The sequence below is a fragment of the Cetorhinus maximus genome, chromosome 2 (assembly GCF_964194155.1).
Source record: "Cetorhinus maximus chromosome 2, sCetMax3.hap1.1, whole genome shotgun sequence".
In the NCBI taxonomy this organism is placed as follows: domain Eukaryota; kingdom Metazoa; phylum Chordata; class Chondrichthyes; order Lamniformes; family Cetorhinidae; genus Cetorhinus; species Cetorhinus maximus.
Genome location: NC_135880.1, coordinates 113,866,350 through 113,990,862, shown reverse-complemented (window position 1 = coordinate 113,990,862; position 124,513 = coordinate 113,866,350). Strand labels below are relative to the sequence as shown.

Sequence of the window (124,513 nt, the reverse complement as noted above, 5' to 3'; positions counted from 1 at the left end):
TAAAGTTGAAGAAGTTGCTGATGAGCATTACAGCAGTACATTCAGGAATGAATTTCCAAGATTATTTACAGGCTATGAAAAACACCACGTACCATATCACCCTAAGAGCTGATGCTAAACCAATTTGACTCTTCTCACCCACTCTTGGACAAAGTCAAGGGTGAAATTGAGAACATGCTACAGCAAAGAGTTATCTCACCAATAATCATGCCAACAAAATGGTGTCCAGGAATGGTCACAATCCCAAAGTCAAACGGCTCAATTAGAATCTGCCTGGGTTTAACTCAACTAAACAAATCAGTGGAACTTGAGATCCATCCAAAGGCCTCGGTGGATGAGAGTCTTGCTAAACTAGCCAGGTGTGGTCTATTCACAAAATTGGGTGCAAACAGTGGATTTTGCTCATTGTCTCTGGAAAAACAATCCAGATTGCTGACCACTTTTATAATGCCATTATTGCTTTAACAGATTACCATGCAGAATTGTGTCCGCTCCTGAAACTTTGCAGAGAGCATGTCTGAAACCCTAGGAGACATGGAAGGAATAATATGTAATATGGACAACATACTTGTGCATGGCTGTGATGGCAGAGTAAACAGAAGTTTGGCAGTGAGGATCAACAGCAGCCACAGCTTCCTTTTTCTTTGAAAACCCTCAGAACATTGATGCACCCATGACATTTTTGAATGTGATGTTGAAATATTCACCACTGGGGAAATCTTGCGGGCAGAAGATGACTACGGCTTCAAATCCACAACACTCAGCACCCACTTAACAAAGTAGGACTGGTCCACAGGCGTGCCTTCATCCAACATCTTCGTTATCACCCTGACAGTATTACATACCCCCAGACCGGCAGCCATAACTGCAACTTTGAGTCATTATTATATCGGTGTTAGGCCTAAGCCAGCATTAAGATTCACCAATAGCAGCAGAGCTCAAACATTGTCTTTGTTACTGTCTTCTTCATTGTGGCCATCGTCATTACTCCGAAGCCAACACTGAGGTTCACCCAAAAACTGAAGACTCACAACTCTGAACTTACATTTAATTTCAGCCAAAAGACATCTCGGGCATATTCTGTCCATCATCTGGAGGAATGAAATGGAACAAGTGAAAGAGGTAGTTATATATAGTGGAGATGGGAATATGGGCGGGATCTTACCTCTATTTTGTTTGTAATAGGTCGGTTCATGTTAATTCTTGCTGCTGATTGGTCAGTGCATGTAACATTCTTTCTGTTGATTGGATGACTGTGCACAATGGATGGTAGTGTGTTCCTTGATAAGGAGGGCAGAGACCTGATAAAATACTAAATTGATATGCATCTGACTGGTAGAGAATACTGGAACTCAAATGTAGGCTTTTTTGATGGTCAACTGCTGTAATATTTAAGCTGTCAGGACACTATTTACTTACATGTTGAAGGCCAAAATCAATAAGCAGATTGAGGAGACAAGTTCGGTTCTGTATTACCTCCACTTTTACAATGTGCATCAATTTTCTCTTCCTTTTTTAGACAGACACCATTAGCAAAGTGAGTTTCAGCATCCAAAGTTTAATTATCTTTAAAGGAAACTACAGTGTGTTCTTTTTAGTCAAAATGTTTGTTTATTTTTCAAAAATACTCAAAGCAACAAAATTTGAATCATGTTTACCTAGTATAAATTTATAGATTAAAAATTTAACATTCATTTGTATTTAATTAGTCTTTATAAAGTATTACAGCACTAAATGAGGTTTTCAAAGAAAGTGTTTAGACAGATGTCCATCTTTTTATGAAAAAGGCAGTTCAGAATACATTCTACAGCATTAAATTCGTTAAATTACTTGCCACAAAATCTGTCCTTAAAGTAAAAGTCACAGTTTTACAATATTGAAACAGTCTTTAGTGCCTTCATAAATCAAGTGTATGGAGCTAGAGATCAGCAGGCATCAGTGCCCATTATCACCAATCACCTCATGCATCACAGCTTTTTTTTGAAAGCAAGAATAATGGTGCCTTTTGTCACATTGTTAAAAAGTTGACCTTTTAAGGGAACTCCATTTCTTTTTCAAACAGCAAAAATACAAAAATTAAAAACATTTTTAGCCTTTGATACAGCTGGTGTGCTTACATCTAACGTTGTTTGCAAAAAAGAGTGTTCTTGGAAGTAGATGTCTGTTTTACAAACTTGGAACTGGCTCAAATCCTCATCACAATTCAGGTCTTGGGCCTGAACCAATTAAAGAATGTTTAGGCACAAGTGGCATGCAGAAACAATTCTCTTGGACTGTTCTTGCTATTCCATAACTAGCACACCCTCTGTGCAGTTGTTTCCCCCTGCACATTTAATAGCAGAATCCAGGCAAAGGAAGGAAAAAGGAACAGTGTTGAACAAAAAAAAAACAAAAGCACACTTTTTTATTTCTGCAGCAAGAAAAGTAAATAAGTCACCTACTTCCCACAAAGCAGACTGAGCTGCCTACAGGAGAGCAACAGTGCTCGAGGCAGTGCAGGCATTCTTTGTATTTTTGTCATCTTATTAAACCATCCTCAGCATAATTTCTTTATAATCTAGCATAGGCATATTTTGGATTTGTCTAAATTGTATAACTATTAAAAACAAAGAATTATTAAACACTAAATATAGTAAAGGTGGCAGTTAATCACTGTTTTCATTACATGATACTATAAGGATAGGCTAAATCCATCATAATTTTTGGAAAATGCAAACATTGAGCAAGCATGAAACTGGCATTTTAGTTTAGTTTAATTTTGAGCAAAAGAACCCTCAAACTAAAGTATGCTTATCAGACCATGTTAGGTTAAAAACAGAAATGGATTTGTGAAAATATTGCATTCCTTGTTGAAATTAAGGCAATCAAGTAGGATTTACATAGTTTCACTGCTTTTTCCTTTTACCCTCTTTTTTCACCTCTTCCTCATCTCTGCTGAAGGCTTTGACTCCCTCATTACTCTAAAGATGGTTGATCTCCAGTGCCTCACCGATTGGCAATTATTCACATGGTCCTTGATATTGAGCATGGGCAGACTATACACTGATGGAGTAAATCAGACCATGCCCAATTCTATTTCATCCACTGTCCACACACTTGCATATCCAGTTGGGGTCACTGAATAACAATCAGCAGTAGGAACCTTGATAGGTTTTACTCTCCCTAGCCAATGGGTGCCAAAACCAATTGTAACACTTTGCTGTTATGCCTGCTAACTCAGCACAGATTAAGATTGAGCTGGAGGCATTACTGGTCGTCATTGCTCAGAGACAAAAGATGCTGGGCCCAAAAATGCCCATTCCTTGTGATGCACTCCTCATGTTTGTCTCATGGAACTACACAGAGGAGGTACAGAAGTCTGGCCAGGTTTTGTTCCAGGTTTTCATGGGAGCCTGTTTAGAGTGAAACCTCCATCCAATATTAAAGTGGTCAGGTCTGGCAATTCCCTCATTTCTGGACTGGGTTATGTTGAGCAGATGATTCAATCAGGCATACCAACCTTCAACTCAGTCTTGGTGAAACCCACTAGGAGGTTCAAGTTTGGATCAAAAATGCTAATTTGGTCCAATCATCCCTCTTATGAAAGGGGCCAACAGGGCACTTCTAAAATTGCTGCAGTGCTAGTGGCACAAAAAGCTTTTGAATGGCCACATTCTCTGCTTCCCCTTCTGGTGGGTGACCAAGATAGACCTATAATAGTGCAGGCAGGCACCTAGAGTATCAAAATTAGGGCAGATCTCCTAATCCTGGAAAAATCAGCAAGTTTAGGAGTGGAATTTCCACTGAATGATTAAACCAGCAGAGCAGTCCCCTGGATTTGAGAGGTGATTACCTCAAAGTGATTGAGACAGCATTATGAATTTGAAAAAAAATATTCTTTGGCACATCACAACTAATTGTCCTCGGATAACCTGCCATAACTTATGAGGTCGGTTTAGCATAGAGGTGAATAGTCTACAGTATAAAGTGAATTAGCTGGTTCACTGAAGAAATAAGCTAGAGCCTTAGTGCGACAAACAGGACCATTATTAGTCTCCATACAAATAGTATCAATAATGTTTAACAACACAACAATGTGCTGATCACAATGACCTGAAAACTGAATAGATTTCTAATATAAAGCCTTTTCCAATAAATGAGAAGGATTATTAAGTGAGTTGGACTAGATTCAATGCGTGCTGAAGTTGCTATTTTAATAAGGTTAACAGTAAAGATTGTAGGAATGACTCAATGATATATGTGCAAGAGGTGACAAATAAAGTTTACGTTCCTCATCTCCAATTAATTCCATATAACACGTATTTTCAATTTTTGATACATCAGCTTTTGAAGCTGATTTTGCAGTAGTGTAAACTGCAAAGTAAACTAGCAACTTTTGGAGCTAGCTCCATTCTGCAGAGCTAACTGCAGCAAAGCTGTTAGCAGTACAGGATGTTTATAAAATTCTGGTGCAACTTTAATAACATTGGATGTATACCTGATAACAAACATGGCATATGAAAGCATATTTTCTAAACTTTTTAAAATGATAATGCTGAAACAGAATGAAAATGGCAACAGTAAAAGTGAACTTAGAAAATTGGATTGAACGGTGCTTCATAAAAGATGGCTGTTATGTTGAAGTCTAGAAATTTGTGTGTTGTGTTAAAACTTTATGCATTATGCTTTCATGTGCTGACTACGGTTTGCTTCTATCATGTGTACGTCCAAAGTTAACCCAGTTTAAAGTTCCACAAGGATTTTATAAACACCCAGTATATCATGGGAAATCCACATTTCTGCAGTTTTTACTTATTAGTTAGAAAGACTCCTTAGGTTAAGGGTTTAAGCTGCATTCTGCTTTTACTAGTGTAACATGTTTTATTCCCATTTCGGTTGCGGGAAACCACAGCTGAAGCAAATCCTAACCAGAGGAGTTAGTCATGTTCTTTCAAAATAAGCTTGTTGGGGTTTGCAACTGATTATGGTTAAGTGCAGTTCATCCAGGGCATTAATAACAAATCAGTCACAGGCTGATAACTCTTTTCGAAGTTGAAGTGATGATAAATGGAACTATTTTGATTGACTAACAATGGACTTTTGCAAAGATTGTGCTAGGACCTTTGCTGTTCAAACTATTCACAGATGAGAGTGAAGAGGGGTTTTTTTGTTGTTGTATACTTATCTGGCCACACAGTTTAATACCATTAGCAAACTTTATAGTCTACACATTCAAAGAAACATGAGCCAATTAACTGATGCACTTGTAGACAGATATCACATAGGTAAATGTCAGGTTATGTATTTTGAAGGTTTACAAAATGAAGAGATGTCCATTTGGATTTGAGGGCAATTACTCACCATTCATAGAAAAAATCCATTCAGTGTGAAGGTACTATAATGAGATGCATCATAAGGACATTTGACAAGTTATTCTGACTTTATATATTGTCATTGGAGAGGCCGCTTTTGAAAACGTGTCCTTAGGGAAGGCTTGTTATGATACTTTGCCATGGTGGCATTTGTATGCGTCAGTGCCTCTCCAATGGTTCATTTCAAATTGTTAAGTCATTCTGAATAGCAAAAAGATGGATTATTACCATATAGTTTTGCAATGGATGTGTTTGTTCTATAAGCAGCTGTCCAAAAAAGTCATCTAGAACTCAGGAATGCTGGCCATCAAACTTTCTTTCACTAGTCTCTGGATGGGATCTGTTCCAGAATAAACCATCATCCTTGATGGAAACTATTACAGTAGGAGATTAAAAATTTCAGGGAAGTTGGAAAACTGCAGTGTACAAGAGATGTCTGACTGATCTCAGGGACATTTATACTGGAGTGGCACTGGTGCAAAATATCACAAGTTTCAATCTCAGGAAGAGGCAATGAATTAGCTTTCAGCCAAAGATCATACTTAGTTTCTTCGGACTATTGAAGGTTGCCTGATGTTTATCATTGCTTAATTAGTATTCTTCTGAAAATTAGATTTTGGAACAGTGGAATGCAATTAAATTTAATCTCACTTGGGGATGATAGATAAAAAAGGTGAGAGTTATGAAAGGCCTTTTCATTTACTGTAAATTTTAATCACTATTTCCTGCACAAAATAGTGGATAGAGAACTGCAGAAACATTTTACAGTGCTATGAAAAACCACACATTCATCTCATTGCTGCTTGACATTCAAAATCAAGAATTGATTTTGGAAAATTCTGTATTGAATCACCAGATTCTTCTTCTGAGTCACAGTGTAGAGTCTCTGGATTTCCTGTATTTTCAGTGTCTGACAGGTTGAGGTTACACTGCCTCTTGAGCAAGTTTCTCCATGTAGTAACTGTAAAAATGATAGATCACATCATTTCATTGCAGAGTTAAATGTGTCAAATTACAACCTCCCTCTAACTTGTTCTATATACATTGGGAGTCCCCATTCTCCTAATCAGTTGCAGTTAAGAAACAAAGTAAAACAGACCAATTATCAAAAATTCTAACCATACTCAAATGCAGGTTATTAGTCATTTTTTTTTCAAACAATAGACCTGTTTGACTGCATAACATTATGGTTCCATTTCAAAAGGTGCAATTAGCATCTAGAATCTAAAACTCTAGTTTAACAAAATATAGTTGATATTTTTCAAATTAATTATTTTTACATAAAGGTAACAAATTATTTTGGACAGATATTTAAAAGGTTTAAAATATATAACAATCTACTTTCTCCAGCAGCGGAGAATTTAATGTCAGGGTTAAACTCAATGTAATCTTTTACCACACAGTACAAATTCACTAATTTGTTTGGGTGCATGTGGGCTTTGGGGGCTGCGCTGGAGTTTGCTTGCTCATCACAATGAAAACGTTTCTTTTTGGTGTTGTTCCCACATTCAAAATGGATAATGGAAGACAGGAGGAAGTAAAACAGGTAAGGGTTTTTAAATTATTAAATACACATAAAAGGTTGGAATCCACAGAAGGCCAGATTAACAAAAGTTAAAATAGTACAAATGGAACAAAGGAAGAAAGGGTGGGAAGAAAGGAAAAGTATTTCATGGTGAATAGCAGTATTGTCTTATTTTATATGCTTTTCAGCATTTAACATTTGTAGCTTACAACATTCATGTCAGATGCTGAAAAAAGCCCACAGAGACCTGGCTTTACCAGCAATTTGAGGGTTTAAAATTAAAAAGAGGCTTTAAAAGAATCTCTCTTGTTAAGCTTATGGGGAAATTAGTTTTTAGTTTCATGAATGAAATCAGGTGAAGTACTTTTAAAGTTAATAAAGTTAAGTTGCACAGGATTATGCTTCACGCCCTTACTTATACAACGATCAATTTCATAAATAGCTCAGGGGTACTTTTTTTCCTTCTTTCTTTTACTGCCAACAACCCTCATTCATAAGACTCTATTATGTTACTCCTTCATTATCAAAGAAACTACCTTGTTTCACTGTAACAGAGTTCTGCACTGGGACCCAAACAGATGTTTGCAATGAAAGGCTGGAACCACCATTTGTGATTGGCAATCACTAACAATCTAGCTTATAAGATCCCTTTATGACAACTAGGCCCAGAGATCTGGGCCTGAATTTTTCCCAGTGTGGATCGCGAGCGGTAGCGCTGAGTGCTATGTGTGCGGGTGGGGGGAGGAGGGAGATGTGGGTCCAGGGTTCTTTCGCGCATGTGCGTGAAAGAGTGCTTCAATCTCCCTGAGGCATGAAGCTGCCTCAGGGAGATTGAAGCGCTTTTTAAAAAAATTATTAAAACCGTTAAAAATTTAATGAAACATGTCCCCTCATGTGACTGTGTCACATGAGATGGGACATGTTTTTATTTTTCAAAAACATTTTTAAATTTAATTTTTAAAAGCTTTAGGAAACCTCATCCCACTTGTTGATGAGGTTTCCTAAAAAACGTAAAGGCCACTTGGCCTTCGCCTGCCCGCCAACCGTTAGGTTGGATAGGCAGCGTAAATTTTAGGTCAATGAGGTAATTATCGGCGGGCACGCAGCTGACTCCGGTGCTTGCCCGCCGAACGAAACATTGCGAGACTGCGCGATGACGTGGGGACGCATGCCCATCATCGCGTGTCATTTTACGTTCTGGAGTGTCGGGCCCGCCCCTGCATGCCAAATGTAAAATCCTGGCCCTGATTTATGCCCTTGTGTGATTCAACAATCTGAAAAGTATATATCCTATCTCTGCCCCATTCATTATTGGATAAATGCATCCTAACTAATGCTACATATCCAGCCTATTTAACTCAAGTTTTCCTATGTCCATTTACGTGCTCACTTTGACTGCTGCTCTAGACTTGAGTCCATCACCTTTATTTACACTTGATTATTTTCTTCCCTCGTTTTCTTTTCTCTCTGCCCCTCCTAGAGGCAAGGAGTCTTGCCTCCTTTCATTTCTTCTCTCTTGGGTACTCTGCCTTCCTAATCCCTACCCCAATACTTCAATACTCCTTGACTACACTCCTACTGTCTTCCCAGGCTTGACTCTCTCTTAGATAAACCTATAGCTTTCCTGTGTCTCTTGGTATTCTGCGAACAGCCCATCAGGACACTGGTCCCTGCTTCCTCACAAGCAGCAACCCCGCTCCCCATCCTACTCTCTTGCCAACCTTCCCAACCAGTGTGCCAGCAGGGCGCTGATCTTGCTAATCTTCTCCCTGCCCAGTTCCCATTTCCTTCCCAGTGCTGATCCTGGTTTACCTATCACCATCTCCTTCACATCTCCCTCCAAAATGTCTGTTGGTTTGTGAACAAAGCCTTGCGATCCATGAGCTTTTTGTGGATGATTGCTTCGATTTCATGGCCTTGACAGAAAGCTGACTGAGGGATATTGATGCCTCCCCCCTAACTGAAGCCTCCCCACTTGGCCATACCTTTCACCCACTTGTCTCACCTAGACCGTCGTGCTGGTGTTTTATAAGCAAATCTCAGCCTGAACTTACTCCTCTGGCACTTTATTCTTCGAGCATTTCACCCCTTGTTCCACCCCTCACATTTAAACTTGGTTTTCTATTACCGCCGAAGATCTACTTTCTCGATGAGCTATCTTCACTGCTTTCCTCCCTTAGACTCTGCGCTGAGTGGCTTCTCATTTTAGGTGCTTTTAATCTCCAGCTTAATTCATCGCTCTCTCTCTCCTGAGCTCACTGCCCGCTTATCCTCCCTTAATTTCACCCTCTATGTAAACTCCTCAACATATATTCACGGCTACCTGCTTGACCTCATGTGGTTTTGCTACCCCTGTAATGTCAATCTCAGATTTGGCCATCTCTGATCAATTCCTTGCATCACCCTCCATCCACATGTCACTTCCCCCTCCAAAGCCTACTTCCTTCTGTATCCGTTGCTGAAAAAAAAGCTCTTCTCCAATTCACATATAACTGCGCACTCACTACGCTACCCATCTGATCAACAATACCATCACCATTACTTTTGATGCCCTAGTCCCCAATATTACTCTCCCTCACCTTGGCCTTTATCACTTGGACTTAAAGCAGAGACGAGGGCCATACTGGGAGATAGACATGAATGGATATGGCGAACAATCGGTTTAGCCATTCACCACCAGGTATGGCTGTATCACATAAAACACTAAAGAGTCCTGCTCTCATCTGTGAAAATGACTTACTTTTCTAGGATGATCATGGAAAGCAAAGGTACACCCGGCTTCTTTCTCTACTGCAAGCCATCTTTTTAAAACCCTCTTTTCCCCCCATCCCCTCCACCCTCATCTCCAAAGAATGTGAGGAGTTCATGAATTTTTTTGTCACCAAGATTGAGACCATTGGATCAGCTGCCTCTGTAACTGCTCTCCTTCCCTTAGCCCAGGCGGCCAAACTTCCTCTACGGCAAACCCACACTCTAGCCATGAACTTGTTTCCTTCTCTAGTTTCTATTCCCCCCCCGCCTCTCCCCCATATCCTCTCCGAGTTCATCTTGTCCACGAGATCCACATCCAACATTCTTGACCCTACTCCCACCTACTGACCACCTAACTTCCATTTCTGGTTGCAATGATAGCCAACATTGTTGATAGTTTCTCCCCTCAGATTCTGTCCTCCTCTCATTCAAATTTGCTGTCAATACCCCTCCTCAAAAATAAATCCTTGAGCCCTCTGTCCCTGTAAACTGTTGCCCCATCTTCAAACATGCTTTCTTCTCCAAAGTTCTTGAATATAAGAACATGAAAAGTAGGAGTCCCCTCAAGCCTGCTCTGCTATTTGCTAGGCCAGCATTTATTGTCCATCCTAAATTGCCCTTGAGAAGGTGGTGGTGAGCTGCCTTCTTGAACCACTGCAGTCCATGTGCTGTAAGAACACCCACAGCGTTGTTAGGATGGGGGTTCCAGGATTTTGACTCAGTGACAGTGAAGGAACGGCAATATAGTTCCAAGTCAAGATGGAATGTGGCTTGGAGGGGAACTTGGAAGGTGGTGGTGTTCCTATGCATCTGCTGCCCTTGTCCTTCTTCGTGGGTTTGGAAGGTGCTGTCCTTGGTGAGTTGCTGCAGTGCATGTTGTAGATGGCATACACTGCTGCCACTGTGCATTGGTGGTGGAGGGAGTGAATGCTGAAGATGAGATGGAGCACCAATCATGCAGGCTGTTTTGTCCTGGATGGTGTCCAGCTTCTTGAGTGTTGTGGGAGCTGTACTTATGCAGGAAAATGGAGAGTATTCCATCACACTCCTGACTTGTATCTTGTGGATGGCAGACAGGCTTTGGGGAGTGAGGGGGCAAGTTACTCACCACTGAATTCCCAGCATCTGACCTGCTCTTGTAGCCACAGTAGTTATACAGCTGGTCAAGTTCAGTTTCTGATCAATGGTAACACCCAGGATGTTGATAGTGGGGGAATTCAGTGATGGTAATGCCATTGAACGTCAAGGGGAGATGGTTAGATTCTCTCTTGTTGGAGATGGTCATTTCATTGCCTTGCACTTGTGTGGCATGAATGTTACTTGCCACTTATCAGCCCAAGCTTGAATACTGTCCAGGTGTTGCTGCTTATGGACATGGACTGCCTCAGCATCTGAGGAGTTGCAAATGGTACTGAACGAAGTGCAATTATCAATGAACATCCCCACTTCTGACCTCATGATGGAGGGAAGGTCATTGATGAAGCAGCTGAAGATGGTTCGGCCTAGGACACTACCCTGCAGTGGTATTCTGGGGCTCAGATGATTGACCTCCAACAACAACAATCTTCCTTTGTGCCAGTTATGAATCCAACAAGTGAAGCATTTTCCCCCGATTCCCAGTGACTTCAGTCTTGATAGGGCTCCTTCATGCCACACTCAGTCAAATGCTGCCTTGATGTCAAGGGCAGTCACTTTCACCTCCTGTTTAGTTCAGCTCTTGTTCATGTTTGGACCAAGACTGTAATGAGGTCAGGACCTGAGTGGTCCTGGCAGAATGCAAACTGAGTGTTAGTGAGCAGCTTCAACTCAATTTTCTGCCCACTCCTCATATCCCTCAATTCCCTGAGGTGCCAAAAATCTGTCTATGTCAGTTGTAAACACGTGCAATGATTCAGCATTAACGATCCTCTAGGGTAGAGAATTTCAAAGTTTCAGAACGTTTGGAGTGAATGATTTTCTCCTCACCTCAGGGACTGTGGCCTGTGTTCTAGATTCCCTAGCCAGAGGAAACAACCTCTTTGTACCTAGTCTGTCAAGTCTCTTTTGAATCTTGTATATTTCAATAAGGTCACCTCTCATTCTTCTAAACTCCAGGAGTATAGGCCCAATTTACTCAGCCTCTCATCCCAGGAACCAAGCTAGAGAATCTTGAATCCAACACTCTTGGCCAGCCTCCAACATCTTAACCTCCAAACGTGAGCTTATCCAAAGCTCTGCTGCCTATGTCCTAACTTGGACCAAATGTTCAACCATCACCCCTGTGCTTGCTGCCTTATGCTGGCTCCTGGTTCAATAAAGCTTCAATTTTAAAGTTCTCATCCTTTATTCAAATCCCTCCCTGGTATGGTCCCTCCCTATCTCTACTCTCCTCCAGCCCTACAACTCCGAGATAACTGCACTCCTCTAATTCCAGTTGCTTGAGCATCCCCAATTTTAACTGCTCCACCATTAGTCACTATGTCTTCAGGTGCCTAGGGCCTAAGCCCTGGAATTTTCTCCCTAGACCTCTGTGCTTCCAGTTCACTTTTCTCCTTTTAAGACGCTTCTAAAACCTACCTGTTTGGCTAAGTTTATAGTCTTATAGGGTTTGGTGACATATTGTTTTATAAAGTCTTTACATTGGGATGTTTTATAATGTTAAAGGTGCTATACACAACAACTTGTATGTATAAACACCTCAGGTCTGACTCATTTACAAGAAATATGCTAGATTTTACAGTATCTACAGAACTTGCATCCATACATCCTACTCCCTCAGTACTCCTGCTGAGAAGGAAGAACTTTGCAGCGTAAGTAATTTGAATATTTCTAACACCAAAATAAGTACAAATTTAATTTGCTCTGTAACTACTGTTGTTGATTAATGATATAAATTTCTAATTGGAGATATTGCCTTCATGCATGATCGCAATTTAAGTAATATCTCACAATTCAAAAGTATAGGAAAGTCCCACATCTATATAATGTTGTGAAGAAGGTTTGACTGGAGTTAAACCACTATACAGTATTTGATATGCACCATAATCTGGTTCACTGGCTTCAGAAAAAGATTGAGAGGTCACGCTATCCAATGCAATTGTGCTTTCCTCTGGCAGATCACACAGTGGCTCTGTTGAATTTCCTTCACCAGCCGTAAGTTCTTGCTCTAGGGCATTAAGCATTTCCTGATATGCTTTCCTAGCTTCTTCAGTGAGTTCAACCATTTGATGAAACTGGTTCTGTTAAGTGAAATATACAAGAAAAGCATCAATATTGTGAATTAATCCTCGAGGACTTTTCCTGGTTTAGCAGTCCAGCAACTTGGAATTCACTTCTGAAATCTGCTTATACCAGTTTTATTTCCTGAAAATGTCATTTCCAACAGAAAATATGAAATAATATTTTCAGTAACATCTATTTTATTATAGTGAAATATCATAGTAAATTACCAAAGGCTCTAAATAGACTCCTTAAATGTAGCACTGTTTATTAGATTCTTTGTTTACAGACTTACGAATATGTCCATGAAAGTTACCCTTATGGACTCCCATCTTCCAAGCAATTGATCAACAACATTACTTTTGAACAGCTTACTGCAAATTACACTTAATTTTGTCACCCAATATTGCTTCTGAAAACAGCTACTATTTTATGATGGTTCAGCTTCAATTTAATTTAATCCATCAAAACTGTCTAGTCTTGCTTCAAATAGCCTTTAACCCGGAAGAGGCCAGCAGTTTTAGATCAACATGTAAGTGCTATCCTATACCATTAAGATTGCTCACAATCTAACAGCATCAATAAAGAGCCACATGTAGACTGAGTACATTTCTGCTGCACCACATTCTCAAGGGCAATTAGGGATGGGCAATAAAAATGCTGGCCTAGCCAGTGACGCCCATGCCCTGTGAAAGAATTTTAAAAACTGTGTAGTTGAGGACCTGACAATGATGGCAGCCGATTGCAATGTGCAGTTGGCAACATAGTCCTTGTTAACCCATGTTTGACCAGTATCCAGGTACCAGAGTGCTCTGGGCACGCAGGATCCCACAAAAGGCGCAGAGGTTGACACCTTCAATTAATTACATTAAAAACATTCTGTTCAAAGTTTTAAAAGTTCCCTGGAAGACCAACCAGCTCTCTGGGCCCTTCTGAAATGCACCTTCCTACCACTTTCCCTGAAGTTATACTGTAGCTGATATTAACAATTAGTCTGAGATGCCCTACTGATTTTAATACACACAGCAGAAAGTGGTAGTTCCAGTGGATTAAATAATCTGGAATGTCCTGACATTCCTGATATACTGAAAAAGAGAACATTGGTTGGCATAATAATGTTCAAGAGAGAAGATATGGTGTAATATTTGTTGAAGGATACCCAAACGATATTCCGATTCTTTGTCTCTCCATCTTATCTTATCCTGAGTTCACTGTCTTGTTATCCACTTTAAATCCCTCCCTCCATGTAAATTCCCCAAACAATATTTGCCAAGCATCCCTTGACCTTTCCACCTCATGTGGTCTTGCTGATTGTATCGTATAATCACAGATAAGGCCATCCATGAGCACTTCCTTGTAACATTCATCATCTACATCCTCCTTCCATGCTCCAAATATTCTGTAGCTGTCCTGGAAAAAAAAATTAGCCAATTCACTTACAACTAACTAGTTTTTGGCCCTCTGTTCACCACAATATTTCTGCAGCTACTGATTTGCTCAACCATGCCCTCACCTCTACCTTTGATGCCCTAGTCCCCAATAAAACAAATACTCTCACCCTGGCTGCTCCCATGGTGACAGTCTTCATCTCTGCTCCCAAACCAATCACCACATCTGGCTGGACCACATAAAACAGTCAAGTCCTTCTCTTGTCTGCTAAAAACAGGATCATCCAGGAATGCAAAGATAACCCCCAGCTCCTTTTCTCCATTGCTAACTATCTCCTCCCCCCTCACCTCCAACAATTAACTGTAAGTAGCTCATGGACTTCTTTGTTACTAAGATCAAAACCATCCAATCAGCTGTCTCTGCCATGTCCCTCCCTTCCACGAACCCATCAGGCTAAACTTCCTCTAAAGCTCCCCTCACCATCCGCCCCAACGCCCACCAAGACCTGAACTCTATTCTTTCTCTAGTTTCTCTCCTATCTCCTGTAACTTCTCTTTGTTTTTGTCCATGAGGCCTACTCCCATAAAATGCTAACCACCCAACATCTTTGTGGTTCCCATTTAGCCAATATTGTTAACGGTTCTCTCTCCTCAGGTGTTGTCCCTCTCTTCTTAAAATCTGCCATCATCACCCCTCTCCTCAAGGAAAAACAACCCTCGAGTCCTCTGTCCTTGCAAATGACCATCCAATCTCAAACTACCCATTCCTCTCCAAAGTAATGGAGCTTGTTGTCACCTCCCAGATCTATGACCATCTTTCCTGGAATTTCATGTTTGTATTTTCCAATCAGGTGTCCACCTCTGATAATACCAAACCAGTTCTTATCAGAGTCAGAAATGATATCCTATGTGTCTGTGACACAGGTATAATTTTCACCTCTCATGCTTTGACTTATCTGCAGCTTTTCACAGTTGACCACACCATTTTTCTCCAACACATCATCTAGTTCAGAGGGATTGCTCTCACCTGGGTCATAGGATATATGGTACAAAAACAGGCAGTTCAGCCCAACCAATCCATGCCGGTTCTATTCTTGTTGTCACAATTGAGGTTTATAAGATTAAAGCTATAGTCCCAAAATATAATAAAGTTAGGGTAAATGAAGGGGGCCATGTGACAGTTCTGAAATCTGCCTTATAGTGAGCCTAGGTGCTTTGATTGTCAGTAAAGCAATCCGAACCTTCCTTTCATCTCTAAGGTGGTGGTGCAAGGTATTTATGCTGAGAGACAATGGCAGCAGTCTCAGATTACCATGAGTGGATCCTGAGTTTCTTGAAGTCCCATAAAGATGCCTAGAAACTGGGTTGTAAACAGGTCTGTTGTAGACTGTTCATTTACTTCTAAAAGGTGAATGGGAGTGGGGCTCAAAGATAGCCAATTGGTATTTCTGTCTAGGTACAAGGTTAATGTGTTTCATGTTACCATGTGACAGTGAGCAAAGGAGGTCATTTTGAGGTCAGGTTACAGGCTTCCCTACAAATCAATGAATATCACAGACATACAGCAGAGGTTCTGTATGGTCAGCAGAGCAAAGGCTGCTTGACTTTGCAAGTTACCACAGCTGGTTGCGGGAGGGATATGGTCTCTAATTGAAGATATGCATCTTGCAGCCTGCTGCAGATTCCAGAAGATTCGAGCTGACATGAGGGAGGGGAAGAAAGATCATTGGACAGGCTTTACTACTGATGGTGGATGTAAGGAACTCTATGAAAACTGAAGAAAGCACTTGGAGACAGTCACCTGAAGTTACTTCTTGCCTAAAGGGGGATATGGGAACTCAGTGGAAGCTAGGAGCAGCTGAGGACTGTTTGCTAAAAGGACTGTAATTCTGTGGAGATTGCAATGGGTGCTAAGAATACAAGGGAAATATCACTTTCTGTACTTATACTTTTAAGTTGCCTACAAAAAGAAAATAGTTTTCTTTTAGTCGTCTGTTACAGTAGAGGTTTTAAAACATGAAATCTTATCAGGTCATTCTTTCAGCTAATAACTGGAAGCTTGAATCTCTTTAAAAAGTTATTGGAATCTAGGAGACTAATATTATCTGTCCAATCGCATGCAGAGAGTCAATGCAATGGCATCTCTTCCTGCTCCCATATCACTACCTCCAGTGTCCCCCAAGGATCTATTCTTGGTCCTCCCCTATTTCACATCTACACGCAGCCTCTTGGCGACATCATCCGAAAAGCATAGCATTAGTTTTCACATATACGCCAAAGACACTCAGCTCTCCCTCAGCACCACCTCTTGACTCCTCCACTGTTGCTAAATTATCAGACTGTTTATCTGGCATCCAGTACTGGATTGCACAAGTTTCCTCCAATTAAATATTGAAAAGACTGAAACCATTGTTTTCAGTAATAAAAACAGAAAATGCTGGAAAAACTCAGCAGGTCTGGCAGCATCTCTGGAGAGAGAACCAGAGTTAACGTTGAGTCTATATGACTTCTGCAGAGCTAAAGTGGATTTTATACTATTTAAGAGTGGGTGGAGTGAAATAGAAGGTCAGGGATGGATGGGAGCTAAGGAGAAATTTGACTAAGACGTCATGGACACAGGACAAAGGGAGTGTTAATGGTTGAGGTAAAGACTAAAGAAGGTCCTGATAGTGCCATAAAGGTAAGATGGCAGAATGTGTTAGTAAGAGAACAAGGGTTAGCACTCTGTGAAAGCAAAACAAAAACAAGTAACAGATGGCCCTGTCCAGCATTTTCTGTTTTTATTTCAGATTTCCAGCATCCACATTTTACTTTTACCATTTTTTTCAGTCCCTGCTCAAAACTTTGTTCCCCAGTGACTGACTCCGTCCCTCTCCCTGGCAACATCCCGAGGTTAAACCAGCCAGTTTGCAACCTTGGTGGGATATTTGGCCCTGCAATAACTTCTGACTGCTGCAGTCACTAAGACTGCCTATTTCCACCTCCGTAACATCACCCCATCTCTCCTCTGTTTCAGCTCATCTGCTGCTGAAACCCTCTTTCATGCCTTTGTCACCTACAGGCTTGACTATTGCAACACACTCCTGGCTGGTTTTCTACATTTATCCTCCATAAACTTGGAGGTAATGCAAAACTCTGCTGCCCATGTCTTAACTTGCACCAAGCATTGTTCACCTATCATTCATGCTCGTTGATCTACGTTGGTTCCTGGTCAAGCAACATCCTAACTTTAAAATTCTCATTCTTGTTTTCAAATCTCTCAATGGGCTCCACCCCTCCGTACCTCTGCAATTTCCTCCAGTCCCATTTAGATAACATGGACAGAGGATTGGTTAGTGGACAGGAAGCAAAGAGTAGGGATAAATATGGCATTTTTAATTTGGCAGGTTGTGACTAGTGAAGTGCTGTAAGGATCAGTACTGGGGCCTCACCTATTTACGATCCATATTAATGACTTAGATGAAGGGACTGAGAATAGGTATTATAATGTCTAATATACTAAGTTTACTTATGACACAAAGCTAGGTGGGAATGTAAGCAGTGAGGATGACACAAAGAGGCTGCAAAGAGATAGGGATAGATTAAGTGAGTGTGCAACAGAGTGACAGATGGAATATAACATGGGGAAGTGTGAGGTTGTTTACTTATTTTTAAGTGTGAAAACTGTAAATGGTGATGTTCAGTGGTACTTGGGTGCACTCGTACAAGGCACATAAAGTTAGCATGGAGGCGCAGCAAGCAATTAGAAAGATAAATGGCATGTTTGCCTTTACTGCAAGGGGGTTGGAGTACAAAAACAGAGAAGTCTTGCTACCATTGTACAGGGCTTTGATAAGACCACACCTGGAATACTGTGTGCAGTTTTGGGGTGGAATTTTCCAAGCCCACTGGCAGCGGGCGTGATAGGTGGCCTGCGCGGAAAATATGGCAGGACCCACTTCACAACAGTGCCTACAGCAGGCTGCATTGCCTGCCATCGGTTGGCAGGGAGCTAATTGTAATATATTAGCATATAATTAAAAAGGCCATCCCGCCAGGCTCTTGGAACCCTACTGTATCGTCCATCCATGTCGGAGGGAAAGCACGCCTACGTGTTTCACAACAGAATATAGGCGAGGTGCACTTGGTGGCATTCACTTCGGGGGTACTAAGGTGAGAGCAGCATTCTCCATGGATTGCCTGTTGTTTACAAGCCTCAGGGGCGCTGGGGGGGGCGCGCGCGCGGTGGCGCAGGGGAAACTGATGCCTGGCTCCGCAGGTAACTGCTAGGGGTAGTGGTGTCCAGGAGCAAGTGCTGGCCAGCCTCGGAAGCAGCGTGTGTGTGTGTATGGGGGGCAGGGTAAGCGAGGGGAGTGGCCATGCATTAGGGACACCTGTATAAACTGACCATGCCTCCGCAGCTGAGACAGATCAAGCGCAGCCACAGTGATATCATTGGGGCAGGTTCCTAGCCTGCTTGCCTATGCAAGCAACGCAGAGGCACCAAAGGGCCACCAAGCACTCCACATCTTACCACCACCCCCTGCAGACTTCAAGTCCGCCACCACTTTATTGGACCGTTGAGCAGCTGGACTGCACACGTTGTACAATCTCCTCACCAACGCTGGTCATGTAGCAGTCACTGCTGGAGGCTCTCAGCCCCTTGCAATATCAGCATCCTGGTTTGGACCAGTGTCCCCCATGTCACAGGTTGACAGAGCAACCATGCAGCGCACACACCTCTGGCCATCCGATGGGTGACCAGCACAGTCCGGAAAGCATTAAGGGGCGGTCACATAGGGCCAGGAAAGGTGCTAAGTACCGCCATGATAACCACATGTGTCTCTCTCTCTTTCATGCTGCAGAAGGAGCACGTCAGGATCATTGATCCTGGTGACCTAGCTCTATGCCTGATGGCCTACAGAGAGCGACTGAGGCTCCTGGCTGAGCAAAGGCAGGAGCAGCAACCTCATGAAGAAGGGGCAGCAGGGGCTAAAGCACACAATTCCCAGGAACGACAGCGAGCTGAGGCTGGTTGGTGCCTAGCGACACCATAGGGTTTGTAGACGCCGTCTGCCATTCCAAGTCTAGGGACCTGGTGGCTCACATCTGCCACACAGCAGGACTTGGCGCCAAGAGGACATGGAGGGCATCCACTGCCAGTGGCTGGGAAAGTGACCGGGGCGCTCAAATTTTAAGCCAGTGGCTCCTTTCAGGGCTCCACAGGTGACCTCTGTGGGATTTCACAATCTGCCGCCGACAAATGCATCCATGAGGTCACGGATGCCATCTCCTCCATGGTATACAACTTTGTGCATTTCGCCCAGGACCGGGACAGCCAGGATGCAAGGATTGGATTCGCCCTGATCTCGGGATTCCCACAGGTGCAGGGAGCGATTGACTGCACTCACATGGCACTCAGGTCTCCATCACTACACTCAGTGGACTTCATCAACCGCAAGGGCTTCCACTCACTGAACATGCAGCTGGTATGCGATCACCAGAAACGCATCCTGCAGGTATGTGCACATTTTCCAGGGAGTGTGCACGATGCCTACATCCTGAGTTGCTCACAGATCCCTGCAGTCTTCCAGAGTCCACAGAGGCCGCAAGGTTGGCTCCTTGGGGACAAAGGCTACCCACAGAGGCCGTGGCTGATGACACACGTGCGGCGGCCTCAGACTGCAGCAGAGCAGTGCTAAAATGAGGCTCATGCACCAGCTCGCAACTTGGTGGAGCAGACCATCAGGATGCTGAAGATGCAATTCCGGTGTCTGGACCATTCTGGAGCCCTGCAATACAGTCTACAGAGGGTGTCATGCATCGTCGTCGACTGCTGCACCCTTTACAACCTGGCACTGCAACGGAGCTAGCTGAGGAGGAGATGGAGGAGCTGCATGTCTCCTCCAATGAGGAGGACGCTGACGGGGGTGAGGGTGAGGGGGTCCTCGGTGGTGACGACGATGGGGATGAGGCTCTCGCACTGGCTAGATGAGGCAGGCGCACTCAGGAGGCCCTCATAGCTGCCAGATTTGTGGAGGATGACGACGACATGCAGTGAGGTGTCCCCGTAGATTCTCACATCGCAGTTGTGAACGTTTGACTCCAGTCTGGCTTATCGCAGCGCCAATACCCTCAGAGAATGCTCCTGTCATGGAGATGCAGTGGAGGCCCTAATTCGATCACAGGAGGATGATGACAACAACATGCAATGAGGACACTCCATAGATCTGAGAATGTCTGACTCCTGTCTGGCCGAGGGCAGCTTGCTTGCACTCCATGATCAGGGCTATCTCAGAGATGCAGTCATGAAACTTTAGACGCATCTGATGCTGTGTCTGCCTTCAGCACCTCAGCCCTTCAGGAGCTGGTACATAGCATCACTGGTTGCGGATGCTAGTGTGATGGGGGTCAGACCCATCTTAAAAAAGGTGCTTGAGAGCACACAGAGAATGAGAGAACTATGTGGCGCCTGCCCACTACATTCTGGCAGCAATGACCAGCACTGCCGCGGTGCAGACATCAATGTTTCCAGGGAGTGTTAGGCTGGACCATTACTGTGGTCTGAAGGCCACACAGAGCACAGGGAAGAGGCCCTGGGCTGAGACACCTGCCTTTATCTCATGCAGATAGGTTTCACGTCTGAGTGACATGAACACTATTCATCAGAACAAGGAGCCATAGGCAGGGAGACATTCTTGGGAGTTTATTGACAATAGTGAACATTATGTACAAGTGATTTACACCCGTTCCCAGGCTGTGCAACTAATTCTCCTTAACTTGCAGTTCCCTAATTTAGGGGCTGTTTGTTTTGTCCCTGATTCTGTGAATTTAGTTTATTTGGTTGACTCTAAAAGAGCTAATTCTCCTTAACTGTGCCAACACTGCCGCTACGTCTTGGTGCTCCCTGGACATCCACAGTGGAGGTGGAGGCAGCCTGCTGACTGTGACGCCCTGTGATGACTTTAGCGGGCGTCCTCTGGAAGGCCGAGACTTGGAGGGCCCCAGCCTGCTTTCAGGGTCCTGCGGTGTGGCAGTGGCACCCTCCTCGATCTGTGAAGCTGGATCTGCGGATGTCACAAGAGGGGAATCAGATGGGCTGATCACTCCCAGAGTTACCTGGGTGGATGGCCCCGGAGCGTGCACCTGTTGATCTTCCTCCCTACGGGTGCCTGAGGGCCCCTGGCTGACTCCATGAGTGGAAAGGGTAGCTGGAGTGAGATCAAGCTGCCCAGCACCCCTCTCGCGTCCACACTGTTGGAGGCCAACTATGGCTTCAGCGATGGAGTTAAGCCTGTGCAGCATTGACGTCCTAGACCAAGGTCTCCATGGCAGCTGCCATCCTGCCAGTGTTGACCTCGTGTGTTGCAATGCTGGCGCTATCACCTCAGCTTGAAGACGGACAGACTCCTCCATCGTGCCTTGCAATCTGAGGAGTGCAGCGGACATTTCATCCTGATGTTCCCAAGCTTGCCTTTGCAGCTCCAGCAACTGTCACATGACCGAGTCCAGAGGCTTGTCATCAAATTCAGTAACGTTCTGGCCTCCAGCAGTCCTCAGAATGCTGGGGACCTGGGAAGTCCCTACCTCCACTTGCTGTGAATCAGAAAGTGCAATGTGCTCACCAGGTCGTGATCCTGAGGCTATACTAAAGCTAGGTCTCACCGAGGTGTGTGTCTTTGCGCTGGTGGAGGGTATGGGTGAGCGCTGTGACAGGAATTCAGGGAGGATGCCTCTAGATTCCTCTTCAGGAGGTTTCTTCGGAGCTTGCTTGGAGGCTCTGGGTCATGGACTCTGTCGGCTGCTTCCCAGATGTGCTCGCGAAAGCAAGGGGAGATAATTAGTGCATGGCAGTGGCCTGTGAAGGAGGACACATACTCACAGCATGGTTGTGTGATGGATGGTGCACTGCTGGATCCTCACTTGGTAGAGCAGCACCGACCTCACCGTCAGCACAGGACCGGTCCCGGTCATCGCCGGCCAGCTGGATGGCGGTGTTTTCAAATTCTGAGAGAACTTTGAATTCCGGCATCCTTCTACCTGTCGGCGACCTTTCCCTCCTGTTGTGAGCCAGTTTGTCCTGCATGGATAGAGATGAGGAGAATGTATCAGGATGCCTGCCGGGCCAGATGATAAGTATGCCTGGCCTGTGTGGGTGGTGAGTGGTCACATGGATGGGATGAGGACAATGGTGGTGTGTGTGAAAGAATGAGTGGTGATGCTCCTTGCACTGGCAGTGAGTGAGGGCCCTGTGGGCGTGTGATGGGTTTGTGAGTGAAAATTGGGAGTGATGAAAAGTGTGACTTACCCTGGCGGAACGGAGGAGATCATTCATCCTTTTGCGGCACTGGGTGGCTGTCCTCCTCTGCAGGGGCATTTGTGCTGACCACAGTTGCCACTGCCTCCCAAGCCGTGTTGGTGACATTGCAACCCATACTGCAGCCAGAGTGGGGGTAGAGCACATCCCGGCAGCCTCCACAGCATCCAGCAGTCGCTCGAGGGACCCATGGTTGAAGCGGGGGGCTGTAGTCCATTTTCCTTTGCTGGCCATGTCTCCCAGGCAGCGGTGGTGAGCGCTTTGCTGATGGCGGCCGACGTGATGCAACAGCAGGGTGATGGCGAGCAAGCAAATGAACGTTTGCCCACCATGGAAACAGCATGTTATGCAGGAGTGAATATATAAATGAGGCAGGTTCAGGAAGATGCGGCATGAAAACCTGCCATTTTCATTGGCAGGTAGGACTCCATTTTACCCGCCAGCTACCACACTTAGTGCAATTCTGGGAAAATTCAGCCCTTGGTCTCCATATCTCAGGAAGGATATATTTGCATTGGAGACAGCACAGCGAAGGTTCACTAGATTGGTCCCTGGTTTTTATTCCATTTCCATCACTCTATTACCGACTTGTTAACCTCAAGTACAAACCCTGATAGTTTGATTCGGATTCTCAAATCAGGGTGAAATATAAAATGCCTTACCACAACATTACTACTAAGGGATAAGTAATGGGGTTTAATAACATGGTAATTAAAGCACAAGTATTCTTATTAATTTAGGATACTTTTCAATCAACAAATACATCAATTGTTTAATTATATTTCATAACTTCAGGAAATCTTTGAGTGGACACCAGCATTTTCATACACCAGCATAAACAGTACTGGTAAAGGATATTTGCAGAATACAATTGACTTGCTTAGTTTTTTTTAAATTAAATATTCTGTGCAGATCTTTTCAGAGTTCCTTCTGAAATACACAAATTTACTTCATGCCACTGGAAAAGTGAATCACTGATCTTGGTTCTGACTAACCTCAGCGCCATCATAGCTGAAGATTCCAACCACACTAACAGGAACTGCTTTGTTCACACAGCGGCCTAGAGCTTTGCGATTAAGAGCAAAGACAAATGGAATCTCTTGTTCACGGGCAACTTCAATTATCATATGCAATGCGTCATCCAAGCCACCTGGAGAAAAAAATTTTAAACAAACAATGCAAATGTTAAACATTACTAACATAACCAGGTTTTAAAAATCTAATAGTCTGCTTCTTGCAAATGCAGTGGTCAAGTTTGTCCTGGCCCAAGATTCTTTAGCACAGGGTCATCCAAACCTTTGTAGTTTAAAACAAACATGCGCAGTTTTCACTTTAATGCATTTTGTGGTGCAGTATCCCAAAGGTCATACAGTTAGTTATCTTCACAGTTTGAACTACTACTGCTAAAACCTCCTCCAATCCTTTCTTAACTTTCTCTTTCTCAGACTCCAACCTGTGCGTCCCCCCTTTCTTCACCGCAACGTTGGTGAGACATGCCTCCAGTCACCTAGGTTTGGACTCTGGAATTTCCTCTCAAAGGCCTCCAAGCCCCTTTCACTTTTATGACCCTTTAATAAAAAAACTCTGAACAAGCTTATGATCAATTTTTTCTTTGGTTTGGTACCATACAATGCAAGTAGTTGTTTTTAAGGCAAGCTTTTATAAACGGGGTACAAATCTTCTTATCCGGGAAGAAAAGCCTCCAAGTCAAACTTCAGTAATAGGGAAAATCAAATAGCATCAATTTCCCTCATTTTGAAATCAAACTTTGGTTTAAACATAAAATTTACTGCAGGTTCAAAAGCCTGTCCCCTGGCTGGCCTTTAAAGTTTTCAGTTTGGTTTCCTTGTGGAGCCGACGCCTCTTGAACTATGGCAAGCCTGATGCTGGAATCCATCTAGACTTCCAAAGACATTTGACAAAGATCTACATGAAAGTCTCTTAGTTAAAAAATTCGAAGTGGTGGGGATTTAGATTTAACCCTGGGGATGGATAATCAACTGGCTGAAAGGTAGGAAACAAATATTCATTGAAGGAGTATGTTGGGAAGGCAGCAGGGAGGTGGGAAAGGGGGTTGAAGGATGTTAAAAATAGGACAACTCCAACACTAGGTGTTGAGAGCACTAATATTTCAACTAATATAAAATGACCTGGATTCAAAAGCTCAGTGTCAAAGTACCAACTATGTGGGTCAGTGGGATTTAAGGAGGCAGTTCAGAAACTATAGAATGAGTGGACAAAGCAAGTTTGTTGGCAGAACAATGACAGATGAAACTTAAAATAAGCAAAAAAAAATGTTTAACCAATGTAGAGCAGAATTTAATAAAGCCAATAGAATGTTGAATTACATAACCAAAGCAGTAGAATACAAGTCAGAGGTAGTCACAATCGAACTTTGAAGTGCTTTGGTCAGATTGCACTTAAAGTGCAATGCATAGTTCTGGTTACTTTAACACACAAGAGACATTCAAGCAATGAGAGTCAGTGCGGCGAACAGCCTAGGTCAAAAGGAAAGATCAGGAAAATATGGGCTTTTCAATGTTGAAAGAAAGAATCTAAGAGGAGATATTGTCAATGTATACAACTTATTTATGGGTGTGGTAAAGATAAACTTGGATTATTATTTTAAATTGCAAAAAGTTGGACAAAGGAACACAAACTCGTAAAAGAAAAAGATTGGAATTTATGACAGGAAATTCTTCACAAAGAGCATCCAACATATAAAACAGACTTCCAGTATTCGCTGTGGGGGCATTTTTAAAAAAGTTAGATGCTGCAATGGGAAAACTTCAGAAAGTTTCTAGATGGGTGAATGGATTTTGAATAAATAATGGTTAAATGATTTTCCTCATCCCAACCACCTAGTGATCTTGAAACAGAACAGTTTTAGGAGCAATTGGAGAACAATATTAGTCAGAAATCCCTGACCATTTTAGAAAAAAAAAAAGATTGAATATGGAGAGGAACATCCTGAATAAATTAAGTCACGGTACAGAAATATAACACCCCCTCCATCATCCTCTCCAACTATCTGAAAATTAAGAGAATCATGGCCGATTATCAGCTGAATTTCTTCAGTCAAAGAAAGGGAATGTTGTTCTGATATTGAATCAGCTTTGCTGAGCTGGTTCAAGCAGGCTAGAAATCAATCTTCCTGGATTGCCCAGCATAATTTTTTTGGAAAAGATGAATTGTCGCTTAAGAATTTGGAAACAACTTTGTTTCTGCAAGTGGATCAGTGGCTTCAAAACTAGCATGCCATTAAGCTCAGATCTGCATGCAGCATTCCCACAGAAAGCACTGACAGCTGGGGCGGTGATAACGTTTCTAACATTTTAGTTGGTTGCAAAACCATGGCATCTTTATTGCCGATGATGAACTAGGACTTTTTTAAGCAAGCTACATTAAAGCAAAAAACTGGCTTTATCAATAAAAAAAATGTTGAAGTGGGGGGGGGAAAAAAAAAACTAGGCAGCGAATTATCATAATGGCATGATTAAGGAAGAGAAGCAATTTGCTGATGAGGAATTACAAAGCATATTCATATTTTTATGTTGTTACTCTGCCTATAATCAATAGAAAAAGATATTTTTTTTTCCAAGAATGGCTACATAACTTTTAATAAAGCAAAGCAAGGTCATAAAATTGCCTTGATCATTAGCTTTGATGTAGAGCTCCATTGAACTGCCTGATTCTAAATATGATGGAGTTAATATTTTAGCCATCAACAAATGGATTTATGGTGTTAGGCCACACGAAATGTTTGGTGTGAAGAGCGATTGCTTCACATGATGCTGATGTGTCATTTTCATTGGATGTTCTACAGGTAATCTATAATTCATTCGCCATGGGAGGTGCAGAATCTCTTGCCAACTGTTTCTGGCACTGCACATAAGTCGAAACAGCTGTATCTGGCAGAGGCGATGATCCTACATGTGTACCAATGCCCAACTCTGAAGCAGCAAACTTCTTTAAGTGCACGACTTCACTGTGTCTACCAGCAGACAAAAGTTTTGAATCCAATGTCTATATGTGCAAAGAAGTTCAGTGTCCGCATTACTGATTGATATAGAAACAATTGATTCTGTGATGTTCCTGCTAGTGGGTGCGATAGTAAGGAGGTTCTATGGAGCATATTCAGTAGGCAGACAAAGATAGATGAATCAGCTCCACCGCCATGGTGTTTAATTGTTGAGCAAGTGTCCAACATATATGCAAGATGCTGAGCAGAATTGACAAATTTTGGGGTAAATTTGCTGGTGAGATTAACTTTGCATTGTGCATCTTGCTCAAGTTTTGATCATGTACATTTTCATAGTAGATCTGATGTATTATATTGTTATGTGTGTTTGTGAAGTTTTGCTTTATTAAAGCGATGGATAATTCAAATTTTCACAAAGAAAACGGCAGAATTAAGATAAGCACACGACAAACCAAATATGCTAAAGCGGGTATAAGGAATTGTTCAGGTGATCTGAAGTGCAACGATGGCCAATGCATATTCTGAAGAAATAACCAGAGCTGCAAATTATATGGGGGGAACATTCCAATCAGACAAAGTCTTTCATTAGAGACGGTTAGCTAAAATTGAAGCTCTTGGAATTGAAGGCAAATTACAAACATATGAAATGGGAGCAGAAGTAGGCTATTCGGCCCCTCGAGCCTGCTCTGCCATTCATTAAGATCATGACTAATCTATTTGTTTTGAATTCCACATTCCCATCTTCCCCCGATAACCTTAGATTCTTGTTAGGCAAGGGAATCAATCTACCTCCACCTTAAAAATATTCAATCGCTCCGCCTCCACTGCCTTCTGAGCCAGGGTTCCAAAGTCACACAGCCCTCAAAAAATTTCTCCTCATCTCTCTCTTAAAGGGCAACCCCTAATTTTAAAACAGTGCCCCCTAATTCTAGACTCACCCACAAGAGAAAATATCCTTTCCATGTCCACTTCGTCAATACAGCTCAGGATCTTATATACTTCAACAAAGTCATCCCCCTCTCCTCTAAACTCCAGTGGAAACAAACCCAGTCTATCTAACCTTTCCTCATAAGATAACCTGCTCATTCCAGGTATCAATCCAGTAAACCTACACGTTTACAACCTTCCTTACATAAGGAAACCAAAACTGCACACAATATTCGAAATGTGGTCTCACCAACGCCCTGTATAACTTATTAATAGCATCCTTACTTTTATGTTCAATTCCTCTCGTAATAAAAGGACATCAGTCTATTAGCCTTCTTAATGCATACTAACTTTGTGACTCATGCACTAGAAGACCTGGATCCCTCTGCACCTCAGAATTCTGCAGCTGTTCTCTGTTATATTATACTCCATCTGTCATATTTATGACCACTTACTCAACCTATCTATATCCATCTGCAACCTCCTTATGTCCTCTTCACAACGTACTTTCCTACCTATCTTTGTCTCATCTGAAAATTTAGCTACCATGCCTTCACACCCCTCATCTAAGTCATTGATATAAATTGTAAAAAGTTGGAGACCCCAGCATAGCCCCCCCTGCGGGACTCAGCTCGTCACATCCTGCCAACCAGAAAACAACCCATTTATGCATACTCTGTTTTCTGCCAGCCAATCTTCTACCCACAGTTAAGAGAAATGACAAGGCTTTCTAACATGCTAATATTGACCTGGTTAGGAAATTAGTCGAGTGGTAGAAGACAGAACAGGGGCAATAGGCAGGTACTCTAATTGGCAGGATGTGTCCAGTGGTAGCCCGCAAGGATTAGTATTGGAGCCTCAACCATTCACTGTATTTATTTGCAACTTAGATGATGGGATAGAAAACCACATATATCCAAGTTTGCCCATAATACAAAAATAGGTGGTACTGTAAGCAGTGCAGTTGAAAACATTAAATTAGAAAGAGGCATACAAATAGATTTAAGCAAACAGACAAATGGAATTCAATGTAGGCAGATGGGAGGTAATCCATTTTGGACCTCTCAACAACAGAAGGCTTTCTAAATGGTGAAAAGCTAGAAACAGTGGAGTCTAAAGAGACTTCGGGCGGGCGGGCAGTGGGGGCAGTCTGTGTACACAGGTCATTAACATGTTATGAACAGTTACAGAAAGTAAGAGTAAAAGGAGAGATTGCATGAACTAAAGTTGTACTCCCTGGAATTTTACAACAGTTAAGGGGTGATCTGGTCAAAGTTGAAGATATTAAGGAGAGCAGATGGAGTGGATAGAAATAAATTATTTCCGTTGGCTGGGGAGTCTAGGACTAAGGGGCATAGTCTAAAAATTAGTCAGATCTTTCATGAATGATATTAGGAAGCTCTTCTACATGTAAAAGATCGGAACTCTTCCGCAAATGGCAACTGATTCTAGGTCAATTGTTAATTTTAAATCTAAGATTGATACTTCTGTTAACCAAAAGCATTAAAAGAACATGGGAGTTAAGTCACAGATCAGTCATGATATCATTGAATAGCAGAACAGGCTCAGTGCATTAAATGGTCTACCCCTGTTCCCATCAATTTTTCCCCTTCCTACATCCTGTAAAAGGAAGAGTTACAAACAACTTACCTTTGGATTGTATTCTTTCACAGTTAGGAGAAATTATAACACACTTCAGCTTTTTCAGCTTTAGATGTTTCAACACTTCTCTCAGCCCCATGACAACCCTACGTTTTTTCTTAGCTTTAATTGGATCCTTTTGGTACAAGCGATCTTGGAAACGGACAAGTTCTTTCAGCAGGTCAGTCACATAATTATCAACTTCTTTACTGAGCACCTGGCTGCAATATCTGAAGGAAAAAATGTAGCATGGTGAGGTACTAGAACAATATTACAATAAAGTACATATTATGCAAGGAAAAACATGGTGACAGCATTGGTGCGCAGGAGGAGTGGGTGTGTTGAGAAATTTACACTTACTGTTCTTAACATGTGATAATGAGCAAACCAGACAGTCAAAATGCTGACTGGCAATGTAGAAATATGCACCACAGAATACTGGCAGCCTCATGATTTGAAACTAACAATTCTTGAACTCAAATGACCATGAATCACAAGTACAAAGCATGAAATAATCAATTTATATGGATTATGAGGGTGGGGGTGGGAGGTGCAGATGTAGGGCAGAGGGAGGTAACTTAGGCAGTGAGGGGGCAAGACCACGAGGGATTTAAACATCTGATGCATTGAAAGACTTGGAGCCAATGTAGATCAGGGGAAGACAGAGGTGACGGATGAGTATGATGGTGCATGCAGTAGAATGTTTAGAGAAACGGTGCAGGCAGTAGAATATTTAAATAAATTAAGTTTACAGATGTGAAGAATGGGAAGCCATTAAGGAGAGCATTCGAATGATAATCTGAAAATGAAAATGCAGAGAAATTAAATGTTAAAATAACCTAGTTATAGAAGCAATTTTGAACTAAAACCCTGAAGTACTTTCTATTATCAAGTGTCTATACGCTCATTTACGAAGATGTTTCAGGTTTGAAGTCTCTGAATACAAGAGCTTAAATAGTTTTAGAGTGCACGCAGGTAAAAAATAAAACTATATAGGATTCAATGGGGCAGAGGGGGTTTGATGGGAGGAGAAAGGGAAAGAAATTTTATTTTTTAAAATCATGAATTCTAGATCCTCATTCCTATAATCATATTACTCCTTTCTAAGAGCATCACAAAATTATAGCATGCCCACTCTTCAAACTCTGCACTGACAAAAGCAGATAAATCTAAAAAGTAATAGTTGATCTGTATACAGCTACTGCTGAAAGGGATATTGTGTTTGACAAAGTTATGACAGTTATTCGAGGATGTAACAAGCAGGGTGGATAAAGGGGTTCCAGTAGATATGGGGTATTGGATTTCCAAAAGGTGCCAAATAAAAAAGGTTACTGCACAAGATAAGAGCTCATGGGTTGGGAGGTGATATATTAACATGGATAGAAACAGAGTCTGGATAAATGGGTCAATTTCAGGTTGGCAAACTGCAACGAGTGGAATGCCACAGGGATCAGCGCCGGGGCCTCAACTATTTACAATCTATGTTAACGACTTGGATGAAGGGACTGACTGTATTGTAGCCAAATTTGATGATACAAAGATAGGATACAAAGAGGAGGATACAAAGAATCTGCAAAGGGATGTAGATAGGTTAAGTGAGTGGGTAATAATTTGGCAGATGACGTATAATGTGGGAAAATGAGATTTTCCACTTTGGCAGGAAGAAAAGCAGATTATTTAAATGGAGAGAGACTGCAGAATGATGTGGAACAGAGAGATATGGATGCCCTTGTACACGAATCACAAAACAAAAGCATATAGGTCCAGCAAGTAATTAGGGAGGCAAATGGAATGTTGGCTTTTATTGCAGAGGATGGAGTAATAAAAGTAGGGAAGTCTTGCTACAACTGTACAGGGCATTGGTGACTGCGCCTAGAACAGGGTGTACAATTTTGGTCTCCTTTCTTGAGAGATATGCTTGCATTGGAAGCAGTTCAGAGAAGGTTCACTAATTCCTGGGAATATAGGTTGGACCTATACTCATTGGGTTTAGAATGAGAGGTGATTTTATGGATACATAAAAGAGATTTGACAGGGTAGATGTTGAGAGGATGTTCCTTCTCGTGGAGGAATCTAGAACTAGGGAGCACAGTTAAAAATAAGGGATCTCCCATTTAAGATGGAGATGAAGAAGAATTTCTTCAGAGGGTTGTTAGTCTTTGTAATTCACGTCCCCATAGACTCTGGGTCATTGAATACATTCAACACTGAGTTAGATAGATCTTTGATCTACAAGGGAGTATAGGGTTATAGGAAACAGGCAGGAAAGTGGAATTAAGGCCACAGTCAGATCAGCCATGATCTTGTTGAATGGTAGAGCAGGCTTGTTGGGCCAAATGGCCTACTCCTGCTCCTATTTCTTATGGTATTAATGAAACCTATTCTGTACAATAAACATGAGAAAACATGATCAATTGACTCCATACTTTGGACTTGCATCGCCAATCAAAATGGCTGACACCAAATTGGTGTTTTTAGGGTCCAAAATTGAGATTTGTCTACACTGGTGCAGACAGTATTTACAAAATAAGATCAAAAAGAAACTTAAAAATACCAAAATTCCACACTGAAATGTACAAGTGTAATTATGACCAAGTTAAAGTTTGTGTCAAGGGTTGCTCACTAGAATGCAACATTAAGGCTATAAAGGACTAAATACAGGCAGATATTCAGGTTAAGCAAGTTTATTGAGTGAATAGCTAAGTCCGATAGACAAGGAAGGTCAATCCTCACCTTGCATGGAGTTAGCTGATTTCAGCCAGGACAGTAGTGGGAACATTAGAATTGACCTACCATGCTTAGCCAGGGAGGGAAATTTAATCTACTCCCAAACGCGGTGTAAAAGTACGTGTGTGCTATTGGGTGAGGGTAGTTACACTCAGTTGTGATGCTACTTATTGTACAGCAATCTTCATCTCACCATCAAGAATTACACACAAATAAGGGCTATGCGAGCAAGAGACAAGGTAACAGTGGACCCAGAGAGAGGGAGGAAAGGGAATTCGTGCAGAAAATTGGCAAAAAAGGAAAAACTAATAACATTAAAACAATTGACAAGGAGAAAGGCCATTGTTCTCACGGGAAATCTTGGAAATCAAATGGAGCTTTTCACTCCGTAAAAGTACTAATGCGTGGTGAAAGAAAAGCTATAAAACATCAAAGACTTCACACAACTGTGAAAGATTTCTTTTAAAAGATTTCACTTCCTGAAGGAGTGAGGAAGTGTATTTTATCGTATGTAAATTATGAATGTTGTAATAAAACGCTAACATTTTTGCAGTTAAGAATATACAAAAATCACCCAGACAGTAGGAACCTCATGATCTCAACACTATGACCAGCAGACTGTGACAGACAAAAAGAGTGAAAGATATATTTAAAAAAACTCCCTGCTGTCTCAATTACAAATCACTTATCTTCATATTAGGAAAGTAAGAGCATGAGTTGTTAATACTCATGCAAAATTTTTCGCAAGGATTAAGGTAAAAATCAACCACACTGGGGAAACAGAACATCTGACTAAGTAGTTACTGATGGCATCAAGCTCACCCAGATCAGAAACAATGCAAGGTTCCACCCACATTATTCTGCCATGAAAACCACCAACCTCAGGACCAAAATTCCCCTTGTACCAACACATACAGAATACGATAAATATATCTCAGGTTGTAGTAAGCTGGATAGTTTGAGAGAAATTAATTTGTGATAAGCAGCAATACAAAGTAATTGTATTTAAATTACCAAATGAGGTGGCATACTTGCAAGCTAGTTTCAGATACCTGCCTTTCTAGCCAATAAACTCATACCCGTTTTTCAAGAGACTTACTGATTGGTTTCTCCCTACCTTCCAGAGCAGACTACATAATTTAGCTGCCGAGTAGAGTTAAGGCCTAATTCTATGGTTAAATTGCTTATCTCCACTCAACACCTAAACTACGTGTCTGGCAAAGGTCTGAAACTTGTGTGCAGACTTTCAGGCTCAAATCACATCATACTAGTTTATGCCCTAGACCTCCAGATTGCCCAGAGTGGATATGCTCATTTCACCACTGATTAACTAAGATAAATGTGTCTTAGCTATGTTTTTTTGCCGGTCACATGTAAATAAATTTCCTTCACGATGGTTGCTGTTGGTAAATAGTGCCTCTACAGTAAAATTGGGCATGGTGGTGCAGTTTGTACACATCAATTTTTTGTGATAAATCATGTTGACATACATTTCTTTAGCAATTGGGAAGGTGAGACAGGGCACATGGAGAGGAAATGGAAAATTAGTCTCTTTCTTAGAGCAGTGTGTTCTGGAACCAACCAGAGAACAGGTTATATTAGACCTGGTATTGTATAATGTGACAGGATTAATTAATGACCTCAGAGGGAAGGCACCCTTAGGTAGCAGCAAGTACAATTTTACATTCAGTTTGAAAAGGGAGAAGAGTGGGTCTAAGACTAGTATCTTAAATAAGGGCAACCATGTGGGCATGAAAGCTGAGCTGGCTGAAGTGAACTGGAGAAGCAGTGGCAGACATTTAAGGAGATATTTCAGAGTGTTCAGAATAAGTACATTCCTATTATACAGAAAAATTACAAGGGGAGGACCCACTATCCATTGTTAACTAAAGAAGTTACGGAAAGCAACAAACTTAAGGACAAAGCATATAGCTGCGCAAAGATGAGTGGCAGGTCAGATGATTGGTTAGAATATAAAAGGACAGCAGAGAATGACTCAAAGATTAATCAGGACTAAGAAATTAAAGTATGAGAGGAAGCTAGCTAGAAATGTGAAAATGGATAGCAGTGTTTCTACAGGTATTTAAAAAGGAAATAAGTGAGTATTGGTCCTCTAGAGAGGATGACAATGGGGAGTTAATAGTAGATAATAAGGAAATGGTAGATGAAATGAACAAATAGTTTGTTTCTGTTTTCACTATAGAGGACACAAAAAACATTCCAGTAATAGTTGTAAATTAGGAGGTGGAAGGGAGAGAGGAACTTAGTGAAATTACAATCACTAGGGAAGCGGTACTGAGCAAACAGATGGATCTGTGGGCTTACAGGTCCCTGGGTCCTGATGGACTTCATCCTAGGGTCTTAAATGAGGTGGCTAATAAAATAGTGGATGCCTTGGTGTTAATTTGCAAATTTCTCTAGATTCGAGAACAGTTCCATCAGACTGGAAAGTAGCAAATGTAACCCCTCTATTCAAGAAGGGAGGGAGGCAGAAAACAGGAAACCATAGGCCAGTTAGCTTGATATCTGTCGTGGGGAAGGTGTTAGAATCAATCACTAAGGAGGTTATAGCTGGGCACTTAGAGAAACTCAAGATAAATCGGGAAGAGTCAGCATGGTTTTGTGAAAGGAAAATCATGTTTAACCAATTTGTTGGAGTTCTTTGAAGGAACATGCGCTGTGGATAAAAAGGAGCCTGTAGATGCGCTGTGGATAAAAGGGAGCCTGTAGGTGTGCTGTACTTGGATTTCCAGGAGGTATTTGATAAGGCGCCACATCAAAAGGTCACTGCGGAAAATAAAAGCACATGGTGTAGGGGGTAATGTATTACCATGGATAAAAGATTAGCTGGCTGGCAGAAAACAGTATGCATAAATGGGTCTTTTTCCGATTTGCAGGTTGTGACATGTAGAGTCCTGCAGGGGTCTCAATTTTTTACAATTTACATCAATGACTTAGATGAGGGGAGTGAAGGCATGGTAGTTAAATTTGCAGATGACACAAAGAAAGATAGGTAGTGAAGAGGACATAAGGAGGTTGCAGACGGCTATAGATAGATTGGGCAAAAATATGGCAGATGGAATATAATGTGGGAAAATGTGAAGTTGTTCACTTTGGCACGAAGAATACAAAAAGCGAGTATTATTTAAATGGAGAACGGCTACAGAATTGTGAGCTAGGTGTTCTGGTGCATGAGTCACAAAAAGTTAGTATGCAAGTACAGCAAGTAATTAAAGCGGCTAATGGAATGCTATCCTTTATTACGAGAGGAATTAAACATAAAAGCAAGGATGTTATGCTTCAGTCATACAGGACATTGGTGAGATCATATCTCGAGTAGTGTGTGCAGTTTTGGTCTCCTTATTTAAGGAAGGATGTAAATGCGTTGGAAGTGGTTCAGAGGAGGCTTACTAGATTGATACATGGAATGAGCAGGCTGTCTTATGAGGAAAGTTGAGACAAGCTGGGCTTGTTTCTACTGGAGTTTAGAAGACTGAGGGGTGACTTTGATTGATATATATAAGATCCTGAACAGTACTGACAAAGGTGGACGTGGAAAGAATATTTCCTCTTGTGGGCGAGTCCAGAACTAGGGGCACTATTTTTAAATTTGGGGTTGCACTTTTAAGACAGAAATTAGGAGAATTTTTTTCTTTCAGAGGGTTGTGCGACTTTGGAACTGTATGCCTCAGAAGGCAATGGAGGTGGGTCATTAAATATTTTAAAAGGCGGAGGTAAATAGATTCTTGTTAGGCAAGAGAATCAAAGGTTATCGGGGAAGATGGGAATGTGGAATTCAAAATAAATAGATCAGCCATTATCTTAATGAATGGCGGAGCAGGCTCAAGGGGCCGAATGGCCTACCTCTGCTCCTATTTTGTATGTTTGATCCCTTTACGGTCTCTAATTTCATCACATCACTTGTCCAACATTGGCTTCAGATCCTGCAATAAACTCCATTCCCTGGCCACTGATTCCTTCCCTCTCCCTGGCAACTACCCAAGGCTGAACCGGACCATTTGCAACCTTGCTATTATATTTGATTCCGAGATAAGCTTCTGACCACATATTTGCACTCTCTCTGAAACAGTCTATTTCCACCTCCATAACATCACCCAATTCTGCCGTTGGAGGTCATCTGCTGCTGAAACCCTCATCAATATCTTTGCTACCTCTAGATTTGAGGACCAATGCAATCCTGACAGGCTTCTCATGTTCCACCATCAGCAACCTTCAGGTCATCCAAAACTCTGCTGCACATGTCCTTATTCACACCAAGTCCTATCCACTCATCACCCCAGTGCTTGCTGACCTACGTTGGCTCCTGGTTAAGCGACATCTCGATTTTAGAATTCTCATTCTTGTTTTCAAATCCCTTCAAAACCTCATTTCTCCCTGTCTCTGTAAACTCCTCCAGCCCCACAAGTCTCCAAATATTTGCATTCATCTAATTCTGGCCTCTCGAGCATCCCCAATTCAAATTGTTCCACCATTGTTGGCCAAAACCAGAAACATGCGCATGCTGGCATGAACAAGAAAATTAGATGCTCTAATTTTGCAAAAATTGAGATGAAGGAGTTTCAATTTATCCAGAAATTGAAATCAGATAGCAAGTTGAAAAGGATAATAATATTATTGCAGTTAAAAATAGTGGCTGAGTTAAGCATTGTTCCCACTGTACCTGTGAAGGTGAGCATGTAATTGTAAATTGAATGACCAAGAGTTAGAATGCAAATGACATAAAGAAGCACATCATGGATAGAACCCAGAGGAATTCTGGAAATGACTGTGCAGGCTTGGAAGAAGAAACCATCTGAATTGAGTGGCATTGTGAAAAATAGATTAAGGAAGATGAAAAGGGGACAGTGATTTGGGAGTCCTAGTTCCATAGAGTTCCACTTATAAAACTATTAGGATGGCCTGGATGCTATGCATAAAATTTGGAATAGGAAATGGCTAGAGAGGCAAGTACGTAGCTGGGCAACAATGATGAATCTTGAAGAGACAGGGTATATTAAGGATGAGCCAGAGCTTTGTAAAAACAAGGTTTATAGTAGTATTTGCAAAAAATGTTGGCAGGTGTGACATTATTTTAATTCTGAAAAGGATGTAATTGATGCTGAGGCAAAGAGATGTTCATGATGGTTTTGGGAATGGAATGAGAGCCGAGTTGGAAGGCAGGCTACAAATACTGAAGGGAGAAGGGATGGAGGAGCTGAAAGGTGTTTCTGGTCTCAAAAAGTCTACTGCATGTTTGATTCTTAGTGCTCTAACACCAGTATGCGTTCCAGTGCCCAATAGTCCAGCAATGCTCATTTCTCTGAAGTGCATAGGGCTCAGATGTTCAAACTAAAATTCAGAGGATCAGAATTTTGCAAAGTCTGATGCAATATGCTCAAATGCTTACCTTCAGGTAGTAATAAATTAAGGGTCACTTTTAATTATGAAACTCATTCCAACATATAGCACTAGAACGTCACTTACTCTCTAAAACGCCTGCTATGTATCTTCGGACGACTGGGATTCATCAGTACACTTTCTGTCCAAGTTCCTTCAGGAGTTTTTGGTGTTTCAGAAAGGGATTGTAAATTTTGAGTGTGTGATGAAGGTGCAGAATCAGCCAAATCTTCTGTTGAATCTGAATCAAAAATGTTGGAGAAAATTATATAGAGCATTAATGTTTGAGGAAGTTGCAGAATAGTATGCACAGCAGAACAAAATCGCATAAACTAAGTATTTTCAACAAAGGCATTCTGCTAAACAGAATTGAAAGCAACAGTTCATTTAACCTTTCTCAAAAAACTTGCCCTGCTGTTGCAAATCCTACTTTCAGAAAACTCTATGTAGGGGTATAGTTAAGAACATAACATTTATACACATTCTGGCTGATCTGGTGTTCCCTCTCCTCCTGCACCTAACGTTCCTGGGACTTTGGTGCATACATCAACCTTATAGGTGACACTGAACATGCTGCTTACATACTTAAGAGCAGTGTGAAGATAAAAACGTGGCATTACCGTAATGAGAATTAATTCTGAGTCTCTCTGACTTTGTTCATGTCCACAGATCACTAAAAGATAGCTATCAGGTACAAGAAAAAAAAATCAAAAAGCCTAAAAAAATCAAAAAGCCTTTATAACTAGAGGGCTAGAACATAAAAAGGGAGGAAATTTTGCCACAGCCATACGAAGCTCTTGTCAGACTATATCTAGGGTATTGCGTACAGTTTTGGGGCAGTTTCCTGGAATCAAGGGTTCCTCCCCAAACACTACCTCCAGCAACCTGGGAGATACAGCAATTTAAATTTCCTTGTGGTGCACCCCTCCCCTACCCCATTAGGTGAAATCCGATAGTCACGAGCCTGTGGAGGAAAGTGGAGAGTTGGGAATCAAAGGTTTGGGGGTTCTCAGAATCCAGTCTGAAATAGAGGTGGATGGAACCTCTCTCAGAGTTTCACTCTGGTTTCCCCTTTTATCTCATTCCCTTCCCTGACTACTGACAGCTGATTTCTTACTCCTTGGAACATGCTGCAGAACAGCTGCTGGTGCAAAACGACTAGTGAAAGTACTCAACCACAGATGACCAAGCCATAATGAACAAATGGCATGTGCTCAGGAAATACTTGGTCAGATGTCAAGTGGTCAAGCCTTCAGAATCCCTCCAACCAGAGACAGTAACCTAATTTTGCACACCATACCTTAGAAAGGACATTTTGATCTTGGAAGGAATAGATCACAGATTCATCAGAACTTGAAGGGTAAGATTTTGAGGGGAGTTTACATAAACTTCTATATTCCAGGGAATAAAAGGATAAGGTTAAGTGGTGATTTGTTTGATTTTTGAGACTTTTGAAAAGAATTGATGAAGTTGACAGAGAGAAACTTTAGCACATGGTGCAGGAGCCTAGGAGAAAGAGACAAAGGCTTAAAATCAGACCTAGGCCATTCAGGAGAGAAGTTAGGAAAGAGTGCTCAAAGTGAAGAACTCTTCCACCAAAAAAGATGCTAGTTAAATAATAATTTCAAATCTCAGATAGATAATACTTATGACTAGCAAAAATCCAAGGGATGCGGAGCCAAAGCAGGTGGTTGAATTAGGATACAGATCAGCCATGATCTCACTGAATGATGGAACTGGCTTGAGGAGCTAAATGACCCACTCCTGTTCATGCGTTCCATAATTGCCAAGATAACACAAATACATTTGAGTGAAAATTGTAATTCAACCCATTCATTCTACATGTGGGAACTAGTGTGCATGTCCCAACCCATTCCAGGGCTGCACCAGAAGGGATTATCTCATGAATACTATTTTGCGACCAATTATTCTCATTAGTAAAATTTGTATGTGAAAAAAAAATCAAATAAACAATTGTTCCGCTAGGTTTTCAACATACTAAGTATGAACGTGTGAAAATTTAGCAGTGGTCCATCGATAGTTGATCGGGATTCAAAATTTATGTTTTATACATGCTAAACTAAAATGTACACTGAAAAAAAGCTTTGCAATGTTCAAAATGTTTGAAAAGAGTAACTTAAGTGGAACCACAGACTACTGAAGATACATACTACATATGTACTATCTGTAAACTGCCCCAGATAGAAAGTCACCTGTTACAAAAATTCAAGTAATTTTGGTAACATAACCCACTAGAGAGCAGCAATTAGTTCTGGTTTCAAATAGAATGCTTTACATCAGTTTGGTGAGGAACATGAAATGGTATCAGCTGGCTGGAGTGTCATGCTGTTTTGATCCTGTACTAATGGCCTTGGAAAAAGAGCAGCACAGATTCATCAGAACGTTATTCATCCTTCTCCACTCCACAGTGGTTGTGGAGTTAGTTCCCCACTTGCATCTGTTGCATAAATATTGTTGCCTTAGGATAGGCAAGCGCAGAATTAACAGATCTCCACTGACCAAGTAAAATTTTGTATTAAGAAGTATTCAGTGCTTAATACCAGCCTGTTATATAAAACTAACTTTAAAAGGCATGATAAGAAAGTTTAATTGACCACTGCTCCTTTATGCTCTGGGCTTGTCAAATTAAGTCAAGAAAAGGAGAAATTGGCTAAAAATTAAAAAAAAGAGTGGGGGAAGATTGGAATGAGATTGGGCTTCAGAATTTCTGAAAGAGATCAAACTTCATACATATTGTATAAACTAGTTCACCACAGAAAAAAAAAACTTACACATCCATAGCCAGCTAACCAATGGACACATACAAACACAAATAAAACCAGAGCTGTGTATGTGCAGAATAAGAAGAATCCACACATTGCTCTCTTTGTAGATGTAAATCCACAATAAGGAAGCATGCAAAAATCATAAATGGCCTGGATTTTGTATCATTGCCATTACTCCACTGAAACTGACAGCAACTTTGGGAGTCTGCAAATGTGAAGTTGCTATCAGAGATTCCACACTCCCCTCAGAATGTAATCTCTAAGCAGTGAATTGATGAAAACTTCCTCTCTTACACCATTAGTATCTGTATAATAACCCTTGAAAAGTTACGCCTTGGTGAATGAGGTGTAACTGGATTTTTTAGCTAAACACCCTCACTGGCCCTCAAAAGCAAATTTTATATTTGTGGAATTTCAAACTTCTTCATTATGATAAAGTAAATTGCATATACTTAAGCTTTTTTATATTTTAGCTCCATCGTAATCATTTATTTTGCTAGCTGAACGTTTAACTTAAAAATGAAGGATAATCAGTGCTTTTAATTTCCTGGTTTGCTGTCTGTAAGAATACCTAAGCGTGATTGGCTGCTTAATCTGCTTGCTGATATCACTGCTGCTGGATCCCTGGAGTATTCCTTGACTCGTTGCCAGATTTAAACTGCTGTCAGGAAAAGCAAAATCCACATCACAGAGACCGCTAGATCTTTGTGGGAAGCTTTCTTCAAAGGTCGGTAGTGATGCCATTGCTTTGACATTGACTGCAAAATCCCTGCCCATAATTTGTTCCAATTTTGTCTAAATTTGTATTTTCCATTAAATATGGATCATTCTATGCTCATCACTGCTATGAATGATTGTGCTTCAATGTGCAATAAATTAAAATAGTTATCAGAACAGTTTTAATCATTTGAGAAGTAAAATTGTAAAAGCATTTTCCTCGGAATCAGACACTAATCAAAAATATTGAGCCAAGGGCACATCATGAAGGGCCACGATGTAATTCTTGCAGGATGTTAGAAGTGGTCAGAAATATTGATGCTCTCAAACAAATTGGAAGCTCTAGAATGCTGTGGGGGGAAAAAAACACTCTGGACAGGGCCATTAAATGATAGTAAATTGCACAAAAATAAAGCTAGTTCAAGGAAGAAAAATAATAAGACAGCTAGAAAGGTAATCATGATATGTTCATATTGCATAGGCTAGAAAAGGTTTTGTATGGGAGAAAGAGCAACCAATCATCATGGTTATATGGAGTCAAAGTATAGATAAACACTGAAAACTTATTAAAAGAATTTAGAAGATTGAAAGACAAGGTTAAGAGTTAGGGGCAGGATTTGGTAATGTCAGAATTACATACCCTGGCATGTGCTAGAATAGAGGACAGGAAGAATTGGAAATCAAACAGTAGTCAAAGGCATGGTGTCAGCAAGCAGAACCGCACTTTGTTGGGTACTGGCTCCAATTCTGAAATAGATGGGAGCTATGCTGCAAGAATGGTCTACATCTGAACAGAGAGGGTCCTAATATGCTGACAAAATGCTTAAAAAGGGAACTGATGAGGCATCTAAACTAGGATGGGTAGGGGTAGGGGTTAGGAAAATTAACTCAACTGGAATCAGCTAATAGTAAATGAGGATAATATTTATTCAAAAACAATTTAGCCAGAGAAATGTGGAGTAGAGGAATAGAATCAAATAGGGACAAGACTGCAAGAAAGATAAAGGGTTGCTTAAATAAAAAAGGTTCAGGGAAGGGACCAGTTTTTCTTTTTAAAAAGTATACAAAGATTAAAATGTATTTATTGCAATGCGCAGTGTGGGGAAATAAATGAGAAACTAGGAACAATAATTTTACAGAAAATCTCAATAATAACATTAAACAGAAACCAAGCTGCAAACTGGACAAGAATGGAAAATAAATATATATTGTCATATATCGATGGGGGGGAGGGGGGGTTCGGAAAAATAAGAAAGCAAACAGTTTGGCAATATTGGATAAAATGGGAATATTTGCTATATTGATGATGCAGACAGGAAAGCGGTAAAGACAGAATCAATATGTTTGGTACTTGAAGACAAAAAAAAAGGGTTTGTCAACAGTGATTCAGTAGTGGCACCCTTACCTGAGTTAGTTAGGTTTGTGGACTCAAATTTCACTCCAGAGACTTGAGCCCAATATCTAGGTTGGCTCTTCAGTGCAGTACTGAGAGACTGCTGTACTGCTGGGGGTGTTGTCTTTCAGGTAAGATATTAAACAGGTTCTATCTGCTTCTTAGGAGAGTGTGTAAGATAATACACACCTCACATATGTGCCTTCCCTCCTCCCCACATCAGTTTTTATTTAGCTGATTGAAGTTCACACTTTTCAGCCAAATAACAGCTCACATCTCCCAACCATGCTGGTGACTAGAACCAAGCCTCAACGGAGCACAGTCACAACCCTCCCCACTACTGGGGGCCATTTAGATGATCAGAGTTAACTATTATCCTTTTCCTCCTCTCTCTCCCCTTCTCCCCCCAACCCCACTCCTTGTCTCCTTTTTCTCTACTTTACCTTTCTCATCTTCCTATCTTTATTCCTCTTCACCCTACCTAACTCATGTCAAGACTCTCGCCGTCTCTCTTATTCCCATCTTCTTTCCTTTCCCACCTTCAATCTTCCAGTTGTTTTTTTCCCCCTCCCTCTTCTAGGTCCTTTTTATCCTCCACCCTCTAACTCTGCTCAACCCAAGTACTGCACTGGCTCTTGACTAGTGAACAAAAATAGAAAAAGAAGAGTTTACTTGTCAGAGCAGAGGTGCTGAAAAGCTCAACATGCTGGCCAACACTAAAGACTGCAGCCTCTGCTGTTGCCAGTCTGACCTGTTTCAACAGGTCACCTTTAAATAGACATTGGCTAGTTCTACTTACACTACTGTTGGAACCAGGCACTTCTAGCAGATTCCTATGGATATTTTACAAAGCTTAACAACTGCAGAATAAAATGTGTTGCTTCTGTTGTATTCTGGGATAATATTCATTCCTGTTATGGGGCAGAGGACATGAAACAAAGGTCACAAAATGACTTGCCATTTAATTCAGCTGTTCCATTTTGTGTGTCCAGACTCGCATTCTGATCCAAAACAAGTGCTTGAGCAAACATGTCGCAACTTGATGGGACCAGTCCCTTTTCCTCTAGCAAGCGCCGCTGTTTTCTTTCTTCTCTTTCCTTCAATATAATCTAGCCGAACAAGATTAATGTCAATGTTGTGTAAGCAATTCACAACCAAACTTGAGGCATGCAGAATCTGAACCAGGACTTGTATGTTAGAACGGGTAACTCAATATGAAATCATGTACAGAAACCAAAACTAGGAGAGGGAAAGAACAATGGAATTGAGAGAGAAATGAGACAAAGTAACAAAAAAAATCTCCAACAATAATTAAGCTTTGAAGGAATGGGACTGCACACTTATAAAAATTAATTTTCAGTAGTAGAGAGGCAGATTGGCATATTTATCATGTATATTCTACAACATCACACCCTTTCATGTATTTCCGTGCCAAGTCTCTCAGAGATAAAGGGACAGCAAAGCTTCTGGATGACAAGGGCAGCTGGGAAAGGAGTTTCCCAATTTCCAGATTGAATTGTGTATCAGCGATTGCTGGAAGTTGCTGTCCAATTTACTCTTTAATAACAATGAGTGCTGACAGCATCGCCGTCATTTATCGTCACAAAATCCAGCAAATGTGAATGTCCCTGGTGGTCAGTTGCAGATTTTTTAATAGACTTTACATCATAAATTGTATAACAAGGGTATCACCACATTAAGATGACAGAATGCATTGATGCTGCTGCTTGCACAAAAATAGGATTGTTTAAAAATAAAATCTAGAGATGTCAAAGTTATGCAGGGTGATGTGCACTGGATTTTTAAAAAAAAGTTTTCTACTCTTCATAGTTCTCAACATTTTGTCTAAGCCTGTTCATGGTCTCACTCCTCCCCATCTCCAGCAATGTAACTCTCTCTCTCTCTCTCTTAAAATTTACTTTTTTGACCAATATTTTACCTATCCTAATAGTTCCTCCTTTAGCTTGGTGCCATTTTTTCTCTTTATGCCTCTTTTGAATTGCTTTATGATGCTTTTGAACATTAAAGGTGCTATATAAATAAAAGTTGTTGCATCCTTATTTGCATCTTTGAAATGTTAACGTACAAAAGCAGAAAACAACACGGCTGCAGGGCATTCTAAAGGGGGAGGGCAAGCAGACAGAGATCGTGCTACATATTGGTACCAATGACATAGATAGAAAGAGGGATGAGGTCCTGCAAGCAGAATTTAGGGAGCTAGGAAACAGATTAAAAAAACAAGACCTCAAAAAGGTAGTAATCTCTGGATTACATCCGGTGCCACGCGCCAGTAAGTATAGAAATAGGAGGTTAGTCCAGATGAATGCGAAGCTGGAGGGATGGTGCAGGAGGAAGGGCTTTAGATTTCTGGAACATTGGGGCTGTTTCGGGGGGCAGTGGGACCTATACAAGGCGGACAGGTTGCACCTAAACCGGAGTGGGACCAACATCCTTGTGCGGAGGTTTGCTAGTGCTGTTGGGGAGGGTTTAAACTAACTTGGTAGGGGGATGGGATCCTGAGAGGAGGTTCAGCAGGGGGAGATGCACAGCCAAAATTAGAAGAGAGAGCAAATGAGTCTGGAAGGCATTGAAATTATAGGCCAGTTAAGACACAAGGGAGTTTGGCAAGGTTGGATGGTATTTATTTTAATGCAAGGAGTCTGACGAATAAGGCAAATGAGTTGAGAGCACAAATTAACACATGGAAGTACGATGTCATTGCTGTCATAGAATCATGGTTGAGAGAGGTGCAGGATTGGCAGCTCAGTATTCCAGGATATAGGGTCTTCAGGCGAGGCAGGGAAGGAGGTAAAAGAGGAGGGGGTATTGCAATATTGATCAAGGAATCAATTACAGCCGTAAAGAGGGATGACATCTTAGAAGGCTCCTCAAATGAAGCCATATGGGTAGAACTGAAAAACAAAAAAGGAGCAATCACATTGCTGGGAATGCACTATAGGCCCCCAAACAATCAGAGAAATAGAAGAGCAGATATGTAGGCAGATTTCAGAGAAGTGTAAAAATAATAGGGTGGTAATAGTGGGGGATTTCAACTTCCTCAACATTAACTGGGTTAGTCATAGTGGGTTAGGTTTAGAGGGAGCGGAATTCTTGAAATGCATCCAGGAGAGCTTTTTAAGCCAGTACGTAGAAGGTCCTACAAGAGAGGGGGCGGTCCTGGACTTAATTTTAGGGAATGAAGCTGGGCAATTGTTGGAGGTATCAGTGGGGGAGCATTTTGCAGATAGTGATCATAACTCCGTTAGATTTAAGGTTGTTATGGAAAACGACAAGGATGGGCCAGAAATCAGAGTCCTAAATTAGTGGGGGGGCGAGGGGGGGATTTTTAACAGGGTCAGATATGATTTGGCCATAGTGGACTGGGAGCAGCCACTTTTAGGTAAATCCCTGCATCAGAGCAGTGGGACTCATTCAAGGAGGAAATAAGGAGAGTACAGGGCCAACATATTCCAGTAAAGACAAAGGGTGGGACCAACAAATCCAGGGAACCCTGGATGTTGAGGGATATACAGGATTGGATAAAGAGAAAAAGGGAGGCTTACGGCAGATACCGAGGGCTCAAAACAGTGGAAGTCCTAGAAGAGTATAGAATGCGTAGGGGGGGGAAATTTAAAAAGGAAATTAGGAGAGCAAAAAGGGGCATGAAAAAACATTGGCAGGTAAAATAAAGGAAAATACAAAGTTATTTTACAAGTACATTAAGAATAAGAGGATAACTAGGGAAAGAGTAGGGCCCATTAAGGACCATAGTGGTAACTCGTGTGTGGAGCCTGAAGACGTGGAAAGGGTTCTAAATGAATACTTTGTGTCGATGTTCACAAGTGAGAGGGATGACGTGGATATGGAAATCAGGCAGAAGGTCTGTGATATAATTAAAGAAATTAGCATAGAAAGGGAGGAGGTTCTAAGTGGTCTGGCAGGCTTAAAAGCTATAAATCTCCAGGCCCAGATGAAATGTATCCCAGGCTGTTGAGTGAGGCAAGGGGGGAGATAGCAGGGGTGCTGGCAATAATTTTCAATACATCTTTGGCCACAGAAGAGGTGCCAGAGGACTGGAGGACAGCCAATGTGGTACCATTATTCAAGAAGGGAGGAAGGGATAAACCAGGGAACTACAGGCCAGTCAGTCTAACCTCAGTGGTGGGGAAGCTAATGGAAGCAATTCTGAAGGACAGAACTAATCTACACTTGGAGAGGCAGGGATTAATCAAGGACAGTCAGCATGGTTTTGTTAAGCGGAGGTCATGTCTGACCAATTTGATTGAATTTTTCGAAGAGGTGACCAGTGTGTAGATGAGGGTAATGCATTTGACATAGTCTACTTGGACTTCAGCAAGGCTTTTGAGAAGGTCCCACATGGGAGACTGATAACAAAGGTAAGAGCCCATGGGATCCAAGGCAATTTGGCAAATTGGATCCAAAATTGGCAGAGTGGCAGGAAGCAGAGGGTGATGGTCAAGGGGTGTTTTTGTGACTGGATGCCTGTGTCCAGTAGCGTTCCACAGTGATTGGTGTTGGGTCCCTTGCTGTTTGTGGTATATATAAACGATTTAGATTTGAATGTAAGAGGGTTGATCAGTAAGTTTGCAGATGACACGAAAATTGGTGGGGTGGTAAATAGTGAGGAAGATAACCTTAGATTACAGGAGGATATAAACGGGCTGGTCAGATGGGCTGATCTGTGGCAAATGGAATGGGCAGGTCAAAAAAGACACAGGAATACATGATGAATGGTAGGACCCTGGGAAGTACCGAGGATCAGAGGGACCTTGGTGTGCATGTCTACTGGTCCCTTAAGGTAGTGGGACAGGTAGATAAGGTGGCATATGAGATACTTGCCTTTATTTGCCGAGGCACAGAATATAAGAGCAGGGAGGTTATGCTGGAACTGTATAATACACTGGTTAGGCCACAGCTAGAGTATTGCATGCAGTTCTGGAATCCGCATTATAGGAAGGATGTGATTGCACTAGAGAGAGTGCAGAGGAGATTTACCAGGATGTTGCCTGGGCTGGAGAGTTTTAGTTATGAGGAGAGATTGGATAGACTGGGGTTATTTTCCCCGGAGCAGAGGAGATTGAGGGGGGGGGGGGGCGACATGATTGAGGTGTATAAAATTATGAGGGGCATAGATCGGGTAGACAGGAAGGAACTTTTCCCCTTGATGGTGCGATCAATAACCAGGGGGCATAGATGTAAGGTAAGGGGCAGGATGTTTAGAGGGAATGTGAGGAAGAATTTTTTCACCCAAGAGGGTGGTGGGAATCTGGAACTCACTGCCTGAAAGGGTGGCAGAGGCAGAAACCCTCATAACATTTAAGTAGTATTTGGATGTGCACTTGCAATGCCATGGCATACAAGGCTATGGGCCTAGTGTTGGAAGATGGGATTGGAATAGTTAGGTACTTGTTTGACTGGTGCAGACTCGATGGGCCAAAGGGCTTTTTTCTCTGCTGTAGACCTCTATGACTCTCATACATATATCATGAAAAACTATGGATGTAAAATGTATACAAACAAATACACATTTTCTAATTTTCTCACTACAACTATTAACTATTAGACCATGGTGTGGTGTTCAAACACCCTTTATAAAGAGTCATACACCGCTTACAAGACTGCTAACAAGGAAGTAAGATATTCTTTACACTTTTTTAAATTTAAAAAAGGCAATTGTTACTGTGATCCAGATAGTGAAGAAAATAATTTTCCTTCCAATTTAGGCAAAATTGTCAAGCAGTTTATGGTAGATATGTATTTTGCAGCTCACCACCACCTCAAGGGCAATTAGGGATGGGCAATAAATGCTGGCCTAGCCAGCGATGCCCACATCCCATGAATAAATAAAAGAAAAATGCAGGGTAATAAATAGTTAGCAGATCAATAATCCCAAGCATGGGTTTACTAAGTTTTCGAAACATATCATCTGCTTGTCAGCTCTCTAGATTGCAGTTCTTAATTTTGACTGTCTCTCCAGAAGGATAATGGCGAAGAAATTCACCTTCACTCAAGTCAATTTGCAAAAAACAGTTCACTTTAAACTCTTTTTAAATCTTGCCTACAGCATACCCTAAACAAAATCCACCGTTGAGCACAGCCCCAAATGTTTCAGACATGTACTTCCTTCAATCTATTTTCTCACAATGTGGTCTCATCTGTATTAGGCATGATCATCAAATGACCTTTTTGCTGAACACCTCCCTTCTGTCCACAAGGGTGACACTCTCTCTCTCTCTTATACTCACTCTTACTCCAATCTCATTGTGCCTTTAGGATGCTGTAACCAAGATAAACATGATTTTCAGGATCTTTAGTCTGGGCACTCACCAGCTCTTTCCACTGAACAATGTTACGTAATATCTTAACTATATTCCATGCCCCCCCAATTTCTTTCCAGCATGAACTATTATGGCTTTGTAGTGCATCTGAAAGAAGATAGATGGATTTACATTTCTGAATGTGGGCTCTTCATCAGAACACAGCTTTGGGGTGGGGTCTTCTGTGTTCAATATTTCCCATTTAGTTCCAACCTAATTTTTCTCATGCTTTTCATCATCTTAGCTATTTGAGTGTTTTGTTCTTATAATGTTTTTTTCATTCAGTTGATCACAGGTTCCTGGTTCTCTATCAAGCAGTGTGCAGGTCAATCAACGCAATAATATTCTGGTGATGTCTTTTTTCCTCTCCCTTCTGTCCTTGGCCATACATCTGACAAATTGATTTGAATAAATTCCAGTTTCCAGGCCTGAAGAAGAATCTACACCGAAGATGGCAATGGACCAAGCTGAGTACTTTCAATTCTCCAATGCAGCAGGTATGTTTTGCTGCTAGTACCTTTAGTAAGCTTTCCAAAGAAGGTTTATTAAATGTACACTGACACCTGGTGGCCAATTCATTATTGCACAACTTATTTTTTCTAAAATTATATAATTAACAATTATCCTGAATAGTCCTATTATGGGGATCAAACACTCTAAACCATCAAATAATTACACACAAATGCATATTAAATTTTAATATAATAATTAATTTTTTTGAATGGGGTAATTTAATATCTAAACTGACATTTTTAACCTGAACTGTCTAAATCAGTAGCCAGAATGAAAAATACCATTAACTACTTTGTTATTCAACAAGAGAAAGATACCTCCTTGTCAAGCTAAGACACACAAATAATACTATAACCTTACCCCTGGTATGTGCTACAAAGTAAAATTAAACTTTGGAAAAAGTGTCCACTTTTAATAGCCAATATGTTAATCTTCCACATAACAGGTGAGCACTGCCATTAAATTTATCCTCTGCTTATTTTCCGTGGCCCTCAAATTTCACAGGATGATATGAGAATGGTGAATATAGAATGGTGAGTAGGGAATGTAACACTCCTTGTTTGTAAGTCTGATTAAAAATTAATTAATTTATGTTCCGTTCGCAGCAGGTATTCCTATTGCATATTTACATTCGATTTCTCATTATTATTGCAATTAGGTTCATTACCAAGAGCAGCTACAATAATAATAATAATACTACAACTTTACAAACTGGAGGATACCAACAAAAGTTATACCTCTGATCCAGCAGTGTGTTAAAAGAGTGGAATCCAGGTTGGTAATCATGCAAGGGGATGTGCTCATTTGTTGAAGCAATTGGCTGATTCAGCAGATTTAGGAAAGTGGTATGCTGCTTTCACAGCATCGTTCTGTAACATCAGGGTGTTTGGAAAATGACAGCAAAGTAGTATGCATTTTTTTGAGCCTTGCCTCCAATATTCCTTTAATTTGTAAGAGGAAATAATCTAAAAAGGACCATGTGTGCTTTGCTCCAGCTACAAAGAGTATTTATCTAACTGGAACAATGTTTACACATCAACTTACATCTAACTAACCTTTTTCAGTGATGTTGGTTTCTTAGCCTTTGGGACTTCTCTCTGTTTTCCTCGCTTTACTAAAGGGGCACTTGAGTCCAAGGGGTTGTGAGGAACCTTTTCCTGACTCGAGCTTTGAGGCTGTCTCTTCGATGCTGCGGTTTCTTTGGGGACCAATGGAAATGTCCCTCCAACTACAATACAAGTTCAACAAAAGAAGACAAAACAAAAGTTAAAAAAATCTAGGAAGAATCATGATTAGTGCTTCAAAAAGTAGAATGATGTAATGCATAAAGCACTAAATACAGTAAGATATAGCTGCCTAAAAATATACATTAAGAGTAGAGATGGAATAGAGGGATTTCAATACTTACCTGCAAGTACAACTGACTTAGGGGTGTGCTTGGATGACTTCTGTTGTTTTTGTTCCAGGACAGCCAGCATGTCACCAAAATCTAGCTGTATGGGTACCTTACTCTTTTTACCACTCTTCTTTGGAACTTCCTAAATGAAGCAAGTTTGTTATCAAAAACATTTGCCTTGCAAGTGCATTTGTTATGATTAGAGCACTTTAACAATTAGTATTTAATTACTTCAAGATCTATCATACGATAGTGTATTTATCGCAACATTGTGACTTTGTATTGAAACTTCCAGTTTTCAGTTGGTATAAAGACCTTGGAAAAACCATCTTAAATTAGGAATTATTTGAATGGCAAGTAACCATTCTTTACTACTTTGGAGTTCTAGGGTTTCTATGAAAAGTAGAAGCAGATATGACTTAAGTCAGATCTCACTACCAGTACCAAAGTATTGTGCTTCATACTAACAAATATTCACAAAGCCCCATGAAGGAGCCATGTACCCAGAGATTTAGAAAGCTTAGATCCCAAATTATCCATGGCATGGGATCAGGAACCCATACAAGTACAAACTCATCAGTGCCATAAGGCTCACTTTAATAAGGATAATGACGATTCGGCCTCCAATCAACACTTCTCAACAGAACAGTGGTCTCACTGAATGACTAAGGGACTGTAGACCAGACTAGGTTGTGTTATTTTTTTAAACTGGTACTTCAATTTGTAGCACCAGCAGCAAAGAATTGACTTGCTTTAAAAATACTGCCTTTTTCTCACTTTAACACACCATCACTGTGGCATATTCAAGCACATTTGAGGACTTAGACTTACGTACTAACTTGTGGGAATATTAGGTTCAACCAGGAGACCCCAATTTAAGACTAATCAAAATTTATTCGCCAAATTGACAGAAGTTCATAAATTATTTGCAAATTGATCTCTAAAACTTTTAACAAATATATCTAGCTTAGCATTTATTCAGCCTGGTGAGGGATAGGCCAGTTTTGACTTGAAATACAGTGATATTAACACCTCCACGGTAGGAGGGAGGTGGGTCAGGGGAGGTTAAAGGAGTTAAAAACGGAACACAACCCTAACACACCCACTGTCTTGAAAAAGGCAGGTTGATGCAGAATCAGGATGTAGGAGTGTCCCCGCATTAAGAGGTGGAGCTTAGATAACACATTTAACTGGGGCTCCCACAATGTATATGGGAGCCCAACTTAAAAACTGACTGTTGTTGCCCATGTTTCACAGGGATCATAAGACACAGCAGTGAAAGAAAGACAAGAGCTGCATGTTCCACAAGCTTAAGTGCTCTTTTCAGCACTCCTTGTGGCCAAATGCGGCAGTGGTGCTATATTCCAGCTCTTAAGAGGGAGCCTTCTGTCACCCACCACCTCTCCAATGTCCTCTCAATTGCTGACCCTCTCTGGCCTCATGATTGCGAGGTCCCCCCACCTTAAGAAGTTAAAGATTGCATTAGATCAAAGGGAGTGGCTTATAAGAATTCCAGAAAAAGTGGTAAGCCTGAGGATTGGGAGCAATTTAGAACCCAGCAAAGGATGACCAAGAAACTGATAGTGAAAGAGAAAATAGAATATGAATGCAAGCTTGCGAGAAACATGAAGACACAGACTGTAAAAGTTTCTTTAGGTATGTGAAAAGGAAAAGATTATCTAGGACAATTGTGGGCCCATTACAGGTGGAGACAGCAGAATTTATAGTGAAGAACAGGGAAATGGTGGAGGAGCTAAACAATTACTTTGTGTCTGTCTTCATGGAAGAAGATAGAGAAAATCTCCCAGAAATACTAGGCAACCAAGGGACTTGTGAAACTGAGGCACTCAAAGAAATTATTAGTAAAGAAGTAGTACTTGAAAAATTAACTGGATTGAAGGCTGATAAATCCCCTGGGCCAGATGAGCTACATCCCAGAGTGCGGAAGGTTTGCAGCTATAGAGAGATAGTGAATGCATTGGTGGTTATCTTTCAAAATTCTATAGCTTTTCTAAAGGTTCCTGCAGACTGGAAAGTAGCAAACGTAACCCCACTACTTAAGGGGGGGGAGGAGAGCTACAGGTCTGTTAGTTTGATGTCAGTAGTAGGCTGGTGAGTCTAGAACCAGAGAGCATAATAATGTTAGAATCTATTATAGAGGATGTGATAACTGAACACTTAGAAAGTAATGGTAAAATTGGGCAGAATCAACATGGATTTATGAAAGGGAAGTCATGTTTGACAAACCTGTTGGACTTTTTGAGGATGTTACTTGTAGATAAAGGAGAACCAGATGTGGATTATTTGGATTTTCAGAAGGCTTTTGATAAGGTCCCACACAGGTCAGTAAACAAAATTAGAGCATATGGATTGAGAATTAATTAACAGACACAAAGCAGAAAGTAGGAATACAAACAAGTCATTCTCAGGATAGCAGGCTGTTACTAGTGGGGTACCGCAAGGATCAGTGCTAGGTCCACAGCTATTCACAATCTAGGTAAATGATTTAGATGTGGGGACAAATTGTTATATTTCCAAATTGGCTGATGAAACAAAACTAGGTGGGAATGTAAGTTGTGAAGAGGATATAAGGAGGCTTCAAACAGACTTGGACAGGCTAAGTGAATGGGCAAGAACATGGCAGATGGAATATAATGCGAATAAGTGTGAAGTTATCCACTTGGTAGAAAAAACAGAAAGACGGAATATTTCTTAAATGGTGAAAGGTTAGGAAGTGTTGATGTCCAAAGGGACTTGGGTGTCCTTGTTTGTGAGTCACTAAAAGCTAGCATGCAGGTGCAACAATCAATAAGGAAGGCAAATAGTATGTTGGCCTTCATCACAAGGGGATGCACGTACAAAAGCAAAGATGTCTTGCTGCAATTGTACAGAGCCTTGCTGAGACTGCACCTGGAGTATCGTGTACAGTTTTGGTCTCATTATCCAAGGAAGGATATACTTGCCAAAGAGGGAGTGTAATGGAGGTTCACCAAACTAATCCCTGGGATTACAGGATTGTTTTATCAGGAGAGATTGAGGAAACTGCGCCTGTATTCTCTAGAGTTTTGAGAGATTACCTCTTGAAACTTAAAATTCTTACAGGGTGTGACAGGGTGGATGTAGATAGGATGTTTCCCCTGGCTGGTGAGTCTAGACACTGGGGACATAAACTCAGAATAAGGGGTAGGCCATTTAAGACTGAGATGAGGAGGAATTTCTTCACTCAGGAGGGTGGTGAAGCTTTAGAATTCTCTACTCCAAAGGACTGTGGAAGCTCAATCATTGAGTATGCTCAAGACAGAAATTGAGAGATTTCTGGAGACTAATGACATCAAGGGATATGAAGATAGCAGCATTGAGATAGATGATCAGTCATGATCTAACTGAATGGCGGAATAGGCTCGACAGGCTGAATAGCCTACTTCTGTTCAGTTCAGCTGGCTGTCAGGAGACAGAAATAAAAAAGTGTTAAATGAGGCCCTGCTGTCAAGTTTGGCAGGAACTCTATGCCCCTGGCCTTTTTGAATTTCTCAGACTCACCCACCCCGCTAAATATTGGGGCCTATGTTTCTGTTTAATGCATTTTTAAAAATATTATTGTAGCTCATGATGGTGAGTTATATTTTATATATTATATAATGTAGAACAACCCTCAGAGCACAAAAACATTTATTTGATATCAATCTATATCTGAAATGATTTGGTGGTATTTTGTGGCTCAGAGGATAAATTCTTTCCTGATCAAAACCATAAGTTAAACGCTCTTGGCTATCCTTAGTGTGTTCTTCATGTTACACAGGAATGTTATTCAAGTGAAAAGCAGTCAAGAGTTCTGTACAAACCACAGCTTTCTTCTGTGGACTACTGGATACATATTCTTGAAATGATTCTTTTCTCAAAATTTGGACTGGTTTCTGGTCTAGCTCCAAAGAGATCTGTTCACCACCAATAGCATGGGAGTTGGCCACACTTAAAACTAGATCTTCATCCACTGATGGCTGAAGAGATAAACAAGAATGCTCAATATTTTACAAATAAGTCGCAATAACAATATATTTTAAAATCTTCTATGACTGCAATAGGTTATATTGAGCAATAAAAAGTTTGTATACTCTTGTCATCTATTACATACTGTACCCAAACAAAACAAAAAGAGCCACGTGAGAAGTAACTACCATTTACTCTTAGCTGGCATCAATGTATAGAGGAAAAACTATTGCTTGTTGATGTCAAAGACCCCAGGATATAGCTTGCACAAAACTGGTTCAGTATAATAATTTCCCCAACATATTCTAGTATTGTTCATCACAAACGAGGCAGGGAAAAGTACAGTATTTTAATTGTATGCTCATCAGAAGTGCATGATTTGTGCTCAGTTTTGTCTTCATCCAATTAGTTCATGTTCTCTGAAGAACTCTCGAAACTGCATATTTTTAAAAAAATGATTAAACCCATTGGTGGGTGGAGGGGCAGGGACACTTTGAAAATTAACTCAGTAAGAAAATAAAGCCTTTTACAAATATTGTAGGTTGATATCATTAGAGATAATAACAAAATCTACATCCAAAGACCAACAGTGAATTTCTCCAACCAGCAGGTTTAGTTCAAGATGAGTCACTTATTTTCACTCTAGTATTGCTGAAAAAAAAACAGGCATGTTGAAGCTTTGTCTTGCACTCATATTGGTATTCTTGTGAAGTGTCCTCATAAGAGGAAAGCAACAATTTACACTGTATGTGCAGAGAGTGCTGATTGGTTGGCAAGTGGACTCTTATTGGTAGAGGCGTTGCCATGGAGAATGCACCAGTGATGGGGACTGACAATTAACTGCCATACATTGTTTGAATTTTAAACCAGGCAGCTTGACCAATGAGTCAGCGAATGGCTGTCGCTTATTTTGTTTGGCTGAAACAAGCGCAACGTGTGTACATGTTCTGTCTGCAAAGAACAGGGCCCTGAGTATTAATATATGTAGCTTCCAGTACATGCAAATGCACCACACTGCGAGCCCAACTGATAAATTGGTTGTCAATGTTCTTAGCACACCGAGGATTATTTAGCAAGTGTTGTCCAATCACGGAATTACATCTAACATTGGACACTGTTTTAACTTTTGCAAGCACAGGCTGGTTGGTCTATACCTTGCCCATTGCGAACGGCAGCTGAGACATGTTGTTCAATACAATCTGCCAATCTTTGGGACATACAGCCTACATACCTAGCATCACACTGGTACTGACATTCATATACCACATTACTCATTTGTGCAATAGGCAGAACGTCTTTTTGGCTTGACAACAGCATCCTGTTAGTGGCGAATACCACTCGTGTTGCTACTGCATTGTAGCAGCGTGAAACAGCTAGCTTCACCTGTTGCTCAAATTTTTGAGAGACTTTGTCTTTCCATGGTAATCTGAGGTAGACTGGGCACTTTTCAGTGCCGAAGGTGACGGCCTTAAGTCCATTCATAAGTTTGCGTAATATACAGCGCATAATGATCTGATCAGGGTAACCACTATCCCACAGGATGCCTCTGATGCACCCTACTTCAGCATCAAGCTTGCATGGCGAGCAAATGTATACAAAGTTGCCAATAAGACCAATCTTATGGCATGTGGCACTGTAAGAATCACAACGCATTTGGTGACCAGAGAAGGTAGGCTTGCAGTAGACAATGGCAGAGAACCCCCTGGCAGATTTCTCAACTATACGTCAAGGAATGGGAGTTCATTTGACTGCTCCATTTCAAAGGTGAATTTGAGCCCAAGATGGAGCCCATTAAGACATAAAGGAAATTATTATTATATGCAGCTGCAGATTTAAATATTGTGAATGTATCATCCACGTATCGGAAATATGCGAGGGGCAGGAAGTTACACGTCACTCCAAATGAAAACACGTCACTCCAAATGAAAACACGTCTCCCAACAAAGATATTTGGGAGAGCTGGGCCTAGAGGGGATCCCTTAGCAACACCATCTATTTGGACATGCATGGTGCCATTAAAACTGAACTCAACTGCACAAGTTGCCAAGTTCATAAGCTCAGTGAATGCTGATTCATGCAATGGTGGCACGTCTGGATCACCATGATATAGTGCTGCAGCACAAATATCTATGGCTTCCTTAAGTAGAACATTGGTGAATATGTCATGAAGAGATATTAATGTCTATAATGTTATTGGAAATTATTTTTATATTGGAATTGTAGTGGGGTCTGTGTCTGTCTTAATTTGATTAAAGTCAGTTAGTCTGGGTGTTTTGATGTATAGAAAGTAGTTTTGAAATGGTAATCAGATAAACCCGGGGAAGCTCAGAAACATAGGTGTCAAGGGGGCAATTTGCATTTTTAAATAAACCGTTCAAAAGAATGGGTGAAATCTTGCACCTAGTTAGAAGATGCCAAGCAACGTGTTTATCTTTTTTTTCAGCTTACTAATAAAATTGGTGGAATGAAAGGATATTATTGTTAGGAGAGGTAAAATTTAAAAACCTAGTAATTAATACAATGGAAAATTTACATTCAAAAGGAAAAGCTAGGTATAAACAGAGAAGAGTTTGTGTGTGTAAGTCAGGGGCATTTAAGATCTAACCAGATTGTAAGCCTACAACTGTGTCTGCAAAGGAACCAAATTGCAAGGGATCTCATTTTGAATTTGTTAAGGTCAAATGTGCTTTGCCTGGTGTCTGTTTAAAGTCTATGGGTTATTGTTGCCTTGGTGAAGATTTACCTGGGAGTAATTAATATGGGGATTTGTTTAGAAGTTATTATGGTAGTAATTTGTAGACATGCGTATGTGTTTAATTTGTTGTTAAATTAATAAATGTTTAATTTAATTTTATAGAAAAAAAATACCCCTCTCGAGGCTCGGCGGTCTTATTCCCGAATTCAGAGCTGCATCTCAAACATACCAATTGAAAATATAGGTTATGACAGTTGTTCAAGGTTCCCTCTGGGATTTAAACAACTCAGCCTTTACCAACTGCTGTGTCATAACAAACAGGCTAGCCTATGTTCCAATGTTTCACTTAAGGAAGCCATAGATATTTGCGCTGCAGCACTATATTTTGGCAATCTAGATGCATCACGATTGCATTAATCAGTATTCATTAGACTTAGGAACTCGGCAACTCAAGCAGTTGAGTTCAGATTTAATGCCCAAATAGGTGGCGTTATCTTGAGATCTCCTCTTGGCCCAGCTCTCGCAAACACCTTTGTTGGGTTCCACGAGAAACGTGTCTTCAATGGAATGGCATGTAACTTTCTACTGCTTGCATGTTTCCGATATGTGGATGATATGTTTGTTATATTTAAATCCGCAGCTGCATGTAATAATTTCCTTGCATGTCTTAATGGGCTCCATCCTGTACTCAAATTCAACTTTGAAATGGAGCAGTCAAATGAACTCCCCTTCCTTGATGTACCAGTTGAGAAATCTGCCAGGGGTTTCTCTACCATGGTCCACCGCAAGCCTACCTTCACTGGTCAATATATGCGTTGGGATTCTTACAGTTCCACATGCTAAAGATTGGTCTTATCGGCATCCTTGTAAATAGGGCCCGATCCATTTGCTCACCATGCAAGCTTTATGCTGAAATAGGGCATATCAAAGGCATCCTGCGGGATAATGGCTACCCTGACCAGAGCATTTTTTGCTGTATATCACGCAAACTCATGAATGGGCCTAAGGCAGTCACTTTCGGCCTCGAAAAGTGCTCAATCTACCTCAGATTACCCTGGAAGGGCAAGGTATCTCAAAAATTTGAGCAACCGGTGAAGCTATCCGTTTCTCGCTACTAATATGCAGTAGCAACACGAGTGGTATTCACCACTAACAGGATGCTGCCATCAAGCCAAAAAACGTTCTACCTATCACACAAATGAGTAATATGAATTTCAGTGCCAGTGTGATGCTAGGTATGTAGGCTGTAAGCCCCAAAGACTGGCAGATTGTATCAAAAAGCATGTCCCAGCTGCTGTTTGCAACGGGCAAGATAAACGCTACGTCCAACCAGCCCGTGCTTGCAAAATTCAAAATAGTATCCAATGTTAGATGTGATTCCACGATTGGACATTTGCTAAATAATCCTCAGTGTGCTAAGTATGCTGTCAACCAATTTAAGATCGTTAGTCGGGCTTGCAGTGTGGCGCATTTGCATGTACTAGAAGCTACATATACTAATACACAGGGCTCTTGTTCTTTGCAGACAGAAAGAACATGCGCCTGTTTCAGCTAAACAAAATGAGCGACAGCCATTCGCTGACTCATTCCTCAGGGCAATGTCTTGAACAATCAGGGTCAAGCTGTCTGGTTTAAATTTCAAACAACGTTTGGCAGTTAACTGTCAGTCACCATCACTGGTGCATTCTCCATGGCACTGCCTTCACCAATCAGCACTCTCTTCACATACAGTATATTGTTGTTTTCCCCTTATATTGATATTCTTGCAAAGTGTCCTGATCAGTACAAGACGAAAAGCTTTGATGTCTCTTTTTTCAGTAATATTCAAGTTCTGTACTACCAAAGGGCTATTTATTTTTAGTCTTCCTGTAGCACGCACTTTGCTGTAGCTACCAGTTCTAAATGACCAAGGCAAATCTATAACAAGAAAAAACCTGCCATCCTTCACTTAAATTTTTAAAAATCATGTTTTACAGAGCTAACGTCATTTCCTGGTAAATTACTATATTTATGAAAGTAAATTTATAGCTCTATAACAATTATTTAAAACGAAAGGGCTTTAGGCCACTCATCAAAATCTTAAGTAATATTTTAAGATTACAATTGGTAGATTGAACAGTGAATGACAAAACAGCCCACGCTTTTCTCAGTATCACATTATGTGCGCTTAGCTGACAAAATACATCAACACTTAAAAGCTTTCAAGGTCATCTATAAACAAATATTTAGGGTTATCTAGAATTCTGGCAAGTGGAAAGAAGGACAAATTGAATAATCAACATGGTTACTTGCAAATTTAAAAAAAAATCAAAATGGTATCCAGTAATGCTACATTTCCTAAGCTTAGAGTTTCAGAGTAGTATTATCGATGTAATGGCAGAAGCTGTACTTTTCAGTCACAAAGACGGTTTACAAGTCTTTCCTTACTGGGAGGCTGATGACCATTGAAAAATAAAGATCCTGCTGGGATGGGAAGCAAGATAATTTATCCTACACTGTTCAGAACCATCCTTAAAAACAGATGAAAAAATTATACTGGATAGTTATATAATGCAGTTGTTATGTTCAACCATTGTGGACAGTATCTAATGGAAGCAACAGGGGTCTTGCCCGCCAGCTACAGTGCTGGTGAAAGCTCCTAGTAGCCTCTTTTAGGGAAGGCCCACAAATTGGACAGCAGCACATCTTTATCCAGAACTGCTGAGAGCTGCCAGCCAATCATAGGATGGCACTCGACTGAATGGTGGCGGAAGCTGCAGATATGACACTCATCTGAGGTCTAGGATCGTTGCTGGATCCCAGGCCACAAGTTGAGTGATGGTGTGAGGGCGGATGGAAGCAAGGGGGTGACTCTGAGCAGGCCAACCTCTTCCCGAGACTTGATAGAGAGACCCAGCATTGAGTGCCTTTGAACAAGGGCCATCCCCACTCCTGACCCTAGGAGCCTACAAGCAACCTTGCACAGGTTTGCTTCGTGTTTTTTGCATGGCGAGCATCCCTTCCGCTGCTAGGTTAATACCAGCAGCAGCTGAATGAGGCTCTTAAGTGCATATTAATTGCCCACTTTATGGTCTCAATTGGTGGCGGGGCTGGAAGGCCGTCCATGATTAATCAGGGTGGAGACAGGAAGGCAGCGGGGAATTCCACCACCATCCTCCAGCCTGATGAAATACACCCCCATGCCCACCACCAAATTCACCACAGGGGAGGGTTTACATTCCATCCTATGTGATTTTAAAAAAAAAGTACACTAATGTTTTAAACTTCAAGCTGATAGTAAATTCCCACTCCTCCTGTCATTGCTACTTAAACCAAGCCTGCACAAGTAATGAACTGAACTGGAACTGAATACAGAACATCTGCTTTTGATAGGCATCTTGTCTCTGCTTAGTGCTACATCCAAAGCTCTAGACAAGATTTGCAACTTACCCACTCAAAAAAAGGGTCCAAATTAGAACTATTGAAAAAAATTGAATCTGGGTTTCCCAGTTTTATAGACTGCCCTGATAAATTAAACTGAAGGTTTGATAATTTAATTATTTTAGTTAGTATTTACAAAATGGACATGGGTATTCATTCATGGATGTATACAAGCCCTGATTTAATAATGTTCTGAACTTGTCATGGAGCTTCGCTAGAGATGAGCGCACAAGATTGCCAGCAGCCTGTAGTTCGTGGCCAAAAAATTGCTTTTTTTAAAAAAGCGGTTATGTTAATTACCATTATAAAGCATGTGAACCATTTAAAAATATTCAAACACCAGATGCAATGGCTTACTTGCTACCTCTTTGCCGACAGTACAGTCATCCAACCAAAATGGGTGCAACAGTGTATTAATATTCTAGCCTGTAGAAGTCAACTTCTTAAAGCCATCTCTTTTCATTATCATAGAATTATACAGCACAGGAGATCATTTGGCCCATCACACCTGTGCCTTTGGTAGAGTTAAACAATTAATCTTACTCCCTTTGCTCTTCTCCCATAGCCCTGCAAAGTTTTTTTAAAATCAAATTCTCTGATAAAAGCGACTTATTGGATTTACTTCCATCACCCTTTCAGGCAGTGTATTCTAGATTATAAATCACTCTTTTTTTCTTCATGTCACCTCTGGGTCTTGTTCCAATTACTTTAAATGTGTACTCTAGATACTGACTCTCCAGTCACAGGAAAAAGGTTTCCCCTATTTACTCTATAAAAACTGCTTATTTTGAACACCTCCATCAAATCTCCTCTGAATATTAGAAAGAAAAACAGAAAATGCTGGGAAAACTCTGCAAGTCTGACAGCAGCTCTGAAGAAGGGTCATACAGACTCAAAACGTCAACTCTGTTTTGCTCTCCACAGATGCTGTCAGACCTGCTGAGTTTTTCCAGCATTTTGTTTTTCTTTCAGATTTTCAGCATCTACAGTATTTTGCTTTTACTCCTCCCAATATCCTCTGCTTTAAGGCTCCAAACACCAGATAACTGAAGTCCCTCATCCCTGTGTCATTCATTGTTGGCAGTAATTGTTTTTTTTTAAACCATGCTACTACATGGCTTTAACTGCATTTAAATGATGCATTGATTTTTATGGTGGTTTAAGTCTTTTTTTTTAATTGTAAGGCTCTTATTTCTAGATGTATTTCTTACAACAGTTTTGGTTTTAGCTGCCGTTTCATTTGCCACAACCAAAATGAACAGGATGGGAATTCCTTGGAGGTGTTCCAATGCTGCTCCAATACTTGAAGGAGGAAGAACAATTCTGGAGGAGATGAGTAGTGTCGAGGTAACTATACAAGACATGTATGCAACAGCTCTTATCACAGTACTTGCATTTTCCCTAACAGTCTTTCCTGGCTGGGCAAGTCAGAAGAAACAGGTTTGTACCATCTCGATTGCATAAAAAGAGGTTGCCACATAACTATGCCATGTCCTAGAGACCAACTTGCAGGCAAATTTCACCATGTGAATAGCTTCTACACCACCAAGTGCTTCTGAATCACACTTATGACCTATGCTTCTTAATGAGTCAGTCAGCTATCCACAGATGCATCAAACAAGTGACAGAGACCTTGTTTGTAATGGGCAACACATTACTTTCCCTTTAGAAAGGAGGCATCACCTCACAGACCACAGCACTTTGCCTGGATGGCAGGATTCTCAAGAGTAGAGCGGCATATTAAACATGGGTGGAATTTTACAGCCCCGTCACAGTGGGGGGGACCACAAAACGCGGTGAGCCGTTCAAATGTACATCAACTTGGGGGGGGGGGGGGGGGAAGAGAGAACATAAAATCCTGTAAAATTCTGCCTCATGTACCGTACAAATAGTTAGTCCGAGAGTCCTGGGGGAAATGTGCCCTGGAGTACAAAGCAAGGCAAACCTCTTCATGTCCACTTCATGCTGCAGTAATTCCAATTTGCCAACCCAAAAAGGTGCAGTGCTGCACCATTCCTTGCCCACAAACTTAATTGACTTGACACCCGTTATTCTTTCCCTCCTAGCTTCCTTTCCTGGGCAAAATTTGGTAAACATTTGAAATCTATTTTGTACTTTTATAAAAAGCACAAATAATATTAGCCATATGTACAGCTATTTACCTTTTAAGTAGCATATCCCTTTAAAGTTAAGCTGTTAACTCAAGGCCAAAGTGGTGCTGGAAGTTTACTTTACCTTTCTGTCTCTTTTCTCTCTTACACCTAAACTAATCTTTCTTTCTTTTTATTTTTCTTTCTGTACCTGGCCTGGCTCCAATTCAGCTCACTTCCTTCTTGATCATTTAAAAAAAAAATTCTCAATCCTTAAATCTCATTGTTTAAGGAAATAGACTATTGATCACATCGTTCACATAGTTGACATGGCATCATAGGCTTGCACTTACAGGACAAAAGTTGAGTTGAAGGGCAAGACTAATGGGGTACGCCACAAAAGGCACTGCTACAGCAAACTCCGAGCCATTATAGTGTACACAGTTTTGTTACAAGCAATATAACTTATCAGTTGACATTACTTTGAAGTAAGTATAACTCTGCAATCAATGTTCAACAGTACTCAGGAAAGACTCCTGCAAAGGACTCTCATAATTACAGTAAGTAAGTTTGAAATAATAGGACTAATTAGAATTACAGGGGTAGAAATTTTGTGTTTGCCCTTGCCAGCCCACAAGTTTCCTTCCTTTAAAATCGATTGGGAGAATATGGAACTGGAATTTCCATCCCATGATTTTACAGCCAAGGGAAGGAGATTTGGCCCTAAACACCTGTACCAGCTCTCTTTGAAAGAGAGCCGTCCAAATAGTCCCATTCCTCTGCCCTTTCCCAACGCTCATTTGAATTTGACATTTTCCAAATGGTTCTAATTGTAAACAAAGGCATAACTATTCAAAGACTGTGAAAGTTTAACTCTTAAGATTTTATTTAATTGGATGTTTTAGTTGTGGCTTTTGCTGCAATTCATGAGATTATTAAAGATGCTAGTTTTAACATTGAATTGAAAAAAAATGTAGATATTAATAAAGCTAAAAAAAAATTGCTTGGAAAACAAGCAATATGCCACAGACCTAAAGTTATCTTGCTAGCAACCTAAATGGGCAATGATCACATTAATTGAGAACCTCGTGGTTTACTCCACTAAAATCAAATAACATTCATTTTCCAATATGTCAATAAACTGAATTGTAGTCTTAATGGTTATCTTAAAACATAAATTTTACTTCAGCCCTCAAAGTTTTTCTTGCCTTTAATTGTCTTTTGGTAACCTGTTTGTAGGAAAAGAACTGGTCTTGCCCAGCACTGTTGGCTTTGTCAGAACTGCTTATTGCAGATGCCAGATCTGGAAATTCTTCATTATCCTACAAAGGCAAGAGGAACTAATTAGGATCTCACAAACTTACATGTAAATATTCTTTGATACAATGGCAAATATTGATTGGATAATGAATTATGTAAAACACAGAAGCCAATTACAGGCTCATGTGTATCAAATGAAAACTTATCATTGACAAAAATGAGCCATTGCCCCTAGATTTGCGGCCTTAATCATAAGCAGAACAATAGCAAAGCACAAGATTATCATGACTGTTCTCTTTTTGTGCGCTACTTTAACATTTTAAAATTTCTTTTCAAGTAAACTGTGAATTCCCAGCACATAACTGTATAAAATTACTGATATCATCTTTTTCCCTGCTTGAAGCAGAGAACAATGACTCACTGCTTTGAAAATTTATGCAAAATGCTGCTGCATCCATTTCCTGGAAAGGTACAGAACAATGCCTCCTATTGACCAATAGTGATTGTGTCTTGCAAGCTGAAGTTCAGCAAAAAAAAATGGCACTAAAATAAGGAGAACTACTTTTAGGTCCACAGCAAACACCAAGAGTTTCTTTTTGTGCTTACGTGGTGTAGGGAATGCTAAAACACCCAAGATAATTTTTAAAGAACCTGGCATCTTTCTAGTGCTTCAATAAACCAACCATTGCCATCAAAAAGAGATTAATAGTAATACTGTCTCCACTCCCCCTTCCTGATGCTGGGACCCTTAATCAGGCACTGAATGCCTTTGAATCCCCCCTACCCCCCACCGTAGACAGACCTCGCTGCCACAGACTTTGTTGGGGTGGAGCCGAGAAAGCGGCAGGGTCCCCATCTGCCACCTAAGTAAATGCATCACCCACCACCAAACTCGCCAATGGGGATGGAGCAAGATTCCGCCCACAGAATGACTTGGTACACTATTAAAAACCCACAAGGAGGGTTAGGGTTAGGGTTAGGGAGCTTTTCCGGAGCTTTTCAAATACGATTTTACAGAGTAAAAAGGAAAAGTTCTCGTTATTTCAGTGATTGGTAAAGATTGTTGTCTGTAGGACGTCAACAACACACTTAATGGAGAAGCAAAGAATCACCAGTAGCAACTTCTGGATCCCTGCATTTAACTGCGCACAAATGGATACCACAAGTTATAGTCAGTTTCATAGTTGTAATGCTGCCACTTTCACCATTATTACAACTGCTAAATCTGGTCTATCAAATGACTTTCTTGACACAATACAACACTGAGCTTTTACAAGCAAATTATGTTATAAAGCATTTCATCTTGATTTGAATATAAATTTTGTTTCTGTGCTCTGCTGATTTAGCAGGATCAAGAGACCTTTGCAAACAGTCAAGAAAGAAAGATTCTAAAATAGTTAACCCAAATTTATAGAATGCTGAATTATAAAATGTAAAGATGATCAATTGTCTTTAGTTTGCTTTTTCATTTTCTTTATTATTTATTGCAATCTGTTAACTTTCAAAGTGGCCCAGACAAAGCAGCACTTAGATCTCATTACAAAAGGTGTCAATACGCTTAAAAGTCTGCCATAATAATAGTCAAAATGATATATTTCCTAACTGTAATATTTCAAAACCCCAAACCAGTGGATATTCACACAGACTCCAGTCTTCTTTCTATCATTACATAGTATCCTCTACACCTTGTTAATGCACCATTTATGAAAGTCAGCAACTGGGAAAACTAGGCAAGTTGAGTGATGGGACTTATTAATTCTTCCATGAGACATGAATATCGCTGGCTAGGACAACATTTGTTGTCCATTCCCAAATGCCCTCGAGAAGACGGGCTTATCTTCAAAAAGAACTTGTACTTGGTTAAACCTCGAGTTGATAAGATAAGCAAATTGTAATTACTGTGTTGTCTTATGGATAGTTTAAGCAAATTATACAGTATGAAATGGACTTAATCATAATCCCTATACGCACCATAATATCAAGAGCACTTGAAAAATGTTTTGGTGCAGCAAAAGGAAGAAGGAAACTTTAACATGCAAGTGAATTGCCAGAATTTTTGACATTATTGATAGGTTTTTTTTAAAGAGAATGCTAAAAGTTGAACCTGTCATCTAATTATTTTGAGAGCAAGTCCAATTGCTAACTGTTCAGAGTTATGAATCTACAGTTACTGTAATACATTCAGAATTTGGCTTACAATTTAGAGAGAGAACTGTCTGCCATCCTTTATACATGGACACTGGCAGTCCACTCTTGCAAAACGTTTTGGCTTTCAAGTGAGATGATGCAAGACCACCTCATGGAGGTGATCCTGTTTGTTCCCAAGTAAGGCTGTATCAGCAGTGTTGTATTGAAACCCTTTTGCACAACATGAAAAGTGTTGTAGGACAATCAGTACAGCAATAGCCCTCTGAAACATTTTCAAAATCATTAGTCATTCTACTCTTCCAGATTTTTATAATGTGCGTTTTAATAATGCCTGCTTAGGACTGGGAATCAATGGGTAATATATGCACGAATAATTTATTTTAGCTATTTGTATTGCTTTTCTTTTAAGTGGTTGATGTCAATCTTCCCTGTGCGCAATCACCTACAAACTCAAGGCTTCTTCTAAGTAGCAGTGAATGCTTGACTTAATGGAGTTTAGATCAATTCTTTGCTCATCCATATTTTATGAATATAAATAGTGTAGATGATGCACTGACCAGCATTCAGGTGTAAATGAAATCAGTCTTTAGATCAGTTTCACAAACCTACAGTCTGGCATTTTACCATGTCCTTTTCTATTATATGCATTTTTTTCTCAAAAAACAGCCCTAAAACAATCTAGAGTATTTTGTGCTACATTTCTTTGCAATTTCATTTTCAATGGGTTTATAATCTTCAATTTTCTCAGAAGCCTCGCTCATTTTGAGAGAAAACATTTTCTCTTAGAAGCTCACTATTCTTTCTAAGTTTGTTATATGCTAAATTTTTGGCAGGCTTCACAATTCCAGTCAGTGTTGCAAAATGCTGCATCACAGGTCAGTATCTGTGATTCTCCACAGTGAGCTCCAGATCTCAATTTTGCTGCTACCGGGAGGGGTCAAGCATCTCCCCCAGAAAAAGGAAAACAATCTGCAGGGCAAGTAACCAGAAAGCCACTTCACTGTATAGACGTTTGGATAACCCTGTTGTAAATTCATGCAAGGAAAAGAACAGTTCTGAATGTCATCTTGATCAATATCTCAGCACACAAATGTTGTCCTACAAGCGCGAGCACAGCAAAAATGCCAAGGAACAGTAAGGCCCCAAATATCAACGTTGTGGTGGCTTTCAAGTGAGGTTGGAATTGCATGGGTGAAACACAGATGCAAAGTGAGCATGTCGGATTCTCTGCTTTCAGCTTCATTGAGGTAATATGTTTCACATCTCCAAACTGCACAGCAGACCTGACCTCAAGTCTATTAAAGGGACAATGTAGTGGGGGAGCCAGGCCTATTTAGGATGGATAGAGTGAGAGCGCAAGGGCAGCACCCGGATTTAATGACACATCCCCTGAAATTACTACAGGATACAGACAGGAACAGGAAGGACATAATTTACCATAGCATTGGGAGAAGAAACCAGCTACTCTCACTACTGAAGTAGCCAAGGTAGTGAAGCTAGAGTGTTACACCATGGTCTTGGGTATAGTGTAAGAAGCAGTTTAAGGATATAACCAAGTCAGGAAAATCTTTAATGGGGCCCTTCAGAGTCCCAAAGCCCAGGAGACACAAGGACAAAAACACCCCAGCTGTCACAGCAAAGATCCGAGCAGTCTATCTCCGCCACTGGTGAAGCTGCACAGGATACAGCACGTAGAAGCAGTAGGGAGTGCAAGTTGAAGAAATTGTAATTCATCAAGGGTATGCACAAGTGTTTGGTAAAATACTCTATTGGTAAGTTTCCTGTTCTTATAACGACGCACAAAATATAATAATTAGCATCACTTACACATCTTGTCCATTATTGCATCCCAATTGTCAACTCACCCTTTCACTTGTGTCATGATGAATGCATAATAGAACCCACTGGGCAGATGTGTAATGCTTGAATGCATAATTGAAGGATAATTTAGTGTAAGGGGGAGGCGTTGACGATGGGGAGGTGCTTAGTGCTGACAGTGGGAGCATGACAGAGGATTTCATTTTCTATTTTCTTCTGCAAGAGTCACAAGTAGCTAAAGCTTTCAGCTATCAGGGCACCCCTGACAGCAATATACGCAACTGTTGAGTGTACAAAAAGGAATACTTCATATTCCTTTTCACTGTTCTCCTCGCCTCATCCAAAAAACACCTGAGACCTCCTCAACCTCCTCCGCATGTAAATTGCCTCTGCTGTGGAATGTTGTGCAGGATGCAGCACACCATTATTCTGGATACCCTCACTGGCAAATACTCAAAGATGGCTTCAGATCTATCTAAGCACATGAAGCGCACCTGCAAAATTCTGATAGTTTGCTCTACGACACATCTGCTAGTTATCTGGATCTTGTTGTAGCGTTCCTGCACCTCATAGGTAAGGTCCCATAAAGGTGTCATATGCCAAATTTTAAGTTTGGTCATCCCCTATGAGTCAACCCTTAAGGCTGCTTCCTGGAACGAAAAAGGTCTGGAATGTTGAACTGCCTCAATGGGAATTCATCATGACGGCTCCTAGGGAATCTGCCAGGCATCTGTCTGAATCTTTTCTTCTGGTTGTACACCAGCATTAATGGAATAATATCCCTTGCGGCATGGAAAAGCCATGGTAGAGTGTTAAATCCAAAGGAAAGTGAAATTCAAGTCAAAAAGGCTTAATTTGCATACAATTATCAGCTCAAGTGATGACTTCATTGCCTGCACTAATGATTGCCCCGATAAGCTGGTTACTTTGTTTCAACCAAACATGTCTCAAGGAAGGTGGTACATTGAAGCCAGGTTACAGTCGTGATTCTTTTTATTCCCGAATTTGTCTACAGACCAGGCTCTAACTCACCTGTTCTTTTCCATTAAAATTCCCCATGACATGAAAGTGGGCTATAAATAGTTCCTAAGCTATATTAGGAGTGCCACTGTTTTAAGTGGCAGCACTATGTATCCACTGTAACACTTTAATACGATTACCAGTATTTATCATTTGTACCAGGTTTTTCTGCCAGCTGGTCTGCTGCAGGCTTATTCTAAGTCTTCCTCCATAACAATTTTTTTAAAACAACGGAACAGATGACATAGGACAGATGTGTAAAGAAATGGGGAAGAGTAGAACTAGAAGGGAGCAAAAATATAGGTGAAAACACACATTGTTAAGTGCTGGGACTGTTCCTTCCACGAACAAGTAACTTGCAAAGTGAAAATTATTTAATGAATACTGTAGTCAAAAGAATCACAAGATAATTATAAATGCAGAGACCTCACTTGAGAGTGGGATAAGTAATTAAGAATGTCTCCTTTCATAGAAACACTCAAGTTTTGTCATTGCAAAAGCAGATTCAGAGATCTACTATCTGGGATCTCACGATACGACCCAATCAAATGACTTGTTCAAGGAGTGTTTTCAGCTGGCTGTCCCTGAGCGGCGCAGGATAGATTTCTTTCCCAATACTGAAATTCAGCTCAACAGCCCAGGGCCAGCTAGAACTTGTTTGTACTGAATATTGGCTTTCACTACATGCACTAAAGGTTGGCACACCATGGATAGATGTGTTATTTGTCTTAATCTTAGTTCTGCAGCAGGGATATTATTGTACAGTTTGTTAAACTTAATCTAGTTTATTAATAACAAAGCATGCACAAGAAATATTGAAATATTTCAGTTTTCCTACTGTTAAAAAGCAGCTGATCAGACTATCCTAAGGTCTGTTAATGTTATACCGATATTGATTTCACTATACATTGTAGTAGAATAGCCTTTATCTTTTGCCTGTTAACTGATGAAGTACAAGTCAATTTAGATGCAGTGACCACTTAACTGTTGAATTAAAGGCTAGTCTTAATGGTCAGTTTAAACCATTAAAAGATATTGCACTGCATACTGCAGTGATCTTCAATTTGATGACAAGTTCTGCTTAGGGGAACATTGCAATTACATTATCCTTTACAGAAGCAGGAGGTTGATATGGAATGTACAGATTTATAATTGAAAGTTTCAATTGATAGAACAGCAAGAATAGCAACAAATGTGAAACTATCAATAAAATAATCAAGTTGGAGATGAAAAATAAATAGATTTACTTATAAGGGACAGAGGAAAAACTCATGGAAAGCCTGCAGTCTGTATAGCGAACTTGGAACTAGGCATTTAAGACCTCCGATAAAGCTGCCAGGTTTGACTGACTGTAAGTACTGCTGTTCAGTGAATGTTTAATTACTGTATATTTAAATAAACGTGACATTTGATATTCAATCTTGTATAACGAGTAAATTTATAAGCTCAGAACACACATTTACCCCTCCTCAACCATGATATTAAAACATTTAAATACAAAAATCAAGTACCTCAAATCGAGGTAGCTCTTGTACAGTTATCTTGGACTCATTAGGTTCTGAAGCATCTTTAGATTCCTTTGGCTTCTTTTTCTTTTTCTTCTTTTTCACTTTCCCAGCTGCTTCTTTTAGTTTTGTTTCACCATCAGTGCTCTGCAGAATAATTTGATATTTCACATTTTGATCACATTGACACTTTAAAAATTAGAATAATTTCAAAGCTAAAAATGTAAAACAACCAGCATTTTTGGTTCCACCCTGACCTGCGAAACATTATGTGTAGATATCTTTGGTGGAGCTGAACTGAGAACCGGTTTCTTAGGTGCTTGTGAAACAATTCTGGCCCACGACAACACAGATGGAGTGGCAGTAGATGATAAAGATGATGCAGGCGGTGCTACTGTACTTGCTGGTGCAATAACAAAATGAATAACAATTTATATTATAGCATTAACATACAGAACAAAAACACAGACACATATTGGCACACATTTGAAGTTTATATCAAATGTAACACATCTATGGAGGTATTTTTCATATTTCATGAAGACATGCAATTAAAAACATCCACCACTTTGATGGGGGTTGGAGTGGGGAAGAAGTGAAACGTTTGTGCTACAGGAACAAATTCTTAATCTGCATATTAATATACAAATCCAAGCCAATTCGTATTATTTAAATTAATATAATAGAACACAGAAAAGCTGTGGGATACAATCCTTTGTTCTCATGAGTTAGTAGGTCATCACAATATTGGGATATGAAGCATTTCTCCTGCCTTTTAATTATTTAACCAATGTGTTGTATTCCTTAAATGTTTTACAAATTTTACAAAATGCTCATTGGGAGGCTAAATGAAATCAAATATATGAAAGTAACTGAATGTTATGAAAAGTAAGTCTGTTTAATGTTAGCTGACAATAATCTCAACTCTAAATAAAAGGCATTAATATCAGTAAACGCTTTCTGCAATTTTACATTATCATACATAAATAATGGTAATTTAAGTAGTAATTTAAATTTTTAATATTTCGTTACAAAATTATCTAGATAGTCATCAATCTGGAGAATATGTCTATTGTTCAACCTAGTTTTCTCAGAAGCTAAGGCTACTTATGTTGGAAAATGTTTTACTGAACAGCCATTTCTAGAAATAGCACAACATAATCCAAAGCACAAGCAAAGAAGGATGGCAAATCTGCCTACCTGTGACAGTAGTGGAACCAGAGACAGAACATTTCTCTGAAGCAATTGGAAATCTAGGTAACTGGGTTGTCCCCATTCTCTCATCCTAGACAACAAACAACATGTTAGATTTCCTTCACAAATGGAAGCGTGACAATAAAAAAAAATGAATTGCAGCTACAAATGATGATGATGATGATGATGATGATGATGATGATGATGAGAGTAAATCAATATAAAATTAGTTTATCGCTTGGTAGTACGGAACTTGAGTATTGCTGCAAAGAGACATGCTGTCAAAGCTTTTCATCAGGACAAAAGAATTGCAAGAATACCAAATCTCAAAGGGAATGACAATTTATATTGCACTCGTGCAGATTTGGTATTCTTGCAATTCTGTCCTGAAGAGTGCAAGACGAAAAGATTTGACAGCATGTCTCTCTCTGTGATAAATCAGTTTGCTCAGCATTTATTATTTAGTCTGATATATTTTGCATCTTACAATGATATTCTACTGCACTTCAACGTAAAATTTACATTCAAGAAGTTGGACTCAGAAACTCAATAGAACCAGAAATTTCAACATTCAAGAGAATATCTGTCAGGTATTCATGGAGTGTTGAGAAACTCATTCAGGAAAGATACTATAAAAAGAATAAACATTCTAACAAATTAACAAAAAATTGTAAGTTCACCTTTTAAACGCTTTTAGGATGACCTTAAACTGAGGACCCATCTTTACTTTTGTGGACATCAAAACAAAATCCAAGACACTTTTCAAAGAGTAGAGGAACACAAGACTTAAGAGCAGGCCACTCAGTCCCTTGAGCCTGTTCCACCATTTGATATCATGATTGATTTGATTATGGCCTCAAATCCACTCTCCTGTCTTTTCTCCCCATAACCCTTGACTCTCTTGTTAATCTAAAGTCTAACTCAGCTTTGAATATATTCAACGACCAAGCCTCCACTGCTCTCTGGCAAAGAGAATTCCACAGACTTAGCAACCCTCAGAAAAAAATTATCCTCATATCAGTCTTAAGTGGGAGACCCCTAATTTTTAAACGGTGTCCCTTAGTTCTAGATTCCCCACAAGGGGAAACATCCTCTCAGCATCCAACCTGTCAAGTCCCCTCAGGATCTTGTCTGTTTTAATAAAATCACCTTGCATTCTTCTAAATTACAATGGGTATAAGAGGTTTTTCAGATTCTCCCCAGCATTTATCAGTCAACAAATAATACCAAAACAGCAAATCTCCCTGTTGTGGGACCTTCCTTTGCAAAAATGCCTCCGGAATTTTCCTACATTACAACTGCAAGTGTACTTCAAAAGTATTTCATTGGCCAGGAAGCACTTTAGAATATCTTGACATTTTGAAAGGAACTAGATGGGCTTAATTTTGTTGGGGCCACAGGGGCCCTGATGGCGGGCTGGAAAACCGACACAGAATTTTAACGGCACTGAAGGAGGCCATTCAGCCCATCGTTTCTGCACGTCTCTCTAAATGAGCATTATGACCTAGTGCAATTGCCCTGCCTTTTCCCCCATACCCCAACACATTGTTTGTTTATATTCAAATAATCTTCTCATGCCCTCTTGAATGCCTCAATTGAACCTGCCTCCACCACACTTCCAGGCAGTGCATTCCAGACCGGAACCAATTGTGTGAAAAAGTTCTCTCTCACGTCACATTTGCTTCTTTTCAAAATCACTAAATCTGTGCCTTCTCGTTCTTGATCCTTTTTACAGCTTCTCCCTTCCTACTCTGTCCATTCCCCTCATGATTTTGAACATTTCTATCAAATCTCCTCTTAGCCTTCTTATCTCCATGGAGAACAGTCCCAACCTCTCCAATCCATCTTCGTAACTGAAGTTTCTTATTCCTGGAATCATTCTTGTAAACCTTGCCCTGGCCATCTGGAGGGCCCCTGGCCACATTTCAGGCCTTACGTGCAGCTAATTAGCTGCTGTCAGGGCTCCCGTCCCTTTAAAGGATGAAGGCCCACCTCCAAGAGCTATTGGCCAATAATGAGCGTCAACAGCACTCTCAGCAGCACCACTGGGAGCAGTGGCCACAGCTGGGACTGCACCAAGCCAAGTGAAAGCAGTGATAAAAGCCATCTTGAGCACAAGGCGAGTGGGGTCTGAGGTTGCCAGGGTTAGTCAGGCCATGGGCGTGGGCCTGGGGGGCGGAGAAGAAAGAGGAGTGGTTGAGTGTGGACAGGGGATCATGTTGCCACTAGAGTGCCCTTTGTGCATCACAGGATACCTGATTTCGAGCCACCCCACCACCGAGCCAGCAGGAAGGGTGCAAGGGTTCACCAGGCGGTCTCCCCATGAGGTGGAGGGCCCACCCTGTCCTTGGTAAAATGCCAGCAGCAGCAGGAACAGGCCCTTCAGTGGGGGCACTTAAATGGAACATTTAGCCTCTGGGCGGGAGAGGTGTCCTCCACCTTCCCCGCCATTGGCAGAATGCTGTAGCGGCAGGAAAGTGACAAGCACTCCCACCACCACCTCCCCTCACCATTTCATGGGCCCCTTGCCTCCCATCATATCCCTAGGAGGGCTGGTAAAATCTAGTTCTATAAACACAAGTTATTTATTTTCTTTCTTTTATGACCAACTTTATAATACACCCCCAACATGCTTTTCAAAGAAATATTATTTTCGAGCCTGATGAAAGAAGTCACACATAAATTTGGTTAAAGCACCAACTTGTGCTTATGAACATACACTTAAATCTGTAAATTATGGACACCCAAGCGACTGGTATCAGCTGTCCTTTTTAAATGTATCCTCATTTTAGAAATGATTTTAATAATGTAGTTTTGGCCAGGTTCATGAAAATAGTCGCCACTCCATTCGACCAGTTCCTGAAATAGGCAAATCTGCCATCCTACCCCAGGGGCCCGGCAGTAACAGTAGCTGAGGGGGGTTTCAAATGATGGATGACCAACATGGACAGAAGTCACAGGAGGGAATTCAATCCCTGTCAGGGCAGCAGGAATAGTTGCCCAAGAAGGGAGCTGCTGCCTGCTCCTGTTAATATAACCTTGTTGCTGATCCCAGCATGGCAGTGTACAGGGCTCTTTCTTTTAGAAAGGGGAGGGACAGAAATGTTAGTACTGAAAAGATTTGCACTTATATAGCGCTTTTCATGACCACCAGCAGTCCCAAAGCACTTTACAGCCAATGAAGTACTTTTTAAAAAAAAATAAGTGTAGTCATTGTTGTAATGTAGGAAAAGCACTGAACTCTGCTGGTGAAAAGCTCCATGAGCACTAGATTGAATCAACTTGGGTTAGGCATCTAGAGTCTAACTCCAGGATTTGGTTTTTTCAAAAATTGCAATAATTTAAATGTTGAGAGAGTTTAATAATGGTGTATAGTAGTGCGAGTGCATTGCAGATGGAACAGGTTACCCATGGTGTGTGATTTAACAGGTTGTTTTGATAGTGCAAGAGACATTCTACTGTGAAGGATGTTACCCTGATCTCGGTTTACATTAGGAAAAAAATTGTCAATTGTCTTCCAGGAACAATGGTGAATCAGAGGCATACTGGCAGGGGCAGGGACTGTAACCAGGGAGGTTGGAAAGGGGGAAAAAGGGGTTCAAACCCAGGGATTGGCAGTGACATTGCCACCCAGCTGGGCAGGACTGGACTGATCTGGTTCCATTCTTATCTAAGCAGAGCCAAAGAATCACTTGCAATGGCTTCTCTTCCTGCTCACACTGCTACCCCTGGTGTCCCCCAGGATCTATCCTCGCCCTCCTCCTATTTCTCGTCTACATGTTGCCCCTTGGCGTCATCCTCCAAAAGCACAGCATTAGTTTTCATATGGAAACTGATGACACCTCATCTCATTACTATCACCACCTCTCAATTCACCAACTCTTGTTAAATTATCCAACATCCAATACTACATAAGCAGACGTTTCCTCCAATTAAGTATTGGGAAGACTGAAGCCATTGTCTTCAGTCTCCACTCCAAACTCCATTCCCTAGCTACATAAGAAATAGGAGCAGGAGTAGACCATATTGACCGATCAAGACTACTCCACCATTCAATACGATCATTGCTGATCTTGGGCTTCGACTCCATTTTCCCACCCATTCCCCATAACGCTTCGTTCCCTAAGAGACCAAATATCTATCTCTTTATCAATGATTGAGCATCCGCAAACCTCTGGGGTGGAGAATTCAAAAAATTCACAACCTTTTGAGTGAAGTAATTTCCCCTCATCTCAGTCTTAAACGATTAGCCCCTCATCCTGAGACTGTACCCACCGGTGTATTAGATCCCTCAACCAGCAAAAACAATCTCACAGCTTCTACCCTATCAAGCCCCTTCAGAATTTTGTAGGGTTTCAATGAGATCACCTCACATTCTGTGGAGGTTAGAATAATGCAAGCCCAATTTACATGCCCTCTCAAAGGACAACCCCCTCATCCCAGGGAACAATTTAGTGAACCTTTGTTGTATGATGCAAGTATATCATTCCTTACGTAAAGAGACCAAAACTGAACAGTACTCCAGGTGTGGTTTCACCAAAACCCTATACTATTGTAGCAAGACTTCTTTATTCTTGAACTCCAATCCCCTTGCAATAAAGACCAACATGCCATTTGCTTTCCTAATTGCTTGCTGCACCTGCATGCTAGCTTTCTGCATTTCTTGTACAAGCACACTCAAGTCTCTTTGAACTTCAACACTTGCAAGTTTTACACTTTAAAAACATTCTTTGCTCTTACGACCAAAGTGAATAACTTCACACTTCCCTACATTATATTGCACCTGCCATCTTGGCTACTGACTCCATTCCTCTCCTGGTCAACTGTCTGACACTGAAGCAGACTGTTCTCAACCTCGTGTCACATTTGACCCCAAGATAAACTTTGAGCTTCTGACCACATCTCTGCGTCATCACAAAGTCCACCTAATTCCACTTCCAAAACACCACCCAACTTCATTCCTGCCTCAGCTCATCTGTTGCTGAAACCCTCATTATGCCTTTGTCACCTTTGGACTTCACCATTCCCGTGTCCTTACTTAAACCAAGTCCCATTTCACCCATCACACCTGTGCGTGTTGACCTACACCCGCTCCCAGTCAAGCAATGTCTTGATTTTAAAATTCTCATCCTTGTTTTCAAACCCCTTCATGGCCTTATTCTTCTCCATCTCTAATTTCCTCCAGCCCACAACCCTCCAAGCTATCTGCGCTCATCTCATTCTGGCCTCTTGAGCATCCCCAATTTTAATTGCTCGAACATCATTGGCTGTGCATTCAACTGCCTAGGCCCCAAGCTCTAGAATTCCCTCCCTAAGCCTCTGACTCTCTACCTCTCTTTCTTCCTTTAAGATGCTCTTTAAAATCTACCTCTTTGACCAAGTTTTTGGTCAACTGGCCTAATATTGCCATATGTGGCTCAGTGTCCAATTTTGCTTTATAATGCTCCTGTGAAGCTCCTTGGGACATTTTACATTTAATGCACCATACAATTTAAGTTTTGCTGATGTTATCGTTATGCCTGCCATTTCCTACCTTACAGCCAATTTCTCAACCATTTCCAGATTTTACCTTTAATCCTCATTATTTTAAGTAGCAGCTTTTCCTGCAAAATGTCAAATGCATTTTTGGAGTCAAGGTAGACTACATTTTTACTGCATAAATGAGAAGGTTCTTTTGATGATTCATCAAAATCAATTTTAAAATTTATTTAGATGACAAGTTCAGGGACTACGAGACACAAAATTATTATGAGTAGTATTTCCCAATTTAAAACGTTTAACATAACTAATATTATACTGGATACAAACGACATTTAAAATAATAAGATGTACAATCTGATCAAATTTAAATCAAATTACTCTCAAAAATGAAGCAATCTAGAATGGACCAAAAAGAACGATCAAAGAATCCTTTAACAAAAGTGATTCATTGCATTGCAATTCAGTCATGGAGGCTCCCTGACACAGATTTCTCAGTCAAAGTGGGAAATGATGACAATGCCTTAAATATAAATTCAGAGCTATTTAAATTTTAGCAAAAATCTCATTAATCTTGTATCATTTTTGTGAAAAATGGAAGTTCAAAATCAGACTTCTTGCTTCCTCATTGCAAATCTCCTAATTTCTAAATTGCAGTAACAAGTCTCACACAGGGGCTAGGTTTTACTTTGGTGGCAACTGGGATACATACAGTATTCTTATAAGAGTTGGCAACAAGATTCATGATCATGATCCTACTACACTCCTCCTATTACTACTGTCAGTTTTTCCCTACGCAGTTGTTTTCTCCTTGCGCCATACCCTTTGGATTAAAAAAGTTACATTTGCAATGTATGCCAAATCTGATTATGCATATCGTTTTAATTGCTTTCAAAAAAGAGGAAATTTTTTAGATTCTAGGTAATATAAAACAGGTAAGCTTCACTAAGATTACAGGAGATTCAAATTTTACATCAAGATTACAGAAAACTCTCAATAGCAGTGCAATGCATAGTGAACAGGAACTTAACTAAATCATTTAGTAGTTAACGTATTGGTTCAATGTGACAAAATAAACATTTTCATTTGGTGAATACAGTAAAGGTTTTGTCGCACAGGCAATGAAGGGATTTGAACACAAGTAGGAGAATTTCAAAATCAAGACATTGAGTGGAAGCGGATGTAGGTTCCTGTATTTCAGATTGATTTCAATTCGGGGCATTTTTAAAATAGCTTGGACTAGTGCCCAAGTTAGTCCAAACTAAGTTTAAAACAGTCAAATTCTGAAATTGTTTTTTAATGATACAAACAGCCTTTTGGATGCAACCAGAGTTGCCTCAAAGTTGAACCAAGAATGCACATGATAAATAAAGTTTTGATTAAAACAGTTAATTTAAAGCACAAACTGATTTTATAGTATAGCTCCCCATACCGTATCTGTTGCATCATCTGATGGCCGTATTTTGGTGGACTGCTCGGAGCTTTTACTGGACACCCGAGCATTTCTGAGGTCACAGCTAGATTGGTTTGTTACTGGGCTCTGTAATACGGGGAAATCACTTAATGCAACTTCAGTTGTGATAGTAGTCTGAGGCTCAGATTCATTTTGAATTTTCTGAAGTGGCTTTGATTTGCTGTGCTGGCATCTGTTAGACTGCTTGTCCTCTGTACAAGATTAAAGATGTACTTGTTAATCTCAATGCTGGGAATGCAGAAGCTAGTCAATATGATAGAGCTCAAGGACAGGATCACAGCAACAGAATGCAACAAATGGTAAATAATTGGCAGGTTCTCATAATTGTTTGAAGTGTCTCTGGGGGTCAGGAATTCGCACATTCATGTTGCTACTCTGTTCTCAGGTCAGTGGAGAATGCTGACCGGAATTGCTGAGTTTCAGAGGCAGTATCGCACAGGTGCTTGGTCATCAAATCGGAAACAAATCAAATAGGAACTACATCTATATGTGGTAACATAGCTTTTAAATTTTATGTATAACAGTCTTCTAAACAAATGCATATATCACAAGGATTAATTATTCAAATAGTTTGCTAAAAGAATGCTCATTAGCTTAGGTCCTGTTCATGTTAAACCAAAACCATACCCAAGCTTCTATATAATTTCCAATATGAAATGTAAACTTTCTAATATGAAATATTTTGGAAAAAAATCACACGCAGAGAACTGCACGTCTCAAAACGTAGAATAATTTTTAACAAAAAATTAAATATACTAATACTTACGACCTTTGGTTGCATTATCCCTAAATACATCAGGCTGTTGCAAGTGTTCACCTGTTGCAGCTTCAGGTACTTCATTTACGTTTTGTCTCTGGTTTCTTAATTCTTTTCTGGACCTAGCTTCCTAGAAATTACAGACACTGCAAACATCAGTGAGTTAGTTATGATCAAGCTACAGAACATACACCTTTGGACTTTTATAAGCAACATCACACGCTAAACAGCATGTGTTCACTACTGGCTGAGCACAGTTTTTAAATTAGCTATTTTGTACATTTTCAAATCTTTTTCTCTAATCAGTTTTCTTCATCTCCTTCCTGAAGGAGTTAAACTCATTGCTGAAGTATGGATCCAATGATAACCACTGCAAATTAACTAACAGGGCTTGATTTAAGACTCCATATTTTCATGTCTCCTCCAGTCTCACGTTCAACATATGCAAGAAGCTCATGGACTTTATTGCGAAGATGAAGACCATCCGACCAGCTGCCTCTACAAGTTTTCTCATTTCTCTTACCCCACAGGAGCAAACCTTCCTTTGGAGGTCCTCCCTCCCCTAACCCTGAACTTGCAAAAGAGAGAAAGATGCAGCTCCCCTGATGCCCTAAGCTCATTTTGTCCATGAAACCACCTTCTACTCCCTCTATCCTATACTTCTGACCACCAAACTTCACTTCCTGGCCCCCTTGTAAGCTGATAGAGTTAACAATTCTCTCTTCTCAGGGACTGATACTCTCTCCTTCAAATCGAAATTAGAGGAGGATGGTGTGGTCGTCAGTGTCAACGGCTGTAGACAGGTTAAGAAGGATGAGGAAGGATAGTTTATCTTTGTTACACTCACATAGGATGTCATTTGACACTTTGAAAGGAGCAGTTTCAGCATTGTGGCAGGTGCGGAAATCTGATTGGAGATCCAAACATGGGTTTCTGGGAAAGATGGGCAAGAGTTTGGGAGGCGACAACACATTCGGAGAAGAAAGAGAAGTTGGAGATAGTTTGCAAAGACAGAGGAGTCAAGGTTTTTTTTTGAGGGGATGAATGATGACAATAGGTTTATCTTTGGTTCGCCCCTACAAATTCCATTCCATAGCCACCAATTCTACTTGCTTCCTTGCGAATATCCAAGGCTGAACCCAAATGTTTGCAACTTTGGTGACATATTTGATCCCGAGCTTCCAATCGCATATCTATCATCACTAAGACCACCTATTTCCATCTCCATAACATTCCCAAACTTCACCCCTGCCTCAGCTCATCTGCTGCTGAAACCCACATCCATACCTGCCTTTGTTATCATCTCCAGATTTGACCATTCCAAAACACATCTGGCAGGCCATCTCTCCGCACCCCCCCCTCCCAAACCCCACCTTCCGAAACTTTAGGTCATTTAAAATTCTGCTGTTCAAGTCCCAACTTGCACCAAGCCTAATGCAAAAACAAAATACTGCGGACGCTGGAAAACAAATAAAAACAGAAAACACTGCCTGACCTGCTTAGTATTTGTAGTATCTGTCGAGAGAAAAACAGATTAAATGTTTCAAATCAATGACCATTCAACCAAACGGATCAGTTGCCAAGGCCCTAGGCTCTGGAATTCTCTCCCCAAACCCCCTCTCCTCTCTTTCCTTCTTTAAGATGCTCCTTAAAATCTACCTCTTTGACCAAGTTTTTAGACATTTTTTTTAAACATAGTTCAATGTCAAATTTTGTTTTTAAAAGACTCCTGTCAAGCATGCTGGGTCATTTTATTACTTTAAAGGCACTATGCAGGGGAGGTGGTGGCATAGTGGATTTGTCACTAGACTGGTATTCTAGAGACCCAGGGTAATACTTTGGGAACTGGGTTCAAATCCCACCATGATGGTGAAATAAAACTTTTTTTAAAAAGTCTGATGATGACCATGAAACCATTGCCAATTGTCACAAAAACCCAGCTGGTTCATTAATGTCCTTTAGGGAAGGAAATCTGCCACCCTTACCTGGTCTGACCTACATGTGACTCCAGACCCACAGCAATGTGGTTGACTCCTAAATGCCCTCTAAACAAGGGCAGGGCAATTAGGGATGGGCAATAAATGCTGGCCTAGGTAGTGATGCCCACATCCCATGAACGAATAAAAATAAATACAAGCTGTTGTGCTATGACTAAAGTCACAATTAGATGGTACAATCAGTTCGTCTCCAATAGCTCACCCAAATGTTCATTACTGATTTGTAAACTTTGAAGAATGTTGATGGGCTTTGCAGCTGAAGGGTTTGGTGGTGGTGGTGGTGGCGGGGGGGAGTAGGCAGGGGTCATTACAGTATTGTCCCCCATCAATATCCACACGTGCACAATTCCAGCAGAGGTCATTGAATAATGATCAAGATCAAAAAATTGACAGATACAGGAAAATGGTCTTGCTGTCCTAATACATCAGAGCAGCACATGACATACCTTGGATGATTGGTTCAAAAATGATTTCTCCTTCTCGGTGTCCTGTTGGCCTGACTGTTTTTTCTTGTTCCCTCTACTACCATACTTGTGCTTTGACAAGCAAATGTCATCACAGCGTAAAGGTGTTTGTGCGTATACGTTCAGTGAGGAATCAGATGATTGTTTGTATGAATAGCACAAGGAGTAATCCACAGGCAGGTGAGATGACACAACTGGATAGGATGTGTGCAACTCTGAAAAATTCTGAGACAGTTTATTGCAGCCATTCTCTGGTGTGTGCAAATGCTGCCTAAAAAGGATTAGAAAAACCACAGATTATTGACTGATATGGCTGTGAACCAACTGCAAGAAAAGTCACTCTCCTCTTGTATAAATATCTATCAAAGGGATACATTTCATCTATCAGTGAACCAGCGTATTCAAAACATCTCTGCATAATTTTATCCTGTAAAGTGTGAGCCAGCATAGTTTTCAAAAATAAAAACCTTACTTGGAGGCCTTTTGCTTCTACATCTTGGTCATGTGCAGGAGAACTGATAATTTTTTTTTAAATTTCAAATTTTATCCACTCTTTTGCTAAGGCATTTTAAATATACTGGATGGGTGCCCTCTGGTACCTTAGTCATATGGTCTTCATGTGCATGCCATGAGTGAGAATACAGTACTCTATCGGCTGCATGAAGGGGAAGGGGGCAGGTATCTCTGCTAAGACCAATAATGTCATCACACAACAGATGCACTTTCACCGAGATCAATGGAGACCAATAAAGCAGCAGGAACTTTGCTAACTTTTCCCCTCTCCAGTTAAGCAATTGCAGCATCAGCTGAGCCCAGCTGACTGGGAAATGAACTCGACAACTTTCAGATCGTATGACACAATACCACAAGGATAAATGTATTGCTTGTTGTGCATTTTACTTTTGGATAAATCTAAAATTGATTAAAAAAAGTACAATAAATAGCACAGTGTGCACCAAAAACTGTGCTCAGTGAAGGTCACATAGGAAATCACACGGTGACATTTTGGAAACACAATTGCAGCTTCTTTAATAAATGTGCAATAAAGAAACAAGGCAAGCAGGAAGAAAAGCAGCATTTCTTCTTGCCCTAGTTTATTTTCAAATTAGGTTTTACATATTGTCCCCTACAGATAATTACACAGAAGTTACAACACAGAAACAGGTCACTGGGCTGATCAGTTGTGATGTTTATCCTCCACATGAACAGTAGTTCCTAATCCTATATGCCCACCCCCATACCTGTATATATTTATCCCCATTCCTTCTAGTAACTAATTAGGCTAAGAGATCATTTCAACTTCAATTAGCAACTCCAATATGCACTCCATGGCTTTGTGACTCCGCATTAAAAAGTTTATCCTGCTTCTCTCCTTCCCCCTCACTCCTCTTCCCCATTCCCTGGGAGTCAAAGAGGGTGTCAGGTGGGAGTGGGGAAACAGGGAGTGGCCTAACGGCCAGAAGGTGGGGGGGTGGGTAGAAAGACACCGAGGGGAGTGGGGAGGGGGAGAAGAATCCACGAAGTATCAAATGTCTGTACCAATGTGAGCAGAGCTCTGTATTTGATGACTTGCAGCATGTTTTGTTCCCCACTGACATTATCTTTTAGAAGGTAGGCTAACAGAACCCTGAAATCTATCGATATTTGCAGGCTGTCTCCCATATAGACAAGACTGAACACAACTGTTCCCTAAAAATCAATCTCTGACCAAGCTTTTGGACATCTAGTCTAGTATCTCCTTATGTGACTCACTGTCAAATTTTGCTATATAATGCTCCTGTGATGCATCTTGGGAATTTTTTACTACATTAAAGTTGCTATATAAATACAAATTGTTGCCCGAGTCTCAGTGTCAGCCCCTGTACACGTACATTATGCTGCAGGAAAAAGGGAAAGATTCGCTTCCATCTGCTACTGTATAACTCATGGGTGTCTCGGTGTCAGTTCCAAGACATGTACACCACAATATCATCCTTTACCTGTCTCTTTACTAGTATCTGTGTCTCTCGTTATTGATCTCTCTGAAATTAGCTATTCCGTTTCCAAAATAGTAGTGACTTTAAAAGTGCTCCATCGGCCAAAAAGTACTTGAGACACCCTAAAGTGCTTTATAAATGCTCTTCCCTAAGTTGCTGTGAGGAAATTAAGAGTCAGTGTGTGACCGAGTTAAATGTAGGCCAGCCCTCTCCCTTAAGGACATTGTCTAACCAATTTGGTCTTTGTGACATAGAGAAAGCTTTCATCAGTCTTGCATCTATTTTACTCAAATTGTTTGAATTAATTAATTGTTAGATTCTGTAGGTCCTGCAGCGATCTCTCCTGCGACAGAGAATCCACTGATAAAAACATCAAGTGAAACTTCTCTCTCCTGAAATTCATGTTTTCTGTTTGTTCACTTTTGGTCCCCTCTCCCTCTTTCTAGGCCTTTGCCCTTCTGTCCCTCTGTCCTCGCCGGTCATTAGAACATAAAAATCTAAAAGAAATAAAAGTAGCTGCCCATAAAGCCCCTTGGGCCGGCTTTGGTGTACCGCCTCCAAGGCGAATATATCTTTCCTTAGGTATGAAGAGCAAAACTGTCCATAATATTTCAGTAATAAACACAAAATGCTGGAAATACTTAGCAGGTTTGCCAACATCTGCAGAGAGAGAAGCAGAACCACAGAATTTTAATGGCACAGAAGGAGGCCATTCAGCCCATCGTGTCTGCACCGGCTCTCCAAATGAGCAATATGACCTAGTGCCATTTCCCTGCCTTTTCCCTGTGCCTCTGCATATCGTTTCTATTCAAATAATCACCTAATTCCCTCTTGAATGCCTCGACTGAAAAAGAGTTAATGGTTCAGGTCGTAACCTTTCATCAGAACACAGTATTCCAGTTATGGTCTCACCACATCCTTGTACAATTGCAACAAGACTTCCTTACTCTTGTATTCCAATGCCCTTGCAATAAAGGCTAATACAATATCTTGCCTTCCTAATTGCACCAGCATGCTAACTTTGCGTTATTTGTATACAAGGACATCCAAATCCCTCCGAACACCTAACATTTAATAGCTTCTCACCATGGACAGACACACAGTAGATGGAATTTAATGTAGAGAAGTGTGAGGTGATACATTTTGATTGGAGGATGATGAAAAGCAATGTATAAAATAAAAAGTACATTCTAAAAGGGCGCAGGAGCACAGGGAACTGGAGATACATATGCACAATTTGTTGAAGGTGGCAGGGCAGGTTGCAAAAGTGGTTAAAAGGCACACAGGATCCTGGCCTTTATAAATAAAGGCATAGAGTGTAAACACAAGGAAGTTATGTTGAACCTTTGCAAAACTCGGGTTTGATTTCAACTGGTGTACTGTATTCAATTCTGGGCATTACACTTCAGGAAGGATGTGAAGGCTTTAGAGGAGCGTACAAGAGATTTACAACAATGGTTCCAGGCTTGAGGGATTTCAGTTACATTGGTAGATTGGAAAAACTGGGGTTGTTCTCCTTAGAGAAGGTTGAAAAGGTTTGATTGAGTTGTCCAAAATCATGAGGGGTCTAAACAGACAAGATGGAGAGAAACCGTTCCCATTGGCATAATAGCCAAAATCCAAGGAACACCAATTTAAGCAAACTGGCAAACGAACCAACGGCAATGTGACAAAAAACAGTTTTTCCACAGTGAATGGTTAGGAATCTGGCTGCAGTGGTGGGGGGTTGGGGGGGCCTGCGGTGGTGAAGGCAGATTCAATCATGGCCTTCAACAGGAAATTGGATAAGCGCTGTCCTGAAGGGCTATGGGGAAAGGGACTTGCTGAGTTTCTCTTGAAAAAAGCCTACATGGACAAGAGAGGCCAAATAACCTTCTTCTGTGCTGTAACCATTCTGTAACTGGAAATGTCAATCCAGGTTGCTCCATCTTTTCTTAACTTATGTCATACAAACAAGCTACAGAATTATAAATTAATATTTACCTGTCCACATAAGGATCTTGAACGAAAGGATAGCAGGTCGTTAAATATCTCGGCAATGTAGCAGAAGATTCAGGCCATTTGGCTCCTACTGCTTGTTGTTTTGGCACAAATGGTTCAACGTCAGCTGATAATCTGGAGGCCTGTGAAAGATTGGATTATATTTTGTACTGTATTTCATTAACAAAAAATGAAAAAGAAACATACAGTATGCGAAATAAAATGAACTGCATCAAGCTCTGTGGTAGACTTCTTCATAGTTTAGCTCCTGACTTCCACCATCTACATGTCTCCACTTGCCTAGATGGGTGCAGCTCCAAAAAACACTTAAAAAGCTTGAAACCATCCAATACAAAGCAGTTCACTTGATTGGTACACCATCCACTATAAACACCAGTGCAGCGTGGCTACAGTAAGGGAGGGAGCGAAGAGGTGGGGGGTGGAGTCAGGAGAGACAGCGAGCGAAGTTGCGGGGTACTTAAAAAAAAAAACAAACACAGGCTGAGCAAGCGTAGTTACAATGTGGTTCTCGGAACATGTGTCGTAACGACGCTAAAACAAAAATGGAGGCAGCACTATTTGGGCAAGTTCCTTTATTTACAATTTAAAATGTGCTTAGAACATGCTTTAAACAGGGAATACCTGTATATCCAAGAAGGACAGGGTAGCAGATGCATGGGAACACCGTCACCTACAAGTTCCCCACCAGCCACACACCATCCAGATTTGGAACTATATTACCGTTTCATCACTGTTGCTGGATCAAAATCCTGGAACTCCCTTCTCAAGAGTGCTGTAGGTGTTCCTATACCACATGGACTGCAGTGGTTCAAGAAGGCAGCTGACCACCACCTTCTCAAGGGCAATTAGTGATGGGCAATAAATGCTGGCCTAGCCAGCGACGCCCACATCCCATGTAAGAATAAAAAGGTGTTTTTTTACTAATATTAACTTTTTTTCTCTGTTGTACACAAATTCCTTGACCAGCAGTGTCCAAAGGTACCTGCTGCCAGGGCTTTGTCAGTGGCTGATTCTGAAAGTAACTATATGGCTTTTACATCGGCCAGGATATATTCACTTATTTTAAAATAGAGGAAATATATAAAAGGAACCTTCACCTTGCAGATTAAACAGAAAAGACACCTTAAAGTAAATTTTGAAATGACATAAAACCACTTTAGAGCACTCGTAATGCACCCCTGAACTCTGACAAAGTGCAGCATTCCTCACAATAAATTATGTGACTGAAACTTTTAAAGGATGTTTCCTGATCCTGTAAATCATGTTTGGTCTTTGACTGTCCCTGGGAAATACCAAATATTCTGGTGCCAGTATGGAAAGGGGGAACAAAACAACAGACGTGCATCATTTTTTATCACAAGGACAAAACTTGCATCATCTCATCCCCATTTGGTAAACATTGTAAAAGGTGTTTATCAACCTCTTTCCTAAGGCTTTAAGCTAACATTTGCAAGCTAGTTGGGTTGAAGGCCTGGTTTGAGTCTGGCATAAAGGCAGCTGAGAAAACAAGATGATGCCAATTCCAACAGAAAAACAACCTAATAAACTGACAAGTTAAAACTCTTACAGCCTGCCTTACACCTAAACAACTTATGTCACTTTTATTGTATTCCAGATCAACCCAAAGCATATTCCACAAGCACCAATTAAATTAACAGGACAGAAAGAAGCCATTCAGCCAAACAGGTCTATGCTAGCACACCGTCCCACTTTATCTAACCTATCAGCATATCCTTCCTGCTACTTTCTCTTTCGTGTTAATCCAGATTCCATTTAAAGTGTGGTCCATGGACCACTGGTGATCTGTAAGGGTCCTCCAGATGGTCCACAGGCTGATCCAAACTGCAAGTCACTGACACAACGTGGCCCTGCCAAAGTCATACAAGGGTACAAGTAAGAATCTGCACCCCCGCCATTCATGTGACATCACACAACCAGACTTGGCTCTATCTTCCCCTACCAGCCCCCGTGTGCATGGCAAGAGTTATTATAAGCGCAAGCAATGACAATAGTGTTTACAAGCAAGATTTATGTTACTGTTGAATTTGATGAATATCCATGTAATACAAGTATTCATTTCACAAAAGAAGATTGTGATGATTTTATAAAACATATAGAATGTTTCAAATAAACGTGTTCTCTCGCACTATTAATGTTTATAATATTAAAATGTCTCTTTTTGTAGCTGGCATGAATTAATTTACATATGATAATTAATAAAAAAATAATGTGCATACATTGATTCCATTTAAGAGTCAGAAATCAAAATATTTATAGTTTTCATATGTTCCCATTAATTCAAATTAGTTTTTTTGCAGTAGCAAGTGAAAGTGGATGGAGTAGGACCTATAGGTGGTTCACAGGGTCTTTTGCCCCACCCAAGTGGACTGTGGACAAAAATGTTTAGGAAGCACTGTTTTAAATGCATGTTATTCACATCAACTACTCCTTGTGGTACGGAGTTCCACATTCTAATCAATCTCTGGATAAATTAGTTCCTCCTGAATTCCCTATTGGATTTATTGGTGACCATGGCAAGTGGAAACTGCTTCGCTACATCTATCCTGTTAAATCTCTTCAAAATTATAAAAACCTCTTAATAGGTCAAGCCCTTGGCTTTCTCCATTTTGAAAGAAGAGCTCCAGCCTGTTCAGCCTTTTCTGATAAGTATAACTTCAGGTCTGGAACCATCCTTGTAAATCTTCTCTGTACCTTCCCCAGCACTCAATATCCATTTGATAATATGGAGATTACATGTCTGGAAGAACTGCAGAGAGTCAATTAAGCATGCCAAAAATGGAAAAGTGCTTTGGTTTACAATTGACAATATAAATGAAAATTAAATAAGTCCCAGCTTCATGTTGGTTGAAACCAAAGCTACGCTCCCACCAACACCTCCAAGCCACTGTCCACAATTGCATTAACATCCCCACCCGTGAGCTGGAGCTAAACCTGCTGGTGCAAAACCTTGCCAGCCTGGATGACACTAAGCTGGCTTTCTTTTCCATATCACTTCTTCATCAAGACCACTTTTTCCACTTCCAAAATATTCCATGCTGTAATCCACATCTACTGTGGGGATCCAAGTGCTCACTGCATACCATGCCCAGTTTCAAACAGATAAAAACCCAAAACACCAAGTATCCTCTTGCTCATGAAGCCCAGTTTTAAACACTATACATGGACCATATCCACATGCTGTATTACAGGCTTCATCCCATCGATCTAATAACCTCAGGAAAAAATTCTGCATGGCTAAGCTCAGAGTTGATGAGCTGAAATCCAAGCTTCAGACACTGGATACATCAGGAAGGGAAAAAGTTACCTAGCCACTTTTGTTCCAGCAAGAAGTCACACCCCTGATGTTAAGTACTTCAGATTTGGTCCATGGTGACAGACAGGAGGGTGAGACTACAAGTGAGGTAGGTATGGGAATCCAGAAAATAGCACATAAACAGCCTCAGCCCTTGCACTTGTCCAATAGGCATAAGGTCCATGCAGCCTGTGTGGATGAGAGCAAGTACTGCAGGGAGGGGGAGCAAACTGACCAGAGCACCTTGCTACAGGGGGTTATTCAAGTTGTGGCTGTAAAACAGAATGTAGTACTAGGGTCAGTATAGCTAGAGATAGTATAGCTTCCCTCTGCACTAACCCTGAACCATCATCTTTCCCTAGTTCCTCTTCTATATTTCTTCATGACCTCTCTGAGCTCATCTTGTCCATGAGATCTACCTCCTGCTCCCTTGACCCCATTCTCACTAAAAAGCTGACTACCCAACTTCCCTTCCTGACCCCCATGTTAGCTGATATTGTAAACAGTTGTCTCCCCAACTGCTAAGCCTCTCTTTGTTGGACTTCAGCTAACTAGGCTTTTCCTCCCTTAGGGTTTTCCTCCATTAGCCTCACTGCCTCTTTTTCCTCTTTAAACCTGCACCTTTGTCCACGCTTTTGATCATTTGCCCTAATATTTCACATAGCTCGGTGTCAAATTTTGCTCTTGTGAAGCACCTCGGAATGTTTTACTACATTAAAGGCATTATAAAACGCTAAACTACTATAAAATATAGATTGTTGTGTTTCTATCAACACTGTCACTTTTTTTGGGCTTTTTTTTCTATCTATTGGTTCAGTCTCCTGCTGTTAATCCATATTACTGTTTAAATATGAATACACCTTTTGCATCTTCCAGTCTCTGTGACTGGTAAAATGTCCAATTTTTCCTTCAAATCAGTGAATATGCTCAAAATAAAAAAAATCTGCCTCAGCATTCCAGGAACTTTTCCCTGGGCACTTGAATATTCATGGAGTTTGCAAGACATATAAAACTTTTCTGGAGGTTGCAGATTTGACACTCCTGCAAGTCTAAGACCTAAATTATTGCCTTCTATTTTGCGACAGATACTAAGCTGCCTAACCTGCTGTGTATTTCCATCTTTTTTCTGTTTTTAGATTTGCAGCATGTGCTTTTTTTTTCATTTTTGTAGACGATTTCTGCACTCTGTCCGATTCTCTTCGAGATCTTATATAAAACGTCCCCGAAAAGGGTTCTTTTTCCAGGAATGATACGCTTGTCTAGTTTGAGACTGCATTTATTTTAATCTATTCCTTCTTCCTCAACACACTTCCTGCTTTCTTGAGTTTATATTTTTCAGGGATCTTTTTATACACAAGTTAATAAAATGCTGACCGCTCACAATTAATACTAGCTGATAATTAACACCGACTTAATTAAGATAAAACAGCGCTTTCATTTTAGCAAAATGAGCAATGTATTAAACAAAACGAGCGACGATCAGCAATGACCTGAAACACATGTCAAGACTCGAAACTCGTTCTGTTGCAGCGATGGGAACATAGGAATTGGCGGACGAAAAAAGCTGGACGAATATCCTTAACTAACTCGCCAGCTACTATCGCGTGATACAATAACGATCAAACAAACTCATAATCGTAACTATAACTCCGGTAATTCGGTCAATATTTGGCTAAAGGTGGCATGAAATCTGAGGGAAAATGTACAATCTTTAAGAATAACTACACTTCAGCAGTACATCGCTGCCTTTAAAGCGCTTTGGGACGTCCTGAGGTGGTAAAATGTATGATGTAAATACCAATTCTTTCATTTCATTCTCACTAAAAATAGGATTGCCAAGGTTGCAATCTGTAATGTTTTATTTCTTTAGTCTGACGGGATTTTAAAAGGCTGCAGATTAACAGACCGACAGGAAGCTGGAACAGCAATCAGAGCCATTATGGTCCCCCAGCTCTTCAAGTGCTGAGCCAGTCACTTCCTTTCACTGGTGACACTTCGCGCCGCCCGTCACACAGGCCTGAGTTTCTGCTGCCGGCATCTCGCCCGGTGCCAAACATCGACTCTCCCCTCCTCACGGCCCCAAAGGCCACGGAACTCCCTCGGCCGAGGGGAAGGGGAGGGGGGGGGGGTGCCAAGCCACCGAGCCGGCTTCTCTCGCCCAACACCGGGAACTGGCAGCAGCTCGAGCAGTCCCCGAGTTACCTTTGCTCCGGCCGCACCGCCGCTGCCCCGCTCGGCCATGGGCTCGATCTTTCAAACGGCCGTTCCAAAGCGCCGCTGTCACAACATCAACACCCGCCTCACTACGGCAGCCCGGAAGGCTCAAAGGCCGGAGAGACGAGCAATCGGCATCAAACATTTATATTGGGGCTTCCTCTGCTCCCCAGTGACAAGACAAGTTATCATGCAGAGTTTTTTTAAAAAAAAATAAACCGCAAATGTTGTAAATTATTTTATTTGTGCGCACTCCGACAAGTGTTTACAATTAATTATGTAATTTCAGGTGCGGAAAGCCATTGGGCCCGCCCTAATTGTCCTTCCTAGCATTCAGTTGTTTCATAAATCATTGCCGGGTTTTAATCATTACTCGATCCGGATATCTGTTATCGATCATTGTGTGAAAAATAATTTCTATGACCTGGTACTTGTTTGAAGCTGTGTACCCATGTTGTACTCCTCGTTTAACATTCAAGGTTTCCTTTTTCTGTAACCGGGTAGGTTACAATTCCTCCTTTCTATGCCGAAAATCCAGATTCTCCATTAATTCCTTATACTGTAATTTGATCCATATGGCACTGCTTGCCCAAAGTTGTTCGCATTGCTTAAAATACTGTCCGATCATAGCATTACAAACTTTGATCACCACCTTCTCTGACTATTCGACATTTTAAAAATATGTAGTTCAACATCCTATTTGCTTTATTAACTGCTACAGTGCATTTATTGGACATATTTCGTCATTGAGCTTCAGTCTCTTTCAACTTCATCTTTAATTATTTTAACAGTTCATGGAATAATATGCATGTCACCAATTTTACATTTACCTGCAGTATGTTTCATTTTTGCATTGTTCTAACTACTTACATATTCTGTCCAATAGAGAACATTAGGAAAAAATTACTTCTTTCTGCTGATGGTAATTGAATTACCTATACAGTACTTATCTGTAGTATAATAGCAGCAGATCTTGCAACAGACTTGGGTGTCGATTGGCCCAAATAAAGCAACGACGAGTTACTGGACTTGGAATCCAGAAGCCAGGACTAATAAATTAGAAACAAAAACAAAAATTGCTGGAAAAACTCAGCAGGTCCGGCAGCATCTGTGGAGAGGAAGACAGAGTTAATGTTTCGAGTCCGTATAACTCATCATCAGAACTTCTAATAAATTAGAAAATGTGAATTAAACTCCCACTGTTGTAGTTTTTGAATTTGAATTCAATTTTGAAAATCTCCAAATAAAGCTGTTGGATTATTGCAAAAATCCAAATTGTTGATTAATGATCTTTAAGGAAGGAATCCAGTAATCCTCACCTGATTTGATCTATACATGACTCCAGTTCTACACTAACGTGGTTGCCTTCTAACTGCACTCTGAAATGGCCTAGTAAACCACTCAGTTGCATCAAACTGCTAAAAGGGCCCACCACCACTCAGGATGACCAACTCTTATGAAAGAAAACAAGAGACACTTGGACTGTAGGTCTGGGAGGGGATAGGGGTCTGCCTGCTGGTGAACATAAGATAGGGTTCTAGTGATAATAAGAGGGGTGCGATTAAAGCAACCAAAAAAAACTTACAACTTATTTTGTGGAGTTGAAATGTTGTCATTGCTCTGCTGATTGACTCAGACTTGCAATCCCACTCAAATCACTCAACTGAGACTCCCAGGTTCTGTCTCCCACAGGCTGTCCCAGAAATACAGGACTAAAGGTGTCCCTTAAGGGACAAAGTCAAAATAAGGGACAATCCTTTAAAATACAGGACAGTTGGTCACTCTGCCACCACCACCACCTCAGAGCAACTAAGAATGGGGAATATGCTGGCCTTGCCAATAATATCCACATTCTAAGAATGAATGATTTCAAATATATTTCCTCTTGTGGGGAAATCCAGAATGAGGGGGCATAATATTAAAATTAGAGTGAAGTCATGAAGCACTTTTTCACACTGTTACGACCACAGCTAATCTTAATTGCTGCACAAAACAAATCCCAGAGGGAATCTTGGTTTACAGGCCATACATCTTCGTATTCTGAAAACGAGAAGGAGACATACTGATCTCAGTAGTAAGGTGTACAATAATATCTATTGGGATTTTAAAAATTTAACAGCAAAAGTTTTATTAACAAGAATAAAAGAAAACTTCAGCACAAGATTACAGTTGCACAATTAAGGTTAATCTTGCAAACATTCCCCCCAAAAAGACTCTCCACTTGGTCAGACCCACAAGTAAACACCCTCCAGGCTACACTCCCTTATAGATGTTTAACTATAAGAAATCCACTGTAGTAACTGTAGCTTTGAGGAATGTAGTGATTGTAGCTTTAAGACTTGTTGTACTGTGTAGTATCACGTAACCATAAGAACGAATCAGCCCTAAGCACGGGGAACCTTAGGCTGGGGAGGGGGCAGGGGAAGTTTGTGTCTATTTGTGGATCTTGATAGAAGCATGTAACACCTGCTGAAGCCCTATAAATAAAGTTCACTGTTTCTTATGAGAAACCTGTCTGGAAATCAAGTCTATAAATAATAATCATCCAAGGCAAACTGCTGTAGCTTTAATAGAGGCATACCACATGACCTGTAACTCACTTCCATTCTGCTGTGGAAAACTAAACTTCAGAATAAAACTGCTTTTTGTAGCCCAAGATTTTTCTGGCTTGACTGGATGGTTGATTCAAACTGCATCTCCTCCCAGCCCAGATCTAACAGCTCCCAACTTAAACAGGTCCAGCTGTTCATCTCACAGCTCAAAACAGCAGTTCCAGCTATAGCTCCTCTAAGCTCTCCACAGTAGCTCTAAAATATCTTTTTTACCCCTTTCATCTCAGGTTCCATTGTTCTCACACCTCTTTGAAACTCAAACTCATCCAAATATAAGATCTTTCATGTTTCCATCTTGTCTTTGCTTTCGGGACAATAAGATATAATATACCCATTTCCTGCAAGATGCAAACCTGTTTCTTGTTACATCTGACTCCCCTTTGATATTCAAACAAACTTTCAACATACCTAAAAATGAAAATGTTAAATCTAACCTATTTACTTGTATCTCAAACCTAACACCTATCCTTTTCATGTTTCAACCTACCCAGACAACCTAACTCCTATTAATCTCTGCCCAACTTAGTTAAATCATACACACACACACACACACACACACACACAGCCTTTTCAAAGAATAACACAATATTCCCCCAAAAATATTTATAAAATCATCCATTTCTCACAATACACAGGACAAAATCATCCCAGATTTGCACAAAGTGCAGTAGCGAGAGTGAATCCAGCCTGCAATGGTGGATTTTCGTGCTGTATCATCCCCTTCCCGCCTCATAAATTATGCAGTCATGGGAAACACGGTGGATCGCTGGTGGCCAACCTCTGATTTGCCCGCCATGTCATTACCTAACTCCGGGTGCCATATTTAAACGTCATCCGTGCACACAGTTCTCAATGCTTGCAGTCCAAGACTGCTCCAGTGAAAACATGGCCCCAAAAGCCAAGAAGAGTGCAGCTCTCAAATTCAGTGACGCATCCCTTGGTTGTTTTTTGGATGCCATGGAGGCCCACCATGATGTCCTCTAACCCCACTCTGGCCGCAGGAGGCCCATCAGTCTCACCACTCCGGCATGGGAGGCAGTGGCAGAGGTAGTCAGTACCAATGCTGCACACAAGAGGTCAGCCATCCAGTGCAGAAAAAGGATGAATGATCTCATCTTTGCCGCCCGGGTAAGTCAAACATCTCATTACTCGCAATTCACACACTCAAGCCCATCACTGGCATCTCGTTCACTACCAGCTCAAGGAAGATAATCACTCATGCCCTCACCTCCATTTGGCCTCAGCTCCCCTGGAGATTGTCTCCTCATCCTGCCCATGGCTGCACTCAGCACACACAGATGCCTGGCATCTGCCCTGATCACACTGTCTCCATCAGTCTTTATGCAGGACAAGATCAAGCAAATTCAATAGGAGAAATCCCAGAGCGGGGATGGAGTGCCAGACATTAATGTCCTTATTCCACTTGAGAGTCAAGCATTGGAGCTGGCTGGAGAGGACGTGGACCATTCCTACAGTGATGGTGAGGCTGGTGGCAAGCATCCACATGAGGATCTTGTACCACATCATCCCTCTGACAACGCTACTCTGAGTCCACTGTTCGGTGTGTAATGCAGCTGCCAAGCACTAATAATCTCCATTTTCTCTCCTAGGTTCATCTGTCACGTTGCCCTCATGCAACCCTGACCCCGATTCCAGTACCAAGAGCACCTCAGATGAGGATCCTGAGGGCAGCACCATTGACGGCCTGTTACAGCGCTCACCCATATCCTCCACTAGCGTGGCAACACACGCCTCAGTGGGGACTAGATGTAGAGCAACCTTGGGATCACAATCTTGGGAGCACAGCATACAGTCTGTTCCACAGCAGACAGAGGCAGGCACATCCGAGGTTGCCAGCACTCGGAGGACTCCTGGATGCAAGGAGTCTGCTGAGTCTGAGTCAGATGACGAGACTCTGGACTCAGTCCTCAATCAGTTGTTGGAGCTGCAAAGACAATCATGGGAACAGCAGGAAGGGTTGTCTGGTGCATTCCTTAGATTGTAAAGGTTGATGGAGGAGTCCATTCACCTTCTGTCTGAGGTGATAGCGCTGGCATGCCAATGCACTGAGGTCAACACTGGCAGGATGGTGGCCACTATAGAGATCTTGGTCCAGGACATGCGTGGGCTGAGCTCCATTGCTGACGCCATAGCTGGCCTCCAATAGTGTCAACGCAAGAGGGGTGCCAGGCACCTTGGTCTCACTCCGGTTTCCCCTTCTCCTCAAGGAGTTAGCCAGAGGCCGTAGGGCATTCATAGGGAGGAGGACCAAGCAGCTTAACACCCCAGGGCCATCCACCCAGGTGACTCGGGGAATGTCTGGCCAATCAAAATCCCCTCTTCCTCTGACCCCATCCTCCAGTTCCACAGGCTGAGGGTGTACTTGGCTCACAGCAGGATACCCAAAGCAGCTGAAGCCTTCTAGGTCTCAGCCCTCCAAAGAAAGCCGGCCAAAGCCATCACAGACAACAGGGCATAGCAGTCAGCAGGCTGCCTCAACCTCCACTGTGGATGTAAGTGGAGTACCAAGATGTATTGGCAGGATTAGGAAGATTAAAATGTAGTTGCATTGCATGGGCTCAGGTGTTAATCACCTGTCCATAATGTTCACTATCGTAAATAAACTCCCAAGAATCGCTCCTTGTCTATGGCTCCTTGTTATGAGGAGCAGTGTTCGTGTAATTCAGAATTGAAACCTTAAATCCTACACAAGATAAAAGCAAGTGTCTCAGTCCAGGGCCTCTTCCCTGAGCATTGTGTAACCTTCAGAGCAAAGGTCAGGCTTCACACTCACTGGATACAGTGATGCCTGCACCTTGATGGTGTTCATCATTACTGCCAGAATGTCATGGGCAAACACCAGAGTTCCGTCATTCCCTGTGCTCTCAGCACCTTTGAGATGGGGCTTGCCCCCCATCTCTTCAGCATCTTTGTCTGTTGACAGTGTGGTTCTGATCAGGTGCATTTAAAGTTTCACAGCTGTGTTGCCATGATATGGTCCTGATCACAGAACGCAAGCAAGCTGCCCACAGCCAGACAGAATCAGAGGTTCACAGAGGCAAGGTGAAGATCTATGGAGTGTCCTCACTGCATGTCGTCATCATCATTCTCCTGGAATCTTGTAATAATTAGGGCCTCTGCTGTGTCTTGATGACATGAGCCTGAGCACTGAGGGTATGTGCGCTGCCATCAGCCACACAGGAGGAGTCCAACATTCACAGATGCAAGGTGAGGATGTCAGGACTGTCCTCACTGCATCTCATCAGCACCCTCCACAAATCCTGCAGCTATTAGGGTCTCACAGTGCACCTACCTTGTCTGGCCAGTGCAATGGCCTCATCGCTGGCATCCTCGCCTTCATGGACCTCATCACCCTCATCCCCTTCAACGTCCTCCTCAGAGGTGATGTGCAGCTCTATCTTCTCCTCAGCCAGGTCCTCCCCACATTCCAACTCCAGGGTGTGTAGTACACAGCAAGCGACGATGATGCGCGACACACATTGGGGACTGTATTGCAGTGCACCACCAAACCTGTTGAGGCACTGCAACCTCATTTTCAAAATGCCTATTATTTGTTCCACCAAAGTCCAGGGTTGTGGCTTAAGCCTCATTGTACCGTCTCTGCTGCATTCTGAGGCTGCCGCATGGAATTAATCAGCCACAACCTCTGTGGGGAACTCTTGTCCCCAAGCAGCCAACCCTGCAGCCTCTGTGGGCCCTTGAAGATGTCAGGGACCTGAGACCTGCTAAGGATGTAGGAGCCGTGGACAATCCCTGGGAATTGTGCGCAGACCTGTAGGATGTGTTTGTGGCAGTCGCACACCAGCTGAACATTCAGCGAGTGGAAGTCCTTTGCAGTTGACGTTGTTGACTGCTTGTTGCCAAGGAGATCAAAGCACCACATGAGTGTGGTTGATTGCACCTGTGGAAAACCAGAAACCTGTGCAAATCCCAGTGCTCTTGCTTCCTGGCTTGCCTGATCCTAGTCGAAATGCACAAATATCTGTGCCTTCGCGAAGATGGCGTCCATGACCTCCTGGGTTCGCTTGTGCATGGAAGCTTGCGAGATCCTGCACAGGTCATCTGTAGAATCCTGGAAGGAGCAACTGGTGTAAAAACTGAGCACCGCAGTCACTTTCATGGCCACTGGCAATGGATGCCCTCCATGTCCCCGTGGTGCCAAATCCTGCAACAGGCAGCATATGTGACAGACCAGTTTCCAAGTCATGCGCAATCTTCAACAACACTGGTCCTTAGTCATCTGCAGGAATGACAAGTGCCGTCTATAGACCCTGGGTCTAGCGAGGCGCCGACGAGCAACAGCTTTCTGTGGATCTTCAGCTGCATGCACAAGAGGCCCTGCTGCACCTTCATCCTGAGGGTGGTGTTCCTCCCATTCGCAAGTCAGGTGCTTTCATCACGCTCTTCTCCTTCTTCTGCTCCCTGTAAGCCATGAGGCATACCATTAGATCACCAGGCTCCATGATCCTGATGTTCTCCTCCTGCAGGATCAAAGAGAGAGACGCGTGGGTTAGCATATGAGTCCTAAGGACCTTTTTTGGTCAAGTCTCAAGGCCCCTTAATGCATGCCAGGGAGTGCTGGCCATCACTTGGATGGCTTCATGGCTGTCCGAAACCCCACCTCCTCCACCTCAACTTGACCGATTGGCGGCAGCTTTTGCCACTGGACTGCATGCTGTGCTCTCAGCTCAGGTGCAGGTATTCTCCTAACTCACACTGCAAAGCTGCACGTTAGCTTGAGCCGTGAGGGATACTGGTCCAAACCTTAATAAAGATATTGCAAGGGGCTGTGAGTGTGTCTACCCGTGACTGCACCATGGCTACCTTTTGCAAGGGGATTCTCTAACTTGCCCAGTTGTTATGCAGCCCCGCCAAATGCCCGAGTGGTGAAAGTTCTGGAGTATTTGGTGGTACCTTCATGCTGTTGCATTGCTTGAGTGGGCAGAAATACTTCAGAGGGCCAACTCCAAGTATGTCAATGGAGCTTCTGCTGAACAGTCTCAGCTGTGGAAGAATATTCCCTTTTGATCGCCAGGCAGCCCAAGAGAATTAGGCAGGTAGTGCAGGAGTCCCCTGGGGTCCCTCTCACCAATCGGTTTTTCATTTTGGATACTGGTGAGGGTATTGGTTCCTCGGAGGGGTGCAGCCAGAGCCAAACATGTGGCACCACAGGCAGCTCTGCTGTACAGGAGGGGAGAAAGAAGAGGGGAAGTGTTGTAGTAATAGGGGAATCATTAGTTAAGGGAATAGACAGGCATTTCTGTGGCCATAGACATGACTCCAGGATGGTATGTTGCTTCTCTGGTGCCAGGGTCAAGGGTGTCATGGAGCAGCAAGACATTCTTCTGGGGGGTGGTGGGGGGAAGGGAAGGATGATCAGCCAAAGATCATGGTCCACGTTGGTACCAATGACATGGGTAGGAAAGAGGATGAGGGCCTGAAAGTAAACTTTAGGGAGCTAGGAAGGAGATTGAAAAGCAGGACCTCTAAAGCCCTAATCTCAGGATTACTCCCAGTCCCACGTGCAAGTGAGTATAGAAATAGGAGAATTGAGCGATTAAACACATGACTGGAAAGCTGCTGAAGGAGGGAGGGCATCAGATTTCTGAGGACGGCGGGACCTGCACAAGCTGGATGGTCTACACCTGGACAGGACTGGGATGAATATCCTTGTGGGGAGATTTGCTAGTGCTGTTTGCAGGGGGTGGGGTGCTTGTTTAAAACTAGATTGGCAAATTCAGAGCAGGAAATGGGAAATGGAGAATTAGTGGCTGACTTTGAAAGACAGAAGCAGCACTGGTTAAAAAGTGTACAGCACAGGGAATATGGCAGTATTAAAAGTTATAGATGTAAATTCAAAGAGCACAGTAAATAAAGCCAATGAACTGAGGGCACAGATAAACACATGGCAGCATGATATCATCGCTATAACAGAAACTTGGCTTAAGGAGGGGCAAAAATGGCAGCTCAATGTCCCTGGATATAGAGTTTTCAGGCAGGATAGGGAGGGGGATAAAAACATGGGAGTGTAGAATTATTGGTTAAAGGATCAATTACAGCTGTGAGGAGGGATGATATACTAAATGAAGCATCAGATGAGGCCATATGGGTTAGGCTCAGATAAAAAAAGGGCAGCCATACTGCTAGGAGTGTACTATAGACCCCCAAATAGTGCAAGGGAGTTGGAAGAGCGAATATGTACACAGATTTCTGAGTGCAAAAACAATAGGGCAGCAATTGCTGGGGACTTCAACTACCCTAATATCAATTGTGATGTAAACAGTGTGAGGGGCACAGAGGGTGCAAAATTCTTGAAATGCATTCAAGAGAACTTTTTAGTCAGCACATAACAAGCCCAGCAAGAAGGGACGCAATTCTAGATTTAGTCTTATTAAATGAAGCTGGGCAAGTGGATGAAATAGCAGCTGGGGGACCATTTTGGAGATAGTGACCTTAATATAGTAGATTTAGCATCAATTTGGAAAAGGACAAAGATAGAACAGGGGTAAAAGTTCTAAGTTGGGGAAGACAAATTTTATAGAGCTGAGAGGTGAGTTGGCGAGAATGGCAGCTTCGCGCCACACAAGTGCCAGGTAATAACCATCTCCAACAAGAGAGAATCTAACCATCATCTCTTTACATTCAATGGCATTACCATCTCTGAATCTCTCACTAGCACATCCTGGGGTTACCATTGACCAGAAACTGAACTGGACTAGCCATATAAATACTGTGGCTACAGAAGCAGCCAGAGGCTAGGAATACTGCAGCGAGTAAGGGCACAGGTAGACACATGGCAGCAGGATATCATTGCTATCACGAACACCTGGCTAAAGGAGGGACAAAACTGGCAGCTAAATATCCCTGGTTAGAGAGTCTTCAGACACGATAGAGTAGGAGATAAAAAAAGGAGGGGGGTAGCACTGATGGTGAAAGAATCAATTCCAGTTGTGAGAAGAGATGATATACTAAATGGGTCAACAAACGAGGCTGTATGGATTGAGCTTAGAAATAAAACAAAAATGGGCAGTCACATTACTGGGAGTATACTACAGACCCTCAAATAGTGAAAGGGAGATAGAAGAACAAATATGTGGGCAAATTTCTGTTTGTAAGAACAAGAGGGCAATAATAGTAGGAGACTTCAATTATCCTGTTATCAACTGGGATTCAAACAATATAAGGGGCACTGAGGGAGAAAAATTCATGCAGCGTGTCCAGGAAAATTTTTTCAACCAATTAGTGACAAACCCAACGAGGGGAGGTGCAATTCTAGACCTAGTCTTGGGAAACGAAGGAGGGCAAGTGGGTGAAGTGACAGTTGGCGACCATATCGGGGACAGTGATCACAATTCAGTTAGATTTAGCTTTACCATGGAAAAGGACAGAGATAAGGCAGGAGTAAAAGTCTTGGACTGGGGGAAGGCAAATTTTGCAGAAATGAGAAGGGACTTGGCTGAGGTAGACTGGACAGCACTGCTGGAGGATAAAACAGTGGAAAACCTTTGGGAAGCACTAAAAAGCGAGATCCTAATTGTACAAAGTAGACATGTCCCCTACAAAAATAAGAGCGGTACTGCCAAATCTAGACCCCCCCGGTTGTCTAGAGGAATACAGGGGAAGATCAAACAGAAAAAGAAAGCGTACAATAGGCACAAAGAACTAAGCACTGCAGATAGCCTAGACAAATATAGGAAATGCAGGGACGAAGTAAGAAAGGAAATAAGGAAATCAAAGAGGGCATGTTAAAAGATTAGCAAGTAAAGTTAAAGATAACCCAAAGATGTTTTACCAATACATTAATGCTAAAAGGTTAGTTAAGGAAAAAGTGGGACCTATCAGAGATGAAGATGGAAATTTGTGTGTAGATGCAGAGGCTGTGGGAAGGGTTTTGAATGAATATTTTGTCTCCGTGTTTACAAAGGAAAGGGAGGATGTAGATATAGTAGTCCAGGAGGAACACTGCAAGATATTGGATGGGATAGTCATAAAGAGAGAGGAAGTACTCAAAGGGTTGAAATCCTTGAAAGTTGATAAGTCACCAGGGCCAGATGGATTGTTTCCGAGGCTGCTGAAGGAAGTCAGGGAGGAGATAGCAGATGCTCGGAGGACGATTTTCCAATCTTCACTAGATACAGGGGAGGTACCAGAGGACTGGAGAAATACAAACGTAGTTCCATTGTTTAAAAAGGAATCAAAGGAAATGCCAAACAATTATAGGCTAGTTGGTCTTACATCGGTGGTGAGCAAATTAGTAGAATCAATCCTGAGAGATAGGATTAACTGTCATGTGGAAAGGCATGGACTAGTCAGGGATGGTCAGCATGGATTTGTTAAAGGAAGGTCTTGCCTCACAAATTTGATTGAATTCTTTGAGGAAGTGACAAGAAGGGTTAATGAAGGTAGTGCAGTGGATGTTGTATACATGGATTTTAGCAAGGCATTTGACAAGGTCCCACATGGCAGATTGGTCAGGAAAGTAAAAGACCATGGGATTCAGGGTAACATGGCAAACTTGATTAAAGGTTGGCTTTTTAACAGGAAACAAAGGGTAATCATCAATGGATGCCCTTGCGAATGGAAAGTTGTCTCAAATTGTGTTCCACAGGGCTCGGTGTTGGGACCCTGGCTGTTTGTGTTATTTTTTAACGATTTGGACGTGAACGTGGGGGGTATGATTGGGAAATTTGCAGATGACACAAAGATTGGCCGAGTAGTGGATAGTGTAGAGGATAGCCATAATCTCCAAAACGATATAGATGGGTTGGTGGAGTGGGCAGTAAAGTGGCAGATGGATCTTAACATAGAGAAGTGTGAGGTCATACATTTAGGGAGGTCAAACAGTTACAGGGATTACACAATAAATGGGAATATACTAAGAGGGATAGATGAAGTGAGAGATCTTGGTGTACAAGTACACAGGTCCCTGAAGGCAGCAGTTCAAGTAGACAAGGTTGTAAAGAAGGCATATGGAATGCTCTCTTTCATTGGCAGAGGTATAGAATATAAAAGTAAGGATATAATGTTGGAATTGTATAAAACACTGGTGAGGCCACAACTTGGAGTATTGTGTGCAGTTCTGGTCACCACATTACAGGAACGACGTAATAGCTCTGGAGAGAGTGCAGAGGAGGTTTACAAGAATATTGTCAGGGTTAGAAAAGTGTAGCTACGAGGAGAGATTGGATAGGTTGAGGTTATTTTCCTTAGAACAAAGAAAGCTGAGAGGTGACTTGATTGAGGTGTACAAAATTATGAAGGGAATAGATAGAGTGGACAGGATAAAATTGTTTCCCTTGGTGGAGAATTCTAGAACCAGGGGACATAGATTCAAGATAAGTGGCAGAAGGTGTGGCAGGAGGTGTAGGGGGGACATGAGGAAGAACTTTTTTTACGCAGAGGGTAGTGGGTGTCTGGAATTCGCTGCCCAAGTTGGTGGTAGAGGCAGAAACTCTAAACTCTTTTAAAAAGTACCTGGATCTGCACCTAAAGTGCTGTCAGCTGCAGGGCTATGGGCCGGGTGCAGGAAGGTGGATTAGAAAGGGCACCTGGGTGTCCTCGGGCTGGCATGGACAAGATGAGCCGAATGGCCTCCTTCTGTGCTGTAACTTTTCTATGGTTCTAACTCACCTCCTGACTCCCCAAAGCCTGTCCACCATCTACAAGGCACAAGTCAGGAGTGTGATGGAATACTCCCCACTTGCCTAGATGAGTGTAGCTCCAACAACTTTCAAGAAGCTAGACACCATCCAGGTCAAAGCAGCCCCACCCCATCCACAAACATTCACTCCCTCCACCGCTGACACACACAGTAGCAGCAGTGTGTACCTTCTATAAGGTGCAATGCAGGAACTCACCAAGGCTCCTTCGACAGCACCTTCCATACCCACCATGACTACCATCTAGAAGGACAAGGGCAGCAGTTACATTGGAACACCATCACCTGGAAGATCTCCTCCAAGCCACTCACCATCCTGACTTGGAAATAGATCACTGTTCCTTCACTATCGCTAGGTCAAAATTCTGGAACTCCCTCCCTAACAGCTCTGTGGGTGTACTTACACCACATGATCTGCAGCAGTTCAAGGAGGCAGCTCACCATCACCTGTTCAAGGGCAATTATGGATGGGCAATAAATGCTGGCCTAGCCAGTGAAGCCCAGATCCCTTGATTGAATAAAAAAAAACTGGACTGGATACAGCTATTAGAAGGAAAAACTGTGTCAAATCAATGGGAGGCATTCTGAGGTGAGATTCTACAGGCACAGTGTAGACATGCCCCACAAAGAAAAAGGCTGGTACTACGAAATCTAGAGCCCTCTGGTTATCCAGAAGCATATAGGCCAAGTTAAAGTAGAAAAAGAAAGTTTATGACATTCACAAAATACCTAATACTGTAGAAAGCCTGGAGGAATATAGAAAGCACAGGAGTGAAGTAAAATGGAAATTAGAAAGCAAAGAGAGGATACAAAAAATTATTGGCAGGTAATATCAAAGAAAATCCTAAGCTGTTTTACCAGTACCTTAAGAGCAAGAAAATAACTAAGGGAAAGGTAGGGCCTATCAGAGATGTACATGGTAACTTGTGGATTGATGCAGAAGATGTGGGCAGCGTTCTCAATAAGTACTTTGTCCCTGCCTGCACTAAGGAGTGGGATGATGCAGACATTTCAGTTAAAGAGGAGTGTGAAACATTATATACAATAAACATAGTGAGAGAGGAAGTACTGGCATCCTTGAATGTGGATAAATCACCAGGGCCAGATGGATCATATCCCAGGCTTTTGAAGGAAGCCAGGGAGGAAATAACAGATGCTCCAAGGATCATTTTCCAATCCTCACTAGATACAGGCGAGGTCCCGATGATTGGAGGTCTGCGAACGTTGTACCATTATTCAAAAAAGGGTGCAAGGGATAGGGATAGGCCAGAAAATTATAGGCTGGTCAGTCTGACTTCAGTGGTGGGCGAATTGAGAGGATGGATAAACTAATCACTTAGAAAGGCACAGATTGATCAGGGATAGTCAGTGTGGTTTTGTTAGGGGAAGATTGTGTCTTACTAACTTAATAGAATTTTTTTGAGCAAGTAACAAGGAGGATTGATGAGGGTAGTACATTGGATATTGTCTACATGGATTTCAGTAAGGCATTTAACAAGGTCCCACATGGCAGACTAGTCAGGAAAGCAAGATCTCATGGGATACAGGAGAAGGTGGCAGGTTGGATCCAAAATTAGTTCAATGACAGGAAACCAAGGGTAGTGGTCGATGGATGTTTTTACGAATGGAAAATAGTTTCCAGTAGTGCTCCACAGAGCTCAGTGTTGGGGCTCTCACTGTTTGTTATAAATATTGATAACTTAGACTTAAACGTGGGAGGTATCATTGGGAAATTTGCAGATGACACAAAATTGGCCATGTAGTTGATAGTGAAGAGGATGGATGTTGACTCCAGAATGATATCAATGGTTTGGTTGAGTGGGCGGAGAAGTGGCAAATGGAATTTAATCCAGAAAAATATGAAGTGATGCACTTGGGGAGATGTAGTAATTATGATTTTATTTAGTGTGTAATGTACCTTTAAAGGAAGATCACATGATTTGTAGTAACCAATAGGGGAGTAGCGTGGGCTACCTCAGCAGTGTAGAGATAGAGTTGGAGTTGAAAGCACACGTGTAGTTGCTGCTGAGTATATTGTAAATAAACGTAATGTTTCCACCCAAGATGTGTCTGCTGATCAACTCTATCATTAATAGTGCAACTCAGCCACCCAACAACAGGAGGGCAAACAAAGCAAGGGAATACTCAATAAACGGGAAGTTATTGAGAGGGGTTGAGGAAGTGAGAGACCTTGGAGTGCATGTCAACAGGTCATTGAAGGTGGCAGGACAGATGGACAAGGTGGTAAAGAAAACATATGGAATACTTTCCTTTATTGGGTGAGATATTGAATACAAAAGCAGGGATGTAATGTTGGAATTGTATAAAACTCTGGTTAGGCCACAACTGAATTTTGTGTCCAGTTATGGTCACCACATTACATAATTGCTCTGGAGAGAGTGCAAAGGAGATTTACAAGAATGTTGTCAGGTCTTGAAAATTGCAGCTATGGAGGAGAGATTGGATAGGCTAGGGTTGTTTTCCTCAGAACAGAGGAGGCTAAGTGGTGACCTAATTAATCTTTCTTATCTCGTCCCTTCAGGCATAAACCTTGCTGGGGTGGCTGGTTTTCTTGGGCAGCAGCACAGCTTGGATATTGGGCAGGACCCCACCCTGGGCTATGGTGACCCCCTCCCAGAAACTTGCTGAGCTCCTCATCGTTGCGGATGGCAAGCTGCAGGTGGTGGAGGATGATACAGGTCTTCTTGTTGAACCGGGCCACATTGCTGGCCAGCTTGAGGGTCTCGGTCGTTAAGTCCTCGAGGACAGCAGCCAGGTAGATGGAGGCTCCAGCCCCGACACACTTGGCATAGTGACCCTTGCACAGCAGCCAGTGGATACGGCCAACGGGAAACTAGAGACTTGGATGTGCCTTCCCCCGAATGTGCCTCTTCCTCGATGGCCTAAAGACAATCCTTGTGAGCACTGCACAAGGTTATGTGCATTCACCGAGTTCCCCTCGAAGTTTAGCTCGTCTGATGCATGTCTTTTAAAGGCAGTTATAAATCATGCCGTTCTGACATCACGCCAACGTGGTAGGTAAGTTTGACATGGGAGGATGATTCCAGCATGTGGCCATAATGATGAGATGCAAATGCATTAAAATTAAGTTCCCACCATTGAACGGTGGGAAATGCAGCCCACTTAATGGGCGGATTGAACAATCGATTGTAGTGGTGGATCGCAAACTAGTTTCATGATGGCATAAAACAGATTTTTGGCCTTCTTGCCATATTGTTCGCTCACGCCCACCATGATGCCTGTTGCCAATGGGAGTGGACGATTCAGGTTAAAAAGTTGTGGGTAGCTGGAATTCTCTTCCCCCAAAGGCTGTGTACACTTGGACAATTGAAGTTTTCAAAGCTGAGATCCAATGTTATTTTTCAGGTAAGGTCATCAAGGGATATGGGTCAAAGACATGTCAATAGGATTGAGGTACACATCACCCATAATTTAATTGAATAACTATTGAATCATGGCTGAATAGGCAAGGTTCTGAATGACTTACTTCTGCTCCTATATAGAACTGAGAAGGTAGGAGACATGAATCAGTGAGAATAGCAGTTAGGAAACTGCCAGTGTGAAGCTATTATGAACTTATGAGAACAACTAAATCTGCAATACTGAGGTGAGAGTGACTGCCTTTGACATCAAGGCAGTATTTGACAGTGTGGTATCATGGAGCCCTAGAAAAACTGAAGTCAATAGGAATCAGGGGAAACTCTCAAGCACAAAGGAAAATGGTTGTGGTTGTTGGAGGTCAATCAACTCAGTTCCAGCACATCACCTCAGGGAGTTCCTCAGGGTAATGTCCTAGGCCCAACCATCTTCAGCTGCTTCAATGACCTTCCATCATAAGGTCAGTAGTGGGGATGTTCACTGATGTTGCACAACATTCACACCATTCACGACGACTCAGATACTGAAGCAGTCCATGACCATATGCAGCAAGACCTGGACAATATTCAGGCTTGGACTGACAAGTGACAAGTAACAATCGTGCCAGGCAATGACCATCTCCAACAAGAGAGAATCTAACCATCTTGCCTTGACATTAAATGGCATTATCATTGCTGAATCCCCCACTATACACATTCTAGGAGTTACCATTGACCAGAAACTGAATTGGAGCATCCATATAAATACTGTTGCATAAAGAGTAAGTCAGAGGCTGGGAGTTCTGTGGAGAGTAACTCATTTCCTGACTCCCCAAAGCCTGTCCACCATCTACAAGGCACAATTCAGGAGTGTGCTGGAATACTCTCCAGTTGCTTGATGAATGCAGCTCCAGCAACACTCAAGAAGCTTGACACCATTCAGGACAAAACAACCCGCCTGAGTGGCACCCTATCCACCACCTTCAACTCCACCACCGACGCATGATGGCAGCAGTGTGTACCATCTACAAGATGCACTGCAGCAATACACAAAGGCTCCTTTGACAGCACCTTCCAAACTTTACCACCTAGATGTACAAGGGCAGCATATGCTTAGGAACACCACCACCTGGAAGCTCCCCTCCAAGTCACACACCATCCTGACTTGGAAATATATCGCCGTTCCTTCACTGTTGCTGAGTCAAAATCCTGGAACTCCCTTCCTAACAGCACTGTGGGTGTAGCTTCACCACATGGACTGCAACTGTTCAAGAAAGCAGCTCAGCACCACCTTCTCAAGGGCAATTAGGGCTCGGCAATAAATGTTGGCATAGCCAGCGACACTCAAACTCCATGAACAAATAAAAAGAATACCAACTGGTGAATCTACCAGTAAGAGAAAAACAAATGAACCAAATTGCTCTGAATTCTTCTTGACAGTTTTTAATTCCTTCTGTCCTCCATACCTGCAGTGTTAGCATTCCTCACACCCTTCCTGCATCATGGTGCTGCCAAATATCAGAAATCCCCAGTGAGGCAAAATCAAGTTCCAATTCCCAGTTCTGCCAAATGTTGTCTGTTGTGGATTCAGTAGGTCACATGAAGAGGTTCCGAGTCTTGTATGGTTGAACATTAAGTACATATATACAGGTTAATAGCCCAAGCTATGAGCTAACTCAATGCTTGCTTCTTTACAGGCCTCTGTCCAGTCCACAACTGACCCTCGTGTCAGGTCATGTGTCTCTTTACATCAAACTGTGGGTGGCACTGTTTCCCAGTCCCATATTAACCCTTACTTTGCCAGATACCCTTATATTACACCAAACATGAGGTTCCTCCTCCAGTGTTGCAAAAATGACCGGATCACCCCAGGGTCATCTCTCAAGTACTGCAAAATCTCAGGAATTTCTCAAAACTGCTGCCAAACCCCAAGACACCAATAACAATAATTCCAAATTCCAGGATTCCATGAGAGTGGTGGCAAGCTCAAGGACCCATAGTACAGATCTGCCAAACCACCATTGGTGCCAAAACCCAAGATCCTGAATAAGTGCTAAATCTCATGACCACCCCTTCCTGGTTCCCCCCATCTTCAATATGTTAAATGTCACACACTCACCTCTAAGATGGGAGGTGAAGATAGATTTTTTAATTCATTCATGGGATGTGGGCTTCGCTGGCTAGGCCAGCATTTATTGCCTATCCCTAGTTGCCCTTGAGAAGGTGGTGGTGACCTGCCTTCTTGAACCGCTGCAGTCCACGTGGTGAAGGTCACCCACAGTGCTGTTCGGAAGGGAGTTCCAGGATTTTGACCCAGTGACAGTGAAGGAACAGCAATATATTTCCAAGTCAGGATGGTGAGCTAGTTGGAGGGGAGCTTCCTTTGGTGGTATTCCCATCTATCAGCTGCCCTTGTTCTTCTAGATGGTAGTGGGTTTGGAAGGTGCTATTGAAGAAGCCTTGGTGAATTCCTGCAGTGCACCTTGTAGATGGTACACACTGCTGCTACTGTGCGCCAGTGGCAGAGGGAGCGAAAGTTTGTGGATGTGGTGCCAGTCAGCCGGGCTGCTTTGTCCTGGACCATGTCAAGCTTCTTGAGTGTTGTGGGAGCTGCACTCATCCAGGCAAGTGGGGAGTATTCCATCACACTCCTGACTTGTGCCTTGTAGATGGTGGACAGGCTTTAGGGAGTCAGAAGGTGGGTTACTCGTCACACAATTCCTAGCCTCTGACCTGCTCTTGTAGCCATACTAGCTATATGGCTAGTCCAGCTCAGTTTCTGGTCAATGGTAACCCCCAGGACGTTGATAGTGGGGAATTCAGTGATGGTAATGTCATTGAACATCAGGGGGCGATGGTTGGATTCTCTCTTGTTGAAGATGGTCATTGCCTCACACTTGTGTGGCGTGAATGTTACTTGCCACTTGTCAGCCCAAGCTTGGATATTGTCCAGGTCTTGCTGCATTTGGACATGGACTGCTTCAGTATCTGAGGAGTCGTGAATAGTGCTGAACATTGTGCAATCATTTAGCGAACATCCCCACTTTTGACCTTTTGATGGAAGGAAGGTCATTGATAAAGCAACTGAAGATGGTTAGGCCGGGGACACTACCCTGAGGAACTCCTGTAATGATGTCCTGGAGCTGAGATAATTGACCTCCAACAAACGCAACTATCTTCCTTTGTGCTAGGTAGGACGCCAACCAGTGGAGAGTGTCCCCCCTGATTTCCAACAACCACAACCATCTTCCTTTGTGCTAGGTATGATGCCAGCCAGCGGAGAGTTTTCCCCGATTTCTATCAACTTAAGTTTTGCTAGGGCTCCTTGATGCTATACTCGGTCAAATGCAGCTTTGATGTCAAGGGCAGTCACTCATCTCACCTCAGGAGTTCAGCTCTTTTATTCATGTTTGAACCAAGGCTATAATGAGGACAGGAGCTGAGTGGCCCTGGCGGAACCCAAACTGGGCGTCAGTGAGCAGGTTATTACTAAGCAAGTGCCGCTTGATAGCACTGTTGATGACCCCTTCCATTACTTTACTGATGGAGAGTAGACTGATGGGATGGTAATTGGCTGGGTTGGATTTGTCCTGCTTTTTATGTACAGGACATACCTGGGCAATTTTCCACGTAGATGTCAGTGTTGTAGCTGTACTGGAACAGCTTGGCTAGGAGTGCAGCAAGTTCTGGAGCACAAGTCTTCAGTACTATTGCCAGAATATTGTTAGGGCCCATAGCCTTTGCATATCCAGTGCCTTCAGCCTTTTCTTGATATCATGTGGAGTTAATCGAATTGGCTGAAGACTGTCATCTGTCATCTGTGATGCTGGGGACCTCTGGAGGAGGCTGAGATGGATCATCCACTTGGTGCTTCCGGCTGAAGATTGTAGCAAATGCTTCAGTCTTATCTTTTGTACTGATGTGCTGGGCTCTCCCATCATTGAAGATGAGGATATTTGTGGAATTTCCTCCTCCTGTGAGTTGTTTAATAGCCCACCACCGCTCACGACAGCATGTGATAGGACTGCAGAGCTTAGGTCTGATCCGTTGGTTGTGGGATCCCTTAGCTGTGTCTATCACTTGCTGTTTGACATGATAGTTGTCCGGTATTATAGCTTCACCAGGTTGACACCTCATGTTTAGTATGCCTGGTGCTGCTCCTGGCATGCCCTCTTGCACTCTTCATTGAACCAGGGTTGATCCCCTGGCTTGGTGGTAATGGTAGAGTGGGGGATATGCGGGCCATGATGTTACAGGTTGTGTTTGAGTGCAATTCTGCTGCTGCTGATGGCCCACAGCACCTCATGGATGCCTAGTTTTGAGTTGCTAGATCTGTTCTAAATCCATCCCATTTAGCATGGTGGCAGTGCCACACAACACGATGGAGGGTATCCTCAATGTGAAGGTGGGACTTTGTCTAAAGAAGGACTGTACGGTGGTCTCTCCTACTGATACTGACATGGACAGATGCATCTGCGGCAGGCAGGTTGGTGAGGATGAGGTCAAGAATGTTTTTCCCTTTTGTTGGTTCCCTCACCACCTGTCGCTCTTATGTCATTTAGGACTCGGCCAGCTCGGTCTGTAGTGTTGCAACTGAGCCACTCGTGGTGAACGTTGAAATCCCCCACCCAGAGTACATTCTGCACCCTTGCCACCCTCAGTGCTTCCTCCAAATGGTTGAGCAAATGGAGGAGCACTGATTCATCAGCTGAGGGAGGGCAGTATGTGGTAATCTGCAGGAGGTTTCCTTACCCATGTTTAACCTGATGCCATGGGACTTCATGGGGTCCGGAGTCAATGTTGAGGACTCCCAGGGCAACTCCCTCCCAAATGTATAGCCACTGTGCCGCCACCTCTGCTGTTTCTGTCCTGCCGGTGGGATGGTGGTGTCTGGGACATTGTCTGTAAGATATGATTCTGTAATGATGACTATGTCAGGCTTTTGTTTGACTAGTCTGTGAGACAGCTCTCCCATATGTTACTAAGAAGAACTTTGCAGGGTCGACAGGGCTGAGATTGCCATTGTCATTTCTGGTGCCTAGGTTGTCCGTCCAACTTCATGTAGCAGTTTGATACAACTGAGTGGCTTGCTAGGCCATTTAAGAGTCAACCACATTGCTGTGGATCTGGAGTCACATGTAGGCCAGACCAGGTTAGGACAGCAGATTTCCTTCCCTAAAGGGAGGACACTAGTGAACCAGATGGGTTTTTACAAAAATCAACAATGGTTTCATGGTCATCATTAGACTTTTAATTCCAGATTTTTATTGAATTCAAATTCCACCATCTGCCATGGCAGGATTTGAACCTGGGTCCCTAGACCATTAGCCTGGGTCTCTGGATTACTAGTCCAGCAACAATACCACTACACCATTGCCTCCTCTGAGTTTTTATTTTAAACTGAATACATTGCTGAACAAACATAATAATCTAGGCCACTGATTTGCAAATTTTATGAAAAAGTGGAAAGTCACAACATTCTAACAGTGGCAACAGAGTGCTATGTAGTAAACATGCAATTTCACTTTATTTAATCACCAGCTTCCCTGATATTAGCTTCAAACTCAGTAGAAATAGTCTATATTCTGACTTACTTTGATCAATAGCATATAAGTTCTAATGTAATCTATAAAACAGTACATTTGTATGTACTTCCTCTCACATTTCAGGCTTCACACTTGGCCTTGTATAATCTACGCACATTCCTTGCTCCAATTGGCCAAATTTAATGTTCGTAAGTTAATAATTGAGAAATTACAAAAATAGTCAATCAAAAACCAGAAACTGAACCAATCAAATGATGCAAATGTTATTTTTAAAAAATGCTTTCAGCCACAATGAATCAGAATTTAGTAACTATGGAAACAGAATAAAAATAACTGAACCAATCAACCTTTCTTATTGTTCCTTCTTACAAGGGTTCAAGAAAAGCTTTCAAACATATTAATAACTACAAAAATATATCCATTATAATAGTATGATTAAACTTAGTTATAGAATTCTGTTTTGTTCATCATTTAACATTTATGTTCAGAACTCTAGCCTTTTTCCAAAGTCTGGAATTTGAGTCGACCTGCTTCCTACAGCTATCACTATCAGAGGAAAAAAGTTACCAACCAAACCGGTGTCTGTAGTTAATAAAACAGAAAATGTTGGAAATAGTCAGCAGGTAAGGCAGAAAAAAAAAATAAAGTTAATGATTCAGGTCAACGACCTTTCATCAAAATTGGGAAAAGTTTGAAAACTATAGGTTTTAAACAAGTTAAAGGAGGGTTGGAAGAAGAACACAAGGATAGATCTGTGATAGGGTGGGAAACAGGAGAGGTTAAATGATAAAAGGGTTAGTGTTGCAAGGCCAATGGGAGTGGTAATGGGACAAGTAAAGATACAAAGTTGTGTATAGAGGAGATGTGAACAGCAGAAGGATGAACAGCTGCCGCCCAAAAAGCAAAGACGGAGAATAAAACAGCAAAACCAAACCTGCAAAGAAAAAGGAAACAAAATGGGGGCAGAAGTTACTGTCTGAAATTGTCGAACTCACTGTTGAGTCCAGAAAGCTATGTACCTAATTGAAAGATTAGGCTCTGTTCATTCAGCTTTCATTGATTTTCATTGGAACACCAGGAGCCAAAAGACAGAGGTCAACATGAGAACAATGTAGAGAATTAAAACAACAGGCGACTGGAAGCTTAGGGTCATGTTTGCGGACGGAAGGAGGTATTCCACAAAGCACAGAAATGATCTTCCCAATGTAAAGTGCATTGCATAGCAGGCAGCAAATACAGAATACTACATTGAAAGTACACAAAAATTGCTGTTTCACCCAAAAGGAGCTTTTGGGGCCTTGGACAGTGAGGAGGAAGAGAGGAGGTTAAAAAAGCAGGCATTGCATTTAATGTGCTTGCATGATATGGTGCCATGGGAAGGGGAGTTGGTGTTCGGGGTGATTGAGTAGCAGCCAGGGTGCTGTGAAGGGAATGATCCCTTTGGAATATTGAGCAGGAAGCAGAGGAGATGATGTGTTTGGTGAAGGCATCATGCTGGAGGTGGATCTATTGACTACTGAGGCTGGTGAGGCAGAAGGTAGGGCAAGAGGAACCCTATCATGGTCCTTGGAGAGATGGAGGAGGGGTGAGAGCAGAAGTGTGGGGAATAGGATGGACATGGTCAAGGGTCTTGTCAAGCACAGTGGGGGAAATCCCACTGAAGAAGGGTCATATGGACTCGAAATAGTAACCGTTTGTCTCCCCACAGGTGCTGCCAGACCTGCTGAGCTTTTCCAGCATCTTCTGTTTTTGTTTCAGATTTCCAGCATCTGCAGTATTTTGCTTTTATCTTAGGGGGAAATCCTTGATTGTTGAAAGAGGATATGGAAGGCTACATCAGATCTGTCTATGTGATTCCCAGATCACCATAGCCTGACTGTATGTGGAGAATATTCCAGAATAAATCAGTATGATTCAGTCAAATTTTATGTATGATTTTTCTCAGTCTGCAATGTAACTTATCCTTTCATTTATTTCCAAATGATTTCAAAACAAAATGTTTCAAAAGCTTTTTGAGATACAAATTTATCATAAAAGCTAAAATGAAGTATGAATTATCATTTCAGAATGACTGAGAATAGACAAAGGTAAAGGCAATGATTAAGATCCGTGAGTTTGTTATTTTGAGTATGGAGCACTGAGTGGTCATGAAAGAGTGCTTCATTAACAGTGCTAAAGTCGGGAATTTGGGCCAAGTGGGAATTCTCTGGTAAGTATTTCAAGCTGAAATTTAGTTTACCTTTTAGAATTTGACTTGGAACTTTAAAAACTGTCAAAAGAAATTGCAATTTAGTTAAGATGCCTGGTTAACAGAAACTGCCCATCAGTGGCAGTTAACCGTCCGTCAGCTGAAATTGGTTGCCTAAATATATGTTAATTACTGTAGCAGTTGTAACTTGGCTGTGAGTCATAAGCTGTATATAAGTAAATAGTTAGAAGATAAAAGCAAAATACTGCAGATGCTGGAAATCTGAAACAAAAGCAGAAAATGCTGGAAAAGCTCAGCAGGTCTAGCAGCATCTGTGGAGAAAGAAACAGAGTTAACATTGCAAGTCTGTATGACCCTTCTTCAGAGCCATAAAGTAAATAGTATTTGCTACCACAGAGGTCATAAAAGAGTGCCTCATTAACAAGATGCTAACTTTAGGAATTTGGTGCAAATGGCAATTGGGTGCCAAGGGGGAAAGAGGTCCTGCTTTTTAATTTTTTTTCCTTCAGGTAGCTGGTGAGTATTTTTCTTTTGTCTCTAAGCTAAGAAACTGTAATTTGGTAACTTTACTGTTTTATTAGCTTAAACAAAATAAACTAATTAATAAAACTAAAATGATCGAGTCACTTTTAAAGGAAACTAATCAAATAAATAAGGGTAGATAGAAATGACAAGGTGTGGGAGTTTGTGGAGAACATTGTGATCCTGGATAACCATATCTGCAGTAAGTGTCTGCAGGTTGAGCAACTTTGGCTTAGAATTGTTGAGCTGGAGTTGAGTTGCAGGCATTAAGGGGCATAGAGTTGCTAGAATACTTTGTTCCATGAGGCAGTCACACTCCTTAGATCTAGTCACAATGACCAACTCTGGTGGTGGGGAAGAAGGAAGGGACACTTTGCCAGAGAAGCCAGGGGTGCTGGTGACACCAGATGACTGGGGTGCAAGGAGGGGGGTGCAATGGGGTGGGGGGGGTTGCATCAAGGTGCTGCTGGTGACACCAGATGGCCTGGTGGTGGGGCTGCTGACTGGGCCAGAGAGCAGCCAACTTGTAATACTCAACCCCTCCCCCCAACCCACACTTAGGACCTCCATGGACATCCCCCATGGGTGTCCACAGACCCCTCCTGCCCCGAGGCCTCCCCAGTTCGCTCATTGGACCACCTTCCCCAATTGGGCCTTCCCGGACCCCCTTCCACTTCCCAGACACTCATTCCCCTCTCTGGACACTACCTTCTCTGACCGTCCTCCCCTCAGACACCCCTCTCACTCAGGTCCCCTGTACCTCCCTTCCCCCCCCAACATTCCCCTTACCCCGCTCAGACCTCCCCAGACACTTCCCTGGGCATGTGCTTTACCCAATCCCTAGATTCTGGCTGACAGACCCAACTTCAAAGCAACCCCACCTGCCCTCAGGTGGGCCTGAGGCGGCCACTGCCAGCCTGGACCTAACCCCACCACCCTCACCACCCCATCCCCAGAAACCAGCACCAGACCACACCCTGCCACCACCCCAACCTTGGACTCCCCAAACCCAACTACCCATCTGTCGAAGCCAGAAGAAGAGTAGTGCCAGCCACTAGTGCTGCTGCTCCCATATGGCTGAATGTCTGTGCATGCACACTGTGTCAGTTCTGGATTGCACATGCACAGTAGCACAGTGAGCACACGCAGACACCAACAATGATCGGACAGCGGCACAAAGAGACCTTGAGTAGTTTCCACCTGTTGCTGCTCCGCAAAATCTGGAACAAATGGTGTCCCAGAAAGCTAAGGTCCAGGATGCAGGACATCAAACCAAACTCTGGAATAAAGGTCTTTCTTATGAAGAATAGTTGAACAGGTTAAGCCTTCTTTTGGAGTTTGAAAGAATGAGAGGTGATCTCATTGAAACATACAAGATCTTGTTGGGACTAGATAGGGTGCTTACTCGGAGGATGTTTCCTCTTCTGAGGGAAACTAAAACTTGGGGACATAGTTGAAGAATAAGAGGCTTCCCTTTTAAGAAAAATGAGGAGAATTTTTTTCTGTCAGACGGTCATTAAAGTTTGGAATTCTGTTTCCTAGAAGGAAGTGGAGGCTGGGTCTTCAAATTTATTCAAGATGAAGTTAGATAGATTTTTGTTAGACAAGGGAGTCAAGGGTTATGGGGACAGACAGGAAAGTGGAACTGAGACCACAACTGGGAAATTAAAAAACCAGAGCAGCCATGATCTTCTTGAATGGTGAAGCAGGCTTGAAGGACCGAATGGCCTACTCCTGTTCCTAATTTCTATGATCCTATGGAACTATTAAGTTGGTCAATGGTCAAGGAAAGAGAGTGTGACTGCAAGTCAAGCAGGAATGGGGATCCATGGTGTATTGATTGAGAAGCCTCAGTCCTTGACTTTAACATAACAGGTGTGAATGGCCTCAATTGGCCATTGACAGGTCGGCAGGCGGACAGCTGATCGCACTGTCCCCCCGCCTTCCTGAATATGTAAATGGGAGGGATGATGTTGGGGGTTCCTCCTGACCTCATCCCGTGTTGGCAAGCGGGCCCCGCCCCCAACGTGCCGACGGAAAAATTCTGCCCAGCGTGTTTATTTTCTCCAAAGATTACTGGTAAAATTGGTGCTATGATAGATTTTATTATTAGAAGGTGAAGTCCAAAGGTAGTGAAACAATAGGAATTTGTATTCAAAGGGGAATCTGTATAAAGGAGGAGACGAGGCTGTGTGTTAGGGCAGGCATTCAAAGATCTAACACAAGTGTGAAAAGCCTCCATCATCTAAGCCTCAAGCTGCTGTCTACAGGGACCTGAAGCTGAGAAAAACTCACTTTGGCCAGGATTTCCCAGTCGGCGAGTGGGGGGGACGGGGCCCGGGGGGGACGGTGCCCGCTCGCCGATGCGTAAAATGATGCGGGATGATGTCGGTCGGAACTTCCAATGTCACCCCGCCCCATTTCAATTTTCAGGTAGGCGGGGGCTCAGCAGAATCAGCTATGTGCCCGGCGACCTGTCAATAGCCCTTTGAGGCCATTGACAAAGTCATTAAAGTAATTATTGGACCTGCCCGTCCAACCTTAAGGTTGGTGGGCAGGCCGGGAGCCCCTGCGGGCATTAGAAAAAGCATGAAACCTCATCCACGGGTGGGATGAGGTTTCATGTAGGTTTTAAAAAATGTAATAAAAGCGTCTTTGATGGACATGTCCCAACTCATGTGACAGTCACATAAGGGGACATGTCAGGGAAATTTTGTTTTTCTATTTTTAAGGTTTTTTATTGTGGAGCTGATCTCACTGAGGCAGCACTTAGCCTCAGGGAGATGAGTGCGCTCTTTCGTGCACATGTGCGAAAGAGTGCACTCTCAGCTCAGGGAATCCCCTCCTCCCGCACAGGGAGCACATAGCACTTCCTGGTGGACGTCACACTTGGCGGGCCTTAATTGGCCCACCCACGTAAAATGGCAATGCGCCCCCGATTGGGGCGCCCCTCCACATGCCCGCCCAACATCTCCCCCCTAACAGGGGAAAATTCTGCCCACTTTGAATTTGACTGTTCAGGGCATTGTGTGTTACTTTGCCTGAGTCTTTTAAAATCTATGTGTCTCACTGTTGCCTCAGAAGTGGGGGGATTAGATTAAATTAGGGGATTTAGAAGTTATCATAGCAGTAATTTGTAGATCTATGTATGTGCTTTAAATAATTTTTTCATAAAGGCTTAATTTAGTTTTGTAAGAAAGTCTTCGATTTATTCTGTTGCCGGATCAAAATCCTGGAACTCCCTTTCTTAACAGGTGTACTTACACCAGATGGGCTACAGTGGTTCAAGGTGGCTCAACACCACATTTACCAGGGCAATTAGAAATGGGCAACAAATTCTGGCCTTGCCAGTGAAACTTGCATCCCATGAAAAAAATAAACATAGGTAATAGGGCATTAGCAATTAAGGTGACATCAGGAAAAATTAGAAGAAAGTCAACGCTATTGGCAGTATCTGAATGCACAAAGTATTCAGAACAAATTAGATGAGTTTAATAACACGGAAACAAAATAGGTTAGATATAATAGCCATTACAGAGACCTGGTTGTAAAGTGACCAAGGTTGGGAACTAATTTACTTGCAGAAGAGTTGGTAAAATTGAGAAGAAGGGATAGTCCTGATAATAAATATAATGCATGGTGGTGGACAATTAAATAACTAACCAGAAGAGGGAGCTCCAGGAATATCCCCATACTCAGCACATCAGTGCAAAAGACAAGGCTGTGTTACTCACAATAAGAGGTTGTGATGGAAAAATTAATCCAGGCTTGTCTTTTGGTTCAAGCTGGTTTATTTTCAAGACAGCTCCTCGGTGCTACTGGCTTCCAAGTAGCTTCCAGTGTTCCAGCTGTATCTTTTTATTCTATTTAGACAGGATAATCAAAGCCCATCATCTGCTTAACTAGCAATTGTCTTTAACAAGACGATTGCCATGCAGTGAGATTATTTATACATTGACAGATTCCCCTCTTTTTTTAAATTAAAGCTTTGTTTAAAAAAATGTTCTGTAAGTTTTTTTCAAACAGAAGGAAATAATGCCACCCATTTCCACATCTATAGTTCCCATATTTCCTTTACCAAATATAAAGGAAAAAAGTTTTTTATTACATCACCCTCTTCCAATACATTTAATAATTTCTTAGAGCAGGCACTTCTTTTTGTAAAACAGTCTGATAGTTGGTGACTTGTGTCAACCCATTGTATCTTATAGATATCTCTCTTACATCTTTTATGCTGGTTAGGTCTATTCTTAGCCTTTTTTCAGCGACACTTTTTGTGGGACGAATGTTGTCCCAAAGAGATCAGTTATCAACATAACATTCCATGGGCAAATTTTTCTCACATTGCCCCTTATATAGTATTCCTGTCAGTATATTGGATAAGTAAACCCCCATATCTAATGCTTCTATCGAACCCAGCGTTTCAGTAGCTAAGGTGCTTTTCACTGCCCTTTTTATTTTCTGGGCCTCCCAGGCCAGCAGGCAATATTTATCATTTCCCACCAAGAATATGCTAAACCCTGCTGTGCTAGAGTACCCATCTGGAAGATTGGCATGTGAAGCATCGCTAAAAATGATCAACCTCATATCTTCTGGATCATCCAAGGCTGGAAACTTGAGCACACATCTATCCCAAAAAAAAAAATTCTAAGTGTTTTATTTGCTCTCAGAACTTGCTCAACTGTATCAGGTTTCATCATGGTACTCAGCTTTCTGGGTTTCCACATCTTTACCTGTCTGCTAATTGATTGGTCTTGTCTCCTGTCCTTCATCCTGCACATTTAGCCAATGTTTGTATTTACAAGTGGCCTTTCCCTATGATGGTGGCATCCCTCTACACACTGGTCCCTTCGGGCATGTATGTTACCTTTGTTCCTACTTTGGGCAATTGCCCTTTTGGACGAATAGCGTTATCCTGTACCTCAGTATTACTTTGTTCATAGTCAGTGAACCCTGTGTCTGCCGTCGTCTGCTCCTCATAACTACTGTGTGTGAAGTGCATGGTGCCTCCTCGCATCCTATGTCCTGTTCAGAACCTGTAAAGGTATAGAAAGAATGTTCTGTTCTATGAATGTTCAACGGTTCTGTTGAAGGTCATGAGGACTCGAAACGTCAACTTTGCTCTTCTCCGCCGATGCTGCCAGACCTGCTGAGTTTTTCCAGGTATTTCTGTTTTTGTTCTAGAAAGAATGTACCCTAACAGTTTGATTGCTGTGTTGCACAATTACTACTTTCCCATCACTCTATTATCTTGCCAGGTTCTTTCCACCCTCTGGCCATCCCTTTCATAATATACCATGTCTCCTTGTCTAAACTGCATTCCCGAAGGTCTTATGCGGTAGTGTAGGGCTCACTGAATTTTCTCCGAAACCTAAAATGAAAGCTTTTCCACCCACATGCAAAGCGTTCAGATGAGCAGAAAAGGTGGAGATAATGCTTGTCCCTTCTAGAGCAAGGGGAGCATCTGACAACACTGAAGGTAACTTCGGATTTCTTCCGTACACCAACTGGTATGGACTGTACCCCCCAATCATTTGCAGAGAGTTCTTTGCGTGTGCCGCCCGGGCTAGCGCTGTTTGTAATTTACAGTCTGGTTGACCAGCTAATATTTTATATAACGTTTTGTCTATTATTGCATGGTTTCCTTCATAGACCATTACTAAATGGGCTCCCAGCTGCAGTGTGCATAACTATGATGTTTAAATTTTCACACGTCTCGAAATTCATCATTGGTGGATTCCCTATTATTCTCTGTGTTGGTATTCCTAACCCATTTCTCCATGGCCTGGTCGACAATGGTCCTTTTGTCTTTACTATGTATTACAGTGGATAGGTTAAATCTGGTTGTCATGTCTAAGTGTAGTAAAAAATACCCCTATCCTTGTCCCAAACTTTCAAGTCCATTGCCACCGCATCGTTAAACTCCCTGGCTAGTGTCAAGCTCACAACAGGTCGTGGTGGTGTATTGTGATATTGAAAACAAATTTCACACCGAGCAGTGATTTGTTCAATAAGGTCATCGTATCTTTTATCGACCACTCCCACATCTCGAAGTAGAGTCTTCAGTTTCTGTAGTGCCAGATGTGCAAACTGTATGTAATTTCCAAATGATCTTCTTTTTGTCCACCAAATTCTTATTCTCAGCAGTTAACAAAACTTCATGAACTTTTTGATAAGAAATCTTTGGCTTCCTTAGTGGCAAGCAGGAATGGCCTGACCAAATAAAATGTAGATCCACATTTTTTCCAAACACTATCATTCTTCATATCTAGTGTCATCTGAGCCTTCATCACAAATCGACTCAACAGCAGTATCTTGCTAGAAACTGCATCAGTGCTGATAAACAGATTGATCCCTGCTATCTTATAAGGGAGGACCATCCGTTTAGAGGATGTTAATGTATTGTCATCTCCGAACCTGAAGCAGGTAGAGCTTTCATACTCCTTGACCTTCCGCCAGTCTTCCTCATCGACAGACTCCAGATAGCAGTCAAGCCAGTCCATGCCACACACATTGTAGAAGTGCAACAACTGTCCAGAACTGCACAGTTGAAGGAATCTACATCATTGTGATACTTATCACCAGATTCAAACTCAGTGATCAATACAATTCCATCATGGCAATCACCATCATTTTCAGATGAATCAGTCTCGTGGGTCACTTCAAAAATGCAATTCCTTCACTGTAGGCAGTTCATCGTATAATGATACTGGGAATCACAACGAAAACATTGATTAACCATTCCCCGTACATTTTTTGGGTTTAAACACGTACGGTCACCATCCCAGGCACACTTTTTGTCCCTACTCTCAAATTGACTAGAGTTACAACCTTTTCAGACCTTTAGTCATTAACTCCATCTTTGTATTGGAATCTTCATCTAATATTTGGTCAAACTTGAAATTCTGCCACCATTGAATCCTTTACCTTTTGTTTCACAGTATAGTTGTTCGCATTTGAAAGTGACAGGGAATGACTGTTTCCCCAGAAAATTTTTTTTTAGGGCAGCAGCTGTTTGATCTAGGAGAGATTCTTTCCCCCAGAACTGAATCCCTGTTAGTACTAAAAAACTATCAACATAGGAAATGAGAGCACAGTCCAGTAATTTAAATGCCAATACCAATTCCAGAATTCCAAGTTCAAATCTCCATAGTCTCCTGTACCACTTATCAAAATCCATGATAATTTCTTCCATGGACTGATCATCTGATTTCCTAAACCTATCAAAGCTCAGCCAAGCTTCATACGTTTCCAATAACTCATCCCTTTTGTAAAACTTGTCCAAAAATTGTAACAATGTTCAATCCCTCTTCATGATCCAAATCATCCACTTTCCACTCTGAAAATACCTTACTTCTTATACTACTTTTGGCTGGTAATGATAACACCAAAGCCATACCTTGCTTCTTCCAGGGTATGGAAGTAACTCACATCCACATTTCAACTTCAGCCTTCCATTGCCGAGAAGGTTCAGAGTCAGAAAAAGTTGGTGGATAGTCAAAGCTTGCAATTTTTCACCATCCTTCCACCATTCCCTAACTTAAATTGTCAGCAGCAGTACACTTCTTTTCCCTCAGAGGATTGAGATAAAAATCTTCATATACAGCAATCAATCAGCAAAGCTTAAAGTTCATCCTCTGCTACCATCTTATTCACAATAAGAGGCTGTGGTGGAAGAATTAATCCAGGCTGGTCTTTTGGTTCAGGCTGGTTTATTTTCAAGACAGCTCCTCAATGCTGCTGACTTCCAGATAACTTCCACACAAAGTGTTCCAGCTGTATCTTTTTATTCCATTTAGATGGGATAATCAATGCCATCACCTGTTTAACTAGCAATTGTCTTTAATAAGGTGATTGCCATGCAGTGTGATTATTCATACATTGACAGGCTGAACGTGCTCTTCTCGGCTTTGCACAGTATTAAGCTCCGTGTCTGACATCAGCTTCCCCCTTTGGAGGTGTCAGCTGTGGCTCAGTTCATAGCACCCTCGCCTTTGAATCAGAGGGTTGTGGGTTCATGTCCCACTCCTGGAAACCAAGAACTGTGATTGTACTCAAAAGAGTTGCAATCTGTGACTGTTGATAACTCGAAAGAGTTTGACAGGCTGAACCATTTGCAATCATCTTCAGCCAGGAGTGCCAAGCGGATGATCCATTTCAGGCTCCTTCTGGGGTACTCAGCAACTCAGATGCCAGTCTTCAGCCAATTTGATTCACTCCACATGATATCAAGAAATGGCCAGAGGCACTGGATACGGCAAAACCTATGGGCCCTGACAAAATCCCAGCAGTAGTACTGAAGACTTATGCTCCAGAAATAGGCAAAACCCCAGCCAAGCTGTTCCAATACTGGCATTTACCCAACAATGTGGAAAATTGTCCAGGTTTGTCCTGACCAGAAAAAGTTGGAGAAATCCAATCTGGCCAATTACCGCCTCATCAGTACACTCTCAATTATCAGCAAAGTGATGGAGGGTGTCATCAACACGGCTATCAAGTGGCACTTAAAAAGCAATAACCTGCTCACTGGAGCTCAGTTTGGCTTCCACCAGGGCCAGAGGTGTCAGCTGTGGCTCAGTTCATAGCACCCTCGCCTTTGAATCAGAGGGTTGTGGGTTCATGTCCCACTCCCGGAAACCAAGAACTGTGATTGTACTCGAAAGAGTTGCAATCTGTGACTGTTGATAACTCGAAAGAGTTTCCACCAGGGCCACTTGGCTCCTGACCTCAGTACAGCCTTGGTCCAAACATGGACAAAAGAACTGAGTCAAGGGGAGACGTTTGACATCAAGGCAGCATTTGATTGAGCCCTAGCAAAATTGAAGTCAATGGGAATCAGGGTTGGGGGGGATGGTGGCATGATGGGAAAAGTCTCCACTGGTTGGAGTTATACTTAACATAAAGGAAGATGGTTGTGGTTGTTGGAGATGTTATGGACAAGCGAGAGATAGGCAAACTGCATTGATTTCCTCTCACCACCTGTCCGTAAGCAGAAGGTGTTTTAAATTATTTTTAACGTGTGTGGTAGCATGTTTTCCCAAACCCTTGGTTTGTGTAATCCAATTTACTAATAACCCATAGCAGCAAACTTATGTTATGATTAACTCAGAAGGTTCATTTATTTCACATTCAAAACCTGGCCGGGGTGCGTGGGGGAGGAGTGTTAGCAATTTGCCACTCCAAACAGACACACACACACACACACACACACACACAAAAAGGGGGATAGAAAAATTGAGTTTTACAGTACAATAACCACAGAAATTAATATTAGATCACATGATTTCCAGAGTTTGACGTCAAAGTCCAGAAGGTGTTTCCTTTATGGCACAGTTCATTTCTGATGAGTTTCTTGTTAGAGATAACAATACATAAATCCTTGAAACGAATAATGCTGCAGCACAATGGGCTTTCTGTGCTTAGACATTTGG

General features: G+C 41.8%; 1 protein-coding gene across 3 annotated transcripts; it reads right to left on the bottom strand.

Moving 5' to 3' along the window:
• Positions 1–5,261: 5,261 nt before the first annotated feature.
• LOC144696894 (uncharacterized) lies at positions 5,262–91,447 on the bottom strand. Of its 3 annotated transcripts, none has more exons than XM_078568600.1 (18): positions 91,126–91,447; positions 85,593–85,732; positions 81,616–81,904; positions 79,182–79,302; positions 78,374–78,606; positions 71,470–71,554; positions 70,527–70,672; positions 70,276–70,416; positions 63,727–63,840; positions 54,169–54,324; positions 50,339–50,468; positions 49,986–50,158; positions 43,038–43,188; positions 37,271–37,424; positions 29,069–29,289; positions 23,505–23,659; positions 12,647–12,845; positions 5,262–6,312 (listed from the first exon to the last, which is right to left on the bottom strand). In XM_078568600.1, the coding sequence occupies exons 1-18, from the start codon at positions 91,162–91,164 to the stop codon at positions 6,140–6,142; spliced, it is 2,820 nt and encodes a 939-aa protein (XP_078424726.1). In that variant the 5' UTR covers positions 91,165–91,447; the 3' UTR covers positions 5,262–6,139. The 3 variants fall into 3 exon arrangements, with proteins under 3 accessions (XP_078424726.1, XP_078424736.1, XP_078424742.1); XM_078568610.1 differs by having other exon boundaries at positions 12,755–12,845; XM_078568616.1 differs by lacking the exon at positions 54,169–54,324.
• Between the last annotated feature and the right edge of the window lie 33,066 nt (positions 91,448–124,513).

Coding starts and splice junctions, on each gene's coding strand:
- LOC144696894 (XM_078568600.1), bottom strand. CDS start 91,164: ATGGCCGAGCGGGGCAGCGGCGGTGCGGCCGGAGCAAAG. Junction 50,469..54,168: donor GTCCACAGAAGAAAGCTGTG/GTTTGTACAGAA, acceptor TGCTTCATTTAG/GAAGTTCCAAAGAAGAGTGG. Junction 50,159..50,338: donor TAAGTCAGTTGTACTTGCAG/GTAAGTATTGAA, acceptor CTTGTATTGTAG/TTGGAGGGACATTTCCATTG.